This window comes from Symphalangus syndactylus, chromosome 13 (genome assembly GCF_028878055.3).
Source record: "Symphalangus syndactylus isolate Jambi chromosome 13, NHGRI_mSymSyn1-v2.1_pri, whole genome shotgun sequence".
NCBI lineage: Eukaryota > Metazoa > Chordata > Mammalia > Primates > Hylobatidae > Symphalangus > Symphalangus syndactylus.
Genome location: NC_072435.2, coordinates 88354030 through 88498208, shown reverse-complemented (window position 1 = coordinate 88498208; position 144179 = coordinate 88354030). Strand labels below are relative to the sequence as shown.

At 41.8% G+C, this 144179-nt stretch overlaps 1 protein-coding gene, 2 long non-coding RNA genes and 1 pseudogene across 6 annotated transcripts; 2 read left to right on the top strand and 2 right to left on the bottom strand.

Moving 5' to 3' along the window:
* Positions 1-14667: 14667 nt before the first annotated feature.
* LOC129460050 (uncharacterized) lies at positions 14668-24040 on the bottom strand. The gene is made up of 3 exons (XR_008650140.1): positions 23415-24040; positions 22362-22491; positions 14668-15194 (listed from the first exon to the last, which is right to left on the bottom strand). It is a non-coding gene; the product is annotated as an uncharacterized lncRNA (long non-coding RNA).
* Positions 24041-37294: 13254 nt separating this feature from the next.
* Positions 37295-93349, top strand: LOC129460041 (uncharacterized). 4 transcript variants are annotated; one of them, XM_063614283.1, is made up of 7 exons: positions 37295-37758; positions 43094-43293; positions 71598-71913; positions 74175-74313; positions 75593-75759; positions 89940-89994; positions 93338-93349. In XM_063614283.1, the coding sequence occupies exons 2-5, from the start codon at positions 43136-43138 to the stop codon at positions 75637-75639; spliced, it is 660 nt and encodes a 219-aa protein (XP_063470353.1). In that variant the 5' UTR covers positions 37295-37758; positions 43094-43135; the 3' UTR covers positions 75640-75759; positions 89940-89994; positions 93338-93349. The 4 variants fall into 4 exon arrangements, 1 of the variants encoding a protein (XP_063470353.1); XR_010114889.1 differs by lacking the exons at positions 37295-37758; positions 43094-43293; positions 75593-75759; positions 89940-89994; positions 93338-93349 and adding exons at positions 71047-71323; positions 71396-71495 and having other exon boundaries at positions 71603-71913; positions 74178-74805; XR_010114888.1 differs by lacking the exons at positions 37295-37758; positions 43094-43293; positions 75593-75759; positions 89940-89994; positions 93338-93349 and adding exons at positions 71047-71323; positions 71396-71495 and having other exon boundaries at positions 74178-74805.
* Positions 75653-78239, top strand: LOC129460254 (nascent polypeptide-associated complex subunit alpha-like; annotated as a pseudogene).
* LOC134732037 (uncharacterized) lies at positions 93153-111467 on the bottom strand. The gene is made up of 6 exons (XR_010114901.1): positions 111317-111467; positions 110516-110617; positions 105722-105843; positions 102673-102743; positions 95356-95448; positions 93153-94460 (listed from the first exon to the last, which is right to left on the bottom strand). It is a non-coding gene; the product is annotated as an uncharacterized lncRNA (long non-coding RNA).
* Between the last annotated feature and the right edge of the window lie 32712 nt (positions 111468-144179).

Here is a 144179-nt window from a genome sequence, read left to right as displayed (position 1 = left end):
TGCAACTTACTTTCAAATGGTTCAATAACACATACACAGACACACACACGCTGGGTGTGTGGCACATGCCTGTAGTCTTAGCTCCACAGGAGGGTGAAGATCATGGATCTTTTGAGCTCAGGAGTTTGGGACTGTAGTGAGCCATGCTTGGGGCTCTGAATTGCCACTACACTCCAGCCTGGGCAATGTAGCAAGACCCTGTTTCTATATTTATAAACACACAAATACAGATATGTAAAGAGGTAGAAAATGTTCTTTGGGACATGACAAATGTTAACAACTGATTAATCTTTGTGAAAGGTTTATGGGTGTTCATTGAACTGTGCTTTCAACTTTTCTGTAGGCTTGAAAATTTTCAAAATAAAAAGTTGGGGTGGGGGGAAATCTTCATGGAAAAAAACTAGCTAACCAATCTGCATGGCCTTGTCTAGCAAACATTCTGTTCAGTGAGGAGCCCTTGATGCAAACTCACAAAGACACGGGCGCTGTTCTCCTTTTGAGATGAATGGCTCCCGCCTCCTATAGAAGGTAGTGGGGTATTTAAACTCTTGGCCAATTCTCACATTGGGGAAGCCGCAGTTCTTTACAATCCTGCAGCTGAAAGGCTGGATTGAGAGGGAGATGTGGAGGGAGGGCTTGCTCACAAAAGGAAACAGTAACATGAACATGCATTTGAGAGAGCAACCATTTAGAAAACCTTAAGGAAGTCAAAGTCCCTTGGGTCTGTTAAGCATTTGTGCATACTTAGTAAGCATCCTGTCTGCCTATGTGACGAAGAATCAAAATTCTAGGGTAAAAAGCGTCCTGAATTTTTCACCTGGAATTTCTGGGGAGAAATTTATTTTTAGACTTCATGTTACATTAATTATATATCTCAGGGAGAAGGGATTTCTTTTCAAGAATGGATTTATTAAAGTCAGACGGATCCAGGGGTCATTCCACTTGGAGCGTAATAACTATGTTCTAAAGCAGTTTGAGTTCTTAATGACTTGACTCTTTCATATCCAGTGGTGTCAAATTTAAAACCAACCACACGAAATGTTGGGGGCAAAAAGTAGTCCAGTAAACAAACTTATTAATAGAAATGAAATCCCACAGGGAACACAGACACATACAAGTCAGTGGGATATTAAATTCCTATGATAAGTTAACACGGATTAAGCAAAACTTTTTATAGTGCAAGTTCTTAGTATCAAATTTTGAAGCACAGCAACATCTAATAATATAATTATTTATATTAACTATTTCTAATAAGCAGCAAATAATTCTAAAAAGATATGTTGAAAGAAAAACATTGATTCATTCAGTAAACAATTATTGGACACCCATTCTGTTCCCAGTTTAGGAATAAAGATACCTTCTTAGAGTCTTCTCTCCACTGGCAAGGTAAACTTACACAAATTATTACGTGATGAATTCCAATAGCAGTAAGTGCCATAAAAGAGTAGTTTGTAGATATGACCATCTGGGATAGTGTAGATTTTGTAAACTTTAGTAATTATAAAACATTTTCACCAAAGTTTGAAGTCTCTTTTTAATATGTTTCAAGTTTTTTCTGGATTTTTTTGTTGTACAAAGGTTATGTGGAGATTTAAGTAAATTTCTGAGATCACTTCGTAAATACTGATGGTTGGAACGTTTATATTCTTTTTTAGGCCACCCCACTCAATACTCCCAGATAGGATGAACAACAAGATTGATACCTATCCATGTGATGGTGGGCGGGAAGGATGCGTGGGACATTTCTCACCATCCTCCTTGCCATCAGCATGGTGGTAGAGATTATTGCTGGGGAGCGATGATTACCTGGGCCAGTCACGTGGAGGTAAAAGAATTTACCAAGACAGTTGTAGTTAAAGAAAGGTAGATTTATTAGACAAAGTATGAAAATACATTGCAAGAAAGCAACGGGCAAATCAGCAGAAGAGAAGCTGACTGCCAGGAGACAAAGGCTTGCTGGAGATTTTATAGGATGGTTTTGGGCTGCAGAGTGCTACGTGCAGTACTGCTAATGCCAAGGTTGCAGGGAGCTAACTTGCATTTTTTGTATTAGCCGAGGGTCTGGTGATAGCTGGACACAGGAAGATTATGAGTTATTTGCGCAGGAGGGCTGTATGTCCTGGACCATGAAGAAAGGCAGACTTATAGCATATTTGCCTTTTTTTGTTGCTTTTCCCTGCTCCCACCAGCCTGTCTTTTTCTTTAATTGAGACTCCACAGTGATCAGTGATTTCAGGTACCAACAGTAGAGTTAGATTCTTGAGTTAAGGTCCAGGCTCTGTCAATTGGTATTTGTGTGATCTTGGGCAAGTTCCTCGACTTTTTTCTAAGCCCATTTCCTTGACTATAAATAGGGTTAATAACAGGATAGCCCTCTGATATGGTTTGGCTCTGTGTCCCCACCCAAATCTCATCTAGTAGCTCCTATAATTCCCATATGTTGTGGGAGGGACCCGGTGGGAGATGGTTGAATCATGGGGGCGGTCTTTCTGGTGCTATTCTCGTGATAGTGAAGGGGTCTCACAAGAGCTGATGGTTTTTAAAACAGGAGTTTCTCAGCACAAGCTCTCTTCTGTTGTCTGCCACCTTGTGAGATGTGCCTTTCACTTTCCACCATGACTGTGAGGCCTCCCCAGCCACATGGAACTGTAAATCCAATAAATCTCTTTCTTTTGTAAATTGCCCAGTCTTGGATATGTCTTTATCAGCAGCATGCAAATAGACTAATACACCCTCCAACATTAAAAGAAAATTCTAAACAAAATGATGTGGGCAAAGCATTTGATGCGAAGTAAGTCCTCCATAGATTTTAACTATGTTATGGTTATGTTAATTATCACTATTAGGTTGTCTGATCATTCGTAACCTTACCTATTCTGGACAGGCTCCTTGGCTTTTTATTCTTATTTCCCAAGCTGAATGCAGGCAGATCTCTGATTTCACACCAAATGTATTCCTCTTCTAGCCTTGTATGTGTCGTGATCATGTTGGGCATTTATTCTCCTAGAGGTCAGAAAGCATAAAATTCTACCTGCAGTACGAAAACCCAAATTTGGTATGGGAAATGAAGCTTAAATTTATCAGAGATTAATAGATGAAAGTGTAAATTGTTTAAAAGGCAAATGTAAGAAGTTGAGAACTGTCTTTCTCTGGAGTGAACATCTGCTTAGTAGATTGACATGCTTGTGAGACCAGCTAAATATTAACTACTTCCTTTTTAGAGATAGGATCTTGTTCTATGTGTGCCACCATGCCTGGCTAATTTATATTTTAGAGATGAGAGTCTCACTATGTTGACTGGGCTAGTCTCAAACTCCTGACCTCAAGCCATCCTTCTGCCTCAGCCACCCAAGTAGCTGGGATTACAGGTGCAAGCCACTGCACCCAGCCTAGTACTGGTCCTAGGTTTACTGGGAATTTTTCTAGTGATTCTGGGAAACCTACATCTTTGTGCTTTTATTTTTTCAGTGTGATAGGGACAGTTACTTCCCCCAATATTTATTTATTTATTTATTTTTAAGACAATGCTTATTTTTCAACTGGATCTACAGCTACTCAGAATAAAGACTACATTTCCCAGCCTCCCTTGCAGCTAGATGTGGTCATGTGACTATGTTCTGGCCCCAGACCTGTGAAGAGGAAAGATATAGCCTTTTTGAAAGGGAAGATATACTCTCCTTCCTTTCCTTATTCTATCAGCTGGGATGCAGATGCTGTGGTGAGCTATGTGGACCATGCAGATGGGGATAATACTCTAAGAAAGGTGGAAGGAACTTGGGGTTGTGATACTACAGAGCAGCCATGTTATATGAGAGAAAAATAAACTTCTATTTTGTTTAAGTTATGGTCACTCAGTCTCCTTTACTGCAATAGTATTTATATCCTAAATAATACAGGCAGGAATGAGGTTGGCAGCAGAAGTCTCCCGCTCCCCAATTCTTCTTCCTTGTGGCTTGCGTCCTGGAAAAATGCTGACTTATTTGTGTTTGTGTGTGTTGTGTTTCTCTGTGTGTAGGAATTCACTCATTTATTATATCCAGTATTTATATTGAGTGCCAGGCACCTTACCCACCACACACATGTCTACGTATATCTATACGTCAATTTTAATTCCTGCTTTTTATGAACATACTGTTTAGAATCTGAAAATCTAGAGTCTAAGAAGCACTGTATGACCAAGTGAACAAGATAATGGATACCAGAAAATGTTAGAAAATGTCATGGCCACCATTTTTCTTCTTAATCCATGAGTAACCTGTGAAAGTAAAAAGATGGTCTCCAGAAAGACAAAAGATGTAAGTTCATTTCATTCCATTTTCTCCAGTGTATACAGAATACCCTCCACCCAGGCTGGCATGGCAGGGTTTAAGGACCTCCTTTGGTTCTGTGTCAGGTTGCCCCCTCTGTTGTCTTCCGGCTCTGTGAAGATACCCCCACCTCCTCCCATGTGATGCCCATGCTCCGGAGACCTCTGTCATTTTGTAAGCCTGGTTTCCCCTCAACCCTGTGTGAGGCAGGCAGCCAGCATCACTGCCCTAGTTTCACGGATAGAGCAACCAAGTCATTTTTCTATTGTTGCTGGACAAAGGTACCGAGTGAGTCATCCTAAAGTCCTAGAATCAGATCCTAATTCTTGTTCCTGGCATCATTCATGGACCTGAATTCCACCAAAGGTTCAAGAGGATACTGGCCACTAACCAACTCAGAGAAGAACGCATTTGCATGTGACTGAATCAAAAATAAGGATTAACTCTGTCTTGACAATTGCAGGCTTGAAAAAGAAAGCAGGGGAAAATGTGCATGAGTAACATCATCATCTCATCATACCGGGATTCTCAACCTCTCTCAAAATGTTTCAAGAATTCCCTGGTACATGATTTCCTTAGTACTAAATTTTTAAATTAAAAAAAATCTTTTTTTTTAAATATCTTATTTGCCATTGAAGCAATCAATTTTCTTCATCTTACAACAGAATTATTTATGTGAATTTGGATCCAAGAGGAAAATAAATTTATTTCCTTCTTTTTCTTTTTGCAAGAGAATCTTTGAAGTATCTGGCAGAGAAAAAAAAAATGAGCTTGCTCGTGTAATAAAATTAGAAACACAAACCATTCCAAACACAAGCTGTTCATATTTAGTAGGATGATGCTTTTTATGTAGCATTTTCTGAATAGCTTCGAATTTCCTAAATTTTTTTCCTTTCCTTGTGTTTTTCTTTGTCTCACAGGTCACCCTATTTATTCATTCCCTCACTGACCTTTCCAGCTAAGGAGGAGAGAGGCACAAGGTATATGTGCAGAAGTAACCATGGATTTAAAAGTAGCTACAGCATCAATTTAAAGGCAAGTTACAGCTTTAGTACATTAAACTTGGTGACTTTATCCTTTGCTTCATAGCTGTGGGAGAAGGGAAAGTTTTGGAAAGCAGAAATAGGAGTTCTTACTGGGAATCCAGAAACTCAAGATTGTCTTTCTTAACGAACTACAGAAATGGCCCCTGAAAGTATAGTCTTGGCTGGCTGTCCCTCCCCCCCTTCCTTCCTTCCTTCCTTCCTTCCTTCCTTCCTTCCTTCCTTCCTTTCTTTCTTTCTTTTTTTTTATTACCTGCACCAGCCCTTCAGTTCCTAGCTGGGGCCCTCTGAGTCAGGATCCTCAAAGATGGGTCCTAGGAATCTGCATTTTTCAAAACTTCCCAGAAGGTTCTCATATCTACTAAAAGCTTGAGAGTCTCTGCTCTGAAGACCCATTTGTGGATGGGTCTTCAGGGACTCTGTGAAGCCTCTCAATGTGTTTATAAAGTGTATATGTGTATATTTATATATATATATGTGTATTTTTCCGAAGTAAATTCTCAAAGGTGTCTAAGACCCCAGAAAAGGTTAAGGCCCAGTGCATAATGGCCAATAAATGGAGAGAAAAAATGTACAAATCTCATGTATTAATGAAAAGAACAATGCAAGTTAAAACAAGATTATTACTTTGTACTCACAAACTTTTGAAAAAATCAATGATGGTTTGCAAAGACAGAAAAATAAGAATTCTCATACACTGCTGAGGGTACAGACATTTTAGGAAACAATTTGACAATAGCTAGCAAAACCTAAAATACATTCTCCTTACAGCCCAGTAAGTCCACTTTTAAGCAAATACCAACTCTTGAACATATGAACATGGCATATTTAAGGATATTCTTTGGGATACTGCTTATAATTAATTGTGAAAAATTGGAAACAACCTAAATATGTACCTTAGGGGCAGAAAGAAGGTGATCCCTTTCCTCCCTGTCGTAAGGGTCATGGCTGACACCCCTATAACAAAGACAAGCTAACAAGAGAAAAGCATAACACATTTATTTGATCACAGTTTTATGAGACATGAGAGCCTTCAGAATGGAAACCAAAGATCCAGGAAAAAATTGATCCCTTTTTTTATGCTTAGGTTCAATGAAGAATGTAGAGCCATGTAGAACTACGATTGGGGGAAACAGGAATAATCTAATGGAAATAGACTGAGTCGGGAAACCTACCAAGCCCTGTCAGCTCAGCTTCTTCTTGGCCTCTCCGTGCAGCATTTCTTTCTCCCAGGTATGGAATAGGAACCCTCTGGGATGAGGGTCTTAATTTCTTTACAGCCAGCTCTTACACAGAAAGGCAGGGGAAGATTACAGTAATATTTTTAGGTTTTATGACTGGCTTCGTGTAAAATCTGTTTTGGTTTCTATGATCTGCGTTGGGTAAGAGGAATTATAGTTTTCTATGGCTTGCCTTAGGGAAGAATGAGGGGCAAGAGACAGGAGGGCAGGAGAAGGTCAGAGAGAGACTTTGTTTCAGAGGCCTTCACTTTGGGGTGTCGTTTTCTAAGTCCCAACACATCAAGAGAGGAATGGGATAAATAAAATGTCGTATGATCAACGTTAGCTTACTATAATTACAAGGAATGATGTAAATCCATTTATTAATAATATTGAAAATAATAGGCTTGGTGTGGTGGCTCACACCTGTAATCCCAGCAGTTTGGGAGGCTGAAGCAAGCAGATTGCTTGAGCCCAGGAGTTTCAGACCAGCCTGTGCAACATGGTGAGATCCCATCTCTACCAAAAATACAAAAATTAGCTGGGCATGGGGTGCATGCCTGTAGTTAGTCCCAGCTACTCAGGAAGCTGAGGTTGGAAGGTCACTTGACCCCGGGAGGTTGAGGCTGTAGTAAGCTGTGATCATGCCACTGCACTCAGCCTGGGTGACAGAATGAGATGCTGCCTCAAAATAACAATAATAATAATACTGAAAATAATAGCAGCTAATACTTATATGGTGTTTACTGGCACTGTTCTAAAAGCTTTGCATATATTAACAAAACTTAATCTTAAAACATAATTGTGAGTGTAAAAAGCATAGAATAAAATGATACAACACTATGATTATTTTATGTTTAAAAGCACAAAGTAATACATAGGTTATTGAGATATATATAGACAGAGTAAAAGGAGAAAACATGGATTTCACAAATATACACAAAATTCTTTCTAAGGGTAGTCTAGGGCAGCACTAACATGGATTTGTAGGAGTGGGGACATCTCAGTCTCCCTCAGCTATGTCAGGTATATGTTACTTGTAAAAGATCTATAATTAACAAATACTTATGTGATACTCACAAAACCAGTTGGCAAGGCAAGATGTTGTAAAATCTGAGTGCTCAGTGGCAGGGCAGGGCAAGACAGACAGAAGAGAACAGAAGAGGAGGCCATGCAGCCGTAGGGCTGTTAAGGCAGAAAGATTTTGTGGAGCACAAGCAAGACTTAAACACAGACGGAGGGACTGCAGAAATCGTACTGCCTGGGAGGTCCTAGAGATAAGACCCCTAGAGGAAGAATGTCATCTTGGGGGTGCCACGAATGGAGAGTCAAAGGTGGACACACACAAGGAAGCGGGAAGACATTGGCATTTTCTATCAGGGCATCTGGAAGTCTCTTTTAAAGAATGTATGGTAAGTTATTTAATTATAAATAACAGAGCAGGTGACCAGCTGAACTGCACTTCTGACAAGCAAGAGGAATTATATAGTGAAGTGCAAGTTATCAAACCTTTGAGAGAAGGCCATGATGTCTTCAAAGCATTCACAATATCCAGGGAATTAAGGGCTCAGTGTTGTTAGGTGTGTGGCTTAAATGTCAGGTTGGGAAAACTGAGAAAACTCAAAATATGCAATTTTGCTTTAACCAAAGCAAATGTCTTCTCCTTCTCTCCAAAAAAGAAAGAAAGGGTTGGAGGAAAAATAGTTTTGGCTACTCCAGGAATACTCCCTGCAATGAGATTTCAAATTTCGAGCTCTCTCTCTCTCTCTCCTGTTTCCCTGTCCTCTTTGCCTGAAGGATTAGTTGTGACTTACAAGGATCTCCACATTTGGTCCTAGCACCCTTCCAGCCCACCCAACTCCCCACCCATATGGACTCTTCATCCTTCATTTCAGTGATGCCAACCTTTGCACATCTTTCTTCCTTTGCTTGGAATGACTTCTCTCTGACCCTGCTTTGCTTGGAAAAGCTCAATCTTCCTTTAAGAACCAGCTCAAAGGTCTTCTGTTAAGCCTTTCTTGAAAGAGGGGGAGCATAGCCATTTACACACCCACTTATTCACCATACAAACAGATTAAAGGCTACCAATGCCCTCCAGCCAAAGACCACCAGGAACACACTGATAATTAAACAAGCTGGGCTTATTACTCATTGATTAAGGGAGAACATACTTTAAGGACACTATCTTAGCAACTGTGTTAGAAAGAAACTACTAGAAGATTTGGACTTTGGTTGGGTGATTTGTGGAGGGCTTAAGAAATTAAGGATTTGCTCTAGGTCGGATACCATCAGAAATCCAGGCAATTCTATGATTGAGTACATTACAGGGGGCAGAGTGACCTTGTTTTTGTGCATGGACAAAATTATGTAGTGACCTTGTTTTGTTCATTTTATCATGGTTTAGAATAAGCTTGTCTGAGGTTGGTGTTCTGTGAGATTGTCTATGTCCAATAGGGGAACAATGGCCTGGCTGTGAGTGTCAGATCAGCTTGTAATAATATTGAGATCTACCGGTGACTATTTCTGGATGTCAGGGCCTGCTTTTTTCTTTCTCTATGCCTATAATGCCTCAGCCATTGGACTGTGATATTGTTCATACATCTTTTATATCACCTAGTATGCCTTATTATGTAGCAGACAGTGCAGTTATTTCTCAAGATACATCCCAACCCTCTCCCACCATGGGGCAGCCATGGGATGTGGGTGGGACTGATTCCACTCCCAGCTCCAGGATGGGCCCTGATTTGTCTAGAACATCTGGTGACTTGTTTAGAGATAGGCATTGAATATTCAGTTTTATGGAAACAGACACCGAGATTGCATGCAGGAGGTTTAGTGGGGAGAGCACATAGGAATGATGTAGGCAAGAGAGGGAAGGATGATGGCACAGAGGGAGAAATTGACCCAGTATGTGATTTCAACAGAGGCTTTATCTGATTCCCCTTTGGAAGCACTGGAGCTAGGATGATCCTTCAGACATGCCTGAGTTGAGGTGACCTCAGGCTTTTATACTCACTCATTGATCAGCCATTAAAGGCAGTGTCCTCTCAAGGGGGACAATATCCTCGAGTCTGGCAGCTCCTTTTGATCAGAGCAATGCTTTGGGAGGAACTCAGCTGTGAGCCATCAGCAATCAATACTTCCAGAGTGGGAAAATGAGGGTCTCAGTTCTGAAGGGAACATCTGGTTGACACAGGCCCTAAAATGGGTAAACATGAATATCATTTTCTTTTCTTGCTGATAATTCCACCTTCTAGAGGATAGGTTTTTGGTGCTAATTCTGCCTGTCTTAGTCCATTCAGACAGCTATACCCAAATACCTTAGGCTGGGTAATTCATAAACAATAGACATTTATTGCTTACAGTTCTGGAGACTGGGAAGTCCAAAATCAAGGCACCTAGTAAGGGCTCATTCCTCATACGGCACGCTTGCTATGACCTCACATGGGAAGGGGCAAGGACACTCCCTTCAACCTCTTTTGTGAGGGCAGTAATCTCATTCATAAGGGTGGAGCCCTCATGACTTAATCACTTCCCGAAAGACCCCACCACCTCTTAATACCATCACATTGAGTATTAGGTTCCAACATATGAATTTTGAAGGGACAAGAACATTCAGACCATAGCTTTGTCCAACAAGGAGTACTTGGTAGGTGAAATGAAGAGCCTTGAGAGAAGGTAGCTATTACTTATTTTAATATGCCACCCAAGGCTAAGCCAGCTGGGTGATATTCCTTGGATACAGCAATTCTTTCAGAAGAGCTCAGGAATTTTTTTGGTGATTAGAAAAGAAGCTTGCTAGACACTAGAAGGAAGGTATACACTCCCAGCTGCTGGTTGCATCATCAGGACAAAACCAGCATACAGAGGATGGAAAAACTGAGAGAATTGTGAAGAAATGAGAATGGTCATAGCATGCTGGAGCTAGCCTGCATCAGGCAAGGGGTGACGGCGCACATCTCTTCCCAATTCTATCTTCAGTGACTTCATGTTGGTAGCTTGAAATAGGTCGTGGTGGGAGTATTTACACCATGGAAATAGACAAACTCATGGCTCTTTTTTCTCTGGAAAGTCAGTTAGTTGTGACATACTTCTTAGCACACTACTGATAAAGCCCTAATCAAACAGTGCCTGAAGCCTGTCTACTTCTGGACTTTTCAGTTATATGAGTCAATAAATTCTCCTTATTGTTCAAATTACTTTGAATTCTAATTGCTGCATATTATAATTTATCTGTTTGCATATCTGTTTTCTCCAATAAGTTATAAGCTTCCTGAAAGTCAGAGAACATATTTATCTTCAAATTTTTGGTGTCAGTAAACATAGCCAGTACCCAACATATATTGAATAAATGAAGCATAAGGGTCTTTGAACTGAAAAGAGCAAACATTAATAAGATGGAAATGGATAGTCAAGATGGGTGAAAGTATAGATGTTTAAACCAGTCCAATTCTTCTGGCATGAATGAGAAAAAGGAAACAGCTCTCTCTCTCTCTTTCTCTCTCTCTCACACACACACACACACACACACACACACACACACACACACACACACACCCTATCTCTTTTTGAAGACACAGTGCACAGTGAATGTGGACTTCAGTGTCAGACAGCCTTGACTTCCATTCTTGGCACAGCTACTTATTGGCTATGGTCCTAGACAAGTTCCCTAACGTCCTGAAGACTCAGTTTCCTCATCTGTAAAGTGGGCAAAATTATGCCTTCCTCAGAATGAAAGAGAAAGATGAGTAGACGCATTTAACCCAGGGCCTGATACAGAGCAGAGATGGCAGCCATTTTTTGCTGCTGTTCTTGTAGCAGATGTTGCTTTGTCATTACGATTACTGTTGTTGCAACTCCCTTCCTTTTATTGCCTTTGTTCTGGTTCATAAATTTGGATGGGGAAAAATTGCATCTTTGTTTTATCTAACCTCTCAATGAAATCTAGCTTTTTGTTTCTATTAAGAATGTAAGCAAGAAACTGCAGTGGTATTAGCAGCACCTATGGCTCTTGCCACAGAAATAACAGATGTTTTCATATCACCTGGTAGTTGTTGTAGACAATGGAAACACTGTTTCTCCCATCAGTCTTTGAAATGATGGTTGTTATTTGACCCCTCACCAGATCCTATTATTTAAAGCACTGATAAAAGAGTAGAAATATTACTATATTTGTAATCTTTAAAATATTTGATATTGTAACTGATTTCCTTTGTAGCTTTATGTATTTCATTTTATGCCTAATAACATTATTCTGAGAGGGGTGTCTGTGGCTTTACCAGCCTGCCAAAGGAAGCCTGGTGCATAAAAGGTTAAGAGCCCCTGCCCTGGGGCCATGTTGCTTCAGGCTGGCTGGTCAGCTCAGTTAGTTCAAGAGCAATGAAGGTCATAGGGGCCCACCTGTAGGGTCAGTTCACTTAACTTTACTCTATTCCTCAGCCACAGAGGCTGGCCGGCGTGTGTCCAAGACCTAGAAGAGGCTGTGTAAGACCAACCTCAAGAAGCCCCATCTGTTTGGCAGGAAACAGAATGCCCTGTGGATGGTGGATTAGTCTTGGTGCTACATTATGGGAGGGGTGGGGTCATTTGGACATAGAACTTGATGGCTTCAAAACACAATAAATGTAGATATTAATCACTTGTAACTGGTGGAGAAGCCTGTGATCTCTCAGTAGTTCCTCATTCTGACAGCCTCTCTCTCTCAGTCTGCTCCTCTTGCTCTATGTCTAGTAAGGCTCCCACTTCCTGTTCCTTTCTCTCTCCATCCCCACCCATCTTGCTCACTCTCTCTCTCCCTTTGTGTTCTCTCTAATTTATTTCCCCCCTTTTCTCTGAGGAGGAAGCAGTAGAAAATCCGGAATGTAGTCACTGGGCATCTGGTGGACATTCTTCTCTGTGCTTGGCCTTGTGTTCTTGGCATGGATACTTGCTGGCCCTGGGTCTGCTCTCACTTTCCTTTCTGTCATCACACACACACACACACACACACACACACACACTCTCTCTCTCTTTCTCTCTCTCCATCTCTCCATCTCTTTCTCTCCCTGACACACACTCACACTTCAGAACGATTATATTTATAATACCCTGGGCAGTTCCAAATGCCAGTATGAATTTTAAGAGCACATTTGTGTCTCTTGCTTGGAACAGACTGAATTTTCCACTGTCGGAGGGTTTGAAGTTCTTTCAGCTAAGAGAGCAGTGAGAGCCTCTGGGGGACCAGCTATGTGTCAGAGCCCTGTCAACTTTCTGCTCCAAGGGTCGCACTCACTCAACATTTGTCGAAGGACCTATGGCCACATTTGGCTCAAGCCACTCATGTTGTGCTTTTCAAGTAAAACCCGATAGGGGGAAGGGCATCTGGAGTGGAGATACCTGGTGTCAAGTGAGAATGGGTCCTATAGGGCTGACACTTAAAAGCCATCAGAAATTGACCTGTTTTCTGGGCCTAGAGGAGAAGAGGCGGATATTGAAACCAGTAGATCCAGGATATACCCAAAGGAATATAAATCATTCTACCATAAAGACACTTGCATGCGAATGTTTGTTGCAGCACTATTCACAACAGAAAAGATGTGGAACCAACCTAATGCCCATCAATGGCCGATTGGATAAAGAAAACATGGTATATATACACTATGGAATACTATGCAACCATAAAAAAAGAATGAGAACATGTCTTTGGCAGGAACATGGATGGAGCTGCAGGCGTTATCCTTAGAAAACTAATGCAGGAACAGAAAACCAAATACCACCTGTTTTCACTTCTAAGTGGGAGCTAAATGATGAGAACACATGAACACAAAGAGGAGAACAACAGACACTGGGGCCTATTGGAGGCTGGAGGGTGGGAGGAGGGAGAGGATCAGAAAAAAAAAATAACTATTGGGTACTAGGCTTAGTACCTGAGTGACAAACTATATGTAAACAAACCCCCATTTACCTATGTAACAAACCTGCCCACGTACCCCTCAACCTAAAATAAAAGTAAAAAAGAAAGAAAAACCGGCCGGGCATGGTGGCTCACGCCTGTAATCCCAGCACTTTGGGAGGCCAAGGCAGGCGGATTACCTGAGGTTGGGAGTTCGAGACCAACCTGACCAGCATGGAGAAACCCCGTCTCTATTAAAAATACAAAATTAGCTGGGCATGGTGGCACATGCCTGTAATGCCAGCCACTCGGGAGGCTGAGGCAGGAGAATAGCTTGAATCCAGGAGGCGGAGGTTGCAGTGAGCCAAGATCACGCCATTGCACTCCAGCCTGAGCAACAAGAGCGAGACTCTGTCTAAAAAAAAAAAAAAAGAAAGAAAGAAAACCAGTAGATCCCTGAAAGTATAAATTATAACTCTCATTCAGCATCTAGGAATTAATCTGAATTCACTTTTAATTGGGAGTGGCAGCTGAAAGCTCTCACCCTCAAGATTGAACTTAAGGCTGACTTTAGGCATAGGCAGACTTGGGCAGTTTCTCTCCTCTTCTTATATTTAGTTGTTCCATTAAACACCCTTAAAAGAATTCAATGACAGCCATTCCACAATTAGAAGTATGGCTTGAAATTCTCATTCCTGTGAGAGTTGACACACTGGCTTTAATGCATACTAAAGTAAATGACTAACCTAAGATTCTTTCCTTTCTTGCAAACAGCTTTATTAAATACGAAGAAGAGAGGAGAGAGAAAGAGAGGCTTACATTTGAGAGGAAATTGGGTAGAGGGACAAAGAAATGAGATGCTGGAGATTTTATACCTTTATAGTAGTGTCAGAGTTGGCCCCAGTTAGCTTCCTGGAGTTAATTGCTCAGTTTAATTACAGATTTCTCCCCACACATTTCCAGCACTCAATTGCGATTAGATCTTATGTTGCTTGGTTTCCTTAGCCTCTTGTCAAAGAACCTCTTTGGTGGGTAAAATGGGGGAATGTGGCAGGAGAGAGGGGGGTGCCCTACAGTGGATCAGAACCATTTCTTAGAGGATGTTTCATCACCTTCTAAGTAATGTCATCAGATTTCCAACCAAAGTTAAAACGTTCTTCCCTTCTACTTCACAGTAAACTAATCTTGGGAGAATTCTTTCTGGCTGAGCGCTTCCCAAGCCACCATTCTTTAAGTGGAATTTATTTGAATAATTTGACATTGATTTCTAGTCTGGGTACCGTTTAGTTCCTTTTTGGGTCACTGAGCAAAAGGACTTAATACATTGCAAGTTCCATATAAAAATATCATCTGATTTTAGCTGTCAGTGAGCTCCTAGGACAAAAGGAGGGTTACTGGTAATGGAAAAGTATCACTTCCAACACTGGGTGTGCTGTGAGCATTGGTGGTATGTAACATATTCAGTAGTGTTTTCATGAACCTGTCAGCAGAGTCTGTGTAAACTTTGCAATGAAATTCACCTTCTACTCAGCTCAACTTTATGGCTTCCTGAGCAAGGAGGTAAAGAACATAGAAGAGAAGTGGATGGGTCACAGGGGCGCCTTCTGCCTTGTGGGACTCCCACCTCTGGTGTCTGGAAGGGGTGATGGTGGTTGAATTCAAGGTCACTGCCCCTAGGCAGAGAGAAGGAAGATAAGTGTTTTCTTCAGGTTCTTCTCCTTTTGATAGGAGAGTGAGGCTCCTGCTCCAGATTCTATAGGGAATAACATAGAGAAATTATACTTTATCACTGGCAAAAAAATTCATCGCTTGTAATTTGGGAATAATACATTGTGTACAGAGTTTAGAATCAATGCAATAAGCTATTAAAAGTACTTAACTCGATAGCTGGCACTAGTAGTCACTCAATTATTGTTTTTTTCTTTCTGGCTGTCACCAGTTACAGTTTTGCATTTTTACCTTTAGGTCTTTGATCTGTTTTGAGGTAATTTTTGTGAAAGAGATGTAAGGTCTTGGTTTAGATTCTAGTTAATTTTTTTCCTGCATGCGGGTGTCCAGTTGTTCCAGTACCATTTATTGAAAAGACTGTCCTTTCTCCACTGTATTGCCTTTGCTCCTTTGTCAAAGCTCAGTTGACTATATGTGGGCGGGTCTTTTTCTGGGCTCTCTATTCTGTTCAGTTGGTCCATTTGTCTGTTCTTTCACCCATGTCACATTGTTTTGATCGCTGGAAAGCTCTTCAAAACCATAAAGCCTTATACCCATATGAGGCACTACTAGTAGAGACAGTGACCAGCTGAGGGCTGATGGCATTTCCTCAGCTCTTATCCTCTCCCTGCTCTGTGTGAGTTAGAAAATGGAACTCCTCATCTGTGAAGAGGGAAAGCCAATGCTCCAGGGCCAATAGTTTACTGAGGGGATGATGGACTTGGTCTCCCTTTCTGCTGAGTTAGAGGACAGGGCTTGTTCAAAAATGTCTAGTTAACCTCTGCTTTTTCCGACTTCGAGGACGTAATCCAAATGTGTCCGGAATTGGTGGGTTCTTGGTCTCACTAACTTCGAGAATGAAGCCGTGGACCCTCGCGGTGAGTGTTACAGCTCTTAAGGTGGTGCGTCTGGAGTTTGTTCCTTCTGATGTTCGGATGTGTTCGGAGTTTCTTCCTTCTGGTGGGTTCGTGGTCTCGCTGGCTCAGAAGTGAAGCTGCAGACCTTGGCAGTGAGTGTTACAGCTCTTAAAAGCAGTGTGGACCCAAAGAGTGAGCAGTAGCAAGATTTATTGCAAAGAGCAAAAGAATAAAGCTTCCACAGTGTGGAAGGGGACCCGACCAGGTTGCCGCTGCTGGCTCGGGCAGCCTGCTTTTATTCTCTTATCTGGCCCCACCCATGTCCTGCTGATTGGTAGAGCCCAGTGGTCTGTTTTGACAGGGCACTGATTGGTGCGTTTACCATCCCTGAGCTAGACATAAAAGTCCTCCACGTAGGCCGGGCGCGGTGGCTCACGCTTGTAATCCCAGCACTTTGGGAGGCCGAGGCGGGCAGATCACGAGGTCAGGAGATCGAGACCACAGTGAAACCCCGTCTCTACTAAAAATACAAAAAATTAGCCGGGCGTGGTGGCGGGCGCCTGTAGTCCCAGCTACTCAGAGAGGCTGAGGCAGGAGAATGGCATGAACCCAGGAGGCGGAGCTTGCCGTGAGCCGAGATCACGCCACTGCACGCCAGCCTGGGTGACAGAGCGAGACTCCGTCTCAAAAAAAAAAAAAAAAAAAAAAGTCCTCCACGTCCCCATCAGATCAGTTAGATACACAGTATTGACACAAAGGTTCTCCAAGGCCCCACCAGGGCAGCCAGACACAGAGTGTCGATTGGTGCATCCACAAACCCTGAGCTAGACACAGGGTGCTGATTGGTGTGTTTACAATCCCTGAGCTGGACATAAAGGTTCTCCACATCTCCACCAGACTCAGGAGCCCAGCTGGCTTCACCCAGTGGATCCTGCACCGGGGCTGCAGGTGGAGCTGCCCGCCAGTCCCGTGCCGCACGCTCGCACTCCTCAGCCCTTGGGTGGTCGATGGGACTGGGTGCCGTGGAGCAGAGGGTGGCACTCGTCAGGGAGGCTCGGGCTGCACAGGAGCCCATGGAGGGGGTAGGAGGCAAAGGCATGGCGGGCTGCAGGTCCCGAGCCCTGCCCCGCGGGAAGGCAGCTAAGGTCCGGTGAGAAATCGAGCGCAGCGCCGGTGGGCTGGCACTGCTGGGGGACTCAGCACACCCTCCGCAGCCGCTGGCCTGGGTGCTAAGTCCCTCATTGTCTGGGGTGGCAGGGCTGGCTGGCTGCTCCAAGTGCGGGGCCCGCCAAGCCCACACCCACCCGGAACTCCAGCTGGCCCGCAAGCGCCGCGCGCAGCCCCGGTTGCCGCTCGCGCCTCTCCCTCCACACCTCCCTGCAAGCTGAGGGAGCCGGCCCCCGCCTTGACCAGCCCAGAAAGGGGCTCCCACAGTGCAGCGGTGGACTGAAGGGCTCCTCGAGTGCCGCCGAAGTGGGAGCCCAGGCAGAGGAGGCGCCGAGAGCGAGCCAGGGCTGTGAGGACTGCCAGCATGCTGTCACCTCTCACTAACACTTTGCTAATGGCAACTCAAGCATTATATATTCTGTTATTTTAAAATATTTTATTGTTTTCTTGCTTGTTTTAGATAGTAATATTGTTTCCTTTTACTGCTCAGTCTGGGCATGGCTCATGATTGCCCATTATAGCTTCAGCTGACATGGATCCTGTGTTTTAGCAAGCAGTTCTCCAAGTGTGGCCCCTGACCCGCAGTATCAGATCCTCTGGGAAATGCAATGTTAGAAATGCAAATTTTCAGGTTCTACCCCAGACCGAATGAATCCAACTTCTAGAATAAGGCCAAGTAAATCAGTGTTTTAATTAAAAAAAAAAAAAACAAAAAAAAGATACATGCTCAAGTTTGAGAACCACAAACTAGGCCGGGCGCAGTGGCTCATGCGTGTAACCCCAGCACTTTGGGAGGCCGAGGCGGGCGGATCACGAGGTCAGGAGATCGAGACCACGGTGAAACTCCGTCTCTACTAAAAATACAAAAAATTAGCCGGGCGTGGTGGCGGGTGCCTGTAGTCCCAGCTACTTGGAGAGGCTGAAGAAGGAGAATGGCGTGAACCCGGGAGGCGGAGCTTGCAGTGAGCCGAGGTCACGCCACTGCACTCCACCCTGGGTGACAGAGCGAGACTCCGTCTCAAAAAAAAAAAAAAAGAGAACCACAAACTTTGAGTTTACAAAGAGTTTTTCATTCATTTAGTAGCAGCATTCTCACATGCATTGTCTCTGATAGATGGCACAATGACCCACTTCCACTTGGTTATTCTTTTCCCTCTGCCTTTTGGGACTTACCATAGGACGCCCTGCCGAAGCTGGCATGCTGCACGGGAGCTATCCTTAAATGCCACTCAGAACATTCTCACAGCCTACAGCCTGCGGAAGGAGAGCGTCGCCTGGTCTAGCTGCTGAGTGACCGCTGATCAACAGCTGGCTTCACCTTGCATCCTGACTCCTGGGAGCTCTTCCTCTCCCATCTCTCTTCCTTTCTTTCTCTGTAGGCGCAGCCGTCAGGATCAACTGAACCACTGGGGATGGTTGTCTTTGGAGAGGAGCTATGTGGCCTTGAGAAAAGTTGGGTAGATGGACGGCCTCTCCTTGGAAATGGGCTCTCTAAAGGGACAAAGCCTAGGAGACTGCCCCTCAGGGTGCAGAGCACAGGCTTGCCTGTTTATTTAGGGTGTGAACTTGGAGTCAGGACAGGAGTTTTATGAACAGGAGAAGGAATTTTGTTGAGTTTGTGGCCTTATGCTGATTCTTTTTGGGATGTTGAGTAGCATGAATAGAGAAGTCTTTGATGAGAAGAAAAAAAAAACAATTTTAGTGAAGTAAATAAATGTAGGTTCATTTTCATTTGTAAATATATTTCTTCTATTTGTTGTTACTCCATTTGTAAGAAGCACACATATAACCATAGATTCAGAGTTTTTTTTGTCTATCCATTAATGGCGATCTGTGTTACTTTCTGTCAGGGAGGCACAGCACCTTGTTGTCAGTGTGGTGAGGCTCTGGCTGCCACAGACAGTATAGGTAGTGACCTTCTGTTAGTTGATAATTAATTACTAAATTGGCAGCATGTGCCCCTCATTCTGTGATACACACACACACACACACACAGTACCCCTTATGTCTGCTTAATTTCCAAGAGTCTTTTGGACATATAAAATTTGCCTGAGTCAAAAGTTTAAAATATGCATTGGTTCTGTGCCTATTAAAAGCAAAGTTTAAAATAAAGCCCGAAATAATGGATGAAATCCATTCAGGCAGCTTGGTGGTTTAAAGCAAGACTGAACTTTCTACTTTTTGAAAAGTGTATTTCCAGGAATAAAGCTGAGTGGGCAAAGCAAGACCTAATTTTCCCTACTGAATAGGAAATAAAATGACACATATTGAATGCTGTCTCGAAGGTGCTTATACTGGTTGGGAAAAGATGGCCTTGAGACCCAGGCTATTTGCGCTAAGATTGAAGATGAGGTGAAAATGCGAATTAAATAATGCCATGGCAAAGTTGGCTGAAAATAAGTAAGCAGGACTTTGTGAACCCTTCATATTCCTAATAAAACATCTCTTCCTTACTTGAACGTCTCTTCCTCTCTCTTTTGAACTTCAGCAGGCTGTAAAGGACAGTGCCCTTCGTTTGTGATTATCTAATCCCTAGAAACATGCCCTGCCCTCATATATTGCTGGTGGGAATGTAAAATGATGCAGCTGCTGGGGAAAGCAGTTTGGTGGGTCCTCAAAAAGGGAAACAGAAAGTTATGTGTGTTTATGACCCAGAATGTTCCACTCCTAGGTATATGCTCAAGATAACTGAAGACATATGATCATACAAAAACTTGTACACAAACGTTTGTAGCAATATTATTTATAATAGGCAAAAAGTGGATACAATCCAAATCTCCCTCAGCTAAGGAATGGATAAATAAAATGTGATAGAGCCGTACCATGAAATACTATTCAGTCATGAAAAAGAATAAAGTACTGATAGTTAAAGAGTTGAATAAGGAAGAAAGAAACATGAAAAGTGGCTTCGCAGTTAAAGACAGGTTTATTTTGGAGAATAAACCTGAGAGGGGCTTCTGGCTGAATTAGGTCAGGGGCCCTCTCTGTTACAGACTAAGAGTATTTAAGGGTTTAGGGCAGGAGAGCTTATCACAGGCTCAGAATATTTCTGTGTTTCTTTGTCTTGCTTATTTGGGAGGGAGTTTTTGTGTTTGTTTCCATACTGTTTTTTTTTTTTTTTTTTTTTCAGCTGCAGGCATACCCAAGCCTGCTTTTAGCTTCCCTATCTTAGTGCACCTAAAGGGAAAGGGATGTGCTTATTAGGGCCCACTGTTTTACTGGGGCCCATTGTATGAGTGTGAAGTTTGGCAGTTACCCAAGAGACTTTCCCCCCACCTTCTATGCCCGAGCTGTCTTATCTGTGTTTTACTGTCTGCTCTTTCTGGCTGCTTGTTGTTAGAAGAGAAGTGATTTCCTTGAAATGCCTGAGATTAGAAAGGGAGCCGGAACTTGAAATGGCAATGTTTGTCCCATATGATGGTGCTCCTGCTCTGTCACTGATACCTGCTACCACTTGGATGAACCTTGAAAACGTTGTGCTAAGTGAAAGAAGCCAGAATCAATGGGCCGCATTTTGTTCGATTCCATTTATATGAAATGTGCAGAATAGGCAAATTATAGCCCCCCAAAATTCATATGTTGACGTCCTAACCCTTAGTACCTCAGAATGTGACTGTCTTTGAATATGGGGCCTTTAAGGAGGTAATTAAGGCAAAAAAGAGGTCCTCTGGGTGGGCCCTCACCCAGTAAGACTGGTGTCCTTCTAAGAAGAGAGAGATTAGGACACAGTTACACACAGAGGAAAGGTCACGTGAAGACAAAGGGAGAAGACAGCCTTCTGCAGGTCAAGGTGAGAGGCCTCAGGATAAACAGCGCATAATAGGTCTGGTAAGGTCTGAACAGAGGTCAGATTGTATAGTGTGTTATCAGCTAGGATAAGGAGTTTTATTTAAAACTAATTCAGAGCCACTGGAAGGTTTTAAGCAGGGTTCTACAGATATGATTAATATCTGGGAGTTAGGGTTTCCCTGGAGATTCTAACAAAGGGGAGTAAAGCATCCCTGACCTTAGACCTAGAGGTAATCTCTATCAACCCAGGTCCTGAATTAAACTTTCTTCATCCTGTTGATTGCCCTTGGTTTTCAGCAGAGTTTGCACAAAGAGAAATCAACACACCCAGGATAGCATGCCTTAGTACTCCAAACAGATTCTGAGAAGCATAAGGGTCAACCATAAATGCACATTTTTGCAAACACTGTAATCTATTTACGCTACAAAAAATCTCCTAAACAGAGAAACTGAATCAACTGCAAATAGCTATTGTTGACTTTCTACGAGGACACTGGCAATCACGATGGCTCTGTGAGCCACAGGATTGTTGTAAAGAGAGATTTCTGCATGGTGGTGATTTTCTGTACTCATCAGTGGATTTTTGTTTTTTCATCAGGGCCAAGATCTCCAACCATAAACAAAGGAGAAATTTTGACTTGAGAAATATCTACTTTGTTAATAAGCAAAACTGAAACTGGAAAAAAATAATTTTGTTTTGTAAACACAGGCTTGCTGTTCATTTAGTGCAAAGTATAACTCTTGCAAAATGCTAAGGGTACATGGTCCCCATGGTGCTAGAGTTTAAAATGGTTTTGGAAGAATCAAAACAGCAGCTCTGTTTATTGTGCAAATGTAGCAAATACGAAAGCCAAATCATATAAATTATTTTAAACAACTGAATGCCACTTACCAGCTGTGAGCTACCTGCTTCAACAAAACTCTTTCAAGCCTAAATAAAGGGGGAAAATTTCTCTCTTCTCGCCATGTATTTAAAGACAGCATCCGAATTAACATCTGAGTCATAAATAGTCCATGAAACAGATGACTCCTCATCCTATGACTAGATGTTTTTTTTTTTTTTACCAGATAAAATTCTGAGTGAATCTCTTTTCTCTTTTGCACTTTTAAAGCTATTTCCCTTCTCTGGTTTGGTCTTCTGGTTAATGTGCTGAGGCAGGCTTTTGGCAGCCAGATGGAATATCATCTATATTTAGGGCTTCCATTAGCTCTTGTGTTTGAATCTGCTGCCATTTCCTAATTTCAACACAAATATTCTACGAGAGTGGATTGCCATTTATGTTATTGCTGTATAATAAAGTCATCATGCTAATATGCCTTATTTTTCATGGAGATTCTTTTTGCTAATCAAGCACATTCCCTTTTTATTGGTCACATACCGATACATGAGAAGTTGTTACCTTGATAACATTTACCAGCATTCAGGCTGGTCAGCCTTGGTTCTGGCTTTTCTCGCTGTCCCTCCCAGGCTGGTTTGGATACCATTCAGTGTTTTCTTTTTGGTTCGTGGGAGTTCAGCAACCCAATAACCTTGAGAAAAGAGAAATGAGAAATGGAACCAGTTCATCTTAGGCTAAAAGATTCATTTTGACAGAGTAATTTTTTTTTCCCTAGGATAAGAAATTACTGTGTCATTCCAAATGCATAGATACTACTGTGCCAAAGTGCTGCAGAGAGCTTCATGCTGAACTTTTCTAAGAAAATTAATTGGATGTTAATAAAAGTTTGGGGGTGGTAGAATTCAAGGGAGAAGTACTCTGTTTTTTATCACCACTTCCCAAAATTATGTAGTTGAAGGCTCTTATGATGATTATAAAAATAGTAACCCCCACTTACTTGTGCTAGACAGAATATAAAGCAGTTTCACAACATTTCTGCGTTGAATTAGAGTAATCCTCCTGGTATCTGAAGACCTCCTCTGAGCCCAGCATATGCTGGCATCGCCACCAGAATCTTATGAGTGAGGCCTTTGGCCAGGTTTGGAGGTTCTAATAAATTTAGTATATGGGCCAGGCGCGGTGGCTCACACCTGTAATCCCAGCACTTTAGGAGGCCAAGGTGGGCAGATCACTTGAGGTCAGGAGTTCGAGACCAGCGTTGGCAACATGGTGAAACCCCATCTCTACTAAAAATACAAAAATTAGCTGGGTGTGGTGGTGCGTGCCTGTAATCCCAGCTACTCAGGAGGCTGAGGCAGGAGAATCGCTTGAACCCAGGAGGCAGAGGTTGCAGTGAGCTGAGATTGTGATACTGCACTCCAGCCTCGGTGACAGAGCGAGACTCTGTCTCAAAAAAATAAAAATAATAAATAATAAATTTTAAAAAGCATATCATATGGAACACTCTTCTGGAATCAGTGTCTGTAACAGAAAAAAAAAAAGAAAAATTTAAAGTTGCAAGTACTCAGATGGGTTTGTGGACACTGGAAAGCAGATGAGGAACCTACACATCACCTTATTTCCAGGAGAAGGTGGGTGGCGGATTGGTGCTTGTTCTCAATCGTAGCGGTTGTTTGGACTCAGTAGGAGTATTTGCTGTGAAGTCTGTCATACGAAGGAAAAAATCAGGGGTGCAACATAGTGGCCAGAAAAATTGGATGGTGTCATTTCCAGTCACCAACATGGGCCACCTCACGCTTGTGGGTCAGCACAGATAAGACGTGGGTGTCTGGAGTTTGCTCTTTTACATGTGCGCTGAGACAGGCTTCTTGCTTCTATCACATGACTCCCAGCTGGAGAGGATGATGAGGGGAGAGCCCAAGCTACACCAATAACTCTCGGTGCCAGTTCCTGCTGTTTCGTCATTGTGTCCCCATCACAGCTGTACCAGGACCACTTCTGGTTGCCTTCTTGCTTCTCCAACTGCTTTTCTCTGGTTTCTTCCTTGGCTTCTCTTTCTGAAATTGTCACTTAAATGTTGACATACCCAGACTGTGCCCTTTGGCACTTATCTATTCTCACTTTACCTACACTCCCTGGACAATTGCCTCCATTCCCATGGCTTCAAATTATCATCTCAACTGCTGGCAGCTCTCAAATGAAATCTACATCTCCAGCCCAAAACTTGTTCCGTGGTTCCCTAGATGTCTCAAACTCAGTATGTTTGAACCCAACTCATGATGCTCCCACCCGCACAAACTATGCCTGCTCCTGAGATCTTGTCTATGTAATAGTGGCCAAGATTTACTGTGCTTGTGATATTCTAGGCTCCGTTCCAAGCATTTGACATACTTTACCTCATTTAACCTTTTCCAGAGCCCTGTACAGAAGATACAATTATTATCCCTCTCTTATACTCTGAGGCACCCAGTGAATTGGTGCCTTGCCTCAGGTTCAAAAGCTAGCTGTGGACAGAGCCAGACTTTGAATGCAGGCTGCTGAAACCGTAGCCCACGCTTCTAATCACTTGGCTGGGCTGCTTGCTGTTGTACATTTACCCAAGTTAAAAACTGGAGCATCATTTTTGATGTCATCTTCTCCCCTGGCTCCCACATCCAATCCAATGCCAATCCAGTTCCTTTTACCTCCTGAATAACTTGAGCCTTTTTATTATTTTATTTTTTTATTTTTTGCTCCCGGGTCACTACTGTAGTCCAAGCTATTATCTCTTGCCTGGGCACTTACAATGGCTTCCTAACAGCTCTTCCTGCTGTTCTCTCATCTCTCCTTTCCACCCCATCTATTTTCCATACTGCAGCCAAAGAAATCTCTCTAAAACATAAATTCAAATGTGTCACTTCAGTGAAAAGCTCCAGTGGTTTCCCATTGTCAGGGCAAAGTCTGGACTCCACTATGCCTGAAAAGGTTTGCTCTGGGCTCTGTTCTCTCCAGCCTCATCCTTCTCCCTGACTCCATCCCCTCCCCTTGCTCTGTCAGCATGCCCCAGTCTTCCTGCGTTTCTTCCCTTTCCTGGCCCCGGAAGGCCCCCTTCTCTCTCTCACCTCTTGGCCACTTAGTTGTCTGATCTCTTTGCGTATGATACAGTTTGGATACTTGTCTCCTTCAAATCACGTGTTGAAATTTGATCCCCAGTGTTGAAGGTGGGGTCTCATGGGGGGTGTTTGGTTATGAGGGCAGATGGCTCATGAATGGCACGGTGCCATTCTTGTGGTAATCAGTGCTTACTCTTAGGTCCCACAAGATTTGGTTGTTAAAAAGAGTCTGGCTCCTCCTTCCCCTCTGCTTGCTCCCTTCCTCTCTCGCGATGTGATCTCTGCACACATCAGCTCCCCTTCACGTTCCAAAATGGGTGGAAGCAGCCTGAAGACCTCATCAGAAACAGATGCTGGCACCATGCTTCTTGTACAGCCTGCAGAACCATGAGCCAAAGAAATCTCTTTTCTTTGTAAATCACCCAGCCTCTGGTCTTTCTTTCTAGCAACACAAAGGGACTAAGACAGCCCGAATGTCCTTCCATCTTCTCTGCACCTGCTTGACTCCTATTCATCCTCAAAGGCTTTGGGGATCTCCTCTCGGGGGTCTAGAAAGTGACTTTGGTGCCTTGGCTATGTGTTCCAGAATAGCTGTCACTCTGTGTGCCATGGCTTGTCCCAAGCACTTTAAATATATTAACTCATTTAATTTTGCAAAAACCACATGAGGTAGACACAATTATTATTTCCACTTAGCAGATGAGACTGTTGGAGCACAGTGCATCTGCCACTCTAGTAGTTCACCAGAGGAAGTTTGACACGGGGCTCTGACTATAAGGCTGTTGCAAGAACACAAAAAACAAATGGAGGATGCAAGATAATCCAAAGATGAGAAACAGTAGGAAGCTGCTGCTCCAGGTTGGAGGGACAGAAGGAAGTGGGGATGTCACCAGAGCTGAGGCACTGGGACTGCCCAGCGGGAACTGGAGCTCTAGAGGAGGTGCAGCCACTATCAGAGCAGCCACCCCAAACTGAGAGGGGCTTAAGTACCCTGACATTCCCTTGTCCTACTGCTAAGCTCCACCACTGCTTCCCGTTGGCTGAGCTAACCAGACACTCATTGGCAGGAGCCTGGGAAAATGTAGTCTGCAGAGGTCACGGTAAAGATGGGGAACAAACTGAGAGAAATAGGTAGAAGATAGGCCCAGAGAAGTTCATTACTTTTTCCAAGCTCTGGCAACTTCTAAGTTGCAAGGTCTAGGTAGTTTGGCCCCAGAGCGTGCCCCCTTAACCACTGATGTACACTGCCACTCTGAGAACCTGCGGCCAGGCACTGAATCACGTGTCTCAGATGTGTAAAATGGAAATAATAGTGATATCCTCTGTATGGGGCTATGATAAAGGGAAAATGAGTTGACACACTTCAAATATTTTGGATAGTGCCTGGACTATCATAAGCACAGTAAATTTTGGTCATTCTTACAGAGATAAGGATCCCAGGAGAAGGCAGTGGTCTGGGCGTGGGAACTGTGCCCAGCACTGTTCTAGGCTCTTTCTCTAGAAGGTAGTTGCTATCTCCATTTTACAGATGATAAAACTGAAGCCCCAAGAGTTTGACTTACTCACATAGCAAAAGTGGAAGTAGGACTCACGAATTTGATTCCAGAGTCAACGTGTGTATGCCATATTAAAATTCCTGTGTGATGGACTATCTTCCAGCTAAGCTACAGTTTCTAGGGGGACACACCTGTGCCTTTTTTGCCTTTGATTCTCTAGTACAGGCTCAGCACTTGGTGCCTTGGAAGGCACTCAGTACGATTTGCTTCGTGAATTATTAAATGGCCTGGTGATTTGCTGGCGCCATGGAAGTGGAAGTTGCACAGACGTGCTTCTGGACTTCTTGGTCAGCAGTGAGGTGCTGGAGGCCCAGCCTCTTTCCAGAAACTCATTCCAGGCCATCTCCATAGTGCATGCCCGAGTGTTCCAGCTCTGCCATTTCATCCATCTCTGTGATGGCTTCCCCTGGACCTCCGCCTTGTAGAGGCCATCTATTTTCTACATCCTTGAGTGCTCAGTGGTGACCAAAGCAAGAGGATAAGAGTCAGGGTGAGGAAAATTGCATCAGGGGGATGGAAGAGAAAATGAAATGGAGTAAAAGGTCACCATTACACCATTAAGGAGTCCTCAAGAGCACTTCATAATCATAATATAATCTGCAAATGCACATCTGGAGGTAATTATATCTAGCTAGGACAAATTATTTCTACTTTTATCTTAGCAATTGACCTAGTATATGAAGTGGAAGCAATTCACTCTTCTCTGCCTCTGTTTCCCCACTTAAACAAGAGGGAAAAGATCATTTTCACTGAGTGTTGGAAAAGTACTTTTTCATCATTAGAGAAAGTCTGTAAAAAATTAGTTACTGAATCAGGCTTTGGCATGAGGACATGGACTAAAACTGAGTTTTTGATCTGTTGCAACTGGTATGTTGTTGGGGATGCTGCCATTTCTTGAAGTTTCTCTCATCTTTCCAGCAGAAACAGTTGGGCTTCTTATAAGAAGCTTATATATATATTTATTAACAGATAATATGAGTTATGTATCTAATAATGGTTTCCTCTTCCCTTTGACTGCTTACAAAGGGCAGAGCCAAATAGGCCAGCACTTGGAAGAATGTGGGATTTCACAGAACGCCTTTTATGTCCTAACCACAGCCCTGCTACTCATTTTTCTATCCTATCTTTTTCCCCCATCACTTTTATTTAACTGATTGTATCTTGCTGAATTTTGTGCATCTTGGTAAGCCATCCTCAAGCCTTCCCAGGACAACACAAATAAGTAAATAAATAGTTATTGACTCAAATGTTTTTAATCATAGAGTTGATTCCTGGCTTTGCTTTAGCGAAGCACTTTGAGTTACTGGCACTCAAGTAACTCAAAGTATCAATGTTCCATCACTTTCTAGAATGAACTAATCCAGCAGAGATTAGCATAATCAATTTATGATGAAAAGCTATAGTATATTAAACTCCGGAGTTCCCAGCTGGAAGAAATTGTAATTTTAGAATTGGTTGATTAAGAAATAGATGTTGACAATTGACTCAAATTTGGTAATGTTTTAAGTGAGTCTGTATTTTATTAATATATATACAAATGATAAATTTATGATTTTTTATTGTATTTTATTAGTCACAACCAATCTACATACATTTGAAAATGTTGGCATATACATGTGGTGAAAATAGCATTTTCACTGGTCTCAAATCATGTTGGTGAGCTTATAAACTAGAAGATCCCTTGCAAGAAGGCCATAGATTCACTAGAGGCAAAGCTTTGCAGGCTGGAAATCTTGGCATTCTTCCTTTACTCATTTGTCAAGGCATATTGGGTTAGGTGCTAGTGTCCCTAGGCATGCTTTTGTATTACAGTGCTTCACTTTCATGAAAATTGGAAAATAGTTGGCTCAAACTCAACCTTCAGTAACAAAATTTCCCTTCTGACTTTCTAGACATGTGTCAAAATTACTTCATTAAATTTCAACAGTGTTTAAGCATGCATTTGTACTGTGATTTTCACTTATTAAGTGCTCTGATGTAATATCTAGTTATCAATTATATGTAATTTATCAATTATATATTCCTATTAAAGAATAGATCTAAGAAGAGAGGGATTTGATTTTGTGAAAAAGAAATTGTAGGGAAGAAAATCACTGGACTGAGGTCATGCTGCAAGTTAGAGGCCAACCCTAGACAAGAACTTTGTTTTCTAATTTTTTAAAAAGATGGGGTCTTGCTACTTTGCCCAGGTTGGCCTCAAACTCCTGGGCTCCAGTGATCCTCCTGCTTCAGCCTGCCCAATAGCTGGACTACAGGCACAAGCCACCACACCCAGCTAGAGCTTTTTCTTTCTTTTCTTCTTTTCTTTCCTTTTCCCTCCTTCCTTTCCCTCCCTCCCTCCCTCCCTTCCCTTCCCTCCCTCCCTTCCCTTCCCTTCCCTTCCCTTCCCTTCCCTTCCCTTCCCTTCCCTCCCTCCCTCCCTTCCTTCCTTCCTTCCCTCCCTCCTTCCTTCTCTTTCTCTCTCCTTCCTTCCTCCCCTCCCTCCTTCCTTTCTTTCTCTCTTTCTCTCCTTCCTTCCTCCCTCCCTCCCTCCCTCCTTCCCTTCCTTCCTCCCTCCCTCCCTCCCTCCTTCCCTTCCTTCCTTCCTTCTTTCCTTCCTTCCTTCCTTCCTTCCTTTCAGGTCTCTCTCTACCCTGCTCAAGCCATTCCCCCCCGCCCAGCCTCCCCCACCCCCTCAGAGTATCTGGTACTACAGGTGCATGCCACCACGTTCAGCTAATTTTTGTATCTTTGTAGAGATGGGGTTTTGCCATGTTGCCCAGGCTGGTCTCATACTCCTGGGCTCAAGTGATCCTTCCGCCTTGGCCTCCCAAAGTGCTGGGATTACAGGTGTTTACCACCACGCTGGCAGAATTTTATTTCTTAAAATGATTTTTGCTGTTTTTTCCTTTATCTTATATTGCCTAAGGGCTGTCTTTCTTTTTCTTTTTTTAAAAAAATATTTTTAAGTAAACAGGGTCTCAAGCCTTCAGCCACCCCTTCATCTCTTACATTTCCCTCCAGTGAAATCGTAGTACTATGCACAGGCCTGGGTCTCCTTGTCTTTCAACAACTTTGGCTTCCACTGGGATCTTGAAATCCCTCCACCATCAATATACAATAAGAAATCCAGATTATCCACTCCAGCTGGCAGCTTTTCTGCTACACAGATTAGCTTTTTCATGAACAAAAACTGGCACATCTGATCTATTGGAATTTTATGGCTGCTTAATGGAATTTATTGAAGCCAGCTCAGCAAAGTAGTGTTTCTATGTCTAGTCATGCCTCAAGAAGGGTCTGTACTTAAACCCCAATATGAAAAAGCATTCAAATCCCAGCACTTTGGGAGGCTGAGGCAGGAGGATCATGGGGGTTGAGAGTTCGAGACCAGACTGACCAACATGGAGAAACCCCATCTCTATAAAAATACAAAATTAGCCGGGCGTGGTGGTGCATGCCTGTAATTTCAGCTACTTGGGAGGCTGAGGCAGGAGAATCGCTTGAACCCGGGAGGCAGAGGTTGCAGTGAGCCGAGATTGCGCCACTGCACTCCAGCCTGGGCAACAAAAGTGAAACTCCATCTCAAAAATAAATAAATAAATAAATAAATAAATAAAATAAATAAAATAAAAAAATAAAAAATAAATAAAAGGCCCTCTTGCTTGAACAACGTCCCCTGCAGATACTTTCTGGGCACAAGGGATGCCGTAAGGGCTCCGCTTTGCTTATCTCCTTGCGAATCTTTTACTCATCCTGACACGGGCTAGTTCTAATTGATAATCTGTCTTGCTTCCTGGGAATCCCCGAGGAATTTTTAAGAGAAAAATGCAACTTGTTTTGTGAACGGAAAAACAAGTTTGGCTAAGAGTAAACAAATAATAATGAAAGAAAAGCGCATGAGAAAAATAAAAATGAAACAAAAGCACTCTTTTTCCTTTAGGGCAGTGCAGGGGACGGAAGGACAGTGGGAGAGGGTGGGAAACGCAGAGGAGGCGGCTGAGTTTATTTTTAACATCAAGTTAAAGGCATACTCTGTGTTCTTTCCTTTTAAAAATAGACTTTTAACCTCTTGAAGCATTTTGACTCTATTCTGCCTGTGAGGTAAAACCCCTTTTGTGGCTGGCAACTCTCACTGGGTCTTTTCCCATCATTAAAGGCTTACTAGCCAAGTAGTTAGAGCGATGGAAAAACCCCAGCACTTTTCTTCAAAGGGTTCCTCATTAGCATATGCACACAGCTTCTGTGCGCAGAGAGGCTTAGAAACCCTGGCTGCTTACCTGGAGCTTGAGCTTCCCTGCATTTTTCAGAACTGATGGTTAGGGGAAAATCCTCTTTTAAAAATAGTTTGGATTCATAAAATAGTGGAGACTGTCTTTTTTCAGTCCACTGCAAAATTTATTAGTTGAGTTTATGAATAACGCAGCATACTGACACCTATAAAATTTGATATGGGTGAACAGATGTGGTAATAGCTAATCCCTAACACTTTTTGAAGACTTCCTATGGGCCAGATACTGTCTATATGCATTTAATGCTCTGAACAGTGCTCTCAGGGTACATAATATTATCATCCCATTTTACAGATGAAGAAACTTGAACTCAAGACTGTTAAATAACTTGTGAAACTTGAACTCAAGGCTATTAAATAACAACTCAGTGAGTGAGTTTGGGGGAAGAGATTCAAACTCAGGCAAGACAGTCAGTTCAGGTCCACTGCTAGCCCACACTGTAAGTACATAATTAGAAAAGAAGCCCCTACTTTAAGATATTTTTGCTTCCATCTTTTGGAAAGTTATCAAAAATACCAATTTTGTTAGAAGACATTTTGCTGCCACTTACAAGACTGTTGTCACAATAAATATATAGATCTACAATGTGTTGAGGTGAAGCATACCCCCTTAGATGTGACAACCTTGTGCAGTGCACAGCCTGCCCAAAGGTACATGACAGCCGTTTGGTACACGTGCACATGCAAACACACATGTATACTTCCACAGAAGAAAAAAAAGGCTGTTTTAGTTTTAGTTTAGTCTTTTGGTCTTTTAGAGGTAACCAGGCTGATCTGACTTCAGGAACAGCTCTACTATGTGGCTTAGTCTAGAATGAGTATAGATCATATAAAAGGGTCTGAAACTGGTTGTATTTGTACATAGTTCAAAAATACCCTACTCTTACTTCCTCTTTGCTTCTCCTCTGGGGAATAAACACTCAATAAACATTTTACACAGGAAGTTCCGTGTATATAGGTGTGTTAAAGGATGAGGATAAAATAAATAGAATAGTTAAAAAAACTGGGGAGATTAAACTTTTATTATAGAAAATTTCACACACATACTGATGTAGAACAAAAAGTATAATGAACCCCACTTTCCTCCATGAACCTAACATCCAGCTGTAAAAATCATCGACTGATAGCCATTCCTGCTTCATCTGGATTTCCACTCACTCTCCTCCATATTGAAGCAATTCCTAGACACATCATTTTAGCCAAAAATATTTCAGTACATTTCTCTTCAAGATATGAAATCTTTTCAAAATATAACCACAATACCATTATTACATTTAAATAGAAATAATAAGAAGTCTTTAATATCATATAGCCAGTGTTTAAAATTTTAATTATCTCCCAAATGTCCCAAATTTTCTTTTTTCATTTGTCGTTTTTATCTTATGTTTGATTGAAATGGGAACCAACTAAGTTCAAACATTCCATTGGTTGTTAATGTTTCTTAAGTCTCTTTTAATGTACAAGTTCTCCCTTCATCTTCCTTCATCTCTCTCTCTCTCTTTTTTTTTCCAGAGTCTGCATTTTGCTGATGGCATCCAAGTAATGTTTAACGTGGTTCTCTGCTGCAGAATCCTTTCTGTTTCTGTATATTCTTTTAAGGTGCTTGGGTGAATTTGATCCATAGCCAGGCTTGGAAAATACTGGAGAAGTTGTGTTTGTGCTTCTGGGTTTCTTAATGTCTTTTATGTTTTTTTTAATTTCATTTTTCTATTTCTTTTCTTTTCTTTTTTTCCTTTTTTTTTTTTTTTTTAAATGGAGTCTCACTCTGTCATCCAGGCTGGAGTGCAGTGGCATGATCTCGGCTCATTGCAAGCTCCGCCTCCCAAGTTCATGCCACTTTTCTATTTCTTAAATCCTCTATAGGAAGTATGGATTTCTTAATGTCTGGGTTGAAAAAACAAAACTCGGAGGAACTTGAGTACAATCATAAAACTACATGTCCACCACCTGTTGACAGATGATGAATGTTGGCTTGAATGTTGAGGGCATCTAGAATCCCTGGGGCAACTAAGGGGGCTTCAGGGGAACAACTTCTCAGCCAGGCTTCAGACGGGCAACAAATCTGAATTAGCAGTGCTGGAAAAAAAAGAGGACCTCCCAGCTGGAGGATTTGGTCTCATTGAGGCCCTGTGGGAACTAGTAACCAGCAGGTGAATTGTTAATTAGCAGGCAAAGCCTGGCCTGGAACGAGCTGGTCCTTGACTTAAGTGGAGTTTAAATAGCCAGGAAACGATTGTTCTAACGATACTTGACTGGAGGCATTTCCAGCACATGCTTGTGGCAGGAGTGATGTGCTCTGTCCTAGGCACCTCTGCTGCTTCTGTCATCAACCTAGGTGATATGCTTTGGCTGTGTCCCCACCCAAATCCCATGTGTCATGGAAGGGACTTGGTGGGAGGTAATTGATTAATGGTGGCAGGCCTTTCCTGTGCTATTCTATGATAGTGAATAAGTCCCACGAGATCTGACAGTTTTATAAAGGAGAGATCCCCCACACATGCTCTTTTGCCTTCTGCCATGTAACACGTGACTTTGCTCCTCCTTTGCCTTCCGCCATGATTGTGAGGCCTCCCCAGCCATGTGGAACTGTGAGTCCATTAAACCTCTTTCCTTATAAATTACCCAGTTTCAGGTATGTCTTTCTTAGCAGCGTGAGAACAGACTAATACACTGGGCTTGCTTTCTTCTGTGCATCTTTTTGTTTTGTTTTGTTTTGTTTTTTGAGACGGAGTCTCACTCTGTAGCCCAGGCTGGAGTGCAGTGGTGTGATCTTGGCTCACTGCAACCTCTGCCTCCTGGGTTCAAGCAATTCTCTGCCTTAGCCTCCTAAGTAGCTAAGATTACAGGTGCCAGCCACCATGTCCGGCTAAATTTTTGTATTTTAGCAGAGGTGGGGTTTCACCATGTTGGCCAGGCTGGTCTCAAACTCCTGACCTCAAGTGATCCACCTGCCTTGGCCTCCCAAAGTGTTGGGATTACAGGCATGAGCCACTGCACCAGGCCTCTTCTGTGCATCTCGAAAGCTTGAGAAGATTTTTTTTTTTTTTTAATAAAAGAGCATTATATTTCCTTGGTGAGGGGTTTTGGGCTTGCTTTCCCCATGTCTACATTCATCTGTCAACACCTGCCCCAGGCCCCTGCTGTTCTCCTTGCCCCATGCCTGCTGCCAAAAGAGGTGCTTGCTGTCAGAAAGCCAGGGGTCAAAGTACCGATTGGGTGCCAATCTACCACTGGCTAGCTGGGCAACCTTGGGTAGGTCCCTAAATTCTCTGAGCCCTGTAATCTTTACTTGTAGAATAAAGATTGTATCACCTGCTCCACTTACCATAAGAGGCTGTTGTGAGAATCAGCCTCTTATGGTAGGTGGAGCAGGTGATCCAAAAGAGTTAATGTAGGTGAAAGTCCTGTCCTTCATTAAACCACAAAGCATCATCCAATTGCTCTTGTTGCCTGCTGCCTCTCCTCTACCTGTAGCCATTCGTTCCTGGCTGAGAGTGCAGAAATTGAACAGGGCCCCATTACTTTTTAGTTGTATCATTTGGGGCAAGTCATGCTGTGAATTTCTGTTTCCTCATACATAAAATGGGAATAACTTTACCTAGCATTTATTTACATCCTTCTTTATTTACACTGCACCTTGACCCAATGATGTTATCAGCACGAAAGCCGAGATAAACACACATAAAGCACCTAACCTAGACTTGGCACCCAATCGGTACTCAGTAAAAGGGAATTCTTTCCTTCCCTGTTTGTGGAAATTGGACTATGGTATAACCCAGCTGATATGCCTTCCTTTATAAAGAAAGAACTCCTCCTCTAATTGCTGAGGATAGTACTGTCTGCTACTCCTTCACCCTCAACTTTTTATCTCAGTGCTTTGCTCAAGGCCCAAACATGCTTTAAATTCTCTTTGGAAGTCTGTAGACTAGGGAGTTATATAATGGAGTCTTCTTTTATTACTTGGGGATAAAGATTCCTCAACAGCATGTGTGAAGAAGACTCAAATGTTTGGTTAACTACAAAATTAACATGAGTCAACAGTGTGATGAACAAGCAAGAAATGTATTTTAGGAAGTGTGAAGGGAATGGTCCAGTGAGAGGATAGTCTTAGACTCATTCTTCTCGTGTTGGTCAGACTAGGCTTGGACTAAAGGACTCAGTTCCAGATGCTGACGCCTGGGGACGGATCATCAGAAGGGAGTGCTAGCAAAGAGCTTGGCATGCAGGGTGTTTGAGTAACTTTCAGAAAAACTGAGGCTCCTTAAACTGCAAAAGATGTATTTCAGGAGAGATATGTATTGTCTCGTTTCTTGAACGGACTGAACAAAACATCACCACTTTGGATTTACTTAAGAGTAACAATGTCTAAGGAGTGTGTAGAAGTACACATTTGAGGTTATGTGACTTCCAGGGGAAGAATTAGGGACAGTAGGTAGAAGTTATAGAGAAGTAGTTTTAGTGGTATTTCTGTTTCTATTTCTCTTCACAACTCTGGGATTTCAGAAGAATTAGCTATTAAAACTATTTAAAACTGGGCTTTCTTACAGCCAGTTTCAGCATGATGTTACATACAAAAGATATTCAAAGCAATATTGAATTTGTGAATTAGAAAGGGACATAACCACAAATATACCAGAAATTAAAACAGGTAAGAAGAGACAATCAGGTATGACTTTATGTCAATTAATTTGGAAGACATACAAAATGGTTAACTTCCAGAAAACAATAATCAATATAAACTTAAGAAGAAATAACCTAAATTATATGATCTTGAAAGATATTACATCAATGATTATAGCTACCTATATTATGAAACAACATACAAATAATTTTTCTTTAAGACAGTCTCGGCTAACTGCAATTTCTGCCTCCTGGGTTCAAGCAATTCTCCTGGTTCAGCCTCCCAAGTAGCTGGTGTTACAGGAACCCACCACCATGCCTGGTTAATTTTTGTATTTTTAGTAGAGGTGGGGTTTCGCCATGTCGGCCAGGCTGGTCTCGAACTCCTGACCTCAAGTGACCCTCCAGCTTCAGCCTCCCAAAGTGCTGGGATTACAGGTGTGAGCCACGATGCCTGGCCACAAATAATTTTTTACAGGTGAGTTTTACCAGATTTTCAAGGAATATATAATCCCAATCTTATATAAACTATTCCAGAGACTATAACAAGATTACAAAAAGAAGGAGTATCCCAAAGCTCATTTTATTAGACTGACGTATACTTGATTGACTCCAAAATAAGACAAGGACAGTAAAGAAAATTGTAGGCCAGGCGTGGTGGCTCACGCCTGTAATTCCGGCACGTTGGGAGGCTGAGGCAGGTGGATCACCTGAGGTTGGGAGTTTGAGACCAGCCTGACCAACATGGAGAAACCCTGTCTCTACTAAAAATACAAAATTAGCTGGGCATGGTGGCACATGCCTGTAATCCCAGCTACTTGGGAGGCTTAGGCAGGAGAATTGCTTGAACCCAGGAGGTGGAGGTTGCGGTGAGCCAATATTGCACTATTGCACTCCAGCCCGGACAACAAGAGTGAAACTCCATCTCAAAAATAAATAAATAAATAAATAAATAAATGAAAATTGTAAGCCAACCTCACTTCTAAATATAAAGTTATAAATTCTAATAAAATTTAGCAAAATTGGTAACTTTAAAAACAAAAACACACTATATTTTGTTTAGAAACAAAAATGTGCTATGCTATATAGCATATAATAACAGTATAACCAGGTTGAGTTCCCAGGACAGCAAGGATGGTTTAATGTTAGAAAAATCTATTAATATAATTTACCACATTAACAAATTGCAAGAGAAAAAGCACATGATTACTTCAATAGAGGCAGAAAAATTATTTGTTAAAATTTAACACTCTTTCATATTAAAAAAATTAAGAAATACAAAAAGAAGCAGATTTTCTTCACAGAGTAAAATATGTCTATCAGAAACTTGTAGTAAACATCATATTTAATGGTAAATCTTTAGAATTATTTCCTTTAATATGAGGAACAAGACAAGATGCCTACAATTACTATTTCTAGCCAATCATTATTTGGGGTTCTGGTTGAACAGTAAGGCAGGAAAAGGAAGACATACTAATTGTAAAAACAAAACAAAACAATTGCTATTTACAGAAATTGCACTCATAGAGTCTAAGAGAAAATATAGGCAAGCAATTGGAACTAACATAAAAAATCAACAAGTTACTAAGCACAATATTAGTATAAAGATAATTTACACTCCATCAACATCAATAAATAATTTGTAAAATATTAAATATTATAAAAAGTTAGTTATTTCTTAATTAATGAATTCAAAACAATCCCAACTCAAAATCCCAACTAGTTGGTTTTTTTTTTTTTTTTTTTTTTGATACTTGACAAGGTGATTTAAAAAGCCATGTGGAAGAGCAAAGGACCAAGAAGTGTGTAGAAGACCAAGATAGGAAGGCTCACTTTAACCTATCAAATATGTCAGTCAGGGTTCAATCAAGGAACTAGAGCCACAAAGAGTGTTATGACATGGGATTTATTCTAGAACGCAGACCTTATCCAATTGTGGGAGGAGCTGGGAGATGAAGATCTGGAAGGAGAAGCTGGGAGCTCAGAGAAGAGTCTAAACCATCTTCTGAAAGCACTGGCATAAGTGGACAAGTCAGAGTTTACAGAAAAAAATCTAAGAAGCCAAGTACACATCCAGCTACTGAGTTTGTCCTGCAGAGGGAATTCATGGAGATGTCTGTGTGAAGCTGTTGCCTTTGTGAAGCCACCTTCTCTGTGGCTCTTAGCCAAGTATCTGGTAGGAGGTCTTGGGCTGCAGGACCAGAATTTGGGAAGAACAGCAGGATGCAAAGCAGAGGAGAACAAGGGAAAGTTGGAATCTGTTAGGTACTTCTGTGTCTGTCACCCCATCTAACTTTGAAGAGCTTCACAGAGTAAAGGACTGCCCTTCACTTCCACATCCCAAAGTCTCACACAAGGTCTTCTCTTGGCCAACTTGGACCTGGAACCAGACAGGACAGGGAATTCCTAGCTCAACCAAAGTGGTAATGAAATAACCTAGCATGTCAAGATGAATGTTAAAGCTATTGTAATTAAGACAGTGAAAGCCTGGGCAACACAGGGAGACCCTGTCTCTACCAAAAAACAAAATAATAATTAGCAGGTGCGGTGGCATGCACCAGTGGTCCCATTTACTCGGGAAGCTGAGGCAGGAGGATCACTCAAGGCCAGGAGTTCCAGACCAGCCTGGGCAACATAGTGAGATCCCATCTCTACAAAAATTAAAAAATTAGCTGGGCATGGTGAAGTGTACCTGTAGTCCCAGCTACACAGGAGGCCGAGGCAGAAGGATTGCCTGAGGCCAAGAGTTTGAGGTTGTAGTGAGCTATGATCAAGCCACTGCAGTCCAGCCTGGTCAATAGAATGAGACCCTGTCTCAAAACAAACAAACAAACAAACAAACAAAAAAGGAAAGAAATAAAAAAAAAGTTTGTTGTAGGCCCAAAAAAAAAGTCAAAAAACCCCAAAAATAGAGTAATAGAATAGAAAGCCTAAAACCAGACCTATTCATATATAGAAATAACATGACCAAAATGACATTACAATTCATTAATGATATCACAATATTTGGTTTCTCATATGGAGAAGTGATTGAAAAAACTCCTTACCTCACACTAGTCACAAAATTAAATTTGACATGTATTAAATCATAAAATCCTAAATGTGAAGAACAAACTTTAAAAACTTTTACAAATAAAACATAGGAGAATATTTGTATGACTGCACCAAAGAGAAGGATTGATTAAACAAGAGAAAAAAGAGTACAAAGAACAATATATTGACTAGATTCCAATTTAAAACTTCTTAACAAAAAATGTCATAAAAATGAAAAAGACAAGCCACAGACTAAAAGAAGATCTTTCCAACATATAACCACAAATGAATGATTATTGTTCAGAATAGTTAAAGGATACCTACAAGTCAAAATGATAAGTCCTAGGGTAAGGAAAGGAATAGAAAATTCACAGGAGACAAGATTTGCATGGCCAATTCAAAATGTTAAAACAAGGCTCACACTTATTGAGCACTCACCGTGTATTATTCTAAAGGCTTTACTGGGTATTAACTATATATATATTATTCCAAATGCTTTGCATGTGTTAACATGCATGTTCCTGGCAATGAGTGCATGAGGTAGGTATTATGACCTCTTTCTTCTTCCAGAGAGGGAAAGTAGGGCTGAAATCATACAACTAGTAAACAGTAAAGCCAGCATTTGAATACCAGTGGTTTGGCTCTAAAATCTGAGGTCTTAACTACCTTCTATTTTATCAACTTGTTAAATTTAAACATTTGACAATACTCACTGTTGTTAAGGATGTGGCAGAATGAGGACAAGAGAACCCCGTTTGTTGGGGTGTAAATTGATATAACCACCTGGTTGGAGAGCTAATTTGCCTTTACAAATTGAGGCTGTTAGGTCCACAGCCTAAAGTCATACCCATATAAACAAGGAAAATGTACAAGAATGTTTATTGCTGCAGTGTTCGTAATGGTGCAAAAATACAGCGTAAAATATACTATGGAGTAGTAATATGAAATAATCTAAGTAAAACCCTATAACATAATGTTGATTTAAAAAAGCAAGTTGGAAATGGATATATACAGACTGTGATGTCACTCATAAAATGTAAAAGTATGCAAAACATGACATGGTTTATATACGTTGTAAATTTATAAAACATGAAAAAATAAATTTAAAATTCGGGAAAATGGTTGCCATTATGAAGGGGAATGAAAGAATGAGATGAGGGATTTTGCAGGAAGGATCAATTGTATCTGTAATACCATATTTCTTTGAAAAATGAGTAAATAGGGCAAGATATTAAAACACAGCACAACTAGGTGGTGAATATATTCTATTCTTCTTTGTATTTTTAACTTTAATGGCCAGACCCACATTTGTTATCTCACTTGTCATTCTTCCCCTCTTTCATATTGCTGCCTCATGGGGCCTTCTACCTTTCATTGAACAAGCTGTGCTTCCTCACACCACACTTTCCCTCACTTGGGAATGTCTTCTGCTTAGGAAAACCCTGTTCACCTTTCATGGCTTAGAATACTTCATTTAAAAAAGCACCTGAAAATACACCCATGTTCATAGCAGCATTGTTCACAATAGCTAAAGGGTCAAAGCAATCCAAGTGTCCATCAACTAATAAATGAATAAATGAAATGTGGTATATCCATATAATGGAATATTATTCAGCTGTAAAAAGGAAGGAAATTCTGACACATGCTACAACATAGATGAAACTTGAAGACATTATGCTAAGTGAAATAAGCCAGTCACAAAAGCACAAATACTGTATGAGTCCAGTTATGTGAAGTACCTAGAGTAGTCAAATTCATAGAAGCAGAAACTAGAATGGTAATTGCCAGGGGCTGGGAGAAGTAGGTGATATAGTTTGGCTGTGTCCCTACCCAAATCTCATCTTGAATTGTAGCCCCCATAATCCCCATATATTGTGGAAGGGACCCAGCGGGAGGTAACTGAATCACGGGGGTGAGTTTTTCCCATGCTGTTCTCATGATAGTGAATAAGCTTCATGAGATCTGATGCTTTTATAAAAGGCAATTCTCCTACACATGCTCTCTTGCCTGCCGCCATGTAAGACATGCCTTTGCTCCTCCTTCACCTTCCGCCATGATTTTGAGGCCTCCTCAGCCATGTGGAACTGTGAGTCCATTAAACCTCTTTTTCTTTACGAATTACCCAGTCTCAGGTATTTCTTCATAGCAGTATGAAAATGAACTAATATAGTAGGGAATGGGGAGTTATTAATGAGGACAGAGTTTCAGTTTGTGGAGATGAAAAAGTTCTGGTGATGAATGATGGTGCCAGCTGTACAACATTGTGAACATACTTAATGCCACTCAACTGTACACTAAAAAATTGGCTAAAATGATGAATTTTACATTACATATACATTTTACCATATTAAAATGAGAAAGCAAACAAAAGCAAGCTGAAAGGCAACTTACAGTATTATTATAAGTCTCTCAAAGAGGAGGCAGAGGGAGACTGCCTCCCAGGTAGACGCCATCCAGCTTCAGCCCCTGTGGGCTCCTCTGTCTCCTCTCACTTTGCAGATGGATGTGTTATGTTTTTCCAGTGGTATCTTTGCTTCTTCCTGTAAGGCAAACTCAAATTGCCACTTCTCCACTTCTGTTCCCTACCCATCACCCCAGTGATGACAGTAAACACTGGGGTGCTTTCTCTCCTGTATTAGTCTGTTCTTACATTGCTATAATAAATACTCAAGACTCGGTAGTTTATAAAGGAAAAGAGATTTAATGGACTCACAGTTCCACATGGCCAGGGAAGCTTCACAATCATGGTGAAGTTGAAGGAGGAGCAAAGGCACGTCTTACATGGCAGCAGGCAAGAGAGCATGTGCAGGGGAACTGTCTTTTACAAAATCATCAGATCTCATGAAACTTATTCACTATCACAAGAAGAGCATGGGAAAAAACTGCTCCCATGATTTAATTACCTCCCCCTGGGTCCCTCCCAAGACAGGTGGGGATAATGGGAACTACAATTCAAGATGAGATTTGGATGGGGACACAGCCAAACCATATCATCTCCCCTTCCGACTAGACCCAGTGCTCTGAGCCCCTTGCCTTTCAGAGTGTGTTTCTACCTTCTCCATTGATTTCCCTCCCCTGCCCAGACTTTGAGTATCTGTTTTCAGAGTTGTAACCTCACCTCATGTTCTGATTGCTTCCTAGACCTGGCAATTTGGTTTTGGCTTCTTGACTCCATTGTGAGTTGTAACCAGGATTCACCCAGTGTCTCTGCCTTGTAGGAAGGGCCAAGCCCTTTGCTGACTGGAACTATGTGACTCCATTTTATGGTTTATCAAATGTGGACTTGCTTGTTATTATGAAATCACTTTAAAGCCTTTAGGGTGATTTATTTAAATGCATATATATATATATATATGTGTGTGTGTGTGTGTGTGTTTGTGTATATATATATATATATATATATATATATATATATATATATATATATCTCCATTTGCTTGTGGATGCATAGAAAATGCCAGAAACTGATAACAGAGGTTTCTAGAGGGAGGGCAGTCCTTGGTTCAGTGCTGGGGCTGAGTGAGAGCAGAAGAAAAATTCCCTGTGAACTTCCCACCTTTTCTTCACCTTGAATTGTTTATAATAAGCATATGTCATTTTTATAATAAAAGTAAATATTCACAGTGAAACACTGTGTTCTAACTGGTATAATAAGCTCTTAGTATTTGATCCTGAGAGCCCCTCTTTCAGAGGCACCATCAGTCAAATACGCTGCTAGGGCTAATGTCAGCTTCTAGGGGAAATCATCACTGGGAGGTGCAATTTCAGATCTAGCTGGAGAGAGGCAAGGGTGTGGCTGCAAACCCCTTTTCTAATCTGAACAGGGTATTTGTAAGGTAGTCACCATGTGGCTGTGGAGATGAGTGATGGGGCTGCCATTCTGGTCCAGCCACTGCTTCTTCCTCTAAAAGCAATTTAGAAGAAAGCCAAGAGGAACAGAGCCTACCCCTTTAATTAGCCTGCGGAGCCAGGCAAGGTAAATATTTGTGACTGAAACAGCGTGGATCCATGGAAGCTGGGATTTTAGCCTAGAAGCCTTGTGCTGCCAAGTTGCCATGAGACCAGAAAGCTGGAGCTATGTTTTGCCTCAGAAAGTGCTTCTGAGTTGAAGAGAAGTGGGAAGGAAATCAGCAGTAGAATTAAGGTCTGTGTGTTAGATGAGCATAATAAAGGTTTATCTACACCTTAGGTTAAAGGCACACATTTTACCTATTTTTATTTTGTCTTTATATTGATTTCTTATATTAAAAAGAAAATTCAGGCTGGGTGTGGTGTCTCATGCATATAATCCTAGTACTTTGGGAGGCCGAGGCGGGAGGGTCGCTTGAGCCCAGAAGTTTGAGACCAGCCTAGGCAACAAAACAAGACCCTGTCTCCATAAAAAATTAGCCAGGCATGGTAATGTGCACCTGTAGTCCCAGCTGCTTGGGAAGCTGAAGTGGGAGGATCACTTGAGTCCAGGAGTTGGAGGCTGGGGGGAACTATGATGGTGCTCCTGCACTGCAGCCTGGGTGACAGAGCAAGATCCTGTCTCTAAAATATTAAAAATAAGAATTTTAAAAAGTAAGAAAAACAAAAAAATAAAAAATTTAGTGTCCTGAATGTTGACTTATTGAACTTCCTGCATCTACTAGCTAATTCCCTGGTTTCCAGGGATCCTGAATAAAAATCAGATCATTTCACTGCTCTGTTTATAACTTTTCAATGCCTTTTCATTTCTCTTAGGATAAAATCCTGACTCCTGTAGTGCGTGTGTAGGGTGACTGTATGACTGACACTCAAACTGGGATGGCTGTTAATACGTATGTAAGGAAAACAGATGCAAGGAGGACTCTCCCAGGCAAACCAAGACGTATCCATGAGACCCTGCTAGATCTGGCTGCGGCCCCAACTGTCCCTGTCCTCATCTGCCCACTTTGCTCCAGGTATGACTCCCTTTCTTGTTGTTTAATGACATTAGTCTGGAGTCTTCACTGTCCTCTCAGTCATGCTCCTGTCTGCCTTATTTATCTTTGGGGTCTCAGATGTCCACTCCTCAGAGATGCTTTCCATGACCACCCATTCTAGAATGGTCTCCCCAGTTGCTGTGTATTTTATCTCTGCACATTTCCATCATCACGCCTGATATAATCTGTGAAGATATTGTTTATGCATTTGTTTATGATCTGTATTAGCTACCAGGCTGAGGCCAGGGACTTGTTTGTCTTGCTCACTAGCCTGGCACATGGTAGGGACCCAGTAAATACATGGCAAATGAATGAATGATCAAGTGAAGATCTTTAAGTTGGACTGAATGACCCAGAGATGCCCACTGCCTTGATTCTCATCATGTGAATTAGGTCCATCTTCAGTAGAAGAGAATGAATACAAACAGAGAAAAGCAGAAGGAATAGAATGAGAGAGAGAGCATGCTGGACAAATCCTGGTTATAGGCATTATGGGTATATACTTTATCCTTCATTTGTTCCTTAATGGGGTGAGCCATTTAAATAAATTATAAATAAACTTGTCCTCCCCTTCCTTAGCCTTAACTAGAATTGGGATTGGGGTTCCATATTTACAACCAATGACTTCTAGTAAAACACAATTAGCCCCTTTCCTTTGGAATATATATTCCTCTCCCCCACCCCCTTTTTTTCTCGTCCAGGCTGGAGTGCAATGGCACGATCTCGGCTCACTGCAACCTCTGCCTCCTGGGTTCAAGCGATTCTCCTGCCTCAATCTCCCGAGTAGCTGGGATTACAGGCTCGTGCCATCACGCCCCGCTAATTTTTTGTATTTTTAGTACAGACGAGGTTTAACCATGTTGGCCAGTCTGGTCATATATTCCCATTTTTAAAGGACAACATTGTGGCCGAATATATTAGTTGTGCCCCATTATCAATTTTATCTTCTTCCTTGGTAAATTAAGGGAGAATAGATTAGTTTCGTATTTCTGCTGTAACAAATTGTCGTATAATTACGGGATTAACACAATATACATTTATTTCCTACTTTTATAGAAGTCAGAAGTCTAAAATGAGTTGAAAGGGCTGTTCCTTCTGGGGGCTCAAGAGAATAATCTGTTTCTTTGCCTTTTCCAGCTTTTAGAGGCTACATGCTTTTCTTGACTTGGAGCGCCCTCCTCACATTACTATCTCTGCTTCTGTAATCACATCTCCTTATCTGAATCTGATCCTCCTTTGTAAAGACTTTCGTGAATACATTATCCAGGATTCACATTGATAATCCAGGATAACCTCTCCATCAAAAGATATTTGACTTAATCACATCTGCAAAACTCCTTTTTCCATGAAAGATGACATATTTACAGGTTTCAGGGATTGGGACCTGGGCATCTTCAGCAGGTCATTATTCTGTTTATCACAAGGGGCATGGCCCTCCTAACCTGTTTCTTCTTCTCATGGCTGGGATGTGGCTATACCAGCTGGAGCTCAAGCAGCCATCTTGGGCCATTGTTTAGAAGTCACAGGCTGAAGATAGGGGAGTAGCAAGGTTGAACACTCTGAGATCCTAACAGTTTTGTGAGCTACTGTGCCAGTCCCAGACTATTGTTCTTCTGACTTCTTTGAGGTTCTTTTGGGTTTTCTAAAGCTGACTGATATAATTATACCCTTTACACTTTTTTTTTAATGTTCTCCCCTTTCCACTTGGTTTTATGTCCCAACTATTTCTCCATGCTCTTAAGTATTTAAGTGTTTTACAACAACTGTTTTGTTGTTGTTGTTTTTAAAGACAGAGTCTTGCTCTGTTGCCCAGGCTGAAGTTCAGTGGCACAATGAAGTTCAAGGCTCACTGTAGCCTTGAACTCCTGGGGTCAAGCAATCCTCCCACCTCAACCTCCCTAGTAGCTGGGACTGCAAGCACATGCCACCACATCTGGCTAATTTTTTTTTCTTCTTTTTAAATTGTGAAGACAAGGTCTCACTATTATGTTGCCTAGGCTGATTTCAAACTGCTGACCTTAAGCAATCCTTCCATCTCAGTATCCCAAAGTCCTGGGATTACAGGCATGAGTCGTCATGCCTGGCCCCACAAACTTGAGTTTTGATGACTGTACAATATTCCAAGTTTTGTTTAATGATTCCTCAACTATTTAACAATTAGGATTATTATTTTTATTTTATTTTGAGATGGAGTCTCGCTCTGCAACCCAGACTGGAGTGCAGTGGCATGATCTCGACTCACTGCAACCTCTGCCTCCCACTTCAAGTGATTCTCCTGCCTCAGCCTCCCAAGTAGCTGGGGTTACAGGCATGTGCCACCACACCTGGCTAATTTTTGTATTTTTAGTAGAGACAGGATTTCACCTTGTTGGCCAGGCTGGTCTTGAACCCCTGACCTCAAGTGATCCACCCACCTTGGCCTTCCAAAGTGCTGGGATTACAGGTGTGAGCCACTGTGCCTGGCCAACAATTAGATTATTTTTAAAAATCATTTTGAATAAAAAGTTCTAGTGTTTTAATAGAAGGATTATAAGAGGAAATCCATGGTTTAATGTGCATCTCACATTATAGCATGTGCTTATATTAGACCAATACAAATTTAAGTCAGGGCCAGGTGCGGTGGCTTACAACTGTAATCCTAGCACTTTGTGAGGATCCTCCCTGAGGCAGGAGGATCGCTTGAGCCCAGGAGTTTGAGACCAGTTTGGGTAACATAGGGAGACCCCCATCTCTACAAAAAAATTTTTTTAAATTAGCCAAGCTTGGTGGCATCCTTCTGTGGTTCCAGCCACTTGGGAGGCTGAGGCAGAATAACTGATTGAGCCTGGGGGTTTGAAGCTGCAGTGAGCGAGTTCCCATCTCAAAACAAAGACGAAAACAAAAATTAAAAAAAATGACTAAGTCGGGTGGGAGCAAATCACCCTGGTTAAAGAACAGCCTCTGTAAGAAAACCTTCAGTTTCACCTGCTCTGAATTTGAAAACCTAAATCCAGTAAAGTGACAGGAACATCACATATGTAATACTTTTTAAGCTACCATGGTGACAGTAACATAGCCCAGGGAACTTTAAAAAATAACAGCTTTTCATACTTGAGTAAAACTTGGTTTTATTAAATATTTTTAGTTGAATTTTCCTGCAAAGAAGGTTGCAGGGAAAAAAATTGAGTCATTTGTACTGACACTGCCCCGTGGGGCAATAGCAAATGATATTCTCTCAACATCCCACACAAATAGCACATTAGGCAATCTTTAGTGCTCTATATTATTTCCCTGAATAACAGCCATAAAAGAAGCTAAAAGAAATGCAAATATAGGTCAATGATAAGAACTCTTTTGTAATATGCAGTCTCAGGGGTGTGGGTAATTATAGTGAAGATATAAAGTCTACAATGCATCCTGCTGCAGAATGGCTATCACTTGCACGTGAAATTTAAGATGTTATTTATTACCTGTTCATTTAGCTCACCACTCCCATTTTTTTTTTTTTTACCCTGTATCTTTCTTCACTGTACTCCTTATAGCTTAATATTACATATTTATTTGTTTACTTGTTTTTCCGGCTACCCGATTAAAATGTAGCAGGGATCCCGCCCGCCTTCTTCACTGGAGTAGCCTGTGTCCAGCACTGTTGCAGGCACAAAGTGGGTGTCAAATCGCAAACACCCGCTGCAATGTGGGTGGGGATTTTGGAGATGAACTAAAGGGATGTGGAGGGACTGAGTCATGAAGGCAATGAAGGGGACTTGACTGGAACCTGAGGCAGTGGGGAGGTCACAGAAGGATATTAAACTGAAGTTGGAGGATGGTGACCGAAAAGATCAGACTTAGGATTTTACATAAATAACTCTGGGTTTGTTGTGGAGGAAGGGTTTGGGATGGCAAATAGCCTGGAGTTAGAGAGACCAGTGAGGAGGCTTTTGCAACATTCTAGGTAAGTGGAGTTAAGAGCCCAAGCTTGAAAGTTGGTAATAATGAGATGACAACAATAATTATCAGTACAGCAAAGTTTGCTATATAGAGAGCTAGTTATTACAATCCATTGTTTAGCCTACACTTCCCAGCCTCCTTGGCAGTTAGGTGTGGCCATGTGATTATGTTCTGGCCAATGGGATTTGAGCAGGAAGAATGACCTCTGTAGAATTCTCTGGTACATACCCCTTCACGTTCTTTCCCTTTTCTGGCCAATTGGAATGGAGAAACTATGTAGTGAAGATAACTGGGCATCTATCAACCTAAGTCCTTGTAAAACCATGTAGACAATGAGGAAGAAATAGCTATTATATAGTCAAGTCATTGGACAATTTTAGGTCTGTTTGTTATAGCAGCTATTGTTACCCTAATGAATTTTAGCACATGTATTTTTGCTAAGCATCATTCTTAATGCTTTATATATGATAACTCATTTAGTCTTCCCAACAGTTTATTTAGGATCATTTTATTGTTATTATCCTCAATTTATAGGTGAGGAAACGGAAACACAGAGGGGCTGTGTAACCTACTAACGGTTACACAGCTGGGAAACGATGGAGCCAGATTTCAGAGTTCTGACTCTAATATTTTAAGCAATATCTGATTGTGGAGCTGGATAGGAATTAATACTTTAAAAAAAGATACAGATGTTCCTTCCTTTCAATTAAACATTCTGAATTAAAATGAAACCTTAAAAAAGTTGAAATAGTCAAGCATAAACATTAATTAAAAAGCAAGTCATTTTTATAAGATAATAATATTTCAAGTAAAACGTAAATAAAACCACCTTAGGTGGGGTTTCCTGGAATCAGACCCTGTGCCTAAGATTCCTATGCAGGAGCTTTACAGGGAAGAATTCCTTGGAAGTAAGGGAAGCAGGACTGGGCAGAAGGAGAAAGTAAGCTATAATATAGCCAACACAGAGCCCATGGCACGGGATGAGTCCTCAAGCTGGGATCACCCTTCAGAGTTATCTGCCATCAAGGTAAGGGGTCTGGGCTTCTGTGCTCTGCCTCAACCAGTCACTGGATATGGGCTGCCAGTTTGGAGGGGATGTGACCTTGAGTAAGGCAGCTTCTTTGGAGAGAGAGTTAGCTTGAGTCAGCACTCCCCTGCCGCTGGAAGAATGAGCATCATGCTCTTGAAGGATCTGAGTGGCGCATCACAGTATCCACCACAGAAATCATGAACTACTCTATTTACAAATGTTCAGTTGCTCCAGATTATCCCATTGGGCTTCAGACTCATGTAGCCCACTATCTACTAATTGTGCCTAAAGCGTAAAATATATGCTGCAGGGGGATTGACTAGAAATAGGATTTCAGGCCGGGCATGGTGGCTCACACCTGTAATCCCAGCACTTTGGAAAGCCGAGGCGGGTGGATCACGAGGTCAGGAGTTCTAGACCAACCTGACCTAGATGGTGAAACCCCGTCTCTATTAAAAAATATAAATAAATTAGCCAGGCGTGGTGTTGGGCACCTGTAATCTCAGCTACTCGGGAGGCTGAGGCAGAGAATTGCTTGAACTCGGGAGGTGGAGGTTGCAGTGAGCCGAGATCATGCCACTGCACTCCAGTCTGGGCGACAGAGCAAAAAAAAAAAAAAAAAAAAAAGTATTTCAGAGCTGAGTTGAGTTGGGGTGAAAACCTTAAATGGTATGCCAGGGAGTTTGGGTCAGAGGGAAGCCTGGTGGTTTCATGGAGATGGATTAGCACAAGGATAGAGCACTGACAAGTATATCATTCAGGAGCTGTTATAACAGCTCATTGCAATGAGGAGCAGAGTCTGAATCAGTATCAATGGGATGGAGAAGAAGTGCTGAACTTGCAAAATGTTGTAAAGGTTGTATTCAATGGTTTTGATGGCTGAATGTGGAAGACGAGGTAATGTTTGAAGTAAAGCCCATAACTCTATATTGAAAGACTATGAAAGGTGATGCTTGAAGAAAGATCGTGGTCATGTTCGCTCTGTGGAAACATGTGGGGCCAGGCGTGGTGGCTCATGCCTGTAATCACAACACTTCGGGAGGCCGAGGTGGGCGGATCACTTGAGGTCAGGAGTTCGAGACTAGCCTGGCCAACATGGTGAAACCTCATCTCTACTAAAAATACAAAATATTGTGGGGCATGGTGGCACACGTCTGTAGTCCCGGCTACTCAGGAGGCTGATCACTTGAACCTGGGAGGCAGAGATTGCAGTGAGCCAAGATTGAGCTACTGCACTCCAACCTGGGCAACACAGTGAAACTTTGCCAAAAAAAAAAAAAAAAAAGAGAGAGAGAGAAATGTGGCATGAAGCCCTTGACTATCTTTTTTTTTTTTTTTTTTTTTTTTTGAGTTGGAGTCTCACTCTGTCACTCAGGCTGGAGTGCAGTGGTGCAATCTTGGCTCACTGCAACCTCCGCCTCCCAGGTTCAACTGCTTCAGCCTCCCAAGTAGCTGGGCCTACAGGCACCCACCACCACGCCAGTCTAATTTTTGTATCTTTAGTAGACACAGGGTTTCATCATGTTGGCCAGGCTGGTCTCGAACTCCCAGCTTTGAATGATCCACCCACCTCTGCCTTCCAAAAGTGCTGGGATTACAGGTGTGAGCCACTGTGGCTGGCCCCTTGACTATCTTTTTAATTGGCATAATAAAAATAAGTAGTTCTCCAATTGGCTCCTTCTTTTTTATTTTTTCTTTCTTTTGGAGAAACTTTCTGTTGCTTCCTCTGGTAACTTAAAATGAGTTGTGCTTTCCATCTATCATTGGTTTCTTCATCAGTCTGCTTTAACAAAAAGCTTCTTTCTGATATGCCTTTCTCTTTTCAGTTGCAAATCTAAGTGTACCAGAACAAAACATATACTTAAAATAACTAAACATAAAGTTTTAAAGCACGTGTATGGAATCCATTTTTTTCTTTATTTCTCAGCAGTTGTATTATGGTCCTTATTAGAAGTTCTAATAACGGTCCTAGATTGTAGGTGCATTGAGAGGTGACATGAAGTATGCTGGGTTTGGGGACAATGTCCGGTTGTTAGTGGCTGGTTGTTCACAGTTTTGTAGATAAACAAGATTGCTCATTAAGGCTGAGTCTGAATGACAATATTAAATCGCTTTGCACACCTGGTGAGTGTAGCTGTTATGTAGCTCTGGCCATTGTACTTTGCCCTTTGTGTTTTCTGGAATAAAAGTGATTTTTCTGACCTGATTTAAACAAGATTAAAATCTAGCTAGCCTTTTGCATGCTATATGTTTGCCAAGAAATTTGAAAAATTTCTAACAGTGTAGAAATTTATTTAAAAAATGGAAAAACAAAAAGTTAACCATTAAGTGGGATCAAATTTGTGTAGCAAACATTCATGTTGTGTTTACCTGGATTGAATCAATCATTCACTTAACAAACATTTATTATGTAACTTCTCTGTGCCAGGCACTCTTCTAAGTGTGCCAAGAATACAGAGGTAGGTGAGGGAGATGAAATCCTTCCTCTCGCAGAACTTACCTTTCAATGGTGGGAGACAGAAAATAAGAAATAATAAGAAAGCTTACAATGTTTGTAAGTAGTAGGAAGAAAATAAAAGTTGAGATTTAATTTGCTCTTCTAGCTCTTCTCTCTCATCTTAAGAGGCTTCCCTGGTGAGTAACTGGGTCTTTTATGGTCCTATGAGCAGGATAATGTGAACTCAAAACTATTATGTAGAGAGGCAAGTTGGCAGACTCTGGAAATTTATCTGGGTAGGGAGGATGGGATTTTAAAACTTTGAGTATGAATGGATACATATGATTTAAATTCCTACGTGGGACTGTCACCAGTCATTGTCCACAAATACACTGTTTAATATTAATAATTAACTAATAAAAAAAAAACTATGGTGGGCACTCTTTAAACCAACTTCTACTTAAGCGACTCATAGAGGGAATCAGCGTCCATTCCCTCTGTAAGGCTTGGGCTGGTGCTCAAAACACACTGAACAGAGCTGTCCACTCTGTCCTCACTGATCCCTTCCTTCTCTGAGGAGTTGAGTTTTGTGCTTTATGAGAATCAGAATTGTTTGTTCCCTGATATATTTGTGCTAGTTTTACTTGTTATTAAAATTATGCTATTTACCTTAATATTACTTTAATAACATGAGGGTGAAGAGAGAGAGAATTATTACAATGACATTTAAATGGAATGCTTTGGAAAGACTCACTAATGTTAAATTAGTTAACAATAAGAGATTAGGAAAAATAATAAACTCTACAGTATTTTGCTCATGAGTGTGTTTAAGTTCTCACCCACTACAAAGAAAGAAAAGTTGGAAATGAAAAATGAGATCTTATGGGTGTGGTTTAGGCAAAAAAAAGGTGGTATTGGACCCTCACCAGTGAATCTATAGTGAGGGAAAGAACCATGGTCTTCCACCAGTTTGGTAAATACATTTATATTTATTTAATTTAAAATATAATGTTTATGGGCCAGGTGTGGTGGCTCAGGCCTGTAATTCCAGCACTTTGGGAGGCCAAGGTGGGCAGATCACCTGAGGTCAGGAGTTCAAGACCATCCTGGCCAACATGGTGAAACTCCACCTCTACTAAAAAGTACAAAAAAAAATTAGCCGGGTGTGATGATGCATGCCTGTGATACCAGCTACTTGGGAGGCTGAGGCAGGAGAATCACTTGAACCCAGGAGATGGAAGTCGCAGTAAGCTGAGATCACACCACTGCACTCCTGCCTGGGAAACAGAGCGAGACTCCATCTTAAAAAGATTAAAAAAATAAGTAAAATACAATGTTTATGAAACCACCTTTGAAAAGATTACAACACTGAGAGAAGTCTAGCATGGCTGACTCCATCTTGCTTCTAGCCTTGCAGGCTGGCTGTCCTCATTCATTCCTAGGTGTAGGCCAAGCTAACCATGGGAGGAATTTAGTGTATCGTTTAACCTTGAAACAAGGATCATAATAGTACCTACCTAAAACTGATCCTCTCCTTGTTCAGGGGCTGAAACTGCCTTTGTAAGATGAATGAAAAGCCACAAGATTAGGATAATGGAAGGGGCCTGAATTCTGCTAAGGTATAGGCAGAATTTCTATCATCTCTTACTGCTAAGGAGTCGTGTGGCCAGAGGTCACAAGATTTATGACTTCCCCGGTTGCTCCTATAGATAACATCACTATTGTAGAAACTAAGATTGGTCTTTTGAGATGTCTTTCAGGCTTTTGCATTCTGGCAACCTACTAACCCCACCTGGACTTGTGACTTATGACTCAACCTGTCCTGTGGCCCCCACCCAGAGGCAGACTTAGCACATGAAGATTATTTTTTCACATTCCTCTGATTGCATCCCCATCCCGTCAAGAACACCCATTCTCTAGTCCCTGGCCCACCAAACTATCCTTGAAAAACCTTAGCCTCTGAGCCTTCGGGGAGACCAATTTGAGTGATAATGCCAGTCCTTCTGCTGGGCGGCCCTGCCTGCATTAATTAAACTCATTCTTTACTCCAATACCATGGTGTCAGTGAATTGATTTCTTCTGTGCATCAGGCGGAAAGAACCTGTAGAGTGATTACATTTACAACATAAATGTATCCCCTTTTTTTTCTTGACTGACATTACTGATTAGCTCATTAATGAGCAGTTCTGATTGTGTTGAGTAAGATTTTCACTGTTTCGTAAGGTATGTGCTAAGTGCAGCGGGTACTCATGATGCCTCCATTCAAGGAGCTCAGGAGTATTATCCTAATATGATTAGATAAAGAATTTATGTGCCTGCCAATAATTCTTTTACCTGATCCAAAATCTCCTTTCTCTCAAGTGCATAGTGGAAGCATAGAAAATATTTTCACTTTTCGGCAGCACCTTTCCTTTGAGAATATCAAAGCTCTTACAGGGACAAATTTCTAAATAAGCAATAATGCTCATATTGCCCTAGGGAGATGGATAGAGGTATTTATGATCCTCTTACCGAGGATGTGAGACCAGTGTTGAGTAGCTAACAAATACCTCCATGCTGACTCTCAGGAGAATTATGTTTCTGCTAATCTCCCTGCTGCATTGCATCCTGTTCCCTCTTCTGAAAAATTCCCGGTATTACTGAGAACTCTGTGAGTGTAAAAAGAGCACTTGTCTATGAGCCAGAACTCACAGGCTCAGACCCTGGCTGTGCTACTAACTGTGGCACTGTGGACACTGTTGTCAGCCCCTCTGTGTGTGCCTCAGTGCCTTTATCTGTAAAATGGGAATGTCAGTGCTCATGATACCAGAGACCAGACTGTGGGAAAGGAGTGTTTGTCAAAACAAATATGGACATGGTAGCTGCAGATAGGGAGAGCAGCAGTGGTCTGTAGGTTTCCTTCTGTTTCCCTTATTCCCATTTCAGAATTCCTGCTTTCTGTTAAGGTATTTTTGATCACGAGTTGATTTGTAGGTTCTGGTTTGCACATTCATTATTGAGACCAGAAATGAAAGTGTTGCCTCAAATTCTCTGATTCTAGTTTAGCCCACCTACCAAACTTTATTATTTTCCAATGATGGTCCTAGACTCACAATAAGAAATGCAAGGAAGGGGAACATCACACTCCGGGGACTGTTGTGGGTTGGGGGCGGTGGGGAGGGACAGCATTAGGAGATATACCTAATGCTAAATGACGAGTTAATGGGTGCAGCAAACCAACACGGCACATAGATACATATGTAACAAACCTGCACATTGTGCACATGTACCCTAAAACCTAAAGTATAATAATAAAAAAAATAAAAAAATAAAAAAAAAGAAATGCAAGGAAAAGGTTGGATTATAGTTGGGATAATGATCTGCTCTGCCCTGAACTGCAAGACCCCATTAAGTGGTATTTTCTAAATGTTTGGGTAACTCATTGTTATCTCTTCACTTATTCACGACGATACTGCTGATAATAGTAAAAGAAAAAAAGTAAAATGTACCAAATTTCCAACAATAGGGAATTGCTCAGGTAAATGATGTTATGATGGAAGGCTACTTATAAAAGATGTAGATGAATATTTATTGGCATAGAAAGATAATTGTTGTAATTAGATGAAATATAAACTTCAAAAGGGTAAACATAATTCCACCATTATTAAAAATATGCATTAGAATCAAACTATTTGGAGGAATGTACAGTGGATATCTCTGTATATTCTTTACTGTGATTACAACAGTTTGTGGCAGGATTACTAACATTTAAATCTTCCTTCCTTACACTTACCTGTATTTTCTAATTTTTTGTAGTGGACATATGTTGTTTTTGGCAAAAGAAAAAAACTGATTTAGGTTGTATAAAATCCTATTCCAAAAGCTGTTTGTAGGAATGAAGAAAAACATTTTGAAAATAAATAAGTGCCAACTCTAAAAAATTAATTAAGCAGGGAAATAATTTTACATGGCAAAAATGGTGAGAAGGAATACAAATAGAAATAAACATAAACAGCAAAAATGAATTTCATTCTTTTTTGAAAGGATAGAGTCATTTAATGACAAATGTTTGAAATAAACCAAGTATCAATGGCCAACCTGTTTCGTCTTAGCTGAATTCTACCTGAAAGCACTTCTAAAAGGGACTCAGAGCCTGGGAAGTAAGCCGGGTACTTTGAAATGTCCAAATTAAATATGATAAGTAGCAACCTAATCTAATTTTTTTCTTTTTTGACTTGCAAAAATATCGCTTTAAAATAAATCAGGTTCTTAGACAGAGGGCAAATATATTTATCTTTCTAACCATAATAAAAGCTGTCAGTTATCAAGTGCCTTTTATGCACCCATGTGTCAGATACTTATAATTCTTTCCTCAAATTCATTAAATTTAATTGTTGGTTTATTTAATCCTCACTGTTTTAGGAGAAAAGTATTATTGTGTTCATGTTATAGTTGCTGAAAACCAAAACTCATGCAAATTAAGTTTCTTTTCTAACTCTTAAGTAGTAGAACCACATGGCCTTTTTTAAAAATCACGTAACAAATATTTATTAAATCTACTTTGTATTAGCATTGTGTGTCGTGTGCTAAGAATAATACCAATGAAAAATACACTGTGGTCCCACCGCTTAAAGAAGCTTGTATTCTAGTTGAATGCCATGAAGCAAAACATTGTAAATGTGATGAATCTCACAAAATAGGAAACCCAGGATGTGAAGGGGCAGGTAATCTGGTTTGTGACATCTGTCCTGTGGTCAAGACATTTCAACTGAATTCTGAAGCATGAGTAGGAATTAACTAGGCAAAGAGTGGTCGTGGAAGATGATTTCTAGTAGAGGGAAGGGAATGTGCTGAGGCACTGAGATGACATTTTGCTATAGCAGTGTGCTACAACCAACTATCCACAACTCTAGTTTGAAACAATAAGCATTTATTCCTCCCACATGGGTCTGTGGGTCAGCTGCTACTGGTAGGGCTTGGCTGGACTCCAGGATTCAGGTCTCCCTTGTGTGTTACTCATCCTGTGTTGACCAATAGCTTCCGGGAACATGTTCCTTACATAGCACACGACAGGAGCACAAGAGCCCAAATGGAAACACCCAAGCACATTTAAGGCCTCTTAACATGTTTAGGAACACTTCATTGGCTAAAGGAGGCCATACAGCCCAGCCCAAAATCAATGGGATGGGGAAAATATTTTACCCATAGCGGATGGTATTTTGGAAGAATGTAGATGAATGGGGATACGTTATTTAATATAGGAAAGATGTGAAAAATTGTGAACGATGATTCAATCAACCACATCTAGGTTTTTCAAGGAATCCATTGCCAACATGGCTAAAGAATAGTGAGCCAGGGAGTGATAGTACTGGTGGATTTTATAACTGTCTGTCCTGGGGAACTTCTTTTTTTTTTTTTGAGACTGAGTCTCACTCTGTTGCCTAGGCTGGAGTGCAGTGGTAAGATCTTGGCTCACTGCAACCTCTGCCTCCCAGGTTCAAGTGATTCTCCTGCCTTGGCCTCCCAAGTAGTTGGGATTACAGGCGTGCACTACCACACCCAGCTAATTTTTGTATTTTTAATAGAGATGGGGTTTCACCATGTTGGTCAGGCTGGTCTCGAACTTCTGACCTCGTTATCCACCCGCCTCAGCCTCCCAAAAGTGCTGGGATTACAGGCATGAGCCACTGCACCCAGCCGGGAACTTCTTCTTATAGAGAATATTTTATATATATATAATTTATATATATTTTTATAAATTTATATATATAATTTATATTAATTATATATAAATTATATATATTATATATAATTAATATTTATATATAATTTATATATATGTATTTATATATAAATTATATATATGTATTTATATATATAAAATAAGCATTATACATATATAAGAAGCACAAAAATATGCTTACTTCAAAATATATATATATGTGCTTACTCAAAAAATATATATATATGCTAACTCCAAAAGCTAATAACTTATCCATCTTCTACTTGAACTTTATTCCCAAAGAGATGAACACACTGAAATAACATGATTAACCCACGAAGCTGATATAGTGTCCATTGACTTAAATGTTCCTCCTTAGTTATGTGCCAATCATTGGGTCTCTGTGTAACAGTAGCACATTTAGAAACTTTGCCTCAGAGGCAATGAAACCAGCTAAACCAGATTTGAACCCCTGAGCAAACAGCATTAAATGTGGTTGCTGCTCATTCTCCTGGAATGAAGGTCAGCTATTTCATACGCAGTGAATAAGCCAAACCAATCATAAAACGTGAGGAAACATCTCATTTGACAATTTTACCTCGTGAAATATGATCTTCTATTTGGTCAGATCATTTTTGACAGTGTTACAGGAATAGTTCAGTTTATTTTTACCCATTGCTCTACGGATACACTCATTTGCTTTGTAAGTCCTTAGGGCTAATGCCTGAATTAACAGGTGGGGGGACAGGAGTTGGCCAAATATAAACTTGTACAGTTCATGTGCTTAACAGGCACGGATTTTTTTTAACAAAAAGAAAATTCACTTAATACACACAGCCAGTGCATTATTAGCTATCATGGTATATTCTGCCACAGAAAACTATATTAGTTTCAATTGAGGTGATTTTTTTTTTCTCTTGCAGATAAGAGATTAAATAGAAATCACTGCCTCCGTGATGCCTCTGTTCTGGAGCCTTTTTTTTTCTTCATCTATTAAAAGCTCAATTTTTATAATCTTCAGGGTTTAAAATAGAATCTGTTCGTTTTTCTGACAATACTTATTTCCCATAAAAACAAGATTTTTTTGTTAGCTAGCTCACAGTAAATTTTATTGCATGTGCCATTTCAAAGGAAATCAGAGGTTCTAATAAATACAATGGATTTGGAACAGTTCCTTGCCCCTCATTTTTTTCACAGTTATGTAAGCCTCTTGCTTAGTTACATTATTGTATTTTATTACTCAGCTCACAAAGCTGCATTTAAGAAAGATTACAATTTTCTGGTTTCCTCTTCTGAGATACATTGATTCATCTTCTTTGAGTACAGCTTTATTTGTGTTTTCCTGCTGTTTAAGCCTGGGACCCTTTTACAAGTCAGCATACTTTGTACATTCCAAGTAACAGCACCATTAAGAGAAGATGATCCGTTACACATTCCCTAAGAGAAGATGCAAGAAATGGAAGGAAAAATACCTTGATTGTTAGAGACAGATGCACTCCCTAACTGCTTCCTGATGGTTACTTTTAAAGGAGCTATGGGAATCCACAGATGTGTGTCTGTTGAGGTGTCTGTCCTTCAGTGAGTTTAAGAGGCATTGATTTCTATGAGTGAATCATGGGGCTTGATTACAGAGAACTGGTAGACCAAGCTCAGGTTTAATTCATGAGTTCTGTTCACAGGTCTGTCTCTTCCCCTTGGGCTATTTTTGCACACCCAAGAAATTGATTTACTTAGTTTTATCTTCTTATAAAAATGAAGTAACAATATTATCTTTACAGCAGCTTTTAAATGTTTAAATATGCCCAACCAAATAACATTTTTAGTTGTATTGCAATGTTAGTAAAATTAATTTGATGAATATTTCTTACCCAATTTCCCTCCCTCCCGCAAAACTGACCTGTTTACCTAAACTGACCAAATTAACTGACTGTTTTGCCATGGTATAGACCCAAATTCTTAGAGAATTACAACCCTAATTGATATGGTCATATGGCTCTTACACCTTGAAAATGTTTAGATGTTTAGTATCAGCTGATACAGTTTTCTTTAAAAATGATAGGATGATATCAGATCATCTTTTTCAGGATGGAATGAGATTTAAATTAAAATTCAGTGTTACTGAATTGAATAATGCAGTTTCATATATTTTGTTTATATATAAATCAGCTTGTTATAGTGAGAGAACTTGAAGCTTTAAAGACCTGAATATGAATTTTGATCCTTTCTAGTTTTGTGATCCTCCAAAACCCAACCATATTGAGTGTTAATTATAAAATGAGCCAATACCTATTCTCCCTACTAATGGGTGTTTATGAAACACAAATGGTGTAATGGGTATGTAAGTTATTTGAAAGTTGTAAAGGGTCACACAATGGGATTTAAAAGAAAATTCAGACACAACCTGCTTTCGTTGTTACTGTTTAACAACAGTTAACTGTTAATTGTTTTGTATATTGCCGTTTCTGTGCTACTGTTACACAGAGACCCAACGCTTGACACATAACTAAGGAGGAATATTTAAGTCAATGGACACTATATCAGCTTTGTGGGTTAATCATGTTATTTCAATGTGTTCATCTCTTTGGGAATAAAGTTCAAGTAGAAGTTGGATAAGTTATTAGCTTTTGGAGTTAGCATATATATATATATATTTGAGTAAGCACATTTATATATTTTTTGAAGTAAGCATATTTTTGTGCTTCTTATATATATATAACGCTTACCCAGTTTCTGGGCAAGACAGGAAGATAAGAAAAAAGGAAAAGGAGAGAAAAAAAAATAAAAGGTTGTATCAGCATATTTAATCAATAGACTAAATAGAATAAGAGACTTCAGCAGAGATGATGAATACCTGATCACTTTTAAACAATTGTTATTTTTCTGTTTGTTTGTTTTGCTTTTTTTTTTTGTTTTGTTTTTTGAGACAGAGTTGCCTAGGCTGGAATGAAGTGGTGAGATCACAGCACACTGCAACCTTGAACTTTTGGGCTAAAGCAATCCTCCCACTTCAGCCTCCTGGATAGCTGGGACTACAGGTACCCACTACCATGCCTGGGTAATTTTTAATTTTTTTTTGTAGAAACAGGGTCTTACTATGTTGCCCAGGCTGGTCTCAAACTCCTGGCCTCAAGTGATCCTCCCACCTCAGCCTTCTAAAGTGCTGGGATTACAGGCATGAGCCACTGTGCCTGGCCTAAGAATTATTATTCTTTATCAAAACCATCTCGAAAATATTTTATAAAAAATAAGATACTATTCCTAAACTCTAAAGTATGTAGGAAATAACCTATCAAAGAACTTAACAAGAAAAATTTGAAACTCAATTGTTGGTTTGAAGAGATCTGAATAAATAGAAATATATACCACATCTTTGAAATATAAATATGTTAATTTCCCTCACAGTTAACCTATAAATTCAATGTAATTTCAGACAAAATTATTGCAAGTTTTTTTTTGAGGACTTCAACATACTTACTCTAAAATTCAGATGAAGGAATAAATGTTCATGATGCCTAAGTCATTTTGAAAAAGAAGAGCAAAGAGAAGGAACTCACCCTTCCAGACAAAATCAGTATGGAACAGGAACATAGTAAAATACATCTAGGGAAAGAGCAAACAGTGAGAGCCAGACCTGAGTCTACATAGGAACCTGCTTTGGGATAAACATGGCACCATCAATCAGTGGGGAATGGATGGATTGCCTAAAACCTACTACTTGGTAGTGGAGAAACAGCTCATTGGTTCACTATCCCAAGCATATGCCAAAGAGGAATTCAGTGCAAAAGTAAAATTATAAAGCTAAAATGAGATATTAGAGGTGTTAAAGAAGGTACTCAATACACAAACCATAAGTTGAAATTATTGTTATTGTTATCTTTTGAGATGGAGTCTCACTCTGTTGACCAGGCTGGAGTGCAGTGATGCCATCTCAGCTCACTGCAGCCTTTGCCTTCTGGGTTCAAGCCATTCTCTTGCCTCAGCCTCCCCAGTAGCTGGGATTACAGACTTGTGCCACAATGGCCAGCTAATTTTTGAATTTTTAGTAGAGAAAAGGTTTCACCTTGTTTTGGCTAGACTGGTCTCAAACTCCTCATCTTAAATGATCTGCCCACCTCGGCTTCCCAAAGTGTTGGGATTACAGGCATGAGCCACCATGCCTGGCCATAAGTTGGAAATTTGATAGAGTTGACTATATTTCAAAAATTAAAAATTCTGTAAAGGGTAGATACAATAAGCAAAGTTAACAAAAAGGTGACAGAGTGAGAAAAGATTTATAATATCTAAAACCTATAAAGAATTAATATCTAGAATACACCAAGAAGACTCAAGGGATTTTTTTTTTTTTGTAAAATGGGGATAATAATAATTGTAGAAAGTGACATGCTCAGCACAGAGCCTGCAGTACAGTTAATGCACATTGTTTGCTATTACTAGTTTATCTATTCTTATACTCTGTGACAAAACACATTTGGTATGAAGCCATTATGTATGGACCCCAAATTTCTGGTTTCTGCATGGTCTTATGTTGCCAGCTTATGGAGTTACAGAGAAATGTACATATGAATATCCAGTCAGTCTCAATATCCACAAACCCTGTTGACAAATGTCCCTAGATACTCCAGTGGTTAAAAGTGAGGAGAGTAACAGTGGCCATTCCTGTGACACAGAGGTGAAGGAAACACTGTGTGTCTCACTGTAGCTGTAAAACCAACTACCGATGACACCTGCCAGGTGACGTAGGGAGAAGAATATGTTTTGTGGCTTGAGGTGTGAATCTTGTGACTGTCATATTCCATCCTGCCTGAGGCTGTGCCCCAAGGGGGCTGTGCCCAGAGATGGAGAGGCTGGGCGAAGCTGCTTCCCAGGCCTTAGATCTTTGTCCAGGTGTTGTGCATGGCTGTGGTAGGTGGGAGGGCTGAGCGGGCCAGTCACTTTGTGCTGGATTTACTGGGGACTCACTCCCATACCCAAGGGCAGATTGGCTATAGAGAGGTGGCTTTGGTCACTGCCAACCAAACCTGCTCTCTGAAAGCAGAGCTTTGTCTTTTTCTGCTTTATGACCTCAGCTTTGGAGAAGGCTTTGGCTCCCCAAGTGTGGCCCAAAAACTTGGATGATGATGCACAGGGTAGAAGGCAACAAACAAGCTGCCCTTGGTGGAGTGACCTGAGCTGGGTCCACTCCTTGGGCTTGGGTGATGAATACAAAAAGTCAGCCAGGACCATCCTGCTGATAGGGAAAGAAGGACTCATGATAACCCTGTACCAGGTACTGCCACACAGACTTTCTCCTTCAATCCTCTGCAAACTTGTGAAACTCTTATCTGTTTTACAGATACAAAAACTGCAGCTCAGAAAGGGCAAATGGTCTGTCCAAAGGTACCCGGTTTAGAAGTGACCCACTGGAATTTGAACCCTAGGTCTGTTGAACTCTGAAACTTATGATGTTTCGTTTTGTCTTGTTTTTTTTTTGTTTTTGTTTTTGTTTTTGTTTTCCACTTCACCATTCTTTATATCTGCAGAGTGGAGTAGGGTGTAGGTGGAGGTGGGATGAATACCATGATAGGCCCCCGTGAACCCAAATCTGTGGCTTGGTGGACTCCAGGGAAGAATGTATAGCTAGTCCCATCCTTGTCTGATCTTGGCAGATGCTTCAGTGAGGTTATAGAAAGCTAATTCCACTTCCCAGTGCTCCATTTGAACATGTGCTCCTATGCTCAGCTGGTTTTAGGTGTGGCTTTGGTTTTTGAGCAGAAAGTCTCTTTCCATGAAATAATGACATGCTTAAAGTGTTGTGCTTTACTTGTCGTTCAGAGAAGACAGCACTTCCAGGAGATGCACTATACAATATGGATGGATTCCCTGTCCAGAGAGGAAACCAGGCACACCCTTCACTACAGGAAAGAACTTGCTCCCTGACCTGCCAGCCAGGTGGAATTTCATTCTTTGTGCTCTCAGGATCTGGTGCTTTGAAGAACTAGCTTCATTAGCCACTAACAGAGATGCACTTGTCAAAACATCAGCAACTGACTTTTTTGTGTGTGCTTAAGAGATCACAGATATTTTTGTACTGGTGCTATCAGAGGTTGGAAGGATTGCTATAGCTACATGTTCTTGCCCCCCTCTCTAAGGTCTATGGCAATGAGTAGCAATGATAATAATTATGATAGTGATATTAGCAAACCATTCACTATGTTTTGTGCTGGGCACTGTAGTAAGTTCATTTTATGTTCAAAACAACCTTCTGAAGTATGTGTCATTTAGGATTGGTTTGACTGCAAGTAGCAGAAACCCAATTTCATGGTTTAACCAATGGAGGGATTTATTTTTCTCATGGAATAGTAAGTCCAGCTGTAAGCACTTCAGGGTGAGTATGCAGGCTACATGGTGCCATCAGGAACCCAGTCTCTTTTGCTGGAGGCCTGCTTCCTCATGTATGCAGCATAGCTGCTCTATTTTGTGCTTCACAACTAATTTTTAGGCAGGAAGTATTTGAAAGAAGGGAGAAGCTAACTAGCACAAACTGACAAGGTGAATGCAAGCTGGATGTGTGCCCTCTAAGAAGTGTTCTCAGAAACTCCAGCTGGTACCTCCACTTGCAGCTCCTTGTCCAGAACTGTGTTGCATGACCACATCTAGCTGCAAGAAAGTTGGGTAATCCAAGAGCATTTAAGTGAGCCCCTTGTTAGTAAGAAAGAAAGGAGAACTAGCTGTTGGTTCCATAACCAGTCATGCCTAGCTTAAGTAGTTAATGTTTGTTCAAAATTTACAGACAAAGAAAGTGAAATTGGAGAAGTTAAGTATTTACCAAAGGCTATCTAGCTAGGGAGTGATGGAGCCCAGATCCGAATCCAGGTATGTCTGACTCCAAAGCTACATTCCTAAATGCTGTTTAGAATTTGTTCCTGATGGTTGGTGGTGTTTGGGCTGGACAACAGAGGACTTAAGGGGGTTCTCTTATGGGACAGGAAGGAGAATTGAGTTTTCAGCTTCTTGAGAATAGTGCTAAGATCATTGTATAAAAGATATGGAAGGCAGATTTTGGTACAAGGTAAGGAAGTGGTTACTCACAATTAGTAATTAACTGGTCTATGGGCTGTGTAGCTAACTCTATGACCAGAAACATTTACATAGCTCAGAGGAGATTCCTTAACTGACTGGGAGTTTGGGCCTATTGCAAGTTCAAGATTCTAGGTCCATGAAACAAAAGTGGCTGAGATAGAACCATCAGGATGAAAAGAGGGCTTTTGGTTTCTGCATAGATGCTTCTTGATTTGTCAGTTAGAGTGACCATATAATTAATTTATGGTCCAAACTGGGGCATTTTTTTAGAGTAAAAAAGGGATTTATTAGTAATTATGCTGGGACAACAGGCAAACACCAGAATCATCATGGACCAAGTGGAAGCCACGGCTACCCCAGCCATAGGCTCCTGATGGATAATGGAGTGGGGAGACCTGGGCTTCATAGGAACTGACAGCTGGGTAAACATCCAGAAAAGACAGACACCCCCAAGGCAGACCTCCCAGTTCCATAGGCTAAACCTCCCAAGAGGCCCTGTCTGTGATGGGCTTCGGTGACAGACATTAAAATCTGATGGGCAAGGACAATAAGTGACTACTGAAAACGTATGTCTGACACAGCCCCTCAGGCCGAGTCTCCCTTAGCATGACTCATTTTCAGAGACACTGAGCTTAGGTAATGCCATGTGTCTTACTGAGTCATGAACCCAGCCCATTCTAGGCTGGGAAGGCAACTGGATTTTACATCCCCTGATATCCTTCTCAGCTTTTAAAAACTGCCCTTCTGATTTGCTCCATGACCTTGGGCAAGTCACAACCTCTCTGTGGTTTGGCTTCTCCTTTAGTGGAAATAAAATGGAAATAATAGTTATGCAAGAGGAAAAAAATGATTCAAGATCTTCCAACGAAAGTTGCTGCATACAGCCAAGTGATATTATTATTTTCATGACAGTTATTAGCAGAGCTGCTTCTTGTCCCATCCCCTCTCATTAGGCCACAGGGCATGGAATAAACACAGGTTTGGCCAGTGACTGGTATTTGATGATGTTGGCACCAGAGATGAAGGGGAGGAATTTCTCTCTGGCTTGTGTTTCACTATTAACCTCCTTTTGCCTGGATCTCAATGCCTGCTAGTATGGAGACTGGAAATCTGTGATAATCTCAGCTATTTGTCTCATAGCAGAGGCAGCCTATTCAGAAAACCATTTAATAATGATGCCATTACAATATTGTCTTTTTTCTTTCCTTAATTCCTTTATTCAATAAATATTGATTGAGCATGTCTGTGTGCCAGGTTCTGTTTCCCAAGGATAGAGCAAGAGGCATAATGACAGCATTAAGCTTTTCAATGTTTGTTGAATCAAGGAATTTATGAGATGTGAAAGTTTGGAGAGCTGATCTCCTGCTGCAAACTTGCATCTCTCTCGTCTATCCTGACCCCTGAGAGGTATTTCTAAAAGCAAAATTTCTCTTGTTACCCATTTCCTAAAGGAGCAAAACTGGATTTCTTTTTTTTTTTTATTACTATACTTTAAGTTCTAGGGTACATATGCACAACATGCAGATTTGTTACATATGTATATATGTGCCATGTTGGTGTGCGGCACCCATTAACTCGTCGTTTACATTAGGTATATCTCCTAATGCTATCCCTCCCCGCTTCCCCTACCCCAGAACAGGCCCCAGTGTGTGACGTCCCCCTTCCTGTGTCCAAGTGTTCTCATTGTTCAATTCCCACCTATGAGTGGGAACATGCGATGGCAAAACTGAATTTCTTAATATGGCACAGAAGAACCTTCAGGGTTGGCCTCTGTTCACTGTTTTGTCTCTTCTCTCACTGAGCCCCTTTTTGGACTACAAGTTTCAGCGATTATGACTTCTCTATAGGTTCCTGAATATTCAGCTCTTTCATATCTCTAGGCCAGAGGGCGGCAGACATTTACTTGTAAAGGGCCAGATAGTTAATATTTTTGGTTTCCTGAGTCATGTGGTCTCTGTTGCAACTACTCAGTGCTGCTATTGTAGTGTGAAAGCAGCCATGGAAAAAATATAAATGCACGAGCATGGCTCTGTTCAAATAAACCTTTATTTACAAAAACAGGCAGCAGATGGGATTTGGTCCACAGGCTGTAGTTTGTTGATCTCTGCTTTAGGCTTTTGCTCATTCTGTGGTCTTTTACTTGTCTACATTAAACTCCTTTCATCTGACCAACGCCCATTCAATTGTCACCTCAAGTCTGAGGTCTTGCCACACTACCCTGGGTAGAACTGTTCACGCATACCACTGTGTTCTCTGTACATACCACCCCGACAAGTAACGGAAAGTTAAAGCTGTGTTTTCTCCCATAACCATATTATAAGCTTTATTTATTCATTCATTCACACATGCATACATTCACAGATTCATTCATTTAACAACATTTAACGACCACCCTCTATGGGGCAGAGCTGATGACTTTTTAGTCTTTGTACAACACCCAGTGGAAGTATAACACATAAAACGTGCTTACTACATGCTTGTGAAGAAAAGGAGATAGAACTCAATAAAAAAAGTCCATTGCCAAAGATACATCTGCATCTTTATTGTAAGTGCTCAGAAGTGTGAAGTTGTCTTTATTGATTATGAAGCCTCTCCACTGTGTGGAGGGGTTTGGTCAGTTAATTGTATTTGGAGCTTTTCTTTTAAGGTTTCTGTCACCCGGCCTGGAATAGTTTGGTGGCTCCCACCTGTTGTCCATTCTTATCCCTTTTCCTAGAACTCAGGGTCCTGTTTTCTGGTGAAAACTTATGGCAGTACTAAGAGTAGTAGCACCAACTTCTAAACTCCCATCGGGGCAGGTAACAGACTTACATGAGTTTGAGGTTTACCAATATAGTGCAGTGTGTTTCTGGTTTTTACTGTTATTTTTAAGTAGGAGATCTGTTTTTTCCATTGCTCCCTGAGAAAATAGGGCTCTCTGAGCTAAAGAGCTTAACCAGCTCACAGCATGGGGAGAGTGAAATAGCTTCCTTGCAGACTCTGAATCTTTTGTTTGTTTGTTTTTTATGTCCAGTCTCTGGCTTTTTTAGAGCAATTTAAAGGTAAATGTAAATATGAAGCTTCTTGATTACTCATATTACAGCAATGATTTCATGGTTTTATGAGCCAAAAAATATTTTAAGTAGGGCTTAAGTCATTTTCTTAAATTTACAACCCATTCTAAATGTAAACAGAATTATATTTAATTGGTTGTCACCAATGGAACCAAAATGACTTCATTTGGTTTCAACCTGGTCAGATATAGATTTTCAATGGTTACCAGGAAGGAAATGTGTTTATAATCAGAGGCAGAGAAAAGGAAATGGTTATAGCTGGTTACAAAACAAGCATAAAACCTCCACACTGTTTCTCATGTTACAAGAGCAAATAGGAAAGAAGCCACAAATGGGGATGGTAGCACAGACTGTGTGTTGGGTAAACACTAGAGAAACGGGAGAATGTTCTGGGTCTCTACTTTTTTCATTATAGAAAGGCAGCAAGGGAAGCCGCTGAACAGAGTACAAGGCTGTCTGCTTACTAACTCACCCTCACAGGTAATAGAAAATCAAATTCAAGTTCCATTGCCCCCAGGGGCTCTTCACTGATACATCAATAATGTGCCTGCCCTGGCACTTTAAGACTGGTTACTCTTATGAGGAAACTAAGGCAAGAAGAAACTAAGGCAGAGGAGGTGGAGAGTGGAGCAGGGTCACAAACTGACCTTTGGTTACAAAAGAAAAACAAGACAGTGTTACTAACTGACCAGGGCCATGAAAGGTAGTAAACACAGCCAGGGCAAAGTAGAGAGCGTGCAAGCTAACCCCATTGCGACAAATACCCACACAATTTGGTGATACGAAATTTCTAGCAAGTTCCTCATTGAGTAAGCTGTTGTCACAAGTATATTTTGAATGGGTTCGTAACAATGTGTATGTGTTTTAGGTGTGCAAGACAGGGGCAAATGAGTTTCATGAATAAATGTGCTACTTGCTTGCCTGAGGTATTAAAATTTAAACTAAAATGCTATCTTCACTCTTGTTTGTGGCACGAACAAATACTTTACTTTTGGCAGTTCTCATCAAAAGTTAAGTGTCACCATTTGGCAATGTCTATCAGAATGAAAACTCACATATCCTCTGATTCTGTAATTCCACTTTAAGGAATTGATTCTGTAGTCCTATTCATACATAGGTGCAAAAGTATGTTTGTGGAACTAAAAAACTGAAAACCACCATTATGTCTATTCAGAAGAGGCTGGGTAAATTATGGGACACTCATATTATGAAATATAGTGCAGCTGTACAGATTTGCAGCAAACTTCACAATATCTGTTAAGTTTCACTGAAGAATGTAACAGTATATGTAAGGAAGGGGAGGGGAATACACACACACAACACACACACACACACACACACACACGCACACATACACACACACTAGGGCAGGGGGCCCCAATCCCCAGCCAGCAGACTGGTACTGGTCCATGACCTATTAAGAACCAGGCCGTACAGCAAAAGGTAATAGGTAAGTGAATAAGCTCTGCCTCCTGTCAGATTAGCGGGCATTAGATTCTCATAGGAGTGTGAACCCTGTTGGGAACTGCCCATGTGAGGGGTCCAGGTTGTGCACTCCTTATTGAGAATCTAATTAATGCCTGATGATCTGAGGTGGAACAGTTTCATCCCAAAACCGTCCTCCACCCATGCTGGTCCGTGGAAAAATGGTGTTCCACGAAACTGGTCCCTGGTGACAAAAAGGTTGGTGACTGCTGCATTAGGGGACTTCAAAAGGTTTATGGAAAAAATTAAAGGATAAAAATAAAAATATAAAATTATTTCTCAACATAAGCTCCATCAAGTTCAAGACACTTTTGTAAGCAGTGATAGCCATTTACTGCATCCCTAAAGAACTGAGGGTCCTGGGAATTTAACCATATCAATGTAATCTTTTTTACCTTATTAACTGAAGAAAAATGGGTATTCTTTAAAGATTTCTTAAGATTAGAAAACAAAAAGTCAGAAGGCGTCAAATCAGGATTGTACATTGGATGTCTAAGGATTTCCCAGTGAAACTCACAAAATCGTCCTTGTTTGATGAGACGAATGAACAGGCGTATTGTCACGGTGGAGAAGGACTCTCTGGTGAAGCTTTCCTTGGAGTTTTTCTGCTAAAGTTTTGGCTTTCTCAAAACACCCTCATAAGAAGCAGATGTTATCATTCTTTGGCCTTCCAGAAAGTCAACAGAAAAATGCTTTGAGAATCTCCAAAAATTGTTACCATGACCTTTTCTCTTGACCAGTCTGCTTTTTCTTTGACTGAACCATTTCCACCTCTTGGTAGCCATTGCTGTGACTGGGCTTTATCTTCAGGATCATACTGGTAATGCCGTGTTTCATCTCCTATTACAATCCTTCAATGAAATGCTTCAGGATCTCGATCCCACTTCTTTAGGAATTCCATTGAAAGCTCTGCTCTTGTCTGCAGCTGATCTGAGTGCAGTAGTTTGTTACCTATCCAGTGAAAAGTTTGTTCAACTTTAATTTGTCATTCAGAATTGTGTAAGCTGAACCAATTGAGATGTCTATGGTGTTGGCTATAATTAGGCTTATGCTTACGTTTATAATTAGGTTTATGCTCCTAACTGTCAGTCCTCTTTAATTGGGGCACAAACAATATTATTATTATTATTTGTTTTTGAGACAGGGTCTTGTTCTGTTGCCCAGGTTGGAGTGTAGTGGCACAATTAGTGGTTCACTGCAGGCTGACCTCTGAGGCTCAGGTGATCCTCTCACCTCAGCCTCCCAACTAACTGGTACTACAGGCCTGTGCCACCATACTCGGCTACTTTTTAAATTTTTTGTAGAGATGGGGGTCTCACTATGTTGCCCAGGTTGGTTTCAAACTCCTGGGCTCAAGCGATCCTCGCACCTTGGCCTCCCAAAGTGTTGGGATTATAGGCATGAGCCAACAATACTAACTTTTTCCTTGAAAATGTATGCGAATGGTCTGCTGCTGTGGGCTTCATCTTAAACATTGTCTCATCTCTTCTTAAAATGAACTAGCCATGTGTAAACTGTTGATTTCTTTGGGGCAGTGTCCCCATACACTTTTTGTACAGTTTCAATGATTTCACTGTTCTTCCATGCAAGCTTCACCCTAGATTTGAAGTTTGTTCTTGCTTCAATTTTAGCAGAATTCATGTTGCTCTGACAGAGGTGCTTTCCAAACTGAAGTCTTATCCTTCTTACTGCCTCAACTAGATTCTGTTCAGACACATTATAACAGGTTAGTATGAGTTTATTTTGGTGCAAGAAAAATGAAAATCCATGCATAGTTTTTTCATAATATGCATTTTCCATAAACTTTTTAAAGACCTCTTTTGTGTGTGTGCACTTATATATACACAGAGTATTTCTAGAAGGATACCCAAGAAATTTAGCACTGGGTGTTTCTATGAAAAAGATTGGGAGACTGGGTTCCAGAGGTCGATAGAAGTTTACTTTCCACTCCATATTGTTTTGCCCTGTTTGAAATTTTTATCAGCCAGGTGCATAAATCATTTTTCAAAAAGAATTTTAATGGAAATGTCATTCTTCCCAATTAATTAGGGTTTTGCTGGTGATGGTATCAGTGTCCAATGAAATCGACTGAAATATATGGTTTGAAAAAAAATGGGTACCCTTTAAAGATGGACTAAGATTCATGGGCTAAAAGTGGTTTAAAACCTTTTGAAAGAAGGCATCTTTCAGCTATGCATGTATTTGGGAAAAGTATTTCGGTAACTAATGAATAATAGAGGACATTGATTTGGGCTGCTATTTTTATGCTGACAATTTGGAGTCCCAGAGAGTTGTGTAGAAAGCCCAGTGCCTCTCCCCAGCAAGTGGTGGCTAAAGCCCTTTTATGTTGAAGGGTCACCCTGACTTAAAGCCTAAGAAATCATTAATTGAAAGCTTTCAGCTTCTCTTGTATATTCCAACTTCATAGCTCTAAAAAAGTCACCAGTGCCACTTCTCTCTTTCCTGTGGATGACAGAAGAATGCATGGAAGGATAAACACTCGCTGATTTATTTACATTAAATAATACCCTCATTCCCAGGAGCCAGCAAGATTGGTGGCCTTTAGAAATCACTGACATGGACTGGGTGCGGTGGCTCATGTCTGTAATCCCAGCACTTTGGGAGGCCCAGGCGGGTGGATCACGAGGTCAGGAGTTCGAGACCAGCCTGGTCAACATGGTGAAACCCTGTCTCTACTAAAACTACAAAAATTAGCTGGGCATGGTGGTACGTGCTTGTAATCCCAGCTACTGGGGAGGCTGAGGCAGGAGAGTTGCTTGAACTCAGGAGGCGTAGGTTGCAGTGAGCCAAGATTGTGTCATTGCTCTCCATCCTGGGTGACAGAAAGAGACTCTGTCCCCAAAATAAATAAATAAATTAAATAAATAAATAAAAATCAGTCACATGACAACAACTTAGCAACTTCCTTCTAAAGTTGGACTCATGTGCAGAAAAATGAAAGTACAGAAGAGTGGCCAACACACATTCTTTTTTGAGACCTGCAGCTGAATCAACATTTGGTGTTTTGGGGGAAAGTAAACGACAGCACCCCTTTCATTTAAAGTTTTTATTAGCCAGTGTTATCTCTTGTAATGTGGAGTTTATTGTTAATTAACCCATTTATTGTTAATTAGCTCATCGTTTATCTATGGCTTCTTTCTTCTCAAACAGACTGTAAGCTCCTTCAGTGCTGCAGCAGTGTCATTCATCCATTTGTTCATTTATGGATCAAATATTTAATGCATAACTACCACATGCATGATGCTTTGCTAAGCCCTTGGGGAGGCAAAGAAGAAGACATATTCCTTGCTTTCAAGGTATTCAGTCTTTTAGTCTCCTCCAGTCTCATGGTCTAATAGATAGCCTTATTCAGATTTGTGTCTCCCAAGGTTATGGACACAGAGAGAGCTCAAGCAGATGCTTAGGAAATGCTGGTTGGTTGTGAAATTGCTCAGACCGTGAACCCACAATGGTGTCATGATACTGTGGGTGTATATTCAATTTTTGCTGATGAATTTTAGGAAATCACCAGACAGTTTTTCAAGATCTCTTTAATAATAGCTTTTAGAAGTATACTTTCTTTTTTCTTAGATTAGAAGTTTCTGGACCTGGCAATGGAACCTCTTTTAGGGCTGAAATTGAAGACAACAATTATTCTGACCCAAGAGCTTGGGCTATAAACTCCTTGGGAAGTCGGCCCACTTTTCACACGGACAAATGGCAACTCATGAACAAAGAGGCACAGGAAGAGAGAAAGGGGTCAGGGAAGGTAACATTTCCTGAGTGCCCACACAAGGCCTGGAACACCACATGCTTGAGTTCATTTACAAACAGCCACTTGAGGAACACCGTGACACTGAGGTTGAGAGAAAGAAATGAGCATTTTGGCAGAGGATGGGGTCTGGGGGTGAGTAGGCGATGGATATATTTGTATGTATGTATGGTGTGCTTTTAATTTAACATTAAATGCAGCTTTATCAAGCACTCTTCTATTTGCTACGTGCCCAAAGATGTGTAAGCCACAGTCTAAGTTCTCAAGGAGGAAAATGGTATAAAGAAATATACCCTAAGTTAAATAGCCACCTGAAAATGGTATAACATTATAGATTTTAGAGTTGCCTGGATCCAGAGGGAACATTTGATCCAGAGTTTCCAGAAATGTTGTCCTCATCTCATTGATAGGATGCAAGATGATTTGGGTATTATACAAACATTTAAAACTTTCATTAGGCATTTACTTTAACATGCATTAGAAAAATCAAGAGCGTATCACGCTCTCTGTGGTGGCACACACCTATAGTCTCAACTACTCGGGAGAATTGCTTGAGCCCAGGCAGGGATTCAAGGCCAGCCTGGACAACATAGCAAGATGCTATCACAATAAATAAATAAATAAAGGAAAAAGAAAAATCTGTAGCATATCAGACTCTTGCATACGTGGATATTACTGCTTCCTGTGAGACTACATATGAAAGTGAATTGATTTAAGGATTATCTAAAGGAAAACATCAAGTTAGTAGCTGAGTATAGGGAAGTGGACTGGAATATGGCAAAGATTCTGTAAGTGTTATGTGAATGACCTGAGTTTGGGAAATTCAGATCAAGTCCAATATCCAGGATGCAGAGAGAGTAAGTGAGTTGTCCAAAGTCACGAAGCAAGTGGAGATCATAGACCGGAATGCAGCCTCCGCCCCTACGTCTTTATTCAATCATTTCTTCCTACTTTGCAGATGTGGAAACTGCAGGCCAAATAACAAATTCTGTTTTTCTAATGCAATAACTGCCATGAGAATCTGACTGCAAAGTAGAAAGCATAGAGTTGCCTTCATGAAAAATCAAAGTTAATATTTATAGAGTGCTTACTGTGCATCCCGGTGTTATAAAAATGTCATACATATTAATTTATGTTAATCCCTAAGCCACCCTGTGAGATGTGCTTAGATATTTCTACCATCCCTCTTTTTGCATGAAGAAATTAAGGAACAAATAACAATAGTTTTCTTAGATTATAACCTGCAGAGCTGGGATTTGAACCCCCAGGTAGTCCAGCTCCAGAATTTGCCTCCTTAACCATTACACATACAACTCACCAATAATAAATGGAGAGGTGGAAGGGGCAACTTGTCTACCTGGTGAAATTTTAGATTCTGCTCAGACAATGTATTGCTCCCCTGTTCCTTCCTGCTTCACATTTTTCAATTAATGCCTTGTTCATTCCTTGGAAGACATTGTTTCTTCATGCCACCATTTTTAATTAATTAATTAGCATTAATTAATGTTTTAGAGATGGGGGTCTCTCTGTTACCCAGGCTGGTCTCGAACTCCTGGGCTCAAGTGATCCTCCTGCTTCAGCCTCCCAAGTAGCTGGGATTACAGGCACCACCTGCAGTGCCCAGCTCACATCATTACTTTTTAATCTGCAGAAACTCAGATTCCACAGAGAGAAATCTGTGACTACCAAGAAAAATTCTTTTATAAAAATAAAATTTGTTGGATTTCTATGATAAAAACTATAAAGAAATAGTCCCACCCCTAAGGTTGAAGAAAGGAAAAGAGTCATAGAAGTGAATGCAGGGAGGGATAATCTTGGGAAATGGTGGGGCTGAGAGTGACACTGGAGAGGAGGCCCGTGTTAGGACTGGTGCAGCGCACCACAGGGGGTCACCAGGTGTTGAGAAAGCCCTGTCTAGTGCCCAGCACTTGGCACAGCACCTGGCATACAGCAGGTGCGTGAAAGCTTTGTTGAATGGATGGAAGTCTGGATGGAAACAGAAGCCAGGCATGGAGGCCGGCGCCAGCACAGTGACTGGAGGTGAGAAGGCATCAAACACTTGACCCACTATGTAACTTTGCTCAGGTAAGCCCAAGAGGCAAGCACAGTGCCAAATCTCCAATCAGCAGACAAGGAAGCTGTGAGTAAACCATTCACTGTGCTGCTGCTCTGGCTACAAAGTTTTGCTTTGGGGAAATCCTTTTCATGTTTGTTACCTATTGGTAGCAGCCCCCGTTCAATCCTCCGACCTACTCTTCCTTAGATGAACCGCCCTCACTCTCCTTCCCTATAGGGTGCCTCAGGGCGGGCCAAGGCCACCTAGGGACCATCGCCAGCCTCCTTTGTGCTGGTGCCAGAGAAAGATCAACCCGTGGCACTTTTCTGTATCTCACCAGCAGGTGCTGACAGCTGAGCCATTCCATGCACCTTCGGAGCAAAGAACTGCCGGAACCCAGGGCCAAGTTCAGAGCCTGAAATTTTTTTCAAAGGCTGCAAGGAGAAACCTGGAGGGACTGATCACACATTACATAAGCCGTATGTGAGCGGAGGATGCCACTGATGCTAGGAACCCAGTGCCTGTCAGAATTGCGCAAGTTTTACGTAGAAGCACTTAAGTGTTGCAACATGACCCCACATCTTTACCAAAAATGTGAAACATCCACCCAGCACACACTTTAAAAACACTAAAGCTCTTCTCCACCAGGTGGCTAAGGCTGCTTGATGGGGCTGACAGGAGAGGAGCTTTGCAGGGGGGCCTGACTTACTGTAGCTCTTGGCCCAGGGAGCTGAACACGCAGTACTTTGTACCCCAATAGCCTTGGGCAGCCCAAGCCTCTGATAAAATGTACTTTTTTGTGTGTTTGTTTTTCCTGGCAGTCTCATTTTGGGTTATAAATGGCTCATTATTTCCATCCCATAGACCCATTCTTGCCTCTGTTGCGTTCTCTTTCGGCTTTCCAAAATAACCGAAAGGTTGGTAAAACCAACGCTGGCGAACGGCTTGTTCTGACCTTGAGCAGAGGCCGAATTTCCACATTGCTCATGCCATCTACAGTTGCTCCCGTGTCTGAGAGGTTGGCTGGAAAGGCCTCCTGAAAGCAGGGGATATAATTATACTTACACTAAAGCACTTGTTGCCATTAAATGCCAGAAAGTGGCATGGACCTTCCCTTGTTCTTGCCCTGCAACCTTTTCGGAGGACTATTGGGCAATCATCAGAGGTTATAGAGTTGGAACAGCATTCCCCCCAGATAGGTCATTTTCCCTGCAGGACAGCTTGGAGGCAAATTTTATTAAGTATCAAGTAGCTGACCCAAAGCAGTATAAATAGCGAGAGAACATATGACAAACCCAGAAATGAATGTGTTTAAACCCCAGGCTGAAGATACATAATGTGTTTACTGTTATCAGCACCTGCATGAAGATATTTTTGCCCAGTAGCCATCCAGGAAAAGATGAAACATATAAGTGATGTTATTAAGGCTTAATCTTAGAAAAATAATTTTGACCCTACTTTTGGAAGTCAGTGGACCACAGAATTAATTTGGGAAAGGGACCTGAGGATAGGTTGGATGTGATTGGGTGTCAAAGGAAGTACAGACGGACACTTATAAAACACCCCAAGTTCAGCCAGTTAAGAGCCAGGGGGAAAAAACATGGAAGTGTAGTTTACATTGGGTAGGAGCTGTAAGCAGTCACTATCAGGCAAAAGGAACTTCCAAGTTGGATTTTTTCGAGAGAAACATGGAGAACATTTTAATTCAGGCCTGTTTTCCTCCATTGTTCCCTACCTTTATTCTATGACATACCACAGAGTACAAACCATGCTTTAGTGACATTGATCAGGCCACAGATGACTGAGTTATGAGAGGCCATGAGCTTTCCAAGGTCAGTTTCCTAAACCAGCTGCTTCTCATCAGTCCGGTCCCCACTGGCCAGAGCTGTTGACATCCTGGAAGATAATCTTATATTCCTACAAAGGTAGGAGAAGGTTCTGGGGAGAAATAGTGTAAGTTTTTATTTTTAATTTTTGATTATTATGGGTACATAATACGTGTATGTATTCATGGTAGGGTTACATGTGATGTTCTGATACAGGCAAGTGGTGTATAATGATCACATCATGCTAATTGGAGTGTCCATCACCTCAAGCACTTATTATGTCTTTTTGTTAGGAACATTCCAATTCTACTCTTCTAGTTTCATTTTTGTTTGTTTTTGAGAGGCAAGGTCTTGCTCTGTTGCCCAGGCTGGAGGGCAGTGGCAAGATCACTGCTCACCGCAGCCTTGACTTCCTGGGCTCAAGTGATCCTCTGGCCTCAGCCTCTCATGTAGTTCTATTAATAGAACTAAGACAAAAAGGGCCATAGGCTTTCAGAGGCCACAGTGACCACAAGAGGCTGATGCACCACCATGCCTGGCTAATTTTTGAATTTTTCCAAGAGAAGAGGTCTCCCTATGGTGCCCAAACTGGTCTCGAACTCCTGGGCTCAAGTGATCCTCCTACCTCAGCCTTCCAAAGTGCTGGGATTATAAGCGTGAGCCGCATATCCAGTCTAGCAGTTTTAAAATATACAGTAAATTTTGTTGACTGTTGTTGCCCTGTTGTGCTGTCAAATACTAGATCTTATTTAACTATATTTTTGCACCCATTAACCATTCCCATTTTTCCCCTTGCTCCCTGCTACCCTTCCCAGCCTCTGGTAACCATCATTCTACTCTCTATCTCCATGAGTTCAGTTGTTTTAATTTTTAGCTTCCCCATATGAGTGAGGACATTTGAAACTGGTCTTTCTATGAGGAATGGCATGAGTTTGACATAGAATGCAATTTGTTGAAGCACTGAGAGTCAGCAAATTTCCAACACATCCCTGGCCATGCCTACAGCCTGCAGCTTCCTGTATGCCTTGTAAAGAGAGACTTCTGCTTCTACCAGATCTAAGTTCTAAAAGTGTTTTTAAGAGTGGCAATATTGTGTGTTTAACCCTTTGAAGAAGACAATAGCCACCTGAATATATCAGTTCTTACATGTTAATTAAAAATCAGTATCTTTACTTTGTATCTATTAATAGAACTAAGACAAAAAGGGCCATAGGCTTTCAGAGGTTACAGTGACCACAAGAGGCTGATGCAGTCAAGAAATTCTTCACAGAGGGCGTGGGGCATGGATGTAGCTCTGATGCTTTTTCCCAGAACCACCCTCACTCCTTCAAAGACTGTTGGCTCCTTACCCAGTATTCACTCTCCATGTCTTCCTTGGTAGAATAACTGCAGCGTGGGAAAGTGCCTGGCTAAAAGGCTGCATTTTCCAGCCTCCTTTGCAGTAGGGGTGACTAATGAAATCCCAGGAGATGTTGGGTGGTCAGGGTTGCCAGATCAAATAAGGGACGCTTAATTAAATTAGAATTTCAGTATCAATGAACATTTTATTGTTGTTGTCGTTGTTGTTGAGATGGAGTCTCATTGTGTCACCCAGACTGGAGTGCACTGGTGCCATCCTGGCTCACTGCAAGCTCTGCCTCCTGGGTTCAAGCGATTCTCCTGCCTCAGCCTCCTGAGTAGCAGGGGTTACAGGTGTGCGCCACCACACCTGGCTAATTTTTGTATTTTTAGTAGAGACAGGGTTTTGCCATTGTTGGCCAGGCTGGTCTCGAACTCCTGGCCTCAAATGATCCACCCTCCTTGGCCTCCCAAAGTGCTGGGATTACAGGCATGAGCCACCTTGCCTGGCCTACCCCTTTTGTCCTTTTTCCCATTTTCTTTTCTGGGATATGGATGCGATGCCTAGGGCTCCAGCCTCCTTCTTGGGTCATGAGGTTAAGGATGGTAGATACAAAAGACAGGACTGCATACCTTCAGACTTTCTTATGCGTGATAGTAACCATTGATTTTCTTTAGCTGCTTGTTGTATCTCTGTGATTTGCATCCAACTGCTCTTCCTAACTGGTATAGCCATAATAAAGAGTGCATTGTGGTGGCAGCAGCTGAAATTGATGAAGAACACGAAGTAAAGCAAAACAGAGTTGGAGTGAAAAGAAGGCACAGAAGGCTATGTCCAAACTGGGTCTTTGACAGGTTATAGGGGTTACTAGAGTCACTATCCAGAAATCTAAGAATATCCTCTTTGTCATCACAAAACCAGATGTCTACAAGAGCCCTGCTTCGGATACCTATATCGTTTTGGGGGAAGCCAAGATTGAAGATGTATCTCAGCAAGCACAAGTAGCAGCTGCTGAGAAATTCACAGTTCAAGGTGAAGCTGTCTTAAACATTCAAGAAAACACACCAACTCCAACTGTACAAAAGGAGAGTGAAGGGGACGAGGTTGATGAAACAGGTATAGAAGTTAAGGACATAGAATTGGTCATGTCACAAGGGAATGTGTCCAGAGCAAAGGCAGTTGGAGCCCTGAAGAACACAGTAATAATATTGTAAATGCTATTATGGAATTAACAATGTAACCATCTGAAAGCAACTGTTTTTGGTGTCTCAAATGAGTGACTGCAGCTTGGTTCGAAATTTGTACTGCTTCTATCATAAATAAAGTTACGGCTTCTTGTTGGATGAAAAAAATTAAAGAGTGCATTGTTATTTTTGATATTTTGGTTCAGTCTGTATACCATGTTTCATTTTGCTTTTGCCTCTTGTGTATAATAAACCATTCTACTTTTTTTTTTTTCTTTTTGAGATGGAGTCTTGCTCTGTCGCCCAGGCTGGAGTGCAGTGGTGTGATCTTGGCTCACTGCAACCTCCACCTCCCGGGTTCATGCAATTCTCCTGCCTCAGCCTCCCGAGTAGCTGGGATTACAGGCATGTACCACCATGCCTGGCTAATTTTTTTGTATTTTTAGTGGAGACAGTGTTTCACCATGTTAGCCCGGCTGGTCTCGAATTTCTGACCTCAAGTGATCTGCCCACCTTGGCCTCCCAAAGTGCTGGGATTACAGGCATGAGCCACTGCACCCGGCCCTAATTTTTGTATTTTTAATAGAAATGGGGTTTCACCATGTTGGCCAGGCTGGTCTCAAACTCCTGACCTCAAATGAGGCCTCCTGCCTCGGCCTCCCAAAGTGCCTGGATTGCAGGCATGAACCACCATGCCCGGCCTTTATTTTCACTTACTATATTTTTCTAAGGACTCTGAGAAAAGTGGATAGTGTTCCCTACATTCATTGAAATGGTAGCCCTTAACATGAGTTTCTACATGGTGTTATTACCTGACTACTTTGCAAATTGCATTTAGGTATTTTGAGTAATTGCTTTAGATAAATAATAATAATAATACTTATTAAGCAGAATAGTTCCTATCTCTGCACAGAGATTTGTTCTGAAAACTCAAATCCCATGAGACGGCACTCTGAAACCCCAGAATCATATTTCAAAACAGTTTTGACAACTGTCTTATATGTTGTAAAGATTAGCTAAGGAGAGTCATGTGCACAGGAAAAGCTGATTTGCAAAGCACCATCAATAATTTAGGAATGATGTAAAACCTAACTCCTTTAGCCTTGTTAGCAAGTCGACTGCTTTGAGTGTCCACTGTGAGGCATTCTGGGAAATGAAAGGGGTCATAGAATTGGCCTCCTTGCAAATGAGCTCAAGCTAACTGGCCTAGCATGTCTGGGAAAGAGAAGTTACCTGGGCTAGGAACTGTATAAATACCTGCCCTCCCTTTCTGCAGTGGAATCTTTCGAAGGTTAAGCAACAGTAAATAATCAACTAAGAATTTCTCAGAGTTGCTGCATTTACCTTCCTCTGCTTTTTTCTTCTTTGCCCATGAAGATGAAGCAACTTTGGAATGAGAGCAATATTTCCTTTTAGGACTCCCTGCTTGAGACACGCAGAGAACAAGCTCAGGCCTGGCCTGGCTGGCAGAGACTGCCTGCGGGAGAGAGCTGGGCTTGAGGTATGGGTGAGGGATGGTGAGTTAGAATTTAACAGAAGGGGAGGAGAAGAAAACTCATTTGATTTTGTAAGTTTCCACACAGGCCTTTCAGCAACATCTATCAGCAAAAGAAAGGCAACAGAATCTTGCACCTTGAAAGTCACTGGGGGCAAAGAGGGTCTGGGAGTCAGCTCCTGGAATATCAGCTATATTACAAAAAAGAAATAAGTAATGCAAAGGAAAAAGCAATACACATATGTAGAGAGACTGACCTAGAAGATCTGGCCTTGGTATCTGGGGATTGGTAATGATGTCATGGTGGTTAGCTCAGAGGAGATGATGGATGAGTCCACTTGTATGCATCTGTATTACAAACGCAAATAAAACTTGGAATGATGTGAGCTGGCAGAAAAAACAAAGTCCATCTGTTCATTAGTGTTCTCTTTACAATGTGAAGGGGGAAAAGAACTATTTTTTGTGTGTCCAGGGAATATTGAGTTATATATAATATTCATTCAGCAAACATTTATTGAGTAATGACTGTTTGCCAGGCACTATGGTAGGTGCTGAGAATGCAAGAATTGTACAAAGCTCCTCCATTGCCCCCTCTCGATAAGAGGACAGCCAGAGCCAGTCACTTTTTTGTACGATGTTTCTCTTAAGGTAAGGCCAATTGCGGCTCAAAACAAAAGTGCATATCACATGTTGATAGGCAAGTTTGCAATAATTCTTTTTCTTTGTAATGGGTTTATTACAAGCCCTGTAGTAAAACTTGGAAGATCTTTTTATGTTAGAAATCTTTTCTCTGCTACTAAATACTTTAAGTCAAGTCCTTTAATTTCTCTGGGACTAAGTTTAAACATTTATAAAATCAGGTAATAGAAAGTAAAACTAGACTGATTTAATGAATCCTGGTTTAGGACAAGCAATAAGAGGAAGTTGAGGGCAGACAGCCACTTACTAGACACTTAGAAACAGTAGGACTTCAGACTCCTTAGCTCTCAAAGTCTCTTAAAGTCTTGGTTTCTTCATTTGAGAAACGGGGATAATGCAATTCTTGTTGGGAGGGCAAAATAGATTAAGATAATGAACTTGGTTCAATGCAGGGCACAATAAGAATCCCCCCGTGAATGTTGCTGTTTTTATCCTACCCTGAAACTATTTGAATCTTTTCAAATCAATTCTTTGTTTGTATAAATGGATACTGCATGTATATATGCCTCTCTTACATCACTGACCTCTCAGGAAGCAGTTAACTGGGAAATTGCAACATACCGGGGGCATAAACATGGAATGGATTCACTTTTTGGTTCCTAAAATCAGCACTTTTTTTGGCGGGGGGGAGATGGAGTCTGGCTCTGTCGCTTAGGCTGGAGTGCAGTGGCGTGATCTCAGCTCACTGCAACCTCCACCTCCTGGGTTCAAGTGATTCTCCTGCCTTAACCTCCCGAGTAGTTGGGACTACAGGTGCCCACTACCACGCTTGGCTAAATTTTGTATTTTTAGTAGAGATGGGGTTTCGCCATGTTGGTCAGGCTGATCTCAAACTCCTGACCTCAAGTGATCCACCCTCCTCAGCCTCCCAAAGTGCTAGGATTACAGATGTGAGCCGCCGTGCCTGGCCCTTAATCAGCACTTTCAATGGTCCTCTGTCTAATCCCTTTTTCTGTCCAACAACATCTAGGGCAGATTGTAGAAACTTGCCATTTTAAAAAAGTAGGTCTGCGTAGTTTAAATCCCATTCTGGCTCACAGCTTCTCTCTTCCACTCCACCCTTCCTAGGCTCCTTCAGTAGGTCGAGTAGGGAAGAGGGGAAGAGGAAGGGATCAGTGTCTCACAGCTGCCCACTCACATCTGCAGTCCTTTCACGATGTCGATGCTGTGCCACAGCCTTACTCTTTTGGCTTGTGGGTGCTCCCATGCAGCAGGCACCCAAAGGCTGGCAGCATGCTGTGGGTCTTTGGAGGGCCCCGGGGGGTTTCCTGCCTCTACACTTCAGTAACCTGGAAGATTTGGCTCTCTGGATGGGCTTCCTTTACCCCCTCAGCTCCTGCCACAGCTGCTACCCTCACAACTGTTTTAATATGGCTGTCTCTCTAGTATCTACTGGCTTGTCTCTAGGCTTATGTGTAGTTTTCTTGGCATTTTGAGATGTGTTACAAGAAGGCATACATCTCAAGAATGATAAGTGCTTTTCTTTCAAGCAGTAATTGTTATTATCTTAGAATCATTGTACAAGTTTGCCCTTAGATACTTATAATGTAAGCAAATCATTCCCATGATATTTCCTTCCTTTTCCATTTCTGGGTCACCCTCACACTGGTCATCATTCACATACTTTTCTGGGTTCCCTCACTTGGCACGAAGCCTTGTCCACTGTAGGCCCCTGCTGGAGTGCATTTTCTGTCTTCTCAACTGCATCGTGAATGCCTCCAGCCAAGGACTGGGCCATCTACCAGTCTACTTCCATACAGGATAGCACCCATTGCACCCCATCACTGTCTGTAGGTCACAGGATCCATTCCACAAACCCAACAAAGACTGTGAGTGCCTCCCTACCTGTGCAAGGCACTGGTGGTGGCACTCAAGAAATTGCCACTCCCCTAGATGAGGTGGGCAGAGAGAACTGAGGGGAGCTGGTGACACCTTCCGCTCTTGCACTAAGGGATCCTGTCTTCCATGATTCCTCTTTCCCCAGTCTGATGTTAGGAGGGAAAGAGGATAAGAACAGAAGCTAGTACAGTAAAAGTCAAGACCTGAGAGGATAGCATCCTAGCATTTATTTGACAAGGGTTTCCTACTCTGAGGTGTTCAAGCAGCGCCCCCAACTCTGGCTGTGTGGTGACTCCTGTGGCGTGCACTTTTTTGTTTTACTTCACTGTGGAGTTTCTTACCCCACTGTTGGTTGATTATCTTGGTTGGTTATCTGCCACTAATAAGACCAAGGCTTTGCTTCCCATTTCCATAGAGATCAAGCTAAAGTCCTCCCTTCATGGCAATGTTCCACCTCCTGAGTTGGCTCTGATGACTGGCCGGCCCCACCGCCTCTGCCTCACTCCTAGCCATGATTAGTTTTTCTAATATAAATACCCAGTCTTTTACTTTCTCTGCTGACATATTTTTAAAAGTATGCAAGAGATTAAAAATGTGATGTTCCTTTTTTATCAGATTCTTAAAGAATCTGTCATTCATACTATGAAACTTTTAGTTTCATGAAAGTTTCAGGGCATAGTGGCTCACACCTGTAATCCTAGTACTTTGAGAGGCTGAGATGGAAGGATAGCTTGAGCTGGAGTTTAAAACCAGTATAGTCAACATAGTGTGACTCCTGTCTCTACAAAAGATAAAAATTAGCTGGGCATGGTGGCGCACACCTGTATTTCCAGCTACTTGAGAGGCTGCGGAGGAGCTCGTGGCTTGAGCTCAGGTGTTCAAGGCTGCAGTGAGCTATAATTGCACCACTGCACTCCAGCCTGGTCAATAGGGTGATACTCTGTATCTACAAAAAAAATTTTTTTTAATTAGCTGGGTGTGGTGGTGGGTACATGTAGTCCCACCTGTGCAGGAGGCTGAGATGGGAGGATCACTTGAGTCCAGGAGTTTGAGGTTGCAGTGAGATATTGCACCAATGAACTCCAACCAAGGTGACAGACTCTGTCTCAACTAAAAACAAAAGAAAAGAAAAACAAGGATGGTTTAGTATACGTAAACACTTTGTTTTGAATATATATATATTCAATAAGGGCATTTTCATTTAAAGCTTATTAAAGAGTTCCTGCTGTGATAGAAATAAGAACCCATTTGTTCATCCCATTGTGGATCTGCGTTAAATACATTTTAGAACAATAATGTATCCTTTCATTTTAGAGAGTATTTAGCATATCCATAAAATTTTTAACTTAAAAAAAATTAAAGTCCTGGTGCAGTGGCTCATGCCTGTGATACCAACATTTTGGGAGACTGACACAGGAGGGTTGCTTAAGCCCAGGAGTTTGAGACCCTGTCTCTACAAAAAATAACTACGTGGTGCATTCCTGTAGTCACAGCAACTCAGGAGGCTGAAGCAGGAAGATTACTTGAGCCCAGAAGTGTGAGGCTGCAGTGAGCTGTGATGGTGCCACTGCACTCCCGCCTGGGTAACAGAGCAAGACCTCATCTCTTGAAAAAAATAAATAGGCAATTACAGCATAACTTACATAAAGCACACAAATTTTAAGTGTTTAGCTTAATGAATTTTTACATATGCATCCATCTATATGCTAGTAAGTATGCATATTTGATGTTTTCTTTGAACATACAACTGTCCATTTATTATGTCTTTTCATTTCTACCTTATAACTTTTTTAAAAAGTTCTTATTTCTGTCAGAACAATGGGTGAGAATAAGGAGAAGAGAATGAATACTGACTGAGTGCTATTCTGTGTCAGGTACCTATTATGCTTCTCAGAGAGACTATCTGATTTAGTATTTAGACAAATATCATGGGGGCCACTCATGTTATCTGTGTAATAAAGATAAGGAAATTGGGTTTTAAGATGGCTAAATAATTTGTTTTCAGTCATACTGTTAGAATTTGACATGAGGTCTCTTTGGTACCAACATTTTATTCTTTCTGTTAGACAATTACAAAGAAGCCATGATATACTCTCTTGTCTTGGGTGGCCCTGAAAGCAGAGCCTGAGATATATTATTTGAAAAGTAATCCCAGAAGCTGGGCGTGGTGGCTCACGCCTGTAATCCCAGTGCATTGGGACGCCAAGGCAGGTGGATCACTGGAGGTCAGGAGTTTGGAACCAGCCTAATCAACATGGTGAAACCTTGTCTCTACTAAAAACACAAAACATTTGCCGGACATGGTGGTGGGTGCCTGTAGTCCCAGCTACTCAGGAGGCTGAGGCAGGAGAATTGCTTGAACCCAGGAGGCGGAGGTTGCAGTGAGCTGAGATTGCACCAGTGCACTCCAGCCTGGGCGACAGAACGAGACTCCGTCTCAAAAAAAAAAAAAAAAAAAAAAAAAAAAAAAAAAAAAAAAATGCATGCCTGGAAGACAAAAGGAGGAACTACCTAGCCATTAACTCCTGTCATCTATTGGCCCAAGATGGTCCCAACAGGCTTAGCCACCCTCTTACTTCTGGGTTATAATGTTTGGGTGCCAAGCAGGTTCCCCTAGGTATACTGCACCTTGGCATGAGAGAAGACCTGGTACCGGAAGCAAGAGGTATGTGGTGGGGACCCAGATAAGACCCTATGAGATTACACTCATATGAAGCTGGACAAAGACTACATGGAGCTCAATACTGCAGCAGTGGTTGCACTTGGAGGTGGGGCTGAGAGGATGTGAAGTGGTGTATGAGAGGTATCCAGTACACATACCAAGAATGCTTTAGTAATATAGACCCAGATTGGGAAACAGTTTTCTAGTAACACACCTCTTCTTATTGCAGAGATTTCAACCTGAACCTATTCTTCTGCTGATGTTTCTCTTCAGGCATCAGGCATGTTTGGCAAATCAATGGGGCAGACTTGAGAAAATCTATTTGTGTGTATCCATATGCATGAGTTCTTTGCTCTTTTCCTGAAGGAAGGGAAAACTGAGTTTTATATACAAAAGCCTAGAAAGAGCTATGGGAGAAATGGAAGGGCCAGATGGCAGCTATCCCAGGACAAAGTCTGAACTCTGTAGAAGAAAAGGCTCAGGCAGAAAGAGTGGGATCTGTTTTATGAATGTTCTAACACACTGCCATTCAGTAGTACGAACTCTCTTTTTTTTTTTTTTTTTGAGACGGAGTTTCACTCTGTCACCCAGGCTGGAGTTTATTGGTGCGATCTCGGCTCACTGCAAGCTCCGCCTCCTGGGTTCACCCCATTCTCCTGCCTTAGCATCCTGAGTAGCTTGGACTATGGGCGCCCACCACCATGCCCAGCTAATTTTTTTTATTTTTAGTAGAGACGGGGTTTCACCATATTAGCCAGGGTGGTCTTGATCTCCTGATCTCATAATCCGCCTGCCTCGGCCTCCCAAAGTGCTGGGATTACAGGAGTGAGCCACTGCACCCAGCCAGCAGTACAAACTCTTTAAAGGCCCACGTGGCAAAGTGTGATAAAGAAGTAGGGGAACTGGGCATTCTTCCCACTTCTTCATGGTTCTGCAGAGAAGATCAAATGTTTATAATGCAGTAAACGCAGTTTGGGTGCTTCCATGAATGCTGTTCCATGTGGTCTGATTACCCTGCATATTTAGAGACTAAAGAAGTTTTTATAAGAACGTTAGCAGCTGTCATAATTGGGGATTGGCCAGTGCAGGGTGGAGTGGGACTCAGAGACTGAACCAGCCTTCAGAGATGGTGCAGGGGTGGTCCAACCAGTAGAAATAGGAAGAAGTCTTGGCAAGTGGGTAGAGCTCAGGATCCAGTTGCAGATAGCTCTAGTACAGATAGCTGCCATTCAAAGAAAGAGTGGAGACCCAGCCTTAGGAACTTGGTAAGGGGATTATATCAGGAGAGAAGAAAATAATATTCTAGGCCTGGAAGAAATAGCATACAGAGTTGGAATCCAATATGTAGCTCAGGAAGGCATGGAGGGGGTAGCCAAATATAATCTAAAAGAGATGTAATTATAAGGCAACTAGGGCAGAATCCAGTTACTAAAAATAACCAGCCTTGAGACTGACTGGCCTAAGGCTCCATTCAGTTCCTCTGCTGGGGATACGTCTGAAAGGTAGAGAATGGCTTCTAGCTAAACAGGCAAGCACGTCTCCACTGGTGCTTATCAATAAGCTCCATGCATCTGGATCCACTAACAAGGAAGCAGGACCCAAATGATTAAAGCCTGTTTGCAACAGTCCTTCTAAGAGAAGACTTCTGGTTTTTTTGTTTTGTTTTGTTTTGTTTTTTCTGTCTAGCATGACTTCTCCTCTTCTTCTGCTAACGGAACTACTTTTTTATGGGGAATCCCCCATTTCCCAGAGAAGTTAGCATGTGATCTAAGTTCAGTCAATCAGATAAATCTATTCCTTTGGCATGGGAAGAGGCAGAAAACCCTAGAAAAGCCAATCAGATTATTCCTTGAGATTTGATGTTTAAAGGCAGAGAGAGAGAGAGAGAGAGAAAGGCTCTTTTTTCAGTATTGGATCACAAGCTTGTGAAGATGATATAGACCAGAGTTGCTTTCTGTCACCTTTCTTGGATACCTGGGGAAAGCCATCCATAGTGAGAGACAACGAATCCAACACTAAGAGAGAATCAAAAATGAAGAGAGATGAGAGATGGATGGAAAGAGAGAGTCCTGAGGACATTACTTGGACCCTGAATCCAGCCATGGCTGAAGCCAAAGCTATCCTGCTCTTTCATGAGCCAATACAGTCTGCTTTACTTAAGCTGGTCTCAACCCAACTTCAACTGGGTTTTGCAATTTGCAATGTAAGGAAATTGGACAAATGCATTTGCTTATTTACTGCCTCCATCCACAGCTAATCTGAAATTTAGAGTTGGTACTGACAATACTCACCTCAATCCTGGCCTCCATTGCTCTTCACAAAGACACACTGGCCACTGCGGTGAGCAGACGGCCACTGCTCTCTGCCTGGCAGAAGCCTCAGTGATATTAGATCTGAGTCTTTGCCCAGCACTGCTTTTGACATATGCTTATTCTTTGGAGCTCACCCCTTCCTCTTTCATATGGTCTTTTCAGACTGGATGAAATCTTCAGCCTTTTCCACTTTGTATCAAACTTACAATAGAAATCCTGACCAGCCAGGTGCGGTGGCTCACGCCTGTAATCCCAGCACTTTGGGAGGCCGAGGGGGGCGGATCATGAGGTCAGGAGATCGAGACCATCCTGGGTAACACAGTGAAACCCTGTCTCTACTAAAAATACAGAAAAAAAAATAAAATTAGCCTGGCATGGTGGCGGGCGCCTGTAGTCCTAGCTACTCGGGAGGCTGAGGCAGGAGAATGGCATGAACTCAGGGGGCAGAGCTTGCAGTGAGCTGAGATTGCACCACTGCACTCCAGCCTAGGTGACAGAGTGAGACTCCATCTCAAACAAAAAAAGAAAAATCCTGACCTTTCTTCTGAAAGTAGATGCCTGTTTTAAATTTCTATTTGAGAATTCCATGATCACCTCACACTCAACAAGTCTGAAACAGAACTCAGCAGTGTCCTGGTGCTGACGATGGCACCAGCATTGTGCCTGTCATCTGTTCTAAAGGAGCTCAGGACATGCCACCCCAAAATAGGCCACTTTGGCAGATTGATGACTTTGAGCTGAAGGCACTTGAGAAACAGCAGGTGCAGGAAGGGCTTTCTGACCACCCCTCCCCTCCACATTTTTTTTTAACCTAAACGGGCCACAAAATTTCCCATGAGAAACGTGTCTACCCTGTACCACCAAGAGAAGAACATTCCTTACAGAATCATGGTGTTGAGAAGAAAAGACAGAAAGAGACAGAGAGAGAAAGCAACATTCTTATCAACAGGAACTGGGAATCAATGCTGAAATGGATCTGGACAAACAAAGTTACCAAAATAACCCTTATTTTCCTCTGGTTCTCTCTACTATATATCTTAGTCACTTCCTCACAATTTGCTGTCCCTGGCCAACACCCTTTTGTCTTGTTATTTCTTCACAAGTTAATAGTTTCTTTGTCTAAAAGGCACAAAAGCACTAGGCGCGGTGGCTCACAGCTGTTATCCCAGCACCTTGGGAAGCTGAGATGGGAGGTTTGCTTGAGACCACGAGATTGAGGCTGCAGCGAGCTGTGTTCACACCACTGCACTCCAGGCTGGGCAAACAGAGCAAGAATCTTTCTGTCTGGTCATTTTTTCAGGCCTTCATTCTCTTGTGAAGGTCCTTGTTTATGTGTAAAAATTGTAAGAAAACTTGTATGCTTTTCTCCTGTCAATCTGTCATATATCAGTTTAATTCTTAGGCCCAGTTGGAAGAGGGCCTAAATGGGAAGAGGAGACTTTTTCTTTCCTCCTCAACAGCTCCTTCAGTCCCCCAATTGTTTGTGCCACCTTTCTTTTCCTCATCCTCCTCATGCTAAATCATGAAGCTCACTCAATTTCCTTCATGTCTGCATGATCCTGGAGCTGCTTGTGGTTCTAAAGGTGGGTAGAAAACTGGACAGGACATGACCCCTGACTTGAAGAGTTTGCATTCTAGTAGAGGAACTATGAGATCAGAATGTGCTTTGTGCTACAGCAGGGGCAGCAGCAGAAGGACTAAGGGGCCTAACCCAAGATAGGGGTCATGCCAGCTATGGGAGATCAGGGAAGAGTCATGGAAAAATTTCAACAGTCTATAAAGGCAAAAGGACATTATGAAAATAAAAAAGGGAGCCAAGAGAACAATTGATTGAAGTGCACTTGGAATGAGGATGATATGGTTTGGCTGTGTCCCCACCCAAATCTTATTTTGCATTGTAGATCCCACAGTTCCACGTGTCATGGGAGGGACCCAGTGGGAGGTAATTTAATCATGGGGGTGGGTCCTTCCCATGCTGTTCTCGTGATAGTGAATAAGTCTCAGGAGATCTGATGGTTTTATAAAGGGGAGTTCCCCTGCACACGATCTCTTGCCTGCCACCATGTAAGATGTGCCATTTGCCTTCCACCATGATTGTGAGGCCTCCCCAGCCACGTGGAACTATGAGTCCATTAAACCTCTTTTTCTTTATAAATTAACCAGTTTCAGGCATGTTATTATCAGCAGTGTGAAAATGGACTAATGCAGAGGACTTCTGTTTGCTGGTGCATGGGAGTGGCTGGGGAAAGTGCTGGGAGACGGTGCTGGGCGGGTTGGGATCGACGCTGTGGATTGATTACGTAAAAGTCATTTACGGCCCTCTTTTTTTCTTGTTTGCCCATATTACAGAGTTTCAGAAAACTGAAACATTAGCTTCTCCAGCTTTCCCTGCAGCTACGCATGACTGAGTTCTAGCCAAAGAGAGTAAGGAGGGTACAATGGGTAGAAATCATGGGAAAGTAGTTCAGTGGACAGGATGTGCTAGCATGCTCACCTCCTCCTTCTTCCTATGTGAGAATGCACAAGAATACTCGTGAATACAGCTGCCATCCTGGCATTATGAAACCCCCAGGAATCGGGGTATGTTTGTAGAATGGCAGAGGAGAAAGACAGAAAGAACCTGGTTCCTTGATGACATCATCTGGCTATTGTGAAGTCCTGAACTTCTTTTTCCCACACTCGTTGTGCATGACAAACAAAAATCCCTATATGAGAAGTCACTGTTAATCAGGTTTTCTATTGCTTGCAGCACTGAATGCCATTCTAAAGAAAAGGAAGTTTACACTATAAGCCCTTACATGAAGGTGAGAGGATGCCATTATCAGAAAACTCTCCCCTTTTGTTATTCACTGTCTAGACCCTTCAAAGCCCAGTTCACTGGAGAATCTCTTTATGGAAGCTTCTGTATCTTGTCCTGGCCCCCTTAATTGTTAGTGCTTGTTGGGCAATTATCAAGTTTGGGTTAGAGACACGTATTGTTACTGATTCCTCAGGGACTTATCTAACCCCAGTAGGACTGAAAGTGCCTTACGGGCAGTGACCATGTCCTGTACTTTCTCTCTCGAAGTGCGCAGGCTGGAGAGAATCACATAGTGGGTCAGTGCTCAGACACTGGAATCTTGAGTTTGAACCGTGAGGCCATCACCAAATATTCATAGATCTTAGACAAGTTTTGTAACCTCCCTAGGCCTCAATTTCCTCATCTGGGGAGCAGAGATTGGTAATAGAATTTGCCTCCAGGGATTATTGTGAGACTCAAATGAAATATTTCCATGAATTCCTTAGTGTCACTTTAGTCATCATTATATATGTAGCAGATGGTCTGCATCAATGACCTCTCATACCCTGTGTTTTCAATGTGACTTTGCAACTGTGTCCATTGTGAGGTCAACTCCATTTCCCCACCCTTGAACCTGGGCTAGTCTCATGACATTCTTTGGCTAACAGAGTGTGGCAGAAGTGATACTGTATGAGCTCCCAATCTAGGCCTCAAGAGGCTTTGTACATTTCCAGCCCCTCTCTTGGGACCCCTGCCTTTTCTATAAGAATAAGCTTAGGAGAGCTGCTGAAAGATGAGAGACCTTGTGGAGCAGAGATGAGTTTTCCTAGTAGAGACCCTCTTAGACCAGCTAATCTGCCAGGTGGCAACAGATACATGAGTGAGTCCCATCAAGATCAGAAAAACCACTTGGAAAACCCACACACTTATGAAAAATAATTAGTGTTAATTGTTTTGTGCCAGTAGGTTTTGGGGAGGTTTGTTAGGCAGCGATAATTACCTGATATAATCTATCCAAGAGACAAGAGAAATTTTGCCTGTTCACTGCTGTATCTCCAATGCCTAGAACTGTCTATTGATAAGCAGGTACTCAATATATATGTCGAATAAATTCCTGAATGTAATTATGATTACTATCATCTCAAAGACTTATGGTGAGGAGTGAATGAGATAATGAAGGGAAAACATTTCACATTGTTCCTGTCACACAGTGACTTCTCAATAAATATTAGTTATTAACCAGGTGATCGACAATGACTGGTTAATTGATTAATGTATTTTTATTAATATAAAACTAGCTAATGAGTAACACTGTCCTAAGCCCAGTTAATCAAGCAATTATCTGTCTTTCAGAAAACCTAATATTAACCACAGTTGGGTTCTTGGCTTACAGAAAGTCAATCAATAAATCAATAATAGATAACTTCTCCAGAAATCCTAGAGGACAAAATTCTGCAAGAACCGTCCTGGGAAACGTGAAGCTTGGAGCTGAGGACATCTTCATACCAACCACCATTTTTTTTTTCTGGTTTTCTTTCTTCTACTACTTTCCCAGCATCAGGCTACTGTGTAATGAGTTCCCAAGTCCTCTTGGAACGCTTCTTCTTCTGCCCTAGATGGGCATCTCAGTACTCCATGCTTGGGACCCCCCCTCCCCAGCCCCCGCTTTGAGGCATTGCCAGTAACCAAGGGGGAAGGGGGTGTGTGTGGGGATGGCTGATGAGGCATGAAGCCTGGGGTCACTCCTTCATTACTCATTATGGGGCTGATCTCACGTGCTAGCTCTGCTTTGCTATTGTGAAAAAGGCCTTTTCATCCTCACCCAGCAGAAGTTCACACTTTGTAATTTCTCAGTGACCTCGTTAGTTCCCAAATTACTTTTGGCTAGCAAGAAAGATGAACACATTGTACCTTCTCTAAGGGACTCATCATTTCCATTCTGGAGACTGTCATTTATGAAATTCTGACTTTCTTTCATCATGTATTTACACTAGGCAAAGCTAGGAATATTGTAATTGTCTGTGATGTTTTGAAAACACTTGTCACACACTGAAGCCAAATGCTGATTAATGTTAAGTGTTTTGAAGAACCAAGCTTTTGGCTCATTAACTGGACTAGAATGGCATTACCCATCAGCTTCAAGTTCTGATAATTGCTCATCACAGATTGGCACTAATTTAGTAATAATAGTGCTGACAGATTTGTATGTTTTCCCTATATTGAACATTATGCACATGTAAAGACTGGTGTGAATACCAGACCTGGAATCAGGAGACCTGGTCCCAGATATGCCACAGTGTGACCATGGGCAAACAATCTTATCTTTCTGTGTCTCTGTTTCCTTATCTATAAAATAAGCAGCTTATATAGGATGATCTTCAATACCCTTTTTCACTGAAATTCTATGGTGTCACCATTACGCAGTTTGGTCTTGAGTTGCATAATAAGCACAGATTCATTTTAGAAAAGGCATAAACGTTGGTATACATGGAATATGGGCAAGATCGTCAGTTTATTTCCCTTCTTCTCTACATTTTTTCTATATTAAGAGGGAAAGAAATGTTCCCTGTCGGGCTTGCAGGATAAGCCCTTAATCAAATGTTACATACCATCTGTTTGAGACAGTATTTGGTAAGTCAAACTTAAGTAGCTATAATCACTGTGGAATCCAAAACTGTTTCCTGTTATCCTGTCTGTTTTCTGCAGACAGGAGATAGTCTAGCTTCTTAAGCCGGTACAAAACAGTAATATTGCAAGGAAGAAAGACATTTATTTTGAGGCTCATGCTTTGAAACTGCTTATTGAATTTGTCTTTCCCTTTCTCCCTAGATATTCTCCCACTTATTTACGCTGCTTCTCTGCCTCACTCTTCTCTATCCAAGTCCTCTAGCCCCTCAACATGTCTCACTGTCTTCCTCTGTGTTCCATTCCTTGGCGTAATCCTTGGGGATTTCAACATATATGTTGATAATTCTTACCCTGGCATTAGAAGAGGACAGGCCCAAAGGTTAATGATTGGTTCAAGGTCACACAGCTATCTCATGCCACAGCAGGATCAATTATCAGGAGGATTAATCAGACAATGTATGATGTAATGAGTCTGTGGACCATGGATTCATAGAGTGTGGACCCATGAATTCCCCTGCCCCCAACAGATTAGAATAAAGTGAATACAGAGCTCCATCAGGCTGCCTGTCCTGCTGTCTGCAGCCCTCGGCGCTGGTCATTTATTTCTCTTTGAAGACTATGAAAATAGCTTTAAAATCTGCCTTATGTTTCCTTCCAATATTAACCACAATTTCTTAAAGGCCACCTTTCTATACGACCGGCTGGATGACATCTAATACACTCCCTTTTCTATTTGATAGGGTCATCCTCTGGAACGATCGGTCATTTCTTGCACCTGTGGAAGTGGTGACAGCTGAGCAAATGATGAAGATTCTCTAGTGTTCACCACTGGTCTGAATCCATGGGGTTGGGTTACCTGGGTATGGGCATCCCCATACATCCACACTTCTCAGGATGGTAAGTATCACATAAGCACAGCTCCTCAACTACTGCCCCGTGAGTCTGTTGTCACTTGTCAGAAGCCAATGCCACGGACTGTTTACTTGATGTGGAGACAAGGCACCACATCTTTCCTGACCTTTTCGAGTTCTTAAGTTCTAATCTGGAACAGCAGTGATGTTGCAATATCTGGAACTAGCAAAGGATACTGATGAGAAAATGTGGGATTGTGGGGGATGTGACCTCCTAGGACTCACCTTGCACAGCTGGGTGCAGCAGGGATAGGTAAGGATTTGGGATTTAGGGGTACAATTGCCTTTTTATGGTTAGAGAAAGGTCCTGGGGCTGGAGGGAGCCTGATGATCTGCTCTGTGTGCAAGGGGAGATTTAACTCTGCACGCGAGAGCCTGCTTAAGGGGCTGTGTCAGTTCTATTGTAAACACCAACTTAAAGTGGTGGATGCTGGGCAGACATTGTTATTGTCATTCCAAAAAGAAAACAACAACAACAAAAAAATTGAATCGTGGGTCTGACTCAAGGTCACCCTGCAAGGAGCTCTTGCCTGTTAAAAATGAGAGCTAAGTTTTGGGTCAGGTTACATCTTTCTATTCTTTAACTTAACCCTCCCAGTGATGGCTTAGAGCAGCTCTTTACTCTGACCTACTGGGGTGTTTTTTTTTTTTTTTTTTTGGACAGGAGGGAGTTACCACACCTCCAGGTTCTGATCTTTGATGGGGTTGGGTAGGACCTAATGGCAACATTTGGGTCATACTTGAATAAGGTGATTGCTCTATCCAGCAGGCAGAATAGGTCTTTCATAAGCATTTTCAATAACAGAGGTGATTTAGACATGACCTCATAACACAGGGGAGGCAGCAAGAGACTAGCATCCAGACTCTGAGGTCAGAGTATTCTAGGCTCAAATTCCAGCTCTTCACTGTGTGATGTCGGCTGTGTGACCTCACTGTAGCTCAATTTCTTGGTCTGTAAAATGGGTCAAAAAAAAAAAAGAAAAAAGAAAATCCTTAGGATGAGTGATATGGTTTGGCTATGTCCCCACCCAAATCTCATCTTGAATTGTAGTTCCCATAATCCTCACATATTGTGGGAGGGACCCGGTGGGAGGTAATTGAATCTTGGGGGATTTACCCTCATGCTGTTCTCATGATAGTGAGTGAGCTCTCACAAGATCCTGTGGTTTTTTAAGGGGCTTTTCTCCCTTTCCTTTTGCTTGGCACTTTTCCTTGCTGCTGCCATGTGAAGAAGGATATGCTGCTTCCCCTTCTGCTATGATTGTAAGTGTCCTGAGGCCTCCCCAGGCATGTGGAACTCAGTCAAGTAACCCTTTTTCCTTTATAAATTACTCAGTCTCAGGTATGTCTTTATTAGCAGCATGAGAACAGACTAATACAATAAGATAATCTTTGGAAAGTCCTTGCCTCATAAAGGTATTCAGGAAACTCTTTTTTTTTTTTTTTTTTTTAGATGGAGCTTGCTCTATTGTCTGGGCTGGAGTACAGTGGCATGATTTTGGCTTACTGCAGCCTCTGCCTCCCGGGTTCAAGCGATTCTCCTCCCTCAGCCTCCTGAGTAGCTGGGATTACAGGCATGTGCCTCCATGCTCAGCTAATTTTTGTATTTTTAGTAGAGACGGGGTTTTGCCATGTTGGCCAGTCTAGTCTCGAACTCCTGACCTCAGGTGATCTGCCTGCCTCGGCCTCCCAAAGTGCTGGGATTACAGGCATGAGCCACTGCGCCCAGCTAGAAAATTATTTTTTCACTGTCCTTCACCCCATGCACATGCTGAATACAGCAGCAATATGCTAAATCACATTAAAAAATAATAATAATAAACGTGACTGGGTGTGGTGGCTCATACCTGTATTCTCAGCACTTTGGGAGGCCAAGGAGGGCAGACTGCTTGAGCCTAGAAGTTGGAGACCAGCTCAGGCAACATGGTGAAACCTCATCTCTACAAAACAAAACAAAAAACAAAACAAAACAAAACAAAAATAAGCTGGGTGTGGTGGCTCACACCTGTGGTCCTAGCTCCTCAGGGGCTGAGGCAGGAGGCTAGCTTGAGCCTGGGAGGTCGAGGCTGTGGGGAGCCTAGATTGCGCCACTGCACTCCAGCCTGGGTGACAAAGCAAGACCCTGTCTCAAAAAAAAAAAAAAAAAAAAAGATAAAATAAAATAAATGTTATGCTTAGGTAAGCTAAGTGACTCAAGAGCTAGCAAAAATTAGGTTTTTAGGGTTAGCTTTGTCACATGCCAAGTATAGATTTTCTGTTACTGGGCTTTAAATATGTTAATGAGAGAATGTTTGTGCTCCTTGGATGGAAGAACCATACAATATTTTATGCCACTGGTCCCCATAAGGAAGTACTAAGACAAATGGAACCCCATAAGTTGTGCACTGTGAGTGAATTGGGCCCTCATTCTTCTTGCGCTACCAGGGCATGGGATCCACAAGGAGGGGAAGACCGTCTACACGAAAACTGCAATTGTATGCCATACCTTGCAATTCTAATTTTTGAAGATTTAGGTTGAAGCACAGCTTTTTATATAGGAGGTTTTTTGGTTTTATTTTCTGTTTTTGAGACAGGGTCTCACTCTGTTGCCCAGGCTGGAGTGCAGTGGCATGATCACAGCTTACTGCGCCCTTGATCTCCCAGGCTCAAGAAATCCTCCAGCCTCAGCCTCCCGAGTAGCTAGGACTACAGGCGCATGCCACCGCTCCTGACTAATTTTTTTTTTTTTTTTTTTTTTTAAGTAGAGATAAGGTCTTTCTTTTTTTTTTTTTTTTGTTTTTTTTTGAGACAGAGTCTTGCTCTGTCACCCAGGCTGGAGTGCAGTGGCGCGATCTCGGCTCACTGCAAGCTCCGCCTCCCAGGCTCACGCCATTCTCCTGCCTCAGCCTCTCCGAATAGCTGGGACTACAGGCGCCCGCCACCACGCCCGGCTAATTTTTTGTATTTTTGGTAGAGACGGGGTTTCACCGTGGTCTCGATTTCCTGACCTCGTGATCCGCCCGCCTCGGCCTCCCAAAGTGCTGGGATTACAAGCGTGAGCCACCACGCCCGGCCGAGATAAGGTCTTTCTATGTTACCCAGGTTGATCATGAACTCCTGGCCTAAAGCAATCCTCCTGCCTCAGCCTCCCAAAGTGCTGAGATTACAGGTTTGAGCCACTATGCCTGGACTATATGGGAGTTTTATGATCAAGAATTAAGAAATCAAAAAATAGAGCTCACAGAATTGCCTCTTACGTTTAGATGTAATTAGTTTGAAACAATGACTTCAATACTGAAAGTTCGAGATCATTATATTCTGCTATAATTCCCTTTTATTTTCCCCCACCACCCGACAAACCAAAAAGCAGGTCTGCTCTACCCACGTTATGGTCCGCAAGATAAGCTTAACTAAAATCTCTCTATCTGTAACACACTTAGATTGGCAGTGAGCAAGGGGGGCAGGTACAAAGCTATGTCACATAACCTTGCCTTCAAGTTATATAGTAGGAAAAGTAGCTTACAGTTCAAAATAATCATTACACATACATTTCAGGTAGAAAACATAGTTGCTTTTCATTTCTATATCTACTAGAAAAGTAGAGCTGCTCTTCTAGGCTATGTCATTCCAAGTTCTCGTTTGCATGTAACTGGTGGTACAATGGCCTTCTAGCTCTGGATGTAGAAGGTGACGGTGTGCCCATCAATTATGTTGATGGATATATTAAACATCATCCGGGTAAAGGCATTCCTTCCTGACATACTACTCAGCTTACATTAATACAGTATTTCATAAGAAGAAGAGGATGCTCCCAATGCGCTGAGTAGGACATAAACTTCAAGTTGTATTTATATGATTCATCTACTCATTCATTCATTCATTCATTCACTCAATCATTCTCCAAGATGTATGCAATGCCCGCTATGTTTCAGGCCCCATACTAAATGCTGAGCTTCAGAGATGGATAAGATACCATAGCTATCTGAGATTAACTAATAGTTTAAACAAGATTTCTTGCTCTGTGGCCCATGGGTCCCTAGAGAATCTGAAGTCAGGCTTAGGGGATCTAGAAATCTCTTGAAATTAAATGCAATCATTGGTCTGAATGTGCATATACACATTTTTCTGAGACAAGGACCCATATCTTTCATCAGATGATGAAAATGATTGGGATCCAAAGAGATTAAAGAGCAATTGGTCTTGAAGGGAAGAAAACCCAACCTCGGTTCCAGCAGACAGCTGTCAGCTCTGTAACCCTGGCTGGAACCCAGGTGGGAAGCTGCCCTGAGTTTCCTCCCCTGGGGCTCTACCGTCAATGTGTCTTCATCTGATTCTCTCTCTTCTCACTTCTAAGTTACTCTTTTCTATTATATTCACTCTGTTTTTTTAAAGTTTTTTAAGTTTTAAATTTCTTTCTCTATTACTTCTCCTCAAATTCCTTTTTTTCTATATTCTCTTTTATTTCCTTAACTTTTTTTAACTTTTAAGTTCAGAGGTATAAGTGCAGGTTTGTTACACAGGTAAACTTATGTCATGGGGGTTTGTTGTACAGATCATTTCATTACCCTGGTGAATTCCTTTCTACCATACACCTTCACTTTGAAGTTATGATAAGGAACATTGGATGGGCCCAGTAAATCACTGTTTCCATTGGGATGTATCATTCTGCCAGGACATCTCAAAGATTTTTGGATGCTCATTGATAGCCTTTGAACCAAGCACAGCTCTGCTCTAATTAGCTATACCAGGCTGGGGGTACAGGGAGAATCACTGGGAATAGAGTGTGGCTACCACTCTACAAGGCCCTGCCTCAGAATCCTCCTGGGAGAGACTACAGGCCAAGGACGTTTCCTGATAAGTTAGTTGTAAGAGTGACAGTCCCTGATTTCAAGCATGGACGATGGATTAGAGGAGTACATTGGACCAATCTATCCATTAACCTGCCAGGTCCCTTTTGGGATAGGTTAGCAAGATTGTGTGGCCATGGAATACCAGAAAACTCACTGTCTCATGCATATTTAAAACCTGAAACTTTGGCCTTCTTAGTGTTAGCCTAACCCAGCTAACTGGTAACAGTGACTGTGAAAAGCACAGACACTAGAACAAAGTGTCTTTATTTCTGGTCCACCATAAACTCTTACTTGTCCCAAGTCAGGTGCCAGGGATCCAAAGACAAATAGGACTTGCAACCTTTCCTTGCAGAGATCACATAAGAATAGAAGTTATATTGTTTGATATAAATAGCTGACTTGAAATGGCAATGGGCTGGAAACCAGAGAGCTGGAATTCTGGCGCTGATTCTGTTGCTTACTGCATGTGTAAGCCTGGCTCTGTTATTTAAATGCTCTGAACCATAGTTTCCTTATTTTAAAATGGGGATAATAAAACCAACTCCGCTTGGTTGACAGAAGGACGAAATAAGATAATATATGGGAAAGTATATTACTGTAAATTTCTAAAGCAAAACAAGGCTTACAAAAAAATCATTGCCTTAGTTTTGGGTATTATTGGCAGAACAGAACCATTCATTACTGGCGCCATGCTAGTTGCTATCATTAAATACATTCTTTGTCCTCTCAAGGTCTTTGTGAATAGGTCTTTTTAAAAAAATCTGGTCACGTTGGAAATGTGTGTGTTTTAATGGTATGCTTTGGTTTCAAAGGACATCTGATAAAAGCTTTAAAAGTTTAAAAGTACAAACTGAATAGTAAAAGCACCAGTTAAAAGTTAATGAAGCAGGACCCATCAGGAAGGAGGCTGTTGGCTGAGGGTGAGACAGTGCCTCTGTCTTTTGTAAGAAGGAAGTTTCTAACTCCTGAGTTATGCTAAAAATTTCCAAAGGGATTGATTGATACAAAGCCTACAGTTTTACTAAATTCTCTATAGGACTTTTTGCCCATAGCCACTCTAAGTTGCAGAGCAATTATGATTTTAAGTGATTTATTCATGCTGAGTTGAATAGATGAACAAGAGTTTCTTTTCTGATTTTACTCTGGTAGTTGCCCTTGCACATAGCAAAGTAGCCAAGGCTTTCTTTTGAACTCTTTTGATTCTCTGCATGTCTATGGTACTTTGATTCCCCTGAGGAATTAAATTGCTTATACTTTGAAGTATTACTGACCTCTTTGTTTCCAGTCTCTCCAGTAGAAAGGCAAGATTCTTGGGGACAGGAACTGGGTTATATTCCTAATAACATTTATAATACTATAATGGATAGCACATAAGATGGCATGAGCCATATCGAGGCAGAATTCTAAACAGGAAATAATTATCTATTTTTGCCCTTTCTAGGTTCTGGGATCATTTAAATAATAGGCATGGTTTGCTGGATCAGATGCCTGTATGTAACAGCACTTGAAATGGTTTCCTAACTTTGGATTTTATGAAGCCAACAAAAGGATTTGTTGAAAATGACTAAGTCAGCCGGGCACGGTGGCTCACGCCTGTAATCCCAGCACTTTCGGAGGCCAAGGTGGACAGCTCACAAGGTCAGGAGATCAAGACCATCCTGGCCAACATGGTGAAACCCTGTCTCTACTAAAATACAAAAAAAAAAAAAAAAAGTTAGCCAGGCATGGTGGCATGCCACCTGTACTTCCAGCTACTTGGGAGGCTGAGGCAGAGGAATCGCTTGAACCTGGGAGGCAGAGGTTGCAGTTACCCGAGATCGCACTACTGCACTCCAGCCTGGCGACAGAGCGAGACTCTGTCTCAAAAAAAAAGACTAAGTCTACCCATTGCAATGAGGATCATACATAGTTTACTGATCATATTTAGAAGCAAGAAACTAAAAATCCCCTGATGGTGGTATTCACCATCAGTGTTTCTTACCTAAGGAACTAGTGGTAATGCTCAACTAGGACTGTAGTTAGAGAATTTTGGCCCCTCAGTCTAGCAGACTTGAATTTGAACTTCAGCTCCACCACTAACCAACTGTGACCTTGGTCAACTTGCTTAAGTCCTCTGAGCCTCTGTTTTGTCATTAGTAAAATGGGAACAATAGTAGTACCTACTAGATAGAGGATGTTGTGAATATTAAGAGAGGTGAGATATGTCTTTGTTTCGTATTGTTTTGTTTTTGAGATAAGGTCTTGCTCTGTCATCCAGGCCGGAGTGCAGTGGTGCGATCTCAGCTCACTGCAACCTCAACCTCCTAGGCTCAAGCAATCCTCCCACTTCAGCCTCTTAAGTAGCTGGGACTACAGGTATGCACCAAGATGCCCTGCTAATTTTTGTTTTTTATTTTTTGTAGAGATGGGGTCTCACTATGTTGCCCAGGCTTGTCTCAAATTCCTGGGCTCAAGTGATCCTCTTGCCTCAGCCTCCCAAAGTGCAGGGATTACAGGCATGAGCCACCACACCCACCCTAGGTAGCATGTGTTAAAGTGCTTAGCAGAGTGCCTGGCAGAGAAGATGCTATAAATGCCAGGTAGTGATTATGATCAGCCAATGGAGTAGTGTTTGAGAAGGTCCAGGCTGCAGCCTTTTTACTGTGCCCCAAATTGTCCTCATCTCAGGGGCTCTGTGCTGGGCCGTCCTTCTCTTCTTCTTGCTTTCTTAGTCATTACAGATTATCATTTTCTTTGTTTTTAAACCCCGGGAATGGCTGCCTGATGAAGGTCCCTGTCTCTTTCCTGAGTTAGGATTGGGTTGTCTCTAGCTACTAACTATATGCAGGATCAGTGTGATTCTGCATGCCCTAGTGATTAGTGGAGGCGGATTTAAATCCCTCTGGGCCAGAAGTCCTTTTTTGCTGGGAATGCAAACTGAAAACAGATTTGCAGCCATCTCGGAGCTCATGATGCATAACACCATTAAATAGCCAGCAACAGAGGCTCCAGATATTATAGTTTAATCACTTCATACCCAAAGCCATATGGCAGAAGGCAACTTACTGTAGCATACTGAAGCGGCTCCATTAAATAAATGCCTTTTGATTTACTAATCATTAGCATTACACAGATGCTGACTTTAAGCATGGGCTTGAAGGAGAGGTAAAATCCAGAATGCATTTTTGGGAATGCTTTTTTCTGCTCTGTACTTTGGAGGTAGGCTTCTGTCTGAATTGACACCTCTTGAGGTACCCAAAGCGAGTGTGCTTTTGGGCATTAAAGATCATTTACTTCATAAAAACCAAACCAAACAAAACATTGGTTTCTTTTTGCAGTAGGTCAGAGCAACTAGGTGACTATGATTCTCGCTGTGGGCTCTGAGGTTTATGCTAGGCCTGGATAATTTGGCCAGGTAGAATGTTAAGGAAGGGAATGTGAATTATTCCAGGTAAACCTGTAAAGGGCTGATATCGCTTTGCTGCCAGAAAAGTCTAATTCCCAGTTGCACAAAGCCTTACCCTAGAACCGCTGAACTAGAGGAAAGCAGATCTGTCTTTCTATGAATTTATATCCGTTCTTTGCTGAAGTTCCAGACTTCTACCAGTCTTCCCTCAGCTTTATCGCCCAGCACTGTTGTACCAAAGGCCTCTAAATTCAGGTCAAGGAATCATAGTTACATCTTGTCCACTAGATCGGTGTTGCAGATGTGTCAGCTAATCAGAATCTCTAGCTTGGAGGAGTGATGACAGTCTCTGATAACTTGAATATAGCTTGAAAATGTAATATAGTTTGTAACATTGCCAGGTGGTTTCTAAACAGTCGAGTTCTCACTGAACTGCAAGTTCCTTGAGAGTGTGGACTGCTTTCTGTGTTCGTATTCATAACATCTGGCCAATGGTAGACCCACAAGACATGTTTGTTGAATGAATGAATAAACATAGCATCTGTAATGGGCTAATGAAGGTACTGTAGTATACATTTGATGGAAGAGGCAGTGTGGAAGAGACTGACATGGCTTGTCAGAAGGACAATGAGTACCAACAAAGTAACATGGAAATGTTAAGGGAAGGCAACGAGAACATGGAGAAGTCACAATTAAAATAATAGTTCAGTAAAACAGAAAGTCACAACTAAAGACTGAGAGACTGAGTTTCTTTGTGAACAAAAAGTGAAGCCTCTTCTTTTTGTTAAAGAAATCCTCCATCATCACTGACGTTTCTTTCTTGAGTGAAAATGTTTTTGTCTCTGTTTCAAAATAGTCCCTTTATTTCTATGCTATATTTTGAGCATATTTTTATCTTTCCGGGAAGACAGTGGGTGAGAAAAATGTTCTTTCTAGAGAAAACTACTCACCTTCTCTCATTTGTTCATTAAAGGCAGGATTTTTAAAGTGACATATCCAGGCCATCCCATAATAGATTTCCCTGGAAGCAAGTATGCAAATGAAAGTTTAAGGTGAAGTCAGTTCTTGAGTCCCACAAGGTCTGATGTTCTTATAAATATTTCACTACACTAATAAAATCTCTCTGTTTTCCTAGGATGGATGATAACATAAGTTCCTCATCACTTGCAGCAACTTCTCTGAGATCATAAAAGAAATTAAGCCTTGATACATTGACGGCTGCTATTGAAGAGTTAGTTTCAAAACCATCAATTACCCTCAGCCCCACCTTAGAAGTATTAAGTGAAAGCCATCAGGCAGATTTATACTTAGAGATTGAAAATGCTGACCAGAGAGCTCAAAGGGCCTTTCAAAATGCTGTCGGGAACTTGCTCAATTTTACAAGGCTATTGGACGAACATAATTAAAGTCAACAAGGGGGGAGAAAAACCTTTAAGAATTTCAAGGTGGGAGAAGGGCAGCAGCTAGAAATCATTTTGATGAGAGGATTGTCCCCAAAGCTCTCCTGTGAGACCTTCAAGGAAAACTGCTACAACGTCAGGTTAAATGACAACAGTTTCCTTCTGTATCAAACCTTATAGGTGCGGAGTTAAGAAGCTTATTTCCACTGTGTAGAAGAGCAGAACACTAGTGCCCATGTGGGAGTTATTTCCTGGTTTGAAGAATTAGAAAGCAGGGTCCAAGCACATGCTTATGAAGTTGTGGAAAACTTGCTACAACTAATAAAGTGGTGTGGTTTCCATTTCTGTCACTCCGAATAAGAGGCCTGTGATTTTTCAGCACATGAGGTCTGTAACACACAACTGCGTATGGAAGACGTACTCTGTGCCAGGCACCATAATGGTATGGGAAGACAAAGACCAGCTTTGCCCTCATGGAGCTCTGGGTCTAATGAAAGAAGGAAAACAGGTCCATGGGAAAGTGATTGAGATGAATGAAGGGTGTTTGGGATCAGAGGAGAAGGGCAAGTATAGCAAGAGATGTTTCTGTTTGTGTGGAGAGTGGCTACGTCCGTGGTACACCAGAGGCTGTGCAGACTGCTTGAGGACTTCCTCTTCTGGATGGTAAGGCTGAGTAGAGGCAACATAAAGGCACTGAGGAGAAAAATGGCTTCCCTTTAGCTTTACCTCTTTTCCTTTTCAGTGGCGCCCTCTAGTGGAAGTGGCAAAGAGCCAAGGGAAGCTTAAATATGTAACTGACTTCTAAAACGTACATTCACTGACAAAATGATGGTGAACAATTCGTTCTGTGTAAGTAAGACGTAGGCATCTCCATATTATAACACTGGAGGGGAGAAGAACCAAAGCCAACATAAAATCCTTGATATCCCCGTGGTAGTCAGGACCTAGGGGTTTACAGTAAGGAGCAACAGGCAACAACGTTAACCCTCCAAGAGCACGCTATCAAAATGAACTTGAAATAATGCACTTAGTTCCATGTAGTCCTTAACCTCCCTGTGAGAAACCTGCAAATGCCTTGCTTCCTAATTCTTCATCTGGAGCTCAGGGCCAGGATTGGTAGTGCTGCATATAGAGCTGTGTTGGGAAGAACTGTAAGACTCAATGAAGGAAGAGTGTAGTGATCAATTAGTGATGTCTGCCAAGAGTATGGGAAGGGATGGGGACAGCACATGTGCTATGTATTTGCCAACCCTGAACTGGGGCATATTTTCAGTAAGCTGTCTCTGCCATGGAACTGTAGTGTACAAAGCTAACTAGTATTAGCAAATACTAGTTACTAGTACTAGTATTCACTTGTAACTTCTCTGGCATGAGATAATAGTGCCTTTGCTGACCTACAGTGAAAATTTTCACAGACCTCACCAGTAATTTTCATAGATGACAGACCCACTTTGATAGATATTAATAGTCTGGGGATTAGATATTAGGTTGGTGCAAAAGTAATTGCAGTTTTTGCCATTAAATGCAATGCCATTGAATGCAATGCCATTGCTTTTAATGGCAAAAACTGCAATTACTTTTGCACCAAATAGATACACTCCACTGTGGAAAAGAAATAGTTCGTTTGGATTTTTCATATCTAGAGGATATATCTTTCAAGACCTTTAAATTCTCCATGTCGATACACAACAAATATCCTTCTCATTGCTAATCTGATTCCTTGTTTCTGGGAAGGAAGAATCCTGGTTAATGAATACCAATATCATCATTACTGGGAAGCTATTCCATCAGTGGGGATAATGACAGTATCTCCTTGATAATAAATTGACATTTTGGGTTACATGCCAATTCTTTGTAACTGGAAATTGTAAAGAGACTGATTATTCTTGCAAGTTTGGTTAGTTAAGTTTCTCAGTTTGTTTACCCACCACGGGGCTCCCCCCTCCAAGAATCTCTCGCTTTTAGAGCTCTCACTTCAGCCATCATAGGAGTTGGCTTGCTTGCTCGTTGGGGTTGAAAGTTAATCAATGTTCCTAACAGCATTGATAGCAAAGCTGGTCACCGCTGCTCTTAATGGTAGGCGATCTTATAGTTGGCAGCAGAAATGATTCAATTATACTGTCAGTAATATTTTTTTTTCACTTATTTTTAGTAGAGACGGGGTTTTGCCATGTTGCCTAGGCTAGTCACAAACTCCTAGGCTCAAGCAATCCACCAGCCTCGGCCTCCCAAAGTGCTGAGATTAGAGGGGTGAGCCACCTCACTCAGCCAATATATCTTTTTTGATAAATTTTTTTAGTGCATAAACTTTCTAGGTTAAAGATATGATTCTGGAAGGGTCAGATTTGGGGCCCACTCTAAATTTTGTTATTGGTGAATTTCAGTGGCCCCTCAAAAACATTTACAATGAGTAAACGTTATTAATGTCAGAAGTTAATTACCAGCCGGGCTCAGTGGCTCACGCCTGTATTCCCAACACTTTGGGAGGCCGAGGCAGGTGGATCACCTGAGGTCAGGAGTTTGAGACCAGCCTGGCCAACATGGTGAAACCCCATCTCTATTAAAAATACAAAAATTGGCCGGGCATGGTGGCATGTACCTGTAATCCCAGCTACTAGTGGGGCTGAGGCAGGAGGATCTCTTGAACCTGGGAGGCGGAAGTTGCAGTGAGCCAAGATGGTGCCACTGCACTCCAGCCTGGGCAACAGAGCGAGACTCCATCTCAAAAAAAACAAAAAAGAAGTTAATTACCTATTTGTGTTTAGCAGCATGGTAAATAAAACGAAATATTTAAGACAAATAACTTCATCATCTGCAGTATATAATTTAGTTGGGGACATAAAAGATTTAAAATAATAATACAAGATAGCACATACTTTATTACTTTCGTGGGCTGGAGCTGCTCCTACTGGCTTGCAAAAGCCAATTGCTAAGTTTTCCAGTTTTGCGAGCTGGTTATTAAACACAGCCATTATTAGGAATTAAATTATATAAAGTTAGAATTAAATAAAGTATACTAATAACAAAGATAATAAATAGTCAAAACTCATCACTTTCTAGTTGTTTTACTACTTTGCAGTATTATCTCTGATCTTGAAGTTATTTATGTGTATTATATCTGTGTGGTAGAAATACTACATAACAATATGCCACTCTGCGTCTCTTCCTGACTGTGGTCAGTGACATCATACTGGTGGCTTGAAATAGCTATGGTGGGAGTGTTTACACCACAGAAATTGAATCTATAAACCCGCCGAACCCAGACTCCCACCTTTCCACCCCCACAGCCAGGTGCTAAACATTTACCAGCATACCATTGCGTATAAATATCAAATAGGAAGTACAGACTCTAGGAACCATCACTGGCCGGAGGAGAGTGCGATCACCTGGGGTTTGGGGGTCAGAGAGGTAGGCTTTGAAGCTGGCTCTGAAGCAGACTTGTTTTTATGTGGGTCAGGACCACCCTCGGGGATATTTAGAACCAGGACAAATCACAGAATGCCCACATGTCCCTGGACATTTTTATACAGGTGAAATCAGGTTAGCATGAGCATTAACAGTCTCTTCCAAGGTGAAACAAAGTAAATAAAAAGGCAACAGTAAGCCTGAAAGGTGTGTGTGTGTGTGTGTGTGTGTGTGTGTGTATGTTTGTGTGTGTGCATGTAAAGGATGTGGTGGGGTGATCACACCCCCTCTGGCCGAGTGGTCATGGGATGATTGGATAACCTTAGTGATATCAACAGGAAAGAGTTAAAGACATTTCTATGCTTCTCTTCCAGCCAGTAGCTAAAGCCCCAGGGACAAGGTGTTCCCTTTGATGTTGCTGTACATCTGTAGTAGAATTTTAAAAGATTGGAAAAAAAAAAAAAAGGTAGGCTAATAGAAAAGGTAGGTTTAGAAGTCTTCCTGGAAGCCAAGGAGAGGCAGTCTTTGAACTAGCACACTGGATCACTGTTTTTTTGACCCTAACTCATTGCAGACCTCTGAAATCCTCTTGGGAAAAAATTATAGCAATGTATCATGGTGTTTATAACATGCACGGAAGTAAAGTATATGACAACAATAGCAGAAAAATTAAAAAATATTTTGTTGTAATAAAAATGATTAAATGCTAAGTTTCATGTTATGTACATGGTACTAAAATTATAAAGATATTAAAATAATAACTTTTTTTCATTCTCTCCTCCTGGGTAGGTAAGAATAAGGGCAGTTACTGTTTTTCAATTGATGAAGGAAGATTCTCTCTCTTTTTTTTTTTTTTTAGATGGAATCTCACTCTGTTGCTCAGGCTGGAGTGCAGTGGCGCAATCTTGGCTCACTGCAACTTCTGTCTCCCAGGTTGAAGCAATTCTCCTGCCTCAGCCTCCCAAGTAGCTGAGATTACAGGCATATGCCACCATGCATGGCTGATTTTTGTATTTTTAGTAGAGACGAGGTTTAATCATGTTGGCCAGGCTGGTATCCAACTCCTGATCTCAGGTGATCCGTCCACCTGAGCGTCCCAAAGTGCTGGGATTATAGGCGTGAGCCACCATGCCCAGTCTTGAGATTTTTTTTTTTTTTTTTGTACAGGGTCTCGCTCAGTTGCCCAGGCTGGAGTGCAGTGGCACGATCTTGGTTCACTGCACCCTCTGCTGCCCAGGTTCAAGCAATTCTCCTGCCTCAGCCACGCGAGTAGCTGGGATTACAGGCGTCTGCCACCACCTCCAGGTAATTTTTGTATTTTTAGTAGAGACAGGGTTTTGCCATGTTGGCCAGGCTGGTCTCGAACTCAGGACTTCCAGTGAGCCACCTGCCTCAGCCTCCCAAAGTGCTGGGATTACATGCACGAGCCACTGTACCCAGCCTTCTTATTTAAAAACAAAAGAAACTTAAATAAATATATAAATAAATAAGTCAAGGGCAATAATAGTGGAAACAAAGTGGCAATTGCAATTGTTGAGGAGTTTTGGAAAAAATAAAAATTAAAATAAAAAAAGGCTTGAGCCTTAACAGCTAACTGGTTACTGAGTAGCCCAGTGAGGGAAGTGGGAAACAAAGGAAGAGAAGACTCCTAGGACAAACAGGATCAGAGTCATTACTGGGGACTAGAGCCAGTGTCAGGTGAGGAGAGGCTGCTGGATCATGAGAAGCTCATGTGACGCAGGCGGGTACCATATTTCGTCAGTGCTAAGGTGCTCGTTGTGTCACAGTTGAACAACTTAAATCAGGATTCATGTTACACTTGATGATGTCAGTCACCATTATCAGGGTGGCAGTCATTGCTGGGCATGCAGAAACTTGGGCATAGATGTTCATATTGTGGCCCCGTGTTGTTTAAATAAATATGTATTGATGTAAATTTAGCATAACAAAAAATGAACATTTCTAATAAGGAAGCATGATGTCACAGTTTAATTGAGTTTTTTCACTTCTTCATGACAGATTAAATGATGGCATGTCTTATGATTGGTGGCACATTAGTGACATACAGGTTAATTTGCTATATATGGTTATAAATTAACTGTTTATAAATTTGTGTCCCATTTACACACCGTTTTGGGTCTTCTCATCTAGTAACTTTGTTGAACCAGAAATGTGTGAGTTAGACTGATCAAAGTGCTCACTCAGAGGTGGCTATTCTGTGTTCAGAACAGGCCAACAATTTACTAAATTTTGTTGTTGATTTCTGATAATGTATGTCCAAACAGGAACTATTTTGGCTTGGTACTGATGGATACTAAAGTTTATAATTACATATAGATAAATGAGGTTCTGTGTTTCTTCCTTAGCTTCAAAGAGCTGAGCTGCCTTCTCATCTGTCCTCTTTGCAGTAGTGAACTGTCAATCAGAGCATCAGACCAGTGCCCTCCTATGTGCATGCCTGAGAGAAATCTCCTTCTTTAGATATCCACTCTAAAATGCCTCTGCAAGCAAAGTGAATGCCACGTGTAGAGGAGCAGTGACCAGACAGTGAAGACTGTGTTTGGGAGATGGTGGGTAGATCATTTGCCTGCAGTGGATTGGGTATGTATGGGAGAGAGCTACAGGTAAGGTGGTATGTTAGACTGGTACTGTGTTCATTTGGGGACAGGTCACGGTCAGTGCATACTGTGCACACTGCGAGTCACATACAAGTCAGTGCATGGCGAATCTTTTGTTAAGTGGGATATGCAGGCTAACGAGGGAATAGGAAGCTGCCAGGCTGTGATACAAAATTCTCAGCAACTTTCATGAAGAATGATGGCTTCTATTCCAGGTGCATAGTTGTAGAGCATAATCCATTTCACAGCTGGAGGCCTGTTTTATTTTTCAAATGAAATTGGAGAGAGCAGGGTGGGAAATTTGTCCTCTGATGGCTTAGCAGAGGCAAGGGTGGAAGATGGGGATCCAGTTCATTTGTTTTCCTTTCATTAGACCCCGAAAAAATATAGACTAAGCATTTAATTGCACGGTTTGCTTCTACCTCTGAAAAAGCTGGATTAGTAATTGCATTAACTTGTTACTATGCTTTGCTCTTATGGATAATATAATTTTAGCTATTGCTTCCTAATTATAGGGTTCTTATTGTTCTAAAAATCCCATTCAGCATGTGTTTCATTTTCACTTTTATGAGGGGCATTGTGAATAAGAGCCCACATCTTTGAAAGAGCTAAGCTGAGTTGAAGCTGTGACTTGCCCAAAGCCATTCCCCACTGTGACAAGCTGGGTGCTATGGTGAATTTTATCCTCCATTGATGAATAATGCTATTGGCAAAGACCATATGCTCTGTTGCTTGCTGGAGTCCAGAGGCACTGCACAACCGAGGGATAATCACATCAAGCTGATGATGGTTTTTATTGGGTGGTAGTAATGGCAGAAGTAATGACAGTCATTAAAATCATGCTTCAAATTGCTTTGGGCCTTCAGAGCACAGCTAACTCAATGTGTCAAGGACAGGTCACTCCCAGAAGCTGTCTGGAAGGATTGCCCATCGACCCTTGTTCTTTGAGAACTCCAGGGCTGGCAGAAGGCAGCAGTGAAGGCCTCAGGTCTTCACCATCTCTTGCATCTACACTGGTGCTTTTGGTGTTTCTACATGATCTTATTTAGGTGAGAATCAAAGTGGACTCATATAAAACTGAGCTCATTCATAGAAAGGCAATAGAAAAATATCCTTGAGATGTTCCACTTCAATTCAACAAATACAAAATTTGTGATACCTGGGTACGTACTTAGTGCTAAAAGCTCTGAAGGATTTGGAGAATAAGATAGTTACTCTTCTGTGGGACCTACTCTCTGGGAAGGGAGATATCTATTCATAAGCAACTATAGTGCAAGGCAACGTGTGGTGTTATATACGTGTTACAGGAGAACCTGATGGGTAAAGGGGGTATAAATTGGTTCAGACTAGGATGATTTGAAAAGATATACCTGGGGTACAGGGGAAAAATATACATAAATTAAACTTCCTGCAAATTCCTCAAAGGTGACCTTGAACAAGTCATTTAATTCTTCCTCTGTCAGATTCACCATCTGCAAAAAAAGGAATATTGGCCTTAAAGATTATTCACTGGGCAAAGAACCACTCAGTCCATCTCACTGAAAGTTTGAGATTATAACAAAACCCTGAATTCTAGGTATAATTGAACAGTTAGAAATCAGAGGAACAGGAATTCCAGGTGGAGGGACCAGCACTAATAGGGGCCTAGTGGCAAGAAGGTGTTTTTCTGGCTGGAGCATAGGGTTTTGTTGATTTTGTGTGTGTGTGTGTGTGTGTGTGTGCACAGGTTATATGCACAGGCTCTTTCTTGATGAAGATAATCTCCCATTACCCTATTCCTCTACAAGTCTCTTTAAAATATTAAGAAACCCAAGATAGAGTCAAGTTATTTATTGGTTATATCTAAAGAGATATTTATACAAAGAAAAGAAAGGGGACAAATAGATAATTTCTGTATTTCTTAGATTTCTTGACTCATACAGAATTATGACTCAGATAATGACTCAGGGGCAAACTGAACATTTATAGCTGTTACCTTAACTAAGGGAAAACATTCTTCATAGCAGATAGTCTGAGTGCCAGAAAAAAAAAAACACACACAGATTTTTATAGTCTGGTTTCAACCCACAGAATTCTACCTGCAGAAGAACAAATACTTGGAAAAGATTATAGGAAAATAAAAAGATTTAGCAGAAATATTAAACTAAATGAGATTTTATTAATAGTTTTACCTTACATTTATTTAGTGCTTTATAGTTGACCTTTTTTCATTATTTAATTTTATGCTCACCATGTTCCTGGGAGTGAAGCATTTTTGATACTATTCTGCCCCTTCTTCCAGATGTGGAAACTGGGGTTCCAAGAGGTTCTATGACTTGCTGTGAATTTTACACTCAATGAGTCCTAAAATTAGAATTTGAACTTTGAACTCTTGCTGTAAGACACATTCCAGCACAGTGTGTTGTCCTGAGATCACACAGGCAGCCTACTCTGCTTATTTTTCTTGAGGAAACAGGTTCAGAGAGGTGAAGTGACTCACCCAAGATCATATAGTTGATGGCTGTTCTAGACCTCAAAGCAGGATGTCCTAACTTCCTGTTCTGTGCTCTTTTCATAATGCAAGGCTATACAGGATATAAATTTGAAATAAAATGTGTTAATCCATTCACTGTTATAAAAAAAAATAACTAAGACTGGGTAATTTATAAAGAAAAGAGGTTTAATTGGCTCATGGCTCTGCAGGTTGTACAGGAAGCATAGCAGCTTCTGCTTCTAGGGAGGCCTCAGAAATCTTCCAATCATGGCAGAAGGCAAAGGGGGAGTGAGGCATTTCACATGGCAGAAGCAGGAGCAAGAGTTGGGGGAGTGCCACACACTTTTAAACAATGAGATCTCACAAGAACTCACTCACTGTGGTGAGGACAGTACCAAGGGGGAAAGACTTCCCGTGATCCAATCACCTCCCACCAGGCCCCACTTCAACATTGGAGATTACATTTCCACATGAGATTTGGAGGGGGACAGCATCCAAACTATATCAAAAACCACGGTAGAATCCTCCCACATAGTATTATTCCCATAGGGCTACGCCACTGTAAATGATACATGGTAAAATTCCTACAGTTAACTTCAAGAAAAATAAACAAGAACTAACACACTATGCATTTGGTTCTTTAATCACTTTATAAGACCTAACACATTCAATCCTCCTAACTACCCTATGAGGTGACCATGATTATTATTTTTATTTTATCATTGAGGAAACTAAGTTACAGAGAGGTGAAGTAATCTAAGAAAACATAGCCAGAAAATGATAGGCCTGGATACAAACCCAAGTAGCAAGGCCCTGAAACCTCTTAGTCACTCAGTTATCAAGCCAGAATATAAAAAATATTTGGGATTTAAAATAGGTGCTGAAGAGTGAACTCCCATTCACAATTGCTTCAAAGAGAATAAAATACCTAGGAATCCAACTTACAAGGGATGTGAAGGACCTCTTCAAGGAGAACTACAGACCACTGCTCAATGAAATAAAAGAGGATACAAACAAATGGAAGAACATTCCATGCTCATGGGTTGGAAGAATCAATATCGTGAAAATGGCCATACTGCCCAAGGTAATTTATAGATTCAATGCCATCCCCATCAAGCTACCAATGACTTTCTTCACAGAATTGGAAAAAACTACTTTAAAGTTCATATGGAACCAAAAAAGAGCCCGCATCGCCAAGTCAATCCTAAGCCAAAAGAACAAAACTGGAGGCGTCATGCTACCTGACTTTAAACTATACTACAAGGCTACAGTAACCAAAACAGCATGGTACTGGTACCACAACAGAGACATAGATCAATGGAACAGAACAGAGCCCTCAGAAATGATGCCGCATAGCTACAACTATCTGATCTTTGACAAACCTGACAAAAACAAGAAATGGGGAAAGGATTCCCTATTTAATAAATGGTGCTGGGAAAACTGGCTAGCCATATGTAGAAAGCTGCAACTGGATCCCTTCCTTACACCTTATACAAAAATTAATTCAAGATGGATTAAAGACTTATATGTTAGACCTAAAACCATTAAAATCCTACAAGAAAACCTAGGCAATACCATTCAGGACATAGGCGTGGGCAAGGACTTCATGTCTAAAACACCAAAAGCAATGGCAACAAAAGCCAAAATCGACAAATGGGATCTCATTAAACTAAAGAGCTTCTGCACAGCAAAAGAAACTACCATCAGAGTGAACAGGCAACCTACAGAATGGGAGAAAATTTTTGCAACCTACTCATCTGACAAAGGGCTAATATCCAGAATCTACAATGAACTCAAACAAATTTACAAGAAAAAAACAAACAACCCCATCAAAAAGTGGGCAGAGGACATGAACAGACACTTCTCAAAGGAAGACATTTATGCAGCCAAAAAACACATGAAGAAATGCTCATCATCGCTGGCCATCAGAGAAATGCAAATCAAAACCACAGTGAGATACCATCTCACACCAGTTAGAATGGCCATCATTAAAAAATCAGGAAACAACAGGTGCTGGAGAGGATGTGGAGAAATAGGAACACTTTTACACTGTTGGTGGGACTGTAAACTAGTTCAACCATTGTGGAAGTCAGTGTGGCGATTCCTCAGGGATGTAGAACTAGAAATACCATTTGACCCAGCCATCCCATTACTGGGTATATACCCAAAGGACTATAAATCATGCTGCTATAAAGACACATGCACACGTATGTTTATTGCGGCACTATTCACAATAGCAAAGAGTTGGAACCAACCCAAATGTCCAACAACGATAGACTGGATTAAGAAAATGTGGCACATATACACCATGGAATACTATGCAGCCATAAAAAATGATGAGTTCGTGTCCTTTGTAGGGACATGGATGAAACTGGAAAACATCATTCTCAGTAAACTATCGCAAGGACAAAAAACCAAACACCGCATGTTCGCACTCATAGGTGGGAATTGAACAATGAGAACTCATGGACACAGGAAGGAGAACATCACACTCCGGGGACTGTTGTGGGGTGGGGGGAGGGGGGAGGGACAGCATTAGGAGATACACCTAATGCTAAATGACGAGTTAATGGGTGCAGGAAATCAACATGGCACATGGATACATATGTAACAAACCTGCACATTGTGCACATGTACCCTAAAACCCTAAAGTATAATAATAAAAATAAATAAAAATAAAAATAAAATAAAATAAAATAAAATAGGTGCTGAAATGAAGCCACATTTTCTTAGGAAACTCTTTTAACAAATTAAACAAATTAACAACGCCAATAACAGTGTAGAGTAAATGTTCAGATTAATTAAGCATATAAGTAACTAATGTCTGTTATACATCATCATTTTATCTAGTCACTAGCCAAGTTTTATACTGCTTAGTTCCCAAGACCATAGCAGGTCTGGAAATTATATGCTGTTGCATTTTTAAAAACACAATCTATGCATTGCATAGACATTCAGATCAGCATTTTTCTTATTAGTTTGACCTACTACGGTTTCTTTTACTTTATACACTTGCCTTTATTATCACATAGTAATGATATCTTGGGATTATGAAGAATTGGCTACACAATGGAATTCTAGACACCCTTTAAAAAGAAAGAAATTCTGTCATTTGCAACATCATAGATAAACCTGGAGGACGTTACGTTAAGTGAAATAAACCAAGCACAGAAAGGCAAATACTCCATGATTTCACTTACTTGTGGAATCTAAAAAAGTGGAACTTAACAGAAGTAGAGAATAGAATGATGGTTACTCAAGGATGGGGGTATAGGGTGGGAATGGGGAAAGGGGAGATGTTGGTCAAAGGGTACAAAGTTTGAGTTAGACAGGAGGAATAAATTTTAGTGCACAGCATGGTGACCATAGTTAATAATAACTTACTGTATATTTCAAAATTGCTAAGAGTAGATTTTACATGTTCTCACTAGGAAAAAAAAAAGGTAAGTAGATGAGGTGCTGGATATGTTAATTAGCTTGATTTAATCATCCCTTGGTGTATCAAAATGTTACATTGTACCCCATAAATATATATAATTATTATTTGTCAATAAAATAATTTTCTTCTACATAGTTTGTATTATTTTATTTATTTTAATGACACATCAAAACATTAAGAGTGCGTGCACTTTTTGTCTCTCTTTTAGAGATGGGAAAGTTGAGTGAAGCAGGTTCAGATTCCCTGGAGTAAGGGGGCAAAACCAGGGCAGTCCCTCCTGCAGTCTTTAGAATGCTGCTGCGGGGTTCGGTAGAGAAAGTTGGGGATGGGGGCATAGAATGAGCACTGCCCTTGGAGTCAAACAGGCATCTGACCATGTTGCTTTCTGCTCCTGAGGATAAGACTCAACCGCTGTCTAGAGATTCTGGTCAAACACTCAAATGTACAAACACTCAAGAAGTTCCTCTGGGCTTTGTATGTTCAGAGACTGAAGAGATGTAGCATTCTCTTATAAGAAAATTTTACTAATTCAACTGAGAATATGCAGAGGGAATGAATAAAGACTCCTAGTCTCTAGAAATTATTGCATTTCCATATGACACACCATTTCATGAAACCTCTCTGCATTTATAAAAGCTGTTTTCTTCCTGAAGATGTGCAGCTTATGCAGAGCTAATTACTCCCAAGTCCTTGGGGAATGCAAATATGCAGACAACTAGCATCATGGCAAAGAAAAAGAGCTCTCAATGTGTTTTTTCCTTTTGTCCCCTTTTTTTTTCTTTCAGTAAATGCAAATTCTACTATAACCTCAGTAATTTAGTAGTTCCTAAACTCCAGGAAAGCTGCAAGCCATTTACTTTGCTTATTATTTATGAAAAGCAATAAAAATTTGAGAGATATAAAAATTTCCTATTACATCTGTTTGGTCTTTCAAAATAAATTAAAATAGATAATAATAATATCTTATTTAGTCCCTGCTGTGTGGCAGATACTATAGAACCACGATGTCATTTACTCCTGACAACAGCCACAGAAAGTAGATATCATTCTCCTGAGAACTGTGACAACTGCCATCAACATGACATTGCTATTTGGACTTAGAACTCAGACCACCTGTGTCAATATAACTTGTTACTTGTTCTGAAAACTTTTCATAGAATAGATAAGACTGTAAGCCAACAAATAACTTCTCTGTTTGCGTTAGGAAATTCCTGCTGATCAGCTTATCTGAGATAACGATCTGCTCCCTTGGGCAAATTGCTCACTCTCTTCAAGCTGTAGTTTACTCATCAACACTTGCTTTAAGATCCTCCCTTCATCCACCTTGGGCTAAGGTTGCATCATGATCTTAGCCCAATTCCAGTCAGTTCCCTTTTTTTTTTTTTAGGTAGAGTTTCGCTCTTGTTGCCCAGGCTGGAGTACAATGGCGTGATCTCGGCTCACTGCAACCTCTGCCTCCCGGGTTCAAGCAATTCTCCTGGCTTAGCCTCCCGAGTAGCTGGGATTACAGGCATGCACCACCACACCCGTCTACTTTTGTATTTTTAGTAGTAATGGGGTTTCTCTATGTTGGTCAGGTTGGTCTTGAACTTCCGACCTCAGTTGATCCACCTGCCTTGGCCTCCCAAAGTACTGGGATTACAGGCATGCACCACCACGCCCAGGTAATTTTGTATTTTTAGTAGTGATGGGGTTTCTCTATGTCAGTCAGGCTGGTCTTGAACTTCCAACCTCAGTTGATCTGCCTGCCTTGGCCTCCCAAAGTGCTGGGATTACAGGCATGAGCCACCACACCCGACCTTCAGTTCCCTTCTTTGAAGACTCTTGAGGTTACTTGAACAAAGATCTCAAAACTCCATAAATATCCACCCCTGTCTTCTTTTTTCTGAGGTACCACTAAGACTTTGTCAAAATGGTGTTTTCCTTATGAAATTGTCTGACAGCATTTGAGGGAGTTTAACAATTCTTGTTTTACAAATGAGCAAAGAGAGGCCCAGAGTTTCAGTTATTTGTCCAAGTTCACTCCCTTAGTTAAGGGTGGGAGCCAGGATTCCAATCCAGAACTGTCTGACCCCATCCCATGTTCCTGATCGCTCTGTTACTGTGGTCTTTCAGTTGGAATGAAAATCCAGTTTCTTTGGTTTCAACCATGGACATATTTGGCTTTTGAGGAGTAAAAGAAAATCCAAGCAATAGTTGTCTTAGTCTGTTCTTGCTGCTATAACAAAACATCTTAGATCAAATAATATATTAAGAACAGAATTTCTTTCTTACCGTTCTAGAGGCTGGGAAGTCCAAGAGCAATGAACCAGCAGCTGAGTCTGGTGAAGGCCTATTCCTCATGGGTGGCCTCTTGTGGTGTCCTCACATGGTGGAAGGGCAAAAAGGACGAAATGAACCCTGTTAAGCCCTTTTATTTATTTTATTTCATTTTCAAATAGGGTATTACTCTGTCACTCAGGCTGGACTGCATTGGCATGATCACAGCTCACTGTAGCCTCAATCTCCCAGGCACAAGTGATCCTCCTAATTCAGCCTCCAGAGTAGCTGGGACTACAGGTGTGCACCACCATGCCTGGCTAATTTTTAAATTTTTTATAGAGATGGGGTCCCCCTATATTGCACAGGCTCTCAAGCCCTTGTATAAGAGCATTAATTCCATTCATGAGGGCAGAGCCTTCATAACCTAATTACCTCCTAAAAGTCCTGCCTCTTAATACAACTGCACTGCAGATTGAATTCCAACATGAACTTTGTAGGCAACACAAACATTCTAACCATAGCAATGGCCCAGTTTATAGTCCTGTGTAAAGCAGCTGTCATGTGACCTCGTATGTTGAATTGTCTATGGGAATCCAATACTACTTCAGAATAAACTCTTACCAACATTCTCTGAGTGAAAGATGTAGGTCAGGCAAGGGCCAGGAAAACCAAATCTATAATTGGTGTGACCTTTAAACTATCAGTATATTATTCAGCTGGTATATTAGTTTCCTAGAGCTGCTGTTAACAAATTACCTCAAAGTTGGTGGCTTAACACAACAGATATTTATTCTCTCTAAGTTCTGAAGGCCACAAATTCAAAATCAAGGTCTTGCCAGGGCCACGTTCCCTCTGAAGGTTCTGAGGGAGAATCCATCCCGTGCCTCTCTCCTGGATTCCGGTGGCTCCCAGCAACCCTTGGCATTCTGTGGTTTGGGACTTTATAACTCCAACCTCTGCTTTTTTGTCTCTGTGTCTTCTTTTCTCTTTCTTGGATGAACACTTCTCACTGGATTAAAGTCCCACCTCAATCCAGGATGATCTCATCTTGAGACTCTTATCTTAATTACATCTACAAAGACTTGTATTCAAATAAGATCATATTCTGAGCTTTCAGGTGGACATATCTTTTGGGAGCCACAATTCAATTCACTACAGCTAGTAAAGTTTGTTATTGACCCTGTATTAGCATCAACATTATTACATCTAAATTAAAAATGCCAATGAAAAATAATATAAAGGGAATAACAATAATAGCTCATTTTATAAAATGTAGTCTTTCAAAATATTTTTCTTTTTTTTTTTTTTTTTGAGACACAGTCTTGCTCTGTCACCCAGGCTGGAGTGCAGTGGTGCAATCTCCACTCACTGCAAGCTCCACCTCCCGGGTTCGTACCATTCTCCTGCCTCAGCCTCCCAAGTAGCTGGGACCACAGGCACCCGCCACCATGCCCAGCTAATTTTTTTTTTTTTTTTTTTGTATTTTTAGTAGAGATGGGGTTTCACCATGTTAGCCAGGATGGTCTCAATCTCCTGACCTTGTGATCCCAAAGTGCTGGGATTACAGGTGTGAGCCACTGCACCTGGCCTCAAAATTATTTTATATAAAGCCACTGTTTATGGGATATTACAGTGATCATATAATGTTTGATTACAGCAGTGCATATATGGAAATTTTAAATATCTTATTCATATCATTGATTCTATGTAAACATAATGGCTTTGTGAAAAGATCACTTTCTAGAAATGTATCAAACATTTATCTAGTGCATATGGTGTTCCAAGCACTGGGGAGATAACTAAATGATGACAGTACTGTTCTCCAGTCTGTAAAGAGAGAAAAGTGAGAAGGATGATGATAAAATGGTAGCTCGATAACCACCTCCAACTTAAAACCATCTATGGAAGAACATATTAAGGCTCAGAATATATGATTTCCATAGATGTTAGCAAGATTATTTATAATAACTCTACTGTGTTTTCTTCCTGTGTTACTCCCACACTGATAGTATATCACAGTAATTTCTGAACTGCATATTTTAACCACAGTTAACTAGAATTTTAAAAACTTTTTTGACCCAGTGGAAATACATTTTACACTTGACTCAGTATATGTGTCACTGAAATAAGTTTCACAAATCAATATTTACTCTTAGAAGCATGATGAATCCTGATATTTTCTACTTTGTTGTATTTCATTAGCAATTTAAATTGATTTCAAAATGTACTAATGGATAGCCACAATTTATTAAGTAACATCAATCATTCTTTACCTTATCCACCCCAACACACATATATTAACAGGATTTCATAATGAGTAGCATTCTTGCATTTCATACAGTTAATTTTAGGACATAATCTCATTTATATTACTTTGGTAGGAACAGTATTTCTGGGGCTTTAAAGATACAGTTCAAGGCCAGGCATGGTGGTTCATGCCTGTAATCCTAGTAATTTGTGGATGCCAAGGGAGGAGAATCACTTGAGGCCAGGAGTTCTAGACCAGCCTAGGCAACATAGTGAGACTCCCATCTCTAAGAAAAATTTAAAAATTAGCCGGACATGGTGATGTGCACCTGTAGTCCTAACAACTGGGAAGGCTATGGCAGGAGGATGGCTTGAGCCCAGGAGTTCGAGACTGCAGTGAGCTATGATGGCGCCCCAGCCTGGGCAACAAAGTGAGATCTTGTCTCTTAAAAAAAGATAGAGTTGGGCCGGTGCAGTGGCTCACGCCTGTAATCCCAGCACTTTGGGAGGCCTAGGTGGGTGGATCACCTGAGGTCAGGAGTTCAATACCAGCCTGGCCAAGGTGGTGAAACCCCATTTCTACTAAAAATGCAAAAATTAGCCATGTGTGGTGGTGTGCACCTGTAATCCCAGCTACTCAGGAGGTTGAGGCAGGAGAATCGGTTGAACCTGGGAGGCGGAGGTTGCAGTGAGCCAAGATCGCACCACTGCACTCCAGCCTGGGTGACAAGAGTGAAACTCCATCCCCCCCACGCCCACATCAAAAAAAAAAAAAATACAGTTTAATAACTGGGAAAACCACATTAGATGATTTTACATTTGATTACATGTTGTTAAAACACATTTTTTGATATATTAATGCATTTATAACATGAATAAATGATACTTTGCATGTGTTCCTTTTTCCCCACAGACCAATTTTTTCAACTGCCCTACAGTAGCTTCTGCTTGCTGGTGCCTTTGGGCTGCCATGGCACCAACCCTGGCTCTACCTGTGCACGATCTTACAGTTCTGTGGTTCTCCACTGGTTCAATCACTCTGTTTCTATGATTCTGATTGGTTCAGTGTGGTCAGCTACTTGTGTCCGCCCTAGTCAGCAGTGATCTGATTGATTGAGGTACTGTAGCCTACATGGCTGCTTTCCATGGCTTTTCCTTTTTTTTCTTTTTCTTTTTTTTTTTTTTTTTTTGAGACAGAGTCTCACTCTGTTGCCCAGGCTGGAGTGCAGTGGGGTGATCTCGGCTCACTGCAAGCTCCGCCTCCTGGGTTCACGCCATTCTCCTGCCTCAGCCTCCCCAGTAACTGGGGCTACAGGGGCCCGCCACCACGCCTGGCTAATTTTTTTGTATTTTTAGTAGAGACGGGGTTTCACCATGTTAGCCAGGATGGTCTCGATCTCCTGACCTCGTGATCTGCCCACCTCGGCCTCCCAAAGTGCTGGGATTACAGGCGTGAGCCACCGCACCCGGCCTGCTTTCCATAGCTTTTCTAAGGGGGTAGATATCAGTCAAGTCCCAGAAGTTAATAATACACTGCAGTTGGGAAAACTGGAGAAGATTTTAATAAGAAGTGATTTATAAAGATCTGGGCATAAGAAAACCACAAGAAACCACAAGGGATAGTAGTACAGTATCCTCGGGGATTAACTGCAGGGCACCATTATTACCCCTGGGCCCAAAGAGGCAGTTACCAGAACCTGGGGAGAGAGCCAAGTGGAGGTGCCTGCTGGACAGGACCCGCAACCTTTAATGAAGGTGTTACCAGCAGTGAATCCGACAGGCCTGCAGTAAACTTGATCCTTGCCTCCTCGAAGGAAAGAATTCACCAAAGGGCGTAAGGCAGTGAGAGACAAGTTTTAGAGCAGAATTAAAAGTTTATTAAAAAGTTTTAGAGCAGGAAGGAAAGAAAGGAAGCAAGTACACTTGGAAGAGGGCCGAGCGGGCAACCTGAGAGATCCAAGTGCCCTATTTGATCCTTGACTTGGGGTTTTGTCCATTGGCATGGTTCCTGGGTTTCTGTTTCTCCTCCCTTGATTCTTCTCTTGGGGTGGGCTATCCTCATGCACAGTGGCCTGCCAGCGCTTGGGAAGGGTCGCATGCACAGTGGTTTACTGAAATTGTGCACATGTTCACTCGGGGCATTTTTCCCTTACAAGTTGAGCGTTCCTAGAGGAAGGTCATATACCAGTTAAACTCCACCATTTTGCATCTTAATTAATGCACATGTTTGAGCCTGCTCATCTAGCTCCTGAGATCTTATCTGGAAGCGGCTAATCACCAGCTTCAGGTGTTTTCTGTCTATTGTTAGACGAGCTTTCCCTGGTGCCAGCTGACACCAATTATTATTTTAGAGAGACAGTTTAACAACAGCCCGACCATCACCTGATGGTTGCCTGACATTTCTCGGCTAAGAGGCACCTCTCCTTCCCTGCTTATGTCTGCCTAACTACCTACTCTAACAAAGAGACACAGCCAAGCCGGGGCTGGGGTCTGGGGTGGTGGCGGCAGGGAGGAGAATTTGGAGGAGCAAATACAAAGTATCTCAAAGCACAGGAAGTGTGGATAAGAAGGGAATGATTGGCATCTCAACCGCAGGGGTGAGTCCACAAAGCTTTCTGGAGGAAAGCTTTTCTTTGTTTTTTTTAACACTGCTGGAAATGACTTAGGAGGCCCCTATATGCCAGATACTGTTCTAAGTTTGTTATCTGCACTAATTCATTGAATACTAAAATAGCCCTCTGAGGAGGATAATATTGTCTTTTGTAGAGGTGGGGGGTGCTTTTCATTGAAGTCTAATATGCATAAAGTGCACACATAAATGACAGTTCAATAATTTTCACAAAGGCAACACACTCAGGCAATCAGCCTGCAGATCAGGAAAGAAAACATGACCAGCCACCTAAGACTCCCTTTCCAGTCTCCACCACCCTCAGTGGAGTTGATAGCCGACACCAACACTGAAACCGCGTTTGCAAAGATTGTATCAGTAAGAAAAATTGTAACAGTGAGCTGGGCTACCCTCGCCCCACCCGCATCTTGCCTTTCCCTTAATTATTCCTGGGATTTGGGGCTGAGCTGAATTTGAGGGACATTTGGGTAAGTTTAAATGATAATAGGCCTTCCCTCAAACTCAAAGGTTTAGAAAAACCCTTGCTTTTCTAAAGCTAAGGGGAGGCCTCCAGGCTAGGGGAAGGAGAAGAGCCTGAGTCTCTTGCTAAGGTATAGACATGAAGGATTGTTAGTCATTATTCCAGAGGTTATAGGAGATGCAGCTTCCCCAGTGATTACTGCAGATAACATCTCTGTTGTAGGTTGGCTTTTTGAGATATCTTTTCAGGTTTTTTTGCATGTCTGACATCCATGGCTTCACCTTGACCTGATGGCTCCACTTGGACCCTCAACCCCACTCCTGTGGCCCCACCCAGAAGCAATTCAGTGCACAGGAGGACAGCTTTGACCCCCTATGATTTCATCTCTGCCCCAACCAATCAGCAGCAGGCCTAATCACCCCCATCACTTCCCCCAAACTGCCTTTGAAAAACCCTTAACCTAGGAGCTTTGGAAGAGAATTATTTCAGTACTAAATTGGTCCCCACGTGGCATGGCCGGCCTTGTGTCTATAAAACTCTTTCTTTAATATAATGCCATGGTTTTTCTTTGTGCAGTCACAGGAACAACCCCTCAGGCAGTTACAACACTATCCTAATATCCAACACCAATGGGGATTTTTGCCATTTTTTGTACTTTATGTACCGAAGTCGCACAGCACTAATTCTTTTGTCTATGACTTCTTAGCTCAATTTTATGTTTGTAGCAACAAACTTAATTTGAAAATTGTGGTAAAATATATACAACACAAAATTTACCATTTTATCCATTTTGAAGTCTACAGTTCAGTGCCATTAAATGCATTCACAATGTCTTGTAGCTGTCACCAGTATCCACTGCCAGAACTTTCTCCACATCCCAAACAGAAACTCTATACTCATGAAACAATAACTCCATTCTCCCCCTCTTCCCCCCAGCCCCTGGTAACCACTATTCCACTTTCTGTCTGTGGGAATCTGCCTATTCTAGGCACCTCATATAAGTGGAATCATGCGGTATTGGCCCTTTTGTGTTTGGCTTATTTAATTAACGTAATGCTTCCCACATTCATGGTCATCCTCATTTCGTAGGTGAGGAAACTGAGGCACCGGAACATTAAGGAAGGAAGTGGCGAGCCCAGGATAGAAACCCAGGCAGTCTGGCTCCAGTGCCTGAGTACTTAAGAGCATCACTGGGCTGTTTATCAATGAGCCTTGTGTTCACAGAGTCAATGATGACAGTTATTCAAAGCATGGGCTGGCTGGATGGCTCTGACTGCTTCTCAGAGCCTACTGACCCAGAATAAAACAACTTGAAATCCACTTTTTCTTTCCTGTGTGGCAAAAAGAAGAGTTTCCCTTTGTCTTCTTGTGTCTGGCTAAAAGAGCAAACTCTTTCCTCTAATTGCAGACTCTTACTTGACTGTTTCTGCAGTCCCTGCCATTCATCCATTTCTATGATGACTCTGCTCCCATCCCCGAGACCAGCTTCCTGGCACTCACTTCAGAGCCACCATTTGGCTGTCTCAGCACTCCCTATTGGGTAAAACTCATCATTCCACTGCACACAACTCTGTACAATTTGCTCAAAATATTAGTTTTGTGCAGAGCCCCTTTTGACATGGGAGCCAGAACAATCCATTTTGAAGCCAACGATGCCAGTCTGGCTATTGTTAAGAATGGGGACCCTGGTTAGCACACACCAACCTGCCTCATCCAAAATGAATTCAGGGGCCAGCAGAGATCGAGTCCAAGCTCTTCCCTGACTTTGGGCCGTCAAGCCACAAAGGGCTGGTGCATATTTACCAACAGTCCGCACATGTCTGACTTGTCTTCGCCAAAATCATTGAATTCCAGCATCTCAGAGTGCTGGGTTCCAAGAAAAGGCAGGTAGCCATAGTTGTCTTGGATGGCATGACTCAGCAGCAGTGGTTCTCTTCAGTAATGAGGTACTGACTTTTGAACACAGGAATAACGTGCCAACACTAAGCCACAAGCAAATTTTTTATATTGGGAATTTGCAAACATAAGGCCCTTTCTGTACCTATCAGACAGTTAAACAAAATTTGCAATACTCTGCTAACAGATTCTCTTTCTTTCAGCAATACAATAAATTGCATTACCTTTCTGATCCCATTTGTCATCAAAGACAGGAAACAATCTGACCAAAATGCTGGCTCCTCCCCCTCTGCTGGAGCTTTAATTATTAGTGTTTTGCAGCTCAGTCCTAGCTACATTTTCCTCCTGTGTGATCTTACTCACTTAAATGCCATTGGTACTTGTCAGAACCCACTTGGTTACAAGTAACAGAAACTAACTCAACTCTGAAGCAAAAATGGGAATTCATTGATTCACGTAATTGTGATGTTAGCTCCAGGACTGACACCCTCATGGGCCTCAATGCTGCATCAGCACTTGGCCTCTCTCCCTCTGTTACTTGGGTCTTTTTTTTCTGTTGTGTTGTGTTGTGTTGGTCTCATTCTTATTAGGCCACAGTACCAAGGTGGTTTAAAAAAAAAAAAAAAAAAAGGCCCTGGTAGCTCCAAGCTTGCACTGTACCAGTTTAGCAATTCTTCTGTAAAGAACAACTTTTCCTTCCTTATTGTTCCACTAAAAGTCCTTTGGCTAATTCGTATTGAAATGATCTGGGTTATCTGCATAGCCCCGAATAATCACTGTGACTGGGTAAATGGCTTGTGCTGACTGTTCAGGCCTGAGACTTCTCTTTACTTCTTGGCTAGAGGAGAATCTGGAACTTTGATTAACAGCCTGTCATGATTCTTAGCCAAGAAGGAGGGATATTTCCCAGAAAGAAAATCAGGATCCTTTTAGCAAAAGATATGGGATATTTTCCCACACAGAACTATGCTATGCATATGCTTAAGATTTCCAAATTTATTTCTTTCTGGTCCAGACCTCACCCCTGAACTATAGGTTCATATATCAAACAGCTTCCTTGACTCGTCTTATGGGCATCTTAATCTCACTGATATGGTTTGGCTCTGTTGTCCCCACCCAAATCTCATCTTGAATTGTACTCCCATAATTCCCACGTGTTGTGGGAGGGACCCAGTGGGAGATAATTTGATCATGGGGGTGGTTTCCCCCATAATGTTCTCATGGTAGTGAATAAGTCTCATGAGATCTGATGGTTTTATCAGAGGTTTCTGCTTTGACAACTTCCCCATTTTCTCTTGCTGCCACCAGGTAAGAAGTGCATTTCACCTCCCACCATGATTCTGAGGCCTCCCCAGCCATGTGGAACTGTAAGTCCAATTAAACCTCTTTTTCTTCCCAGCCTCGGATATGTCTTTATCAGCAGCATGAAAACAGACTAATACACTTACCCAGTCCAAAGTGTATCTCTTGATTATGAGCATCACACCCCTACCCTATCCTATCCCCAACCTGTACTTTCTTTGCTTACAAGCAAGAAGAACTGGCACTGGCTAACTTAGGCAGGCAGAATGTGCTGAAAGGCTTTGGGACTCGCAGAATTGATGGCAGGCTGGAGTCCTGGACTTGGAACTAGGAAGCACAGCAACTGCCTTGCAAAGGAAAAAACTTGTTAGGAGGCTGCGCCTGGAGGAACTGAATTTTGTCCTTCTTCGGACTCACGTTCCAGGAAAGGATTACCTGATTGGACTATCTCAGTCACATATGGCCTCTTGGCTTGACTATAACTCATAAGAAAGAGGTGTTCCTGCCGGGCGCAGTGGCTCACACCTGTAATCCCAGCACTTTGGGAGGCCGAATTGGGCGGATCACCTGAGGTCAGGAGTTCAAGACCAGCCTGGCCAACATGGTGAAACCCCGTCTCTACTAAAAATACAAAAAATTAGCCAGATGTGGTGGCGGGCGCCTGTAATCCCAGCTACTTAGGAGGCTAAGGCGGGAGAATCGCTTGAACCTGGGAGGCGGAGGTTGCAGTGAGCAGAGATTGCACCATTGTACTCCAGCCTGGGCGACAGAGCAAAACCCCGCCTCAAAAAAAAAAAAAAAAAAAAAAGGAGGTGGTGTTCCCTAACAAGAAATGGAGGTGCTGTTAGGGAAATGGATGGTAGACATTCAGATACCCAACACATATCCCCTCTACACCCTGTTCTTCCCCCAACTCACTAGGTGTCTTCTCCATTTGACATGTTGCTCAAGTAAAAAACCTGGCAGTGAGCCTGAGTTCCTCACCTCCCCTCACCTCCACATCCAAGGTGTCAGCAAACCCCTACAGCTCTGCTTCAGAAAGGTATCCTAACAGTGTCTATTTCTGCCTCTTTCACCTCTACCTCCCTCATCAGCCCCATGACTTTCTCTCAGCTAGAATTCCATCGTGGCCTCCAACTGGTTTCTCTGCCTCCGTTTTTGCTCCATGCAGCAGCTAGGGTGATCATCTCAACAATACAAAACAGGTCCTGTCACCTCTGCTTAAAGCCCTTCAATGATATCTTATTGATCTTGCAATAACATCTGATCACAAGATGGTCCTATGACAAAGTGGTTATGAACGGAGACTCGAAGCCAAATTGCCTGGGTTCCAATCTAAGTTCCACCCCTTACCAATTAGATCTCCTTAGAAAAGTTATGTAGCCTCTCTGGGCCTCAGTGCCCTCATCTGAAGAGTGGGAATAATAATAGTATTTAATTATAGGATTGTGTAATGATTAAATAACTAACCCATAAAAATTACTTGGAATAGCATCTGACACAAATTAAGTGTTAAATAAACATTAGCTATTATCTTATAAAGACCCATTTGATCTGGTGCCTGTCCTCTCTCTGACTACATCTCCCTCTACTCTCCATTCTTTGTTTCCATGGTCCCACTAGACTGACACACTGATTTTCTTAGAACATTCCAATTCTTTCTACCTCAACACCTTTACATTGCTCTTCTGTATGCCCACATGTTCTTCTACCAGATTTCACATGGAGCTTAAATACCGCCTTTTCCAGACAGGCCTCACAGTATCTAAAGTCACTCTTCCTCCCCGCCTTTATTACTCTGTCCCATCACCCTGTTCATATCCTTCAGTGTGCTTATAACATTTGAAATAATCCAGTTTATTGCTTTTCTATTTATTGTCTGTTTTCTTCTCAAGAATGTGAGTTCCGTGAGAGGAGAAAGCTTGGCAGTCTTGTTCAGAGCTCTTAAAAATATGCTTGGCACCTAATAGGCACTCAATAAATGCTTGTTGAATGAATTAATGAATTCTGGATGACTGAAGGAATGAAATGTTTGCTAAATCAACAGGATCGATCTTGTCATTGAACCACATACATTTCTGCTTCAAGAGTTCATAGCAACAGTGTGTTTCGAGCTATCACCCTTCTAAGAATAACTGGGGTGGTAACTCCCAGATATAAATTCTTTCCTGGATATAATTCTGCTGTTTTTGGGTTTCAGTGGGCTTCTACTTTTGCTGTTCTGTGACTGAGGCAGCTGTAGGACTGGGGAAGTGCGATGGACAGGGAGTCAGGAATCCTGGCTTCCCGTAGGGGATCTGATACTCAGTAGCCGTGTAACTGTGAGAAGTCATCATTTCTGTGAGCCTCAGTTTCCTTGTCTGTAATGTTGGGGATGAAATAAAATGGCTTCCAAGGATATGGAGAAATTAGAACTCTGGAGCGTTACTGGTGGGAGTGAAAAACGGTGCCACCACTGTGGAAGACATTAGGGAGGTTCCTAAAAAATTTAAAAATAGAATTAGCATATAATCCAGTAATTCTGTCTCCAGGTATATACCCAAAAGAATTGAAAGGAGGGACTTGAACAGAAATTTGGACATCCATGTTTATAACAGCATTATTCACAATATCCAAAAGGATAACCCAAATATTTATTAAAGAATAAATGGATAAACAAAATACATACTTACATATATGTACACACATACACAATGGAATATATTCAACCTTAAAAAGGGAAAAAAATTCTGACATAAGCTACAATACAGGCAAACCTCAAAAACATGCTAAGTGAAATAGGCCAGACACAAAAGGACAAATATTATGACTGCCCTTATCTGAGGTACAATTTGACTTTAGAGTAGCCAAATTCATAAAGAAAGAAAGCAAAATAATGGTTACCAGGGACTGGGAGGAAAGAGGGAATGGGGAGTTATTGTTTAATGGGTGTGAGGTTTCAGTGGGGGATGATGGAAGGGTTTTAGAGATGGATGATGGTGATGGTTGGGGGACGATGGAAGGGTTTTAGAGATGGATGGTGGTGGTGGTTGGGGGATGATGGAAGGGTTTTAGAGATGGATGGTGGTGGTGGTTGGGGGATGATGGAAGGGTTTTAGAGATGGATGGTGGTGATGGTTGGGGGATGATGGAAGGGTTTTAGAGATGGATGGTGGTGGTGGTTGGAGGATGATGGAAGGGTTTTAGAGATGGATGGTGGTGGTGGTTGGGGGACGATGGAAGGGTTTTAGAGATGGATGGTGGTGGTGGTTGGGGGACGATGGAAGGGTTTTAGAGATGGATGGTGGTGATGGTTGGGGGACGATGGAAGGGTTTTAGAGATGGATGGTGGTGATGGTTGGGGGACGATGGAAGGGTTTTAGAGATGGATGGTGGTGGTGGTTGGGGGACGATGGAAGGGTTTTAGAGATGGATGGTGGTGGTGGTTGGGGGACGATGGAAGGGTTTTAGAGATGGATGGTGGTGATGGTTGGGGGATGATGGAAGGGTTTTAGAGATGGATGGTGGTGGTGGTTGGGGGACGATGGAAGGGTTTTAGAGATGGATGGTGGTGGTGGTTGGGGGACGATGGAAGGGTTTTAGAGATGGATGGTGGTGGTGGTTGGGGGACGATGGAAGGGTTTTAGAGATGGATGGTGGTGGTGGTTGGGGGACGATGGAAGGGTTTTAGAGATGGATGGTGGTGGTGGTTGGGGGATGATGGAAGGGTTTTAGAGATGGATGGTGGTGATTGTTGGGGGATGATGGAAGGGTTTTAGAGATGGATGGTGGTGATGGTTGGGGGATGATGGAAGGGTTTTAGAGATGGATGGTGGTGATGGTTGGGGGATGATGGAAGGGTTTTAGAGATGGATGGTGGTGATGGTTGTACAACAAGTAGATGTACTGAATGCCACTGAACTGTAAATTCCAAACGGTTAAAATGGTACATTTTATGTTATGGATATTTTACCACAATTAAAATATAATAATGCCCTTTTCTCGAGGTAGTTTCAAACGTTAAGTGAGCTAATGTATGTCATCACCTACCGTAGTTGTTATTCATAGTTAAATTTGTGTGAAACTGTAAAAAGTGACTGTAGGCAGTGGTAAATAAGGAGAATCTTTTAATCTTGAAATATTTATCATCAGAGACATCACATGCACATAAGATGTAGTCAAAAGCATCCCAGAAAAAAAGCAATGATGGATGAAATGTGTGCCTGCCCGCCTTTACCAATATTTCATTCTACTTTAGCTTAACTCAGGGTAAGTGGAGGGAGGTCCTTCTCTGCAAATAACTGGATCGGTATCACTGTTTATTCTAAAGCAGGCTAACATATTTGGAGGCAAACTCAGTTTACGAGTGGTGACAAAATGCCAGAGTCCCACACACTCAGCAGCGGAAGCCTTCACCATTGTCTCGCATGGGTGATGGTGGACACAGGGTCAGGACTGGACTCCTCTTGACTTTTCTCTGGGAATGTAGCTCTGCCCCGTACTCTTCTGTTATTTCTTGGCTCAGTAAGGAAACATCACACTCACCTAGCCCTTGAAGTTTAACAAACAGATTCTTCACTCCAATGTGGGAAGTCTCAGGGTGTGAAGAGTTCACAGTTACATGATAATAGGGACTGTGAAGTTAGAGACCTGACACTTTACCCTCCAAGGTTTTCTTCACTCAGAGCCTCTCTCAGTTTCCCCACCAGCTTGACCTTTCTTGACCCCACTCTCCTGGTTCTTGAGAAAACCACATTCTTTCTGGCAAGTTCTAGGCCCATGTCCTGGCTTAGAAAGCACTGCTCTTTGGTCAACCTCCGGTGTACCGTTCAGAGCTGATTGCTCTGCTTCTTGGGCTCTTCCCAACTGGTCTGGTGTTTATATGTTCAACATTAACCCTTCAACATCTCTCCTGCAGCACACCATGCCTTTATCATTTAAATAACTTCAGGTCTGCACACCCTCCCAGCTCCGGCTATTCCTCTCACAGTTTCACCCCAATCACTTCTTTTGCTTGTTAGTTTGGGGATCAATTTCTCTACCTTCTGGTTCATTTTTGCTGTTAACTTATGTAAGGTAGTTGCTCTTGCAAGTTATAATGGATGCACAAAGAGAAGGGGAAGGACCTGCCAGGCGCGGTGGGTCATGCCTGTAATCCCAGCACTTTGGGAGACCGAGGTGGGTGGATCACCTGAGGCCAGGAGTTCAAGACCAGCCTGGCCAAAATGGCGAAACCCCGTCTCTACTAAAAATACAAAAATTAGCCAGGCGTGGTGGCACGTGCCTGTAATCCCAGCTACTCGGGAGGCTGAGGCAGGAGAATCGCTTCAACCTGGGAGGCAGAGGTTGCAGTGAGTTGAGATTGTGCCACTGCGCTCCAGCCTGGGTGACAGAGTGAGACTCCATCTCAAAAAAAAAAAAAGAGAGAAGGGAAAGAAGCTTAGTCATTCATGAATATAACCCATATGAGACAGAAGCCTCTCATGTCCCCATCTCAGGCTGTGTGAACACAGGCAAGAGAGCGTCACTGGGTAAGAGCACAGGTGCTGGGGGCATCTATCACTCATAAACTGGGTAACCTTGGGTGTATTTCATAATCTCTCTGTGTCTCAGTTTTCCTGTCTGAAAGTGGGAATAATAATGGTACCCATCTCGTGGGGCTGTTGTGAGGATTGAGTTAATATATTAAAAGTATGTAGAATAGGCGGGGCGCAGTGGCTTATGCCTGTAATCCCAGCACTTTGGGAGGCCGAGGCGGGCAGATTGCCTGAGGTCAGGAGTTTGAGACTAGTCTGGCCAACATGGTGAAACCTCGTCTCTACTAAAAATACAAAAATTATCCGGGCATGGTGGCAGGTGCCTGTAATCCCAGCTACTTGGGAGGCTGAGGCAGGAGAATTGCTTGAACCTGGGAGCCGGAGGTTGCAGTGAGCTGAGATCACACCATTGTACTCCAGCCTGGGGGACAAGAGTGAGACTTTGTTTAAAAAAAAAAAAAAAAAAGTATGTAGAATGCAACTGGCCAATAAATGATGGCTTCATTAAAAGTTTATGTAACTCTGTCTCTAATTTTCTTTTGAGAGAGTACCAATGAAAGGGTGGGGTACTCATTCACTTACATAGCACAAAACCTCTTGTATTGGGACTTTTTTTGGTTGCAAATGACAGAAACCCAGTTTAAGCCATCTGAAGAAAAAAAAAGCAGGAAGGAAAAGGGAGTCAATGGCTTCTGTCACTGGGGAAGACACTAGAGTTGCTGAAGGAAAAGTTTTAGGAATCATTGCTACAAAAACTGGGAAGAGACTCACTCCAGCTGGGATTTTCTCTCTCCCATCTGCCTCTGTCTCTACTGCTTCTGTCTTGACCATAATTCTCTCCTATTGCAGATGGCCTAGACTTTTCTACATAGCAAGGAACATGTGTGCTGGCCAACCTAGCATAGCCATGTCAGCAGAAGAAATGTTTCATCTATATGTAGATCAAATATGCCATGGCTTATTTGAACTAACACAGCATATAGATGAAACACATCCAAAAACATAGTGTATTTACGGGGCATGGCGGGGGGAGACAGGGGGTCCAGGAAGCCGACTCTGAGGGTTTAGTGTGCCAGATGTTGATTAAAGAGTGTTCTTTCATTAAAAACCTGTAGAAAAGAGGAAACAGAAGCAGCACTGGGCAAAAGAGAAGTTGATCTGTAAATCAGGCCAGATGCTTTAAACCTTGGTCAAGACCACAGAAGCCCTGGTGCTAAAATGCCGTGTTAGAGATGCTTTACATTGAACCACAATGTTGGACATGGAGTCTCACATTGGTTGATCCCCAGATGTGGGCTTTTCTCAGAAGGGCATAACCTTAAATAAAGCCATTCTCTTGTTCTTCAGGGAGGCAGCCCCTGAAGGGATTCTTTGCTGACAGCACTACCTCCTCAGCTGTGGCAATAAGTCCTTGATTGAAATGGAATCTGGGTGGCAATCACTGTGTCTATCATTGAGTAGAAACTAATTTCTTGCTCATCTAACACTCCTGGCAGGTGTCCAGCTAGGCAAGTAGGCTCTCTTCCATGAAGTCATTCAAGGACCCAGGTTCAAATGTGGCTTCACCAAAACATAAGACCTCACTGCCATGTGCATCTCGCTGGCAGAGGATGAAGACACATGGAGGATCACACATAGGAGGACTTTACAGGCCGATTCTGAAAGGGGCACGTACTATTTCTATTCATATTTCATTGACATGGCAATGCTGAACTGCAAGGGAGGCCCTGTGCCCAGGAAGAAGAGGAAATGGATTTTGGTGAACAGCTATCAGTCTCTACCACAGATGCTTTTACTCCTCCTCTCTCACCCCCTGGCTTGCAATCCCAGACGTCCTCACTGTTTGCAACCTCCTGGATAGTGGTTGCTTTTCTCATGAGCAGGAGCCTACTGGTGCTAAAATGACTTGTTAGAGATGTTTCACATTGAACTGCAATAGCTGGACATGTAGTCTCATCTTGGTGATTCTCTCCTCATCCACTCCCAAATAGTGATGACTATGATTCTCTCATGACCCAGTCATGTCCCCCCAATTCCCTGGTTTGCTTTTCACTCTGAAGACTCTGCCCTCTTCATAGTAGGACGTATCCCTTGATAACGCTTCTCCCATAAGCCTCCTCTCCTTAGAAGCTTTCCAGTCGAGCAGATTCCTGTTATTCTCCTCTTCTCTCTTCCTCTCTCAAATTAAAACATGGAACTCAAGCAGACATATGTATATCCTGTCCCCAGCTCCTGAAGCTTTCCTTCCTCCTGACTGTGCTTAAGACATGAAACTGCAATGGGCTCCTCCTTATTTTTAGTTTTTATATTTGGTGTGTTTTGTCTCAGCATATTGTTCAACTGCTTTCTACATCTGGTTTTAAGGATCTAAGTGGCAGAAAATTTGAGAAGTCTTTGCACAGGACTTAAAAAGTAGTGTGTATGTATTTAGGTGTTGAGTAAGTCCCTCCTTCCTTTTTTCCCTACCTTTCTTCCTCTCTCCTTCCTGTAGCAGAGGTAGTTAGCTGACTACCAAAGATTCATGCTCCCTTTCCATTGTGTAGAGTTGTTGCTCAACCAGGCCCTCCTACCTGCCTTCCTCGCCACACCCCCATTTCTAACTGAGGCCATGTGACTAGCCAAGGAGTCATTTGTGTCATCTCTGAGCTAAGGTAGTGAGCATCTGCTGTGCCTTTCCCATGACATGTCTCATGTTTGCACTGTTTTTAGAGGCCACATGTTGAAGATGGTAGTGTCAAGATGGAAGAAGGCTGGATCCCTGCATTACCACTTGGTGGAGAGCTGCCCAAGCAGGCACATCTACTTTAGACTTTGCACAAGCCAAAAATAAACTGAGAGTGCTGGGCGCGGTAGCTCACACCTGTAATCCTAGCACTTTAGGAGGCTGAGGAGGGTGGATCACTTGAGGTCAGGAGTTCGAGACCAGCCTGGCCAACACGGCGAAACCCCATCTCTACTAAAAATACAAAATTTTTTGGGAGGCCAAGGCAGGCAGATCACCTGAGGTCGGGAGATCGAGATCAGCCTGACCAACATGGAGAAACCCCATCTCTACTAAAAATACAAAATTAGCCAGGCGTGGTGGCACATGCCTGTAATCTCAGCCAAGACTGTGCCATTGCACTCCAGCCTGGGCAACAGAGCAAGACTGTCTCAAAAACAAAACAAAACAAAACAAAAAAAACAAAGATAAATAAAACACAGTCCCTGAACTCAAGGAGTTCATAATCTAGAGGGTGAAATGGATGTATACTTACATATTTTTGTTACAATGTGTTAAATTCTATGTTACAGATATATACAGAGTATTATGGGAAGGCAGAGGAGGTAGTTTGCATGGGGACAGGAGTGTGGAAAGGATGATTGGAGGTCAGCAAGTGACTAGCAGGTATTCCAAAGAGATGAGAATGAACAAAGGTGGAGGCAGGGAAATCAAGTTTGTGGGTATATATGCGTGGTGGAGGGGAAATGGGATGAGGGGACAACAAACTTGGGAACTTTTGTTAGGATGTGCTGCTTGTGGATTCTATTGGAAAGGAAGTTTATTGAGCGGGGATAATTAAAACAATCCTAAAATGTAATTAAATCTCTACTTAAAAGTAATAGTCTTCCTATGGGATCGTGATACATCTGACTTCCCAGGGAAAAATATCTTTGGGACTCAACCTTGAAGGTTTGTTTTTACATAATCTTTAAATTCTAATAAGTGCTTGATTCAAATGTAGCATGACTCTGCTTAAAGGGAAAGATACTGCTATTTCAGAGACAGATAATTACCTGTTTTTCACTTCCTATTTGCTTAGTAAATCTGCTTTTTCTGAACCACCAACTGTGTCCTCTGCTTTCCAGAGAGTTCTGATAGCCAGTGGACAAAAGGTCGTGCTGAAGTTCCAGTGATGGCATTACACCAAATCATACAAGATGATCAGCATTCGACTATTTTGTATTTGAAATATGGCAGTTTCATAAGGTTCTGCCTAATATAACCACAGGCGGTAGTTTAAATTCTTTTTTTTTTTTTTTGAGATGGAGTCTCACTCTGTCACTCATGCTGGAGTGCAGTGGTGTGATCTCGGCTCACTGCAGCCGAGGTTCCAGGTTCCAGAGATTCTCCTGCCTCAGCCACCTGAGTAGCTAGGATTACAGGCACGCACCACCACACATGGCTAATTTTTTTTTGTGAGTAGAGATGGGGTTTCACCATGTTGGCCAGGCTGGTCTCGAACCCCTGATCTCAGGTGATCTGCCTGCCTCGGCCTCCCAAAGTGCAGGGATTACAGTATTGAGCCACCGCGCCTGGCCAGTAGTTTAAATCCTTGATCCCAATTGTTCATTCCCTGCAGTAGCATATATCAGAAGCCTCGTCATAGCGCCAACACAGGAGCAGTATACTTCTCTGCTCCTTGACTTTGGGTTCTGCCATGGATGTGCCTTGAGCAATGGAATATTAACAGATGGGATGAAAGAGGAGGCTTGCAATGTGCTTGTGCAGTTGAACTTTGCTGCTGCCTCTGTATCACTAGGAGATGTATAGGTTCCTAGGTCATCCCTGCAATTTCATGCCTGGCCCAGAATGACGGAAGTTTTATCTCACTTGTAAAAGGAGACCCAAGAAACCCAAGACAGGAATATTCCTTTTCCACTTCTCAAGATTGTCATCTGAATGTTGGCTGGAACTGGGGCAGCCATTTGAGACCATTACAAGAGCCTGCCTTGAAAAGACTAGTGTTGCACAGAGGGTGGCAAGATGAGAGAAACCCATGTCCTGGTCATGCCACAGAGCTACTGACCTTGCCAACCTAAAACCACTCTGTCTCTACATTTCTTGCTATATGAAATAATAAAGGTTCTCATTTTTTAAGTCATCTCATTTGGATTTTCCTTTTTTTTTTTTTTTTTTTTTGAGACAGGGTCTTGCTCTGTTGCTCAGGCTGAAGTACAATGGTGAAATCACGCCTCACTGCCGTCTCGACTTCCTGGGGCTCAAGCGATCCTCCCATCTCAGCATCCAGAGTAGCTGGGATTACAGGAATGCACCATCATACTTGGCTAATTGTTGTATTTTTTGTAGAGATGAGGTTTTGCTCTATTGCCCAGACTGATCTTGAACTCCTGGGCTCAAGCGATCTTCTTACCTTGGCCTCCCAAAATGCTGGGATTACAGGTGTGCACCACCATGCCCAGCCTGGATTTTCTATTAACAGCTATTTGTAGCATCCCAATCGATCACTCAGGAATCATACACATCATGACTTTCAATTGTTAGAGATGTTTAAAGGTATAAAAAGTCATACATGAAAAATTTTAAAATTAAATAATTATCTCCACCTTACAGATGGAGTAAGATTTGTTCAGATGATGCTAGAAAATGCCCTTCGAAGGCTGGATCAAGTTTGACTTCTTTTGACCTAAACAGATTATTTTGGTTTACCATCAAACTGTTTTGTGTTATTTCCATTCTTTTGGAGTGCAATTTCCTTGAATGAAGGAAAATGTCTACAGGTATAGATATTGTGTATTATATATTTTCTTGGTCAGGGATTTACAAACAAAGCTAATTCATTATTAATGTCCAGGCACAGCTCTCACTCTTCTGTTAGTCACTGTAGGAAAAAGGCAACACTGCATAGTTGAAGGAATAGCATTTTTGGAGTTCATTAGTCCTGAGGTCAAGCCTTGGCTATCTGGGCAACCGTGCGCAAATCACTTAATGTTCTTAAGCCTCAGTCTCCTCATCTGTGAAACAGGGATAATGATATGAACTTCAAATTTGAGGAGTGAAGTATAAAGTGTCTGACACATAATAGAGCTCTGTAAATGATCGTTGCCTTCCTCTTCTCCAGCTCCCAAGACAAAACGCATGTTTGGTTTTAAAGATTACTAGGCTAAAAAATCATGAGTGATTGGGTTTGGAAAAACCCATGCCATACTGCTAAAGTCAGGAACAATCATTTTAGAAAATGAGGAATAAGACAGGGCTGTCTTCCTGGAATGTACCATGTGTTCTCAGAAACAAAGCCAAGATATTAATAGAAGGCAGTATTAAAGATACCCTCACCTCGGTCCCTCAACTCATGTATTTATTTTTATTGTAAAATATATGGCAAGCAAGATATCTTTGAATAGGACAAGTTATTTTTATTTTTATTTTTTTCTTTTTCTTTTCTTCTCTTTTGAGATGGAGTCTTGCTTTGTCACCTAGGCTGGAGTGCAGTAGTGCGATCTTGGCTCACTGCAACCTCTGCCTCCTGGGTTCAAGTGATTTTCCAGCCTCAGCCTCCCGAGTAGCTGGGACTACAGGTGCTTGCAACCATGCCCAGCTAATTTTTGTGTTTTTAGTAGAGATGGGGTTTCACCATGTTGGCCAGGCTGGTCTCGAACTCCTGACCTCAAGTGATCTGCCCACCTCAGCCTCCCAAAGTGCTAAGATTACAGGAGTGAGCCACCATGCCCGGCCTAGTTATTTTTAGGTTCTTCTTCCATTCAAACTCAGGAGCTATATTTCCTTTTCTCCTTACTAAATGCCATTTTCTCCATGATGTCTCTCTCCCTGTTAGGATAAGATTGTTTTTGGTTGTCTGGAATTTGGTAATGTCAGTTCTCCCAGGCAGGGTGTGTGTGTGTGTGTGTGTGTGTGTGTGTGTGTGTGTGTGTGTGTGTATGTGTGTGTATCTTTTTCTAATGGTGACAGTTCAAGGATTTCTGAAGGAATCCAAGCTGCATGAACCAAATCAAAATTTCCTATCCCCTGTGAAATCCTTGACATTGACTCCTGTTGGTTTCTTTGTACCTTGTCTTCCTCCCCCAACAGTGCCTGAACATCAGGGTTCTCCCTGGGGCTGCATGAGCTGATGCTCTGGTCAACAGTTTAGGCAGCTCATGATGTTGGGTGCATAGTTCACTTGGAATGAGGACTCTGGATGAAGAATAGATTTGAGATAGATTCATCAACTCATAGCTATTTTTATTTATTTATTTGTTTGTGTGTTTGTTTGTTTTGAGACAGTCTCGTTCTGTTGTCCAGGCTGGAATGCAGTAATGTGATCATAGCTCACTGCAGCCTCAAACTCCCAGGCTCAAGTAATTCTCACACCTCAGCCTCCCACATCCCTGGGATTACAAGCGTGAGCCACCGTGCCCAGCAGACTTTTTACAGAGGGCACAACTACACATAGATCACTCATCACGCATTCACCATGTGTCAATGACCATTCTAGGCAATGGGGATACAGCAGTGAGTAAAATCCTAACTTCAGGAACTTACATTCTAGGGAGGAGAGACATACGATAAATAAAGAAAATAAATAAGAGATACTGTATATGGGCTCTGGAAAACAAATTAAGCAGGAAAGAAGGCCATTTTATTCAGATTAGTTGGGAAAGCCTCCCCAAGGCAATGTTTGAGAAAAAACTTGAGGGGGTGAGATCTAGGGACAGGAACTCTAGGCAGAAGAAACAGTAAGCACAAAAGCCTTGATGCCTAGAGGCTGGTGAGGCTGAAGCAGAGTGGGCAAGGGGTATCACTAGATGGAATCAGGGAGGGAATGTGGTCCAGATGGGTGGACTGGAGCTTTTACTCTGAGTAAAATGAGAAGCTGTTGGCGGATTTTGAGCAGTGGAATGACATGATATGACATGTTAAAAAAACATCCCCCTGGCCACTGTGGTGGGAATAGATTGCAAAGGAGCAAGGGTAGAAGCAAGGAGAACATTGCAATCATCCAAGTGAGACACAAGGATGGTCTGGACCAGGGTGGAGCCAGTAGGGGTAGGGAAAAGAAGAGCCATTGCTGATTACATTTTGAAGGTAGAACCAACAGATTTTCTTACTGAAGCAGGCGTGGGGTATGCGAGCAATATAGGGTGAAGCATGACTCCAACACCTTTTGCTTGAGCCACTGGAAGGATGGAGCTGAGATCCACTGAATGAAGGACTGTGGCTAGAACAGGATCTGGGGGAAAGAGCAGAAGCTCAATTTGGGATGAGTTTGAGATGCCTTTAGATACCCAAGTGGGGATGTTGGGTGGGCAGCCGCTTGTATGGATCTGGAGTACAAAGGTCCTGAATATAAAGCACTCAGCCCAGGGCTCAAAGCAGAGCGATGCTCAGTGACTTGCAGCTCCCTTCTGTTCCCATATCTGACTCCCGAATTTTGTTCATGGAAACTTGTAGAAGAGAAGACTCCCAAGTCAGTACTGATCTGTATTATTATGTTTCTTCTCCTTACCTATAGCAGCCTGGTGCTGCTTTATAGAAATAAACGACTCAATCCAAGGACCAAGTTGGTTTCCTTAACCTCAGCTTTGTAAAGAAGATGACACAGGCTGGGTGTAATGGCTCACACTTGTAATCCCAGCACTTTGGGAGGCCACCGCGGGTGGATCACCTGAGGTCAGGAGTTCGAGACCAGCATGGCCAACACAGTGAAAGCTTGTATCTACTAAAGAAATTTAAAAAACAAATTAGCTGGGCATGGTGTTGCACACCTGTAATCCCAGCTACTTCGGGAGGCTGAGGCAGGAGAATTGCTTGAACCTGGGAGCTGGAGGTTGCAGTGAGCTGAGATGATGCCACTGCACTCCAGCCTAGGCAACAGAGTGAACTCTGTCTCAAAAAAAAAAAAAATGGCACAATTATGGATACAATTCCCCTTTCTTCTTTCCAAAGGAGTAGCCAGGAAAAAAAATTCAGTGCTTTTACTCAGTGCTCTTCATATGTTTTTTTCTCTTGCCCTTAAAACATGCACCTTGTGCCAGGGGAATGGTTTCCTCTCTGGATCCCTCAAAACAGCTCTAATTAATATTTTTCTAATTTACTCCAATTAATATTTTTGGTTTTTTCTCTCCTGCTCTGGAATAATCTTCCTCTTTGTCCTTACCTTTCTCCAGTTCTCCTATCTCCCTTCTAATTCTCCCTAAATCTTGGATCTAGTCATCCCACTGGAGACCCCGTTTTCACAGCTTTCTGGTATATTGAGTCCTGGTTTCCTTGGGCAAGGTGATGAGAGATTGTTTTTTGAAATTCTTCTGGAATTAGCCCCTGAAGGAATTGCTGCTGGAGGAGCCTCAGATGGTCCAATGACCTCTGGGCATTTGGGTGATCAAGGGGCTTGTAAGAGACTCTCTTGTGTTTCGGTTTCCAGGGATAGTATGCACCCCTACCCTGTAGGTCCTTTTAGCTTGCAGAAGGTAGCCATAAACCAAGAGGTGCCCATCATTCCACCCGGAGCAAGCATCTTGCCTGCATTTACTTTGGGGTAAAAAGTTTTATCAGGGGGTCAGCTCCTGGAGTTTCAGGCTCTGCAGCTAGTCCTTGAAGATTGGGGAAAATACACCTAGTGAAGGAGAGGAGGAGGTGAGGGAACAGCTTCTGGAAGCAGCAAAACCTTCTTAGTTTCTGACTCCTCCTCCTGTCTACGCAACAGGGAAAGGGGCTGTGCACGGTCCAGGGCCCTTGGCTGGTCTCCCCATTTTCATGTTCGGTGCTATCTCAGCAAAGTTTTTGTTTTCTAGGATCGGCTGTAAACAGGAGGCACACCATGTTTCCTGTATGGCTTGTTGGCTTTTATATGACAGGTGTGCCTCGTGGCAGGAACAACAGCTCAAGTGTGGCCGAGTCTCATCAAGAGGGCTTCTCTGCTCAGTCATCCCTTCTGTTTCAGCTGATTCTTGGCTCTGTGCTTGTGAGCATCTGGGAAACTGGGCATGGAAGTAATCCCACTCTTTGTTCGATAACTAGCAGACACACAGGCGAGACAAGCCAGGAGCACAGCCAATTCCCTTAAGGAGGGTGGGCTGAGACCATGCCAATGGGAGGACAGGAGGCAGGGGCTCTGAGCACTACCTCCAGCGCACCAAGCCAAGCTGGCATGCTCAGCCTCTGGCACGGGCTCCAGGTCTCTGACCCCCCTCTTATTCCATCCTTCCTGAGGATTCATTAAGAGTGCTTAGGGGAACACAGAAGGCTTTTTATAGGCATCCTGGTTCAGCCTTGGTAGGGTTACTGAAAACAAAAAAAATATTTCTGGATTGGAAAGATCTTCAGAAATGTTCTTGCCAAAAAATGTTTTATTTAGTTCTTTATCACAGGTCATATTTCTGCAGGGAGGATTTTCCTAACACCTTCAGAGCTCAGAGCGGTGCCATATGCATGAGGTATCTGTGTGTCAAAGAGATGGGAGGAGCACAGTAGGGGCGTGAGAAGGTTGGCTTCAGCTTTAAAATTTTGAAACTTAGGGAGGTTTTCTGGAATCACCAAGCCAATAGCACCAATCACCCAAGCCCCAAAAGTGCTGAGGTCCTGTAGGGATCCTCAGCCACACTCATTGTTTCCATGGAAACAATAGAACTTTCTGATATAAAATAGAAGGCAACCTATAGACATCACACTTACAAAAATAGAGATCTGGTTTTCATCTCTGCTTCTTGGGCTGGGGCCAGCTTTTCCTGTTGTCTCTTTTATGGAATTTGAAATAAGGAGCCGAAGAAAAACTCCTAAGTGGGGAAAAAAGACTTCATTCCCTGAGTCCGAAGAAGGAGTCAGTGAACTGGTTTCAAATTAGCAAGTTTTGACTAGCAGCTTCCCTGCACGACATTGGAGACCCCACACTGAGCTTGTTTTTAAGTGAGCCCCTGAGTTCTTGTTTTCCAGTGTCGGGACTTCTAAATTACAGGGGCAACAGCCCAGGAACGGAAAAACTGCTCTCATCTGCTTTCTGGCCTGTCTCCAGACTAGAGCAGCTGTGAATATCCTGAGGTTTCCACTGTGGCCTGTCAGAGACTGCTGGTTTGAATAATCCTGATGAGATTTGGAGAAAGAGCACAGGCACATGAACATTTATAAGCAGAGTAGAATCTTTATCCCTTTCAGGTTCATTGGAATGTCACTGTCACTACTGATAAATCAACAGTGTCATCTTTTCCATTACCTCAGCACCTCACATAGAGAGCATGATGTAATGGAAGGATCCTTACTGCAGGGGTCAGAATCCCAGGTTCTGGTCCTGATGCTGCCTCCGTGAACTGCGTGACCTTGGATAAGTCGCTTCTTTTCTCTGGGCCTTACTTCAGTCACCTGTAAAGGGGAAGGGGGGAGATACTAGATGATCTTTTTGTTTTCATTTTTCTTTATTATAAAAACACATAAAATTTACCATCTTAACCATTTTTAAGTGCACATTTCAGTAGTACTAAGTATATTCACATCATTTTGAAACAGATTTCCAGAATGTTTTCATTTTGCAAATCTGAAACTCTATAGCCATGAAACAACTCCCCTTCTTCTCTTTTTTGAGGCCTCTGGTAACCACCATTATACTTTCTGTTTCTATGCCCCTCCTATGACCTCACATAAGGGACACCATACAGTATCTTTCTGCTTGCAACTGACTTATTTCACGTCGCATAAAATCTCAGTGTTTATTCATATTGTAGCAGGTGTCAGGATCTCCTTCCTTTTTAAGGCTGAATGTTATTCCATTGTACGGATATACCACATTTTGTTGATCCATTCATCCACTGATGGACATTTGGGTTGTTTCCACCTCTTGGCTATTGTGAGTAGTGCTATAACCTTGAGTATTCAAATATCTGCTCAAGACCCTGCTCTCGATTCTTTTGCATAGGTACCCAGAAGTGGGATTGCTGGATCACATTCTAGTTCTATTTTTAATTTTTTGAGGAACTGCCATACTGTTTTCACAGTGGCTGTACCACTTTACCTTCCCACTAAGAGCAAACAAGGGTTACAATTTCTCCACGTTCTTACCAACACTTATTTTCTGCTTTTTTTGATAGTAGCCGTCCTAATGGGCATGAGGTGATACATCCTTGAGGTTTTGATTTGATTTCCATTTCTCTGATGATACTGACTGTTCATCTTTAACATTTATAGTTCTAGATTCTTTCTGTCTTCAACCAACTTTTTAAGCACTCTTTTCTTTCTTTATAGGAACAGATAATAGCTAATTACTGAGAAATTGAATCTATCGATGACTCTGATAGGATTTGTTTTTTTGGCTTTTTTTTTTCTTTTGCATGCTGGGCTTTTGCTGTGTGTAAGTGATGGGAAATGAGGATGTGTTCTTCAGGACTTGATATAATTGAATGTCTGTCACTTGAAGGAAAGTGTGGAGTGGAATCTTTTTCCTTCCAAAACTAATGCTTCTTCACAACTGACTATGTGTTGATCATTTTTCTAAGTACATTACATATATTAACATGTTTAATTTTCACAGCAACAACAATCTTATGAGGTAAGTATTAGTATTATCCTTATTTCACAATCATGAAACTGAGGCACAGAGAGGGCAAGTAACTTGCCTAAGGTCACACAGCTAGTCAGTTAAGGCCAGAGGTCTCCCTGCCTCCTGTCTCTCTCAGTCTCAGCCATTGCCTTGGATGAAAACCTCTTTAATCTTTATCCTGTTACACAGGGATGCTTTTCATCTCCCTCCCCTTCCTCCTTTCCTTCCACATCATTCAACTGTGCCCTTTGGAACTCTATTCATATATCCTTAACATTTCTCCTAAATGTTTCCTCTGTCTTCTGCTATCAGCTGAACCTTAGTTTCCCCTAAGGCTCCTGCTTCCCTTTTATCCTTCTCAAGTGGCGAGGGCTCATGCTCACCTGCCCTCTGCCCTTCTGGGCTGGGAGTTAGGAATTAATATCTCTCTTGCTCTCCAAGGCTATTGCCAGGTCACTATTCTTTCTCACTTATGTAAAATTTCCACTGGCTTTGTGGTTCACACTTTGTCCTATGTCATCCCTATCATGTGTCAATCTGCCCCTCAATCTCCAACATCCACATG

What these genes read in the sequence shown, in the direction of transcription:
- LOC129460041 (XM_063614283.1), top strand. Translation starts at nt 43,136, where the DNA reads ATGACTGACACTCAAACTGGGATGGCTGTTAATACGTATGTAAGGAAA. An exon ending in ATCTGCCCACTTTGCTCCAG is followed by an intron (nt 43,294 to 71,597) that starts GTATGACTCCCT and finishes CTTTTTTCTTAG; the next exon opens with ATTAGAAGTTTCTGGACCTG. An exon ending in GCAGAGGATGGGGTCTGGGG is followed by an intron (nt 71,914 to 74,174) that starts GTGAGTAGGCGA and finishes GTATCTCACCAG; the next exon opens with CAGGTGCTGACAGCTGAGCC.